The sequence below is a fragment of the Haliotis cracherodii genome, unplaced genomic scaffold, assembly GCF_022045235.1.
Source record: "Haliotis cracherodii isolate W230 unplaced genomic scaffold, xgHalCrac1.p SCAF_3, whole genome shotgun sequence".
Classification (NCBI taxonomy): Eukaryota; Metazoa; Mollusca; class Gastropoda; order Lepetellida; family Haliotidae; genus Haliotis; species Haliotis cracherodii.
In genome coordinates this window covers 40,671,775-40,801,497 of record NW_027266286.1, presented here as the reverse complement: position 1 = coordinate 40,801,497, position 129,723 = coordinate 40,671,775, and the positions used below count along the sequence as shown (strand labels likewise).

Here is a 129,723-nt window from a genome sequence, read left to right as displayed (position 1 = left end):
CGGGATCGGGAGGTCAGGCTCGCTGACTTGGTTGATGCATGCATCGTATCCCAATGCTCATAATGCCAATCAATGGATTGTCTGGTCCAGCCGTTATATAGCTGGAATATTGCGTGAGGCGTGAAGAAACAAACAAATAAAACAGGGTCACCAGTTTGCGACTATTTTAAGAGCTGATATGGAGCTGATGTGGATCTAGTGATTCAAGGTAGTTATTTAAACGGTTTCCATAATAATTTCAATACATTTTTTCTGCTTGTATTTCTATCCTTTTTCCTGTCAGCTGTCTTATATTTGCTGTATAGGTGCAGTGGAAGCCGTTAATCCCAATGTATATATTTCCTGATTTACAAATTGTTGGTTAGTAGTAATGCAACATTTCTTATATGAAGACTTCCGGCCTGGAGGTGTTTCACTGTATGAAGAGAATGGTTGGAAGTGATTTTACATAACGTCATAATGCAACAACAATGCATCAACAATGACAATGCAAAGATACATTTGCCGTGTTTATGCCAGGTGTTTTGGGCGAGATATCTTTTCTGTATGCATCACTGACTTCTGTCCCACCGAGGCTGATGCAACCACTAGTTTCTGCATGGATAAATTGCATGCCTTCTGATCTAGTTTTGATATCACATCTATGAGATAATGATTGCTGTTGTACTGTTCTTTTTTCATCACCCTTTAGCCATGGCCCCTTGATTGAGATGAACCTAGGGCGGATGTGTGACTGGTGAGTATAGTAAATTATGCAAATTATGTGAGTGGCTTGTGCTACCAGTAGGCCAGGAGGTAGGCTTACCTTTCGTAAACACTTGGTGTCACTACTGATTTTCAATGATCTATTCATATTGTCACCGCTATTTCGCCTCTCACGCCCAATGGAATCCGTTTCGGCAGATACTCGAGTATGATGTTTTATATTGACATGTATCTAGTATCACACTTTGAGTTGATCTAGACGATGTTTGCCATAAATAACACAAGATCGCCCACAACACATTATTTAGACCATACGTTTGACGTGTATCCGGTGCAGGCCAAGTCTAACCTAACAGGTCTCTTCAGCTGATTGGGTAAAATGTCCTGCTCTATATCGGTGTTACAACCTACACCGGAACGTCGCTTCTTATATAGAAATGTCCAACCACGCACCTTATCGTCAGAAAGTATTTGTTGTTTCAATGAAGACATACCTCAGCCACTTACATCAAGCAATGCAAGAGAAATCAGAACAGAAGCAGTTCTTACCTTGTTACTCAGAACAACCAGCACTGTAGTGTTCGACTGAATCAACATATTTATATGTTTATTATGAATACATAAATTGAACATATGGTATCAATTAAATTATTCCTCACACAAAATAAAAATTCGTAATGACGAAATTTCAATATGTTTAAATCAACTGCACTACAATAACACATACTAAAGATTATACATATTTATCATCAAGGGACGGAGACACGCCGAGCAATTAACAAACGGAGTGAGTGGTAGTTTGGGATTTATTGTCCAAATCCAATAACATCAGAATAAAATCCGTCCAAATGTGTTGTCTTTCCAAGCAAAATGGCATTATCACCAGCTGCTGAAAGATTTCTGCGTTATTTGAGGCGCCATCATTCTTGCTATGGTCATTGTAATTCTTATCCATTCAATTTTGATGCACTAGTTTGCCGTTTGTCAATGTTATTGCACTTTAACATTATGCAATGATTGTCATGTCTAATTGGTGATAACCGAAACCTGTGTCTGATTATATGGTAATCAGGTTGAGAATGTTTAGATAAATATAAATATATCACTGTATATGTGTAAATGTCGGCCCTTTAATATGTGTCCGCATGTTGGTTGCACGTTCGAATCCCCAAACACGCAATTGTATTCATATTTTATACTGGTGTCGGAAGTGAAGTCAAGGTAGCTACATGGTTAATCTGCTGTTATTTCATCATCTGCGCAGTGTTATACTCACGTTGCTGAATTATCCTTCCTGTGTGTAGTGTTGAAAACGATCCTTGTTGAATCTCACACACTCCAGCATGACGCCGGGGAATTGTTGGCCCAGTCGTCTCAATTCGCTGTGCACAGTTGCGCCCCTCGTGAGTGCCAGGAACATATGGTCGCGGAAAATTCAAGATTCGCCCTGAGAGAACGTGAAGGCCCATATAACTGTACACTGAGAACAACTCCAGAATGTGCCTGTGTCAACCCCATACAGAGCCCCAGCACCGGGTCTAACACAACATCTAACTCCAGACCATACGGACATTTTGTGCCTGTGTCCTCCCCATACAGAGCCCAAGCGCCGGGTCTAACACAACATATAACTCCAGACCATAGGGACATGTTGTGCCTGTGTCACTCCCATACAGAGCCCCAGCACAGGGTCTAACACCACATCTAACTCCAGACATGTTGTGCCTGTGTCATCCCCATACAGACCCCAAGCACCGGGTCTAACACCACATCTTACTCCAGACCATACGGACATGTTGTGCCTGTGTCACCCCAATACAGAGCCCCAGCACCGGGTCTAACACCACACTTAACTCTAGACATGTTGTGCCTGTGTCATCCCCATACAGAGCCCCAGCACCGGGTCTAACAGCGCTTCTAACACCAGACCATACAGACATGTTGTGCCTGTGTCACCCCCATACAGAGCCCCAGTACCGGGTCTAACACCACACTTAACTCTAGACATGTTGTGCCTGTGTCATCCCCATACAGAGCCCCAGCACCGGGTCTAACACCACACTTAACTCTAGACATGTTGTGCCTGTGTCATCCCCATACAGAGCCCCAGCACCGGGTCTCACACCGCTTCTAACACCAGACCATACGGGCATGTTGTGCCTGTGTCATCCCAATACAGAGCCCCAGCACCGGGTCTAACACCACACTTAACTCTAGACATGTTGTACCTGTGTCATCCCCATACAGAGCCCCAGCACCGGGTCTAACACCGCTTCTAACACCAGACCATACGGACATGTTGTGCATGTGTCACCCCCATACAGAGCCCCAGCACCGGGTCTAACACCACACTTAACTCTAGACATGTTGTACCTGTGTCATCCCCATACAGAGCCCCAGCACCGGGTCTAACACCGCTTCTAACACCAGACCATACGGACATGTTGTGCCTGTGTCACCCCCATACAGAGCCCCAGCACCGGGTCTAACACCACACTTAACTCTAGACATGTTGTACCTGTGTCATCCCCATACAGAGCCCCAGCACCGGGTCTAACACCGCTTCTAACACCAGACCATACGGACATGTTGTGCCTGTGTCACCCCAATACAGAGCCCCAGCACCGGGTCTAACACCACACTTAACTCTAGACATGTTGTACCTGTGTCATCCCCATACAGAGCCCCAGCACCGGGTCTAACACCAAATCTAACTCCAGACCATGGGGACATGTTGTGCCTGTGTCAACCCCATACAGAGCCCCAGCACCGGGTCTAACACCACATCTAACTCCAGACCATAGGGACATGTTGTGCCTGTGTCAACCCCATACAGAGCCCCAGCACCGGGTCTAACACCACATCTAACTCCAGACCATAGGGACATGCTGTGCCTGTGTCACCCCCGTACAGAGCCCCAGCACCGGGACTAACACAACATCTAACTCCAGACATATTGTGCATGTTTTGTTTTTTTCTGTTTTAAGTTTATCTTGTAATTTTTGGCTAAAGTTGGTGTTACTGCTAACGGTCGAAAAGTGGTTGGCGAGATTATTTACTTTTTGGGCGGGGTTGGTTGAGTTTTTAATGTTGGGGGCTTTTAGGGCTGCTTACTTAATTTGGAGAAGCCGTCACTATGCAATTAAGTAATTAACGGACAATTGCGAGTGATAATACCCACTCGACACTAATTGCCCTGTTAATCCCTAATCCACAATGAGTTGACATTGAGTTCGTCTTGCTGATGAGCTGTTGTGAGCGTAGCGAGATGATATACACCAAAGGTGGGGCAGGCTTTGATCATATGTTCTGTAGAAGTGATGTGGTCACTTGTTTAATATTTATTTAGGATTAGCTACATCCTTGATGCTACCAAGGCCGCCTTTAAGTTTATCAGACAGTTTGTCTGGACACAACCTGTACTTAATGGATTCTCCCTTGTAGCAAACTATATGTCAGACAAGGACTTTGGCCACTCTATGCAGATGCATAACAATGCATAGCAATGCATAAAGAACTTGGGGTATTATTTAATTATGTCACGCAAGTCAAAGTTGGGTTCCACTGTATTTAGAAACAGACGATAGATCCAATACTGTTTAACTTTATAGCACTCAAATGAGTATTCGAATAGGAAATATACACATTTATTTACAATTACCATTGAAAAGTTCCCAAACCGAATAGAACTACTTTAATTATGATTACACTTTGCCAGAACAATAAATTTGGCAGTTTTTCCTGTTATTGTTAATCTTCATATTAAATTAATTTTCAAAAACGATAGGGTAAATGATAAAAATATGATAATGACTTTACTCATGAATATTGCCAGTAGCCGAATTAAGGTCAGAACAAACAGGGAAGGCAACCCAAAAATATGACAGTCTCTGGGGAAGGTTTATGAAAAATGGATAATAATATATAAAGTGATTTTCATTTTTCATTTTCTGGGAGAGTCGTGTAAAAATGTAGAAGAACATACCAGTACATGACAGGTCCCTAAAATGTAATATACATAGTTTTTAGTTGATGGTTCAGGTGGTTCTTTCCAGTTGAATTTTTTTAATCAGTGTCTATTCTGGCCTACCAATTAATGGTAGATATAAAATATCAATAATAAGTGAGCTTATTATTTCCAATGTGGCTCGAGCTCCCATTGCAACTAAAGCAAGGAACGATTCAAATTAAGCCTGTTTCAGCTGCTTCATTGAAATGTATTTGCTCCTCTAATCAGTAATTCAATCAGTTGTATATTGACTTGATATTTGGCGAAAATATCTGTTGTATGAAATCCTAACGTTACTTCCTTTTGTATTTGGGATGATTGGGTAGCCTAGTGGGTAAAGCATTCTCTGAAGCCCCGGGTTCTATTCCCCACATGGGTACTGTGTGAAAGCCCATTTCTGGTGTCCCCTGTAGTGATATTGCTGGAATATTGCTAAAAGCCGTGCGAAACTATACTAACTTGCTCACTCATTATATAGTATTTTGAGATGACTTACATGACTTGTGTAATTGAAAGTTTTGATAATTATGAATGGTTCTGTTTTTATGTATAAGAACCTATTTTATGCAATTTTGCATTGCCTTGTTTACCCTTCCTTGTTCATGTAATGCAAACATTCCAGAAAATTTCAGTGGAGCCTTGTGGCACTACAGGAATTATTATTAAAAAATCAGATACAATTTTGTATTTTCTGTAAAATTTACGGTTTGCTATGGCTTATTTAGATGTTCTAAGATTGGTTAACATGGTTAAATATCAGTTGCTTGATAAATTGTCACGACCTTACTGATCGAGAAAACAACTTTTTACCCTTTGTCAGAACATGTGTGTTTCTTATAGTTTTATAAGAAGCTTTTAAAGATGTTATAAGTTGTTTCAGGCACCTGGATTTCACAGTGACACCAGCTCAGATAAGTCATACAAAGGACTCTCAGGGTGATGAATAATCCTCCCCAGAACAACCAACAGGTTCACCTCAGAAAGTGATTATTCTGAATGAATAATGCCACATCATTGTGATTCTGTGGGTTGTTTTATTACGACGCTAATCAAGTCTGAAGGAATTGATACCACAGCAGTGTGACTACGTTTATGTGGTGTACACCGACATTGACTATACAAGTCTGAATGACTTTTGTGGTTTACTGCACAAACATAATTGACTTTAGATATTCTTCTACTTTGAAATTCTTCTGAGATTTGACTCATTTGTTTATTTAGAAAATGGCATTGAAGCATCTGTTTCTGTTTTTGAAAGTTCTTGCAAACACCCCTGGTTACTGAACCAATGAAATGTCATAATAAAATCAATAAATATGATTTTTTATCTAAGCAAATTCTTTGTTTTGCTTCATTAGCATAAAGAAATATAATGTTGATCAGCCATATCATAGGTGCTGAACATATATCAAATATACTAATGCCCTGAATGTTTTCCTACAATTAATACATCTCACCGAACAAAGTTTTTAGTTCCATGTCAGTAGAAAAATGACATTGATATTTTTATGTACCGATACTTTATTAGGTGTTTTCTGTGGATGCCATGAGTCTTATGCATCTATTTGGGGCAATTATATTTTGTTGCAAACTTCAATGAAACTTGTCTGTCTAGATGTACCAAGTACTGATACCGTTCCTAAATAATAATTTACTCTCACCAGGAACAAAGGCCCAAGTGAGCACACAGTCAATGACTTTCGTTTTTTGTGTCATGGTGAGTATGGTGTTATGTCATTTTGAGCAATATTCCAGCAATATCATGATGGGTGACACCAAGCAGTGGGCTTCACACATTTTACTGAAGTGGTGAATCGAACGCTTCAACCACTAGGCTAGACAGAACTGGGAATATGAAGATGAAATTTAAGGATATCATCACGACAGGACAGATAGTTTTTCATTTAATACGCTGAACATCTAAAATGAAATATATATGAAATTGAAAAATGTTTTCACCAAAAGAACATGCCAATAGATCTCAACTGTAAGGGGACATTTCCAACTAAAGTAACACAGAATATTACTACAGCTATCTGATATGCCCAGGCTAACATACTTTACTAGAAAAAAAAACATCTCGAAAAAGAATTGCATCCGGATACCTGCCTGGTACCTTCAGCAATGTTCGGTTTTCTTGGTTAGTTTCAAATATATTTTTAGGTGTTTCACACTTAAATGAAAGTGACATTGTGACATTTCTTTTGAAACTCAGAATGAGGTATCCTGTACCGGATCCTTGGACACCCAGATTGAGGTATCCAGTGAGGTATCCGGTGCCGGATACCCGGATTCCAGGAGGCATGCTTTCCGGCGAGGTGTCCAACCACGGATCTGGTATCCGGCAAGGCATTTGCCACCGGATACCCTGATGCGTTTTGAGTAAGTGAAGGCATCCGGATACCGGAAACTGCATTTTTTGCTGTCAGTTGGCAAGCTATATTAAAGCGGCATTACTACTCACTAGTGCACACACGCACGCGCACGCGCACACACAGCCACACACACGCGCGCACAAGCACACACACACAACCACTAACACTAACCCTAAAACTAACACTACATGTACATGCAGGTCGCTATATTAGTGCAGTAGTCTTGAGCGCAACGTACGTTAAAGCCCATTTCATCTTGGTTCATTTCTAATTCTATTAGTCCAGTCTTAACGTTAGGCTGCACTAAAAGAGGGATAATTTGGGCTGACTTTTGTGATATTAAATCATTAAATGGCAGTAAATGCATTAAGTTAATGTTACACATAATATGTATATGTTAATTAAATACATATTTATATGAAACAGAACATAAAATATGCAAGTACTTATATTATAATAAGCATGCAACGTGCAAGAAAAACTTTAAACATGAAATCTCATATACTCTATATACAACACTGGATTATGTATGTTGTCTATGATGTATTTTGTTCTGTTACAATTGTTTGCAGCATGTGTAAGTGGATGAAGAAGTGCATTTATTATGTCATTGTTTCAGTATTTATCGTGTGAGCGTTGTGATAAATACACTGACGAGTACATAAGGAACACGGAGTACAATTGTTCAGCTGTATGTTTAGAATAACGCAACACTGTCACGTAAAAACACTGAAACATGTGAGAGTTGTGATAAATACACTGACGAATAAATAAGGAACACGGAGTACAATTAAAGGTCAATATTTACTGCTGAGTTAAGTTAGTAACAAACTAAGCCACTGAGTGTCATGTTGGTAACTGGTCTGTTCTCTACATTGCCGACACCTCTGCTTTTTAGAATAATACATACATTGTGTACATCCTGCACTCATATTATGTTGTAGCACGTAATATTCTTAATCTATCTTTCTGATTAAGTTTGTAAAGTAATAAAGCTTTTAATAATGCAAATGCGACCATATCCTCGTTCACTTCTAGGCAACCTGGATGACCTCCCAGACGTAGTCGTCAAGTTGAAGGTCACCGTCAGTGTAAATCAGGATATCCCGCTTTGACCCAACTTCTTTAACCTTGGACTTTGGTAGCTTCACCATGATTGCCCATGCCGCTCTCATGAGCATCCCCTTGTTTACGTTGACAATACCATCCCAATTGTTCCAGGCTATTTTCTTGAGTCCTTCAGACGGAGATAGGCTTGTTCCGTACACACCTGTAAACAATTACACTGGAATGAATAAGCAGTTAGAAATAAGTGAGTACTTGAACACCGAAGCACATTTCTTACTGCGATAGGCTTGCAATAATTATTACGGTACGTGTTCAGGCATGATATAAATAGGTTTGAAATTGTTAATACGATACTTGTGCAAACATCATATAAATATTACAGCAGTATGGCGAACATATGAAGAATTCCTTCCCACATTCCTTGCATTATTTGATAAGTTCAAGATTCCTTGGGAAGATGATAGGAGACGGTTTTGTAGGAGATAAACATTATATTTTCAGATTTGCTGGTGTCCTTGAGAATTCTATGCACGGAATCAATTTAAACGAATCCCACTTTACAACGGTTTTTAACCAAGCGTATTGCCGAAACACTTAAAATATTTATTTTTCAATGTTTGATAAAATCGTTTTGAATGGATACACTGAAATAAGGTGCAGTTTGGTTACAAATCGATTTATGAAGTTAATGATTATCATAATAGTTAATCTAATTACATCTGTCGAAACTATCGATAGTGTATCGCACCAAAGATGTTAACTATTGAATCGGATACTTTACTTTAAATCGATGTATCACCATTGATTATTGACAATTAACCTATCGCCATCCGTCTATCAACTCGTGTTTTTGTGAAATCAGAAAGTTCTAAAGTCGAACAGAACGCGCCATGTTGCCCTACAACTTCAAACTTGTCCGACCGTTATCAATGTTATTTGACGTCATTCAGGTCAATCCCAGTGAGTGATCAATGTGACACAAGTTTAGCTTCATTTACAGGATTATTTGTCTTAAACCGGATTGTGAGGTAAAATATGTAGAATAATACTTTTGTTGTTTTGTGACCCACCTGTCCCATACCGTGCATCGTTGGCCCCATCACTTTGGCGGATTCGTTTCTGACAGACGATAGCATCCTTCCCAGCCTTGTCAGTGTAGTGGTAAAAGGTAATAGTTGCCATGTTTTGACTTCTAAAACACAGAAAATATTACTCCTTCATTCAGTCTTTTCCCTCAACATCGAGACTGAAATCATGTATTGTAAAGGCATGATTTTTATATATTTTCTAAAATAAATGAGAAAAAGAAAATGATAGTAGTGTTTCAACATACCCCGGACGTGTCCTTCCTTGTCGATCAGGAAATGTGTTGTGCTGTAGTCGCTATCTTAGATGCTTTAGGATAGGTAAACAGAAAGTGAAAATAAGCACAATCCCTTACATTTCCAAGAAGCGCAATCAATAAAGCATGCGTCATACCAGCACGCGGTAGCTGTAGGGTTGAACAGGACGTATTGTGATACTTTGTACTTTTAGTTTCGGTTTATCCTTCCCGAACGAATAAATTGTCACCCTGACCCTGTTAGAGTAGCTGGCCTCGCCAAAGAGCGTAGATCCTCTTTCACTGTATGTCGCAATACTTGAATAAATATAATACTTTAAGATGAATACGCACATCCTCCTGTATCAGGTGTTAAGTTCAATTAACTTAAACGCGTATCGCCTTTGCTATCTCTGTATGTATTACATGTTAACGTACCTGTCTGTTTTACATTATGTCCATACTTAACTATGATTCCCGCCATAAAGTAACTTATAACAAACGTTTATCCGGGTTAATGTGAGAACATCACTGAATCCCCAAAATACAATTCCTTAACACTGAATACCGAATACCATCTAATTTTTCACTATGAGTCTCATTTGCTCACCACTGAATCCCGAATACAACCTATGATCACAAATCTCAAAAGAATTGAGAACTGGGTGCGGTTTCAAGTAAAATTACCGAACAATATCGAATATACATATACTACGAGACATAGATGCTAGAAGACGTTTTCAAGTTTTCCTGGAGAGGGAAAACTCTAAATTTCTAAGAGTCGAATCCATATGGAACTTACGCTTTCCGTGGAGTGGTTACATTAGAGAGCACTCTCCTATCAGGGGTTCCATGCCGCCAGCATTGTACCTCTGCCCCAGACCAGCGCCATGTGACTATTTTTCACACCTTAACAGTCCATTTAAGATATTTATTTTTCTAATCATTTTTTTTGATTGGTCAGTGAACGGGATGTTTTATTGTAATATAGGCCATGTGGTCATTGTACAGGCTGTGTTATTGTACTATCAGTCGTGTGGTCATTGTACAGACTGTGATATTGTAATATAGGCCGTGTGGTCATTGTACAGGCTCTGTTATTGTACTATAGGCCGTATGGTCATTGTGCAGGATGTGTTATTGTACTATAGGTCGTATTGTCATTGTACAGGCTGTGTTATTGTACTATCAGTCGTGTGGTCATTGTACAGACTGTGATATTGTAATATAGGCCGTGTGGTCATTGAATAGGCTGTGTTATTGTTATATAGACCATGTGGTCATTGTACAGGATGTGTTATTGTAATATAGACCATGTGGTCATTGTACAGGATGAGTTATTGTAATATAGACCGTGTGGTCATTGTACAGGTTGTGTTATTGTACCGTAGGTCGTGTGGTCATTGTACAGACTGTGATATTGTAATATAGGCCGCGTGGTCATTGTACAGGCTGTGTTATTGTACTATAGGTCGTATTGTCATTGTACAGGCTGTGTTATTGTACCGTAGGACGTGTGGGCATTGTACAGTCTCTGATATTGTTATATAGACCGTGTGGTCACTGTACAGGCTGTGTTATTGTACCGTAGGACGTGTGGGCATTGTACAGTCTGTGATATTGTTATATAGACCGTGTGGTCACTGTACAGGTTGTGTTATTGTTCCGTAGGACGTGTGGGCATTGTACAGTCTGTGGTATTGTTATATAGGCCGTGTGGTCATTGTACAGGATGTGTTATTGTAATGTAGGCCGTGTGGTCATTGTACAGGCTGTGTTATTGTACAATAGGTCGTATTGTCATTGTACAGGCTGTGTTATTGTACCGTAGGACGTGTGGGCATTGTACAGTCTGTGATATTGTTATATAGACCGTATGGCCATTGTACCGGTTGTGTTATTGTTATATAGACGGTGTGGTCATTGTACAGGCTGTGTTATTGTAATATAGACCGTTTGGTCATTGTACAGTTTGTGTTATTTTAATATAGGCCGTGTGTTCATTGTACAGGATGTGTTATTGTAATATAGACCGATTGGTCATTGTACAGGCTGTGTTATTTTAATATAGGCGGTGTGGTCATTGTACAGGATGTGTTATTGTAATATAGACCGTTTGGTCATTGTACAGTTTGTGTTATTTTAATATAGGCCGTGTGGTCATTGTACAGGATGTGTTATTGTAATATAGACCGATTGGTCATTGTACAGGCTGTGTTATTGTAATATAGACCGTGTGGTCATTGTACAGGCTGTGTTATTGTAATATAGACCGATTGGTCATTGTACAGGCTGTGTTATTTTAATATAGACCGTGTGGTCATTGTACAGGATGTGTTATTGTAATATAGACCGATTGGTCATTGTACAGGATGTGTTATTGTAATATAGGCCATGTGGTCATTGAATAGGCTGTGTTATTGTAATAAAGACCGTGTGGTCATTTTACAGGATGTGTTATTGTAATATAGACCATGTGGTCATTGTACAGGATGTGTTATTGTAATATAGACCGTTTGGTCATTGTACAGGTTGTGTTATTGTACCGTAGGTCGTGTGGGCATTGTAAAGTCTGTGTTATTGTAATATAGACCGTTTGGTCATTGTACAGACTGTGATATTGTAATATAGGCCGTGTGGTCATTGAATAAGCTGTGTTATTGTAATAAAGACCGTGTGGTCATTGTACAGGGTGTGTTATTGTAATATAGACCATGTGGTCATTGTACAGGATGTGTTATTGTAATATAGACCGTGTGGTCACTGTACAGGTTGTGTTATTGTACCGTAGGTCGTGTGGGCATTGTACAGTCTGTGTTATTGCTATATAGGCGGTGTGGTCATTGTACAGGATGTGTTATTGTAATATAGGCCGTGTGGTCATTGTACAGGATGTGTTATTGTTATATAGGCGGTGTGGTCATTGTACAGGATGTGTAATTGTACTATCAATCGTATGGCCACTGTACCGGTTGTGTTATTGTTATATAGGCGGTGTGGTCATTGTATAGGCTGTGTTATTGTAATATAGACCGTTTGGTCATTGTACAGTTTGTGTTATTTTGATATAGGCTGTGTGGTCATTGTACAGGATGTGTTATTGTAATATAGGCCGTGTGGTCATTGAATAGGCTGTGTTATTGTAATATAGACCGTGTGGTCATTTTACAGGCTGTGTTATTGTAATATAGACCGTTTGGTCATTGTACAGGATGTGTTATTGTAATATAGACCGTGTGGTCATTGTACAGGATGTGTTATTGTAATATAGACCGTGTGGTCATTGAATAGGCTGTGTTATTGTAATATAGACCGTGTGGTCATTTTACAGGCTGTGTTATTGTAATATAGACCGTTTGGTCATTGTACAGGTTGTGTTATTTTAATATAGACCGTGTGGTCATTGTACAGGATGTGTTATTGTAATATAGACCTTTTGGTCATTGAATAGGCTGTGTTATTGTAATATAGGCCGTGCGGTCATTGTACAGGATGTGTTATTGTACTATCAGTCGTATGGCCATTGTACAGGCTGTGTTATTGTAATATAGACTGTGTGGTCATTGGAGAGGCTTGTTATTGTAATATAGGGCGTGTGGTTATTGGACAGGCTGTGTTATTGTAATATAGGGCCTGTGGGTATTGGACAGGTTGTGTTATTGTAATATAGGCCGTGTGGTTATTGTACAGGATGTGTTATTGTACTATCAGTCGTATGGTCATTGTACAGGCTGTGTTATTGTAATATAGACTGTGTGGTTATTTGAGAGGCTTGTTATTGTAATATAGGCCGTGTGGTTATTGGACAGGTTGTGTTATTGTAATATAGGCCGTGTGGTTATTGTACAGGATGTGTTATTGTACTATCAGTAGTATGGCCATTGTACAGGCTGTGTTATTGTAATATAGACTGTGTGGTTATTGGAGAGGCTTGTTATTGTAATATAGGGCGTGTGGTTATTGGACAGGTTGTGTTATTGTAATATAGGCCGTGTGGTTATTGTACAGGATGTGTTATTGTACTATCAGTCGTATGGCCATTGTACAGGCTGTGTTAACTTTTTCATTTTTTTATTTTCCCTCTTTATTCATCTCAGCAGGTACAGCATTTATATATACATGTCTTGTTCAATACAATTGTGGTACATGGTTTTAACAAAATGTGCATCTTTCCATACAATAAATTCTTGCCTGTAAAGTCCACGTACTGTATCAGTGTATCACTGTTCAGTTTTATAACAAAGTGTGGAAGGAAGACCAAAAACTAAAAAAGTTTGCATAGTTATATTACAATTTGTGAATGATATTACCTTTGTAGCATTGCAATAACTTTTTATCTCATGCTGTATGTGTTCAAAATGTGGCCTTGATCTTTTCTTACATTGCCTGTATATTACTTGTTTTGCTATTAAAAATACAATATTCAATGGGTTGTTGTGTTTGCCTTAAAATCCAAACAAAACATTTTCTCTGTTTAAATCAATCGTTCCTTTCACAACGGATTTTAATGAGATATACAGTCTTTCCCAAATATTTCTTACATCTTCACAATCATACAACATATGGATTATAGTTTCAGGTTGATTTTTACAGAAAGTACACATAGGAGAATCAACATATCCAATTTTATATAAATATTTGTTAGTTGTAAGAATGTAGTGAATAATCTGAAACTGAAACCATCTAATATCCTCACTTTGAGTGCACATTTGTGCCATCAGTATATGTTCTTGCCAATTTGTTTCACTAAATGTCTTATTTAGTACACTTTCCCATTTTCAATGCCATGGAATTTAACAAACCCCTGTGCTGATACTTGTAAAAGTCTTTGCTACCCATATTTATCTTTAGAAGATAATATATGTTGAGTGGCATGGTTGGTTGAGGAGATATAGAATTGAAAATATTGTATTCCTTTGCCTAACAAAATTGTTTGACTGCATTTACAACTCCATAATATTCTATATAATTTGTTTGGATTCCATACATATGCACAAAAACATCAAATACATAAAATTTACCTTCGACATCCACTTAATCCCCAATGAAGGCCACACCTCTGCTTGACCAATGTTTATAAAAGATTGGACTATTTCCTATTTGTATTCCATTATTAAACCATATAGACTGTCTCATAATATCTTGATCCGTTTTCAGTTCCTTTTTGGACAAGTATGTTGCCCAAGCTTCCATTTAAGATATGTTTATATGTCCTTCATCTGTATCATTTTTTACAAGTCTACACGTCAAGATAAACATATGTGATAGAACGGTTAACTTTGAGAAAATATCCTTAACGTGAAAAAGCTATTTCCATTTGCGTAGTTCTCATTTGTTTACATTGGTTGCACGGTTCCGGCTCCATGTGCTGTCATAGTAGCCGCCGGAGACCTAGCCATATGGTCACTTTGATGTATAAATATATATTTTCATGTACTTCACTGTCGCAGTTGTAGTAAAATGTAGCATACCTATGTAATACTTGCATTAGGTTAATCTGTTCTGATTTCTGCTCTGTTCTGAGAAAAGTCAGGTCACGTGATATGCAAATTAGCCTGCGGCAGTGGTGTTATGCTAAGTCACCACTGCACCGGGTGTGGTTAGGGAGTTTTCAAGAGCCAATCAGATCTAGCGACTCATAAAGCTATGACATTTCTCTTGTCGGATCTGTTCCAACAAAGTTTTCAACCATTGTCTGCATGGCAGATAATGAAATCTTGTACAATGGAACACACAGCCACCACAGCAGCAACCACTCTGGGCCCCATGTATTCAAACAAACGTTCAAGACAAATGAAAATTGTCTGTCACTTTTCTGTTAAATTTTGTGAAAACTCACTATTCGAAATTTAATTTCAATATGACCAAGCATCGCGAGTAGTCATGGTGGACATTATGCATGCGTCATCATGGTAACGTCAATAAACATCACTTACCACAAGTTGTTCCCACTCAGGGGTTATCTTTAATATATGTTCCCGAAAATGCTCGTAAAATATAACACAAAAATCATGGTCTGCTCAAATGATTGTTAAGCGTTTGACAATATGTGATGCCTGTTTCAGTGATAAAGTAATTTTTCACTGTAATTTGACCATCTTCCCGAGGCAAGGGCGTTAAGTGACTCTCAAAGTCCAGTTTCCACCTTTGCCGAACAAAACTGGAATTATGGCAGGACTGACGAGCATATGCATATTCCAATTAAAAGCGCGTAATGAAATCGACATTCGGCTCATTAACAAGGTGGTGATTGCCTTGCAGATTTCAGTCAACTGCAGAAGTTGCAGAGCATGTGTATACCATCGACAGATATTTTCCAAATCTTTTCATGTTTTTTATCAAGATGCTCAAGTGATTTGATTCACTTAGCGAGGTAAGACCAATGTTATTACAACAAAGATCTTGATCATGGGTGGCCCAGTCGTCTAAGGCGCCGCAATTCGCACGCACCCCTAAGGCGCGCTAGAAACCAATGATTGTCAGTTCGAATCCCGGTTCGCCCTGATTACGTTTCTGAGTTTTTCAGCACAAGACCAGTGGTCGTGGCCTTGGTGTCACCACAGTGGTGAAAGTCTGAGACCTGTATCACTTCTGGCTTTCCTCCCACATCAAGCTGACACACCGTGATATAAATTGATTACAATTGAAAGCGGCGTTAAACCCAACTCACTTTGACTGGGCACTGTCATTTTGTTTCAAGCAAATGCATTTGATATGAGAGGTGGAATTTGATTGGTCAATAGGAGGGGATACATAGAAGGGACATAACTCTTCATCACCACTTGTGACCTACGATCGAGCCTCGAAATTCCATCCTCGTTCGGCAAGGGTGTAAACTGGACTTTTAACAGTCAGTTAACTCCCTTGACTCGGGAAGATGGGGGATGTTTTGTTCAGGTGGTGTTGAGGCTGTGAGACGATAACTCATTTCATGCATTTAGACCCTAAACATGTTCCGATAGAACACACCAAATGTGCATTCCCTTTGCAATTCAATCACCTTCCTTAAGATGTTTTAATCTAAACATGTCATGCACGTGTTTACATTCTAAACACATTTTGTCACAGTGTAAAAATGACTGAAGTAAAATTACACCACAGATAATATTACAGAAGTAATCTCTATTTTCCCTGCACCATTAGCCCTGCCAATGCGGCATCATTAACCCTGTCAAGGCGGCATCATTAGCCCTGTCAATGTGGAGTCATTAGCCCTGTCAATGCGGCATCATTAGCCCTGTCAATGCGGCATCTTTAACCCTGTCAAGGCGGCAGTTGTAGCACTGTCAATGTGGCATCATTAGCCCAGTCAATGCGGCATCATTAGCCCAGTCAATGCGGCATCATTAGCCCTGTCAATGTGGCGTCATTAGCCCTGTCAATGCGGCGTCATTAGCCCTGTCAATGCGGCATCATTAGCCTTGTCAATGCGGCATAATTAACCCTGTCAAGGCGGCAATTGTAGCACTGACAATGTGGCATCATTAGTGGATTGATGTTCATGATGTCAATCACTGGTATGTCTGGTCCATACTTGATTATTTACGGACTGCCGTCATAAAGCTGGAATATTGCTGAGTGCGGCGTTAAGCAACAAACAAACAAACACCAATAGAACACTTGTGGGATCAACCTGACAGATTAGAGCAGGACCAGGTTGCACAAGGATCAGTTAACACAGGCCTTTTGAGAAGAGTGGCGTCGAATCACACTTATTATGATGAGACGTCTCATATCTTCTGCCCGTCGTGGAGTTGGGGCGGGCATTGATGTCTGTGGTGGGCATACATAATATTGACTGACAAGTGTTACATTCGAAAAGAATAAAGGGGGTCTTGATGGTTGATCGATTACTGAAAACTGACCCCATCCTCCAAACTGTGAACACAATACCTACATTTTTTGTTCTCATTCATGGCATAACTTATCACTCATGTCTTTTGACGATAGAAGTATCTTTCCTGACATTGGTACAGTTTACAAATCTATATTGGTTGGTAATGTTTCACCATGGAGACCACTGAAACCAGTGCATTGATAGAAGCGCTCGTAAAAGGCTTCATCAGCGTCACGTCGTGTACTATGCTTGCTGCATCTGCCTTGTACTTTCACCAAGGCGTCCATACAACGTCTTTCTTATGGAGGGGTCCCCAGTAACCTAGGCTGGTCGTAAAGACGATTATGATCGGGTAGACAGGCTCAACTGCTTGGTTCTATGTGTGACATCATAGCCTGACAGTGTGGATAGTCGAGAACATTATAGGTCATTACAAATTGTACTCACTACCCGAACACACTGTCAATATCATCCAAATGGTGTATCAAGTGATGAGAGTATCTCTAAATACATTACCATACAAACATTTCGTGGTGGCGGTGAGTAGTGGTTATTCAAATAAAGCTACAACACTATAGTGTGACTCTCTATTGTCGTGGGATCTATATTATCGCTGGATCAGTAAATCTCATAATCTACATCCCCTTCGACTGTTTACTTATGGAAAAATAAGCACAATATTTCATCGCATGATCGAAGACAGGTCTCGTTGCGTTATGTCACGGCTGAGCGTAAGTATACACATTAACTTTTTTATGATAGTTTCTGGAATGTTTTGTAAGTGCAATTGCCCCTAACTCCATTCGAAATTGGATAGAAGAGAATCCACTTGTTTGGACGATGTCCTTTGACCCAACCTAGGTCGTATGAATACTGATTATGCATAATCCAAAACAGGAAGTGATGTAAACCACATAATCCACACACAAAATAGTGATACCGCGATAATATAGAGTTACCCGCCCTTGAGTCGCTAATGACAGGTACTTTGTTCACCGAACTCGGTAAAGAAAATCAGCATCGATCAATCCTAATTGATGTGTCATAAAAGCTGAATAAAGAACAAGAAAAAATGTGCGTATGACACAGTTGATGTGTTGGTAAGCATTTGCCATTACAAACCATCATGAATTAACTTCCTCAATAATATAGCGTGCAATGCTATATACTGTCTGACACAACGCTCGTAACATAAGGAATCGTAAAAACATAACATCGAACTTAAGATTTGTTTTTATTTGAAATAACGATGTTTGTTCTGTAGCATTTGCTTGAACTATTCGCAAACAATATATTTAGATACCAGTCTCATTGTAATACAGTGATTGTTTATTTGTTTGTTTGTTGTATAATACCGCACTCAGCAATATTCCAGCTTAATGACGGCGGTATGTAAACAATCAAGTCTGGGCCAGACAATCCAGTGTTTGATATCATAAGCGTCGATCAGCGCAATTGGAATTCGATGACAGCGAACCTGACCACCCGGTCCCGTTAGTCGCCTCTAAGGGGCCGATGATTTGATATTCTATTTATCGAAAACAATACATTGTCCCCAAAATTCTTGAAAAAGATCATTAAACTTCAGACTGTTGAAAAACATAATTGCCTACTTTAAATGTTACATTGTTGCAAGGTATGTTTCTTAAAAAGATTCAGTCACATACTTTTACATAAAATAATATATTTTTATATCTGTAGCTGAGAAAAGAGTTGAATATCAAATGGTCGGTCCCTTACGACAAGCATAGTCGCCTCTTATGACGAGCATGGGTTGCTTAAGACCAATTCTAACCCGGATCTTCACGGGTTTGTAATACAGTGAAACCTGGTTAACTCGAATACCATTAACTCGCTATATCGACCTTTATAGTCCTGGTAGAATCTATATCGGATTGTTCGAATATCGGCCCTCCGCTTGTCTCGAACTATGTATGAGTCGATATGTGTTAGGTGGCCCATAGGACTTCGAGTTAAATAAGTTTCACTGTGTGTACAGCATCAACATATGCAGCACAAACATTCACCAAGTGACGTCACACATAAGGATTCTGATACCGCACCTTAAATATGTACTTCCAAATTCTTGGTATGTCGTTAACAGGAACATTGCCATACAACATGTTACAGTTTCGTTTATGAAAACAGTGATTCAACATCCGATTAGGAGCGTGTTTAAATGTAACTCCATTAATTCTAGATGTTAGCATGCCTGTTACATAGACATCGTCCACCCACAGGAGTGGCGTTATGGTGGCGGCCTTACACAACGGACCAATCAGATCTCCTCTAACAAACACGCCGTACCCACTGCAGTGGTGCCAAGGGTATGTTGGGTAATACCTCAGGGTGGTCGCGATTTCCATAGCAGTCCATATACCCCGGGCGTTCACTTTCATGAATGGAAGGCGATGACAGATCAGACTCTTCCTCCTCTTGGCGAGAAACGGCAAGTATGTTTGAAGTAACATCACAGTATTCACAAAGGTGTCGTCGTCAATTTTTGCGACAACTTTGACGTCAGGGCAGTATTTAGTTATCCAATGAAATCCTGCAACGGCCTTCAATGTGAGATTGTGATACGAGTCCCGGAAGTCACCTTGTATGACGTCACCGTACTTCCGATGTTCAGCAGCCAGTTTTGTATTCTGTGTTTTAAACTTGGATTTTCCTACAATAAAAATCACTCGGACAGTGTGTAATTTGAAATATGATTGGTTCGTAAACGTTGAACGAATGTTCTCTCTGTTTTTGAAATGACGAGGAGCGCTGTGCACAAGGAACAACACAGACACACCTTCCACCGAGTCTCGGATGTTCCCTTTACACACTTCAGGATTATTCAAAGTAAAATTTAAAGAATCCGTTTTCGGATATATCGTGACACTTCTCGACTTTAGGGATCTATTTGCACGCATGACGTGTATATCGTCCATGTGTCGGTCAGAATTCCGATGTCCGGAGAGAGTCTCCATGATGAAGTGACCTCTGGTCACACGACTCACTAGACTATTTGATACCCACACACATACTTTAAACACCATAAATATCAATATGATAACAAGCACACTGTATGTGGAGGAAATCACAGTTCGAGTATTAAAATACATCTCCATAAAGTAACTGTTACGCAATCAATCTTCTTTTGTTTCCAAACATATGAATCGTTTAGAAAATATTGTCCACTGTCACACTTACTCAGATTATTAGATTTGGACTTGACGTCATTGTCCTTCATGTAATCCAAAGTTTCTGTGTATCAAGAGCAATATATCAAGTTACGAATGCTTACATTCGAAGTGTCAGTGTCGCTATCAGGTGCGAACTGACATCGGTCACTGGTTACACAAATATACGGACAATGACCAGTGACATGCGTATGATATGTGTCCACGTATGGAAAGGGATGAAATACATATTGATTAAACAGGGAAGAACCCATCACAAAGGTATCTTATGATCATTAGTGTTGGATGGGCGTATGGCGGCCTGTTACAAGATCGTTATTTGGTCGTGTGACATTTGACAAAGCTTGTTATTAGTTGAGGATAGATCAAAACAGTCAAAAGTCTGTAAATGAATGTAATTATATATTCCAAGCTTTCGCTAGTCTTATCTATCGAAAACATTTTAATAAGGTTGTTATTTCTGAGAAAGGATTCAAGTAGGGTTCGTGTTCTTACCTTGTCATGTGTAAATGGAGCGAGGCCATGGCCTGCTGTCGTCACGTCCTCTTGTACTCAAAAGGAGAAGTGAGAGTTATTGTACTGATGGAAATTGTATTTTCGAAATTAATTTTCATTAGCAGTAGTGTGATGGATACAAACATTAATATATATCATATTATATAAATATTGTTCGTATAACGTGTTCTTTATATCAGGTCATACAATGCTTCGTTATTCCGAGCAATGCCTGATTATGTCAGCATTAGAAACTACTTACGCTAGCCCGTTTGTGTGTAACTGGTGACGTTTTCAAAGAGTTAGTCCATAACAGTATCTGCTTTTGATTCTACACTGTATCAAATGGTTATTCCAAACTACTAACCCTGCGCAGCAGCCGCTTGTCGAATAAGGCGACTAAATGGATCGGAGGGTCATTCGTACCCCGACAGCAAGGGACGTTTGCTCATAATGTCAATCGCTGATTTGCCTGAAACAGACCGCCGAAATATGGTTTGAAAATTGCTGACAACAATCAACACACAACATCAAATCAAATAGGTGAAACAAAGTAAATGTGGTGGCTTTGTGAGGTGTTTTTGTTTTTTAGTGTAATTTAAGACGCTTCTTTGTAAGATGCTTCACATTCAAGTCAGTACAATTATATCTGGAACTATATATGTATTTTGTGTAAATGTATTGTACTGCTTTCCAACACTCACAACTTCAAACGCTTCTTGTTTAAATTTCATAGATTGTTTTTTTCATTTGAAACCGATGGTAGCATTGTCTCAATACTGCAAGCATTGTCCATGCTATAATGAAATTTGATATTTCACGAACCCTTCGTGAAATGCAAAATCAATTTTGGTTTCTTCTTTTGAAAAATAAACCAAAATCGTCCCCGTCTAAACTTTTTTCACAGCCACTATTGTGCATTGATCCCTGAAAGTGTTGTCCCTCTATTTAAGAGACATCGCGCTTCTTCTCCAGTTTCTCTTTCAATAGTAATATATTTTCAAAGACAATAATTACATGTTCTTCGATGGCAGCCGAAAATATTTCAGACGGATTTTGTTTGCACATCTAATTGTTCAGAAAACTTCTTCATATTTAATTCCAACAGAAATGGACTGTGACAGTGTAACAACTGGGCTTTCATGCTCCGTGCTTCCTCTCATGGAAGCTGGTACGCCGTGAATGTGGCCAATGCCGTGGCTCAAGAAATAGCCACGACCTCTTGGCAATACTGTGTCCCCGAGTCAAACAGTAGGTACACTATTGTGACCTTGGCATTTAAGGGTCACTGTGATATTTTAGGCTCTCCCTAACAGAAGGACAGTCGTAGAAAATGTGAGTGATCTTAAACTATTGTTTCCCCTTCGGCTAGAGATTAACGTGGGCCAAATACTGACCTGGACGGATTGATGTGAGGTCAACTCACAGTAGCAGTAAATATTGTCTGGATTGAAAGGGCATACGGACCTGATTTCATTGACATGCTTTGTCACAACTGTGTGTTGTTTGAAAGGGACTTGTACTTGTTGGGGAAGAACAACTCAAACATATTGTTTGGCATTTACTCGACTACAACAACCACATTGACCTTAAACATTGTATTGCCAAGAACGATCATACATACAACTTTCGTCTTTATGATGAACATGCATGTGCTCTAGATTTATTAACGATGCGGGTGTAAAGTAGTATGTGAATAGTCATTGTAACAGTTGGCGTGTAGCCATCATTTATGTTTTTTGTTTGTTGTTAAACGCCGCACTCAGCAATATTCCAGCTATATGAGGGCGGTCTGTAAATAATCAAGTCTGGACCAGACAATCTAGTGATTGATATCATGAGCATCTATCTACACAAATGGGATGCGAAAACATGCATAAACCAAGTCAGCGAGTCTGACCACCCGATCCCGGTAGTCGCCTCTTGCGACAAGCATAATCGGAGTTTACAGCAAGAATTGGTTGCTGAAGACCTATTCTAATCCGGATCTTTACGGGATGCCATAATTTATGAACATGTTCGACATCTCACTTTATGTTCACTTATCAATCCCAGGAGCTCCCAAAGCAGGGCAAACAATCTCACATTAATGCCACAAGGCCACAGTTATTCAATGCGTCTTGACAGCCGTAGGATATTTGATAGCTTCTTCAATATGTTTTCATGTAAGTGCGGAAAGATGTAAGAGATCGTTTTGCCGACGTCTGTGACCGCACCCTTGCAACAGCTCCTGCCACGACGCCATTGATTTTTGACCGACCCTTTTCTGTATATTGACAAGACGATATGTGCTATTTTCCTAATGACTTCCCGACCTTCGTTTCTAGAAAGCAGAACCTCACAGTAAAGAACAGTAGTACAGTATGACTCAACAGTACAGTAGTTAAACAGAAAAGTACAATACAGGACAGATCCGTGCAGTACAAAAAACATGCAAAGAAGTACAGAATTGAACACAACGGTTCAGTATTAAACTAAAAGTACAATACATAGAGTATCTAACCCGAGTGTCTTTTGATATCAAATATATCAAGAAGATTTGATAAAAGTGGAACAATTCCGAGGCTTGCCGTACAGAAATATGCATAGAAAGTAAAGTACAGTGTTTAACAAAATCAACACAGTTTTAAGCTGAACAGTACATCACAGTACGTACATTACAGAACGTAGCTATAGTACAGATAACAGAACAATACAGAAAAGTATAGTCAGCATTCACTTACTCAAGCGGTTAAACCCACCGAATGCCATAGACGAGGCCATCATATCACACATAGTATTTTACACTTTCCCTTTACAAGAAACAAATAACATACATACCACCACCCCTATTCCCAACCCACTACAAAACCCAGGAAACAACGGAACATATACAAAACAGCACAACAGCTCTATTATATTGTTGTGATTTATTCATGAAGAATAACTTATGAAATGTCTATCTTTTTAAAGGAAATGGTTGTTCTAAATGAAATTGCTTCAACACAAAGGCACCCTGAACGGGCCCCTGGTGTAACAGTTACACCCCTCCAAACTGAAGCTCTATCAGATTCGCGACCCTGAACTTTTTTTTCTGGATCAATTTTGGAAAGGATTCAAGTTTTCAGGAGAATTTTACAGGGAGAATCCAAATGGAAAAAAAACAAAGACAAAAAAACACAACCTTATTAATATGTCGAAATCTGGACCCGTGAATACCCGTGTTTACATAATACCAGGCTTTCAGTGTATATATGTGTTAACATCACACCAAGCTTTCCATGTATATGTGTTTACATCACACCAAGCTGTCCATGTATATGTGTTTACATCACACCAAGCTGTCCATGTATATGTGTTAACATCACACCAAGCTGTCCATGTATATGTGTTTACATCACACCAAGCTTTCCATGTATATGTATTAACATCACGCCAAGCTTTCCATGTATATGTGTTAACATCACACCAAGCTGTCCATGTATATGTGTTTACATCACACCAAGCTTTCCATGTATATGTGTTAACATCACACCAAGCTTTCCATGTATATGTGTTTACATCACACCAGGCTTTCCATGTATATGTGTTAACATCACACCAAGCTTTCCATGTATATGTGTTTACGTCACACCAGGCTTTCAGTGTATATATGTGTTAACATCACGCCAAACTGTCCATGTATATGTGTTTACATCACACCAAGCTGTCAGTGTATATATGTGTTAACATCACGCACAATTTCCAGTGTAGACCAGTGTTTACATCAAACCGAGCTGTCAGTGTATACTGGTATTTACATCGCACCAACCTGTCCATGTATATGTGTTTACATCACACCAAGCTGTTAGTGTAGACCTGTGTTTACATCACGCCAAGCTGTCAGTGTATATATGTGTTAACATCACACCAAGCTTTCCATGTATATGTGTTTACATCACACCAAGCTGTCAGTGTATATATGTGTTTACATCAAACCAAGCTGTCTATGTATATGTGTTTACATCACACCAAGCTGTCAGTGTATATATGTGTTAACATCACGCAAAATTTCCAGTGTAGACCTGTGTTTACATCAAACCGAGCTGTCAGTGTATACTGGTATTTACATCGCACCAAGCTGTCCATGTATATGTGTTTACATCACGCCAAACTGTCAGTGTAGACCTGTGTTTACATCAAACCAAGCTGTCCAAGTATATGTGTTTACATCACACCAAGCTGTCAGTGTATATAATATATGTGTTTACATCATGCCAAGCTGTCAGTGTATATGTGTATTTACATCACACCAAACTGTGAGTGTTTACATCACACCAAGCTGTCAGTGTAGACCTGTGTTTACATCACACCAAGCTGTCAGTGTATGTATGTGTTTACATCATGCCAAGCTGTCAGTGTATATATGTGTTTATATCATGCCAAGCTGTCAGTGTATATATGTGTTTACATCATGCCAAGCTGTCAGTGTATATGTGTGTTTACATCACACCAAGCTGTCAGTGTATATATGTGTTTACATCACACCAAGCTGTCAGTGTATATATGTGTTTACATCACACCAAGCTGTCAGTGTATATATGTGTTTACATCACACCAAGCTGTCAGTGTATATATGTGTTTACATCATGCCAAGCTGTCACTGTATATATGTGTTTACATCACACCAAGCTGTCAGTGGATATGTCTATTTACATCACACCAAACTGTGAGTGTATATGTGTATTTACATCACACCAAACTGTAAGTATAGACCTGTGTTTACATCAAACCAAGCTGTCAGTGTATATATGTGTTTACATCACACCAAGCTGTCAGTATAGATATGTGTTTACATCACGCCAAGCTGTCAGTGTAGACCTGTGTTTACATCAAACCAAGCTGTCAGTGTATATATGTGTTTACATCACACCAAGCTGTCAGTGTAGATATGTGTTTACATCACGCCAAGCTGTCAGTGTAGACCTGTGTTTACATCAAACCAAGCTGTCAGTGTATATATGTGTTTACATCACACCAAGCTGTCAGTGTATATGTGTATTTACATCACACCAAACTGTGAGTGAAGATATGTGTTTACATCACGCCAAGCTGTCAGTGTAGACCTGTGTTTACATCAAACCAAGTTGTCAGTGTAGACCTGTGTTTACATCACACCAAGCTGTCAGTGTATATGTGTATTTACATCACACCAAACTGTGAGTGAAGATATGTGTTTACATCACGCCAAGCTGTCAGTGTAGACCTGTGTTTACATCAAACCAAGCTGTCAGTGTATATATGTGTTTACATCACACCAAGCTGTCAGTGTAGATATGTGTTTACATCAAACCAAGCTGTCAGTGTAGACCTCTGTTTACATCAAACCAAGCAGTCCATGTAAATGTGTTTACATCACACCAAGCTGTCAGTGTATATGTGTATTTACATCAGACCAAGCTGTCAGTGTTTATGTGTATTTACATCACACCAAACTGTGAGTGTTTACACGTGTTTACATCACACCAAGCTGTCAGTATAGACCTGTGTTAACATCAAACCAAGCTGTCAGTGTAGATATATGTTTACATCACCCCAAGCTGTCAGTGTAGACCTGTGTTTACATCACGCCAAGCTGTCCATGTATATGTGTTTACATCACACCAAGCTGTCAGTGTATATGTGTGTTTACATCACACCAAGATGTCAGTGTATATGTGTATTTACATCATGCCAAGCTGTCGGTGTATATGTGTGTTTACATCACACCAAGCTATTAGTATATACATGTATTGACATCAAACCAAGCTGTCACTGTATATATGTGTCTACGTCACGCCATGCTCTCCGTGTACATATGTCTTAATAAGATCGATACATTCACGGATTTCAATATCCTACTGTTTGTACTCTCGAAGCTACATATGATTTACCTGCTCTCTGGAAACTCACTCTCACTAATTAGCTCACCTAGCAGTATTGGTGACGTCAGAGCGCGTGCACCACCTGACCCGTGTGAGAGTGTTGTCCAATGAGTAACCTGACACCTCCATGTGTGTTGACAAACGTCTTATTGAAACAACGATTCTTCTCTACAAGCTGTGCCCTGTTCACACAAACATCGACCGTGTGTAGCGGAGACATAACCTCTCCCCACATCTTTACTTCAGACGTCGTATTTGCCAGATAATCCTTCAGAGGAACGTCTTGAGTTTGAGGAACATCGACATCTTGTAACCTGGAATGCATCTCAAAGTTGTTTCACGAACGTATTAAATATGCACTGGTGCTGGCGCTGACCATGTGTGTTTCTCTCTGTATGATGCTGGCCAGCGAGCGCTTTGTGAGGTTGAGACTCTGGGCTTGGCATCAAGCTGTTAGTCAATGTTAATTTACATTTTATATTAAAGACAGAATGACATATTGTACATTATGCTGTCGCGATGGGATGTCATGGCGTCAAACAAAGTGACATAAAACTTCCTTGTTTACATAAAGATGTAGAGCTGTCAATATTGAATAGAGTTTCTGGATAAGTACAACTTCGTTTAAACAGTCAAATCCAGTTGTTTTTGAGTGTTTACAGGAAACAGTGTGTCTTGTGGTAATGATACCTTATTTCGACCGTCTTTTATTATATACTTCAGTGTGAAAGACTGAGTTTAGTTTTCTTAAGCTGAGAAAAGTGACATTTTCATTGCAGTGAACATAACAATTTTATTTCACTGCAGTGAAGATAACACTTGATACTGTGAACATAACACTTTGACGGAACTATTGACATACACGAGTTACCTTCCCTCGAATTGTCTCCCTTTATCGTAAGTGCATGACCCGCACTTTGACTTCCTTTTTACGTTAATTCCACATTGACAAGGCAAAATAGTTACAGATGGTAATTTATGGAATAAATATCGTTTCTTGGCGTTTGTTATACTCTTGAAAATGTTAGTTATATTATAAACTGTAAATTTCTCATTTAATTCGTCAATCGAGACTGTTCGTTTCGCAGGGATCCATATTTGTTAGTTGACCAGCGTGTATTCTTTCGCTTCCAACAGCAGTGTCATAGTTTTCAAGAATATGTTTTGTTAAAGTTGAGTTTGTATATAATCATATCTAAATGTATGATGAAGATTTTTCGTGACCCTAAATATTTTTTGTAACTTTTTTAAGATTTTGCAAACACGAAAATACTTTTTAAGACGCAAATACAAGGGGTGGTGAACCGTCCCTGTGTGTTAGGTAGGGAGAATTAACGTTCCATGGCTTCACATTTGTAATGAAATAGTTTAATTTTCCTGAAGTCAACTACACAAAAAGTATACAATAAATAGGGTATTCCATGTGTCGAGAGAAATATCACGTTTCTCTCATTTCGTGATGGGGGAAAAAGAAATATATTTACTCGTGGCTACGCCACTCCTTCCCTTCCCTTGTGCTCAATTATTAACATTAGCGCAGGTTGATAAGACATGCCAACTTGCCTACAGAGTCTTGACCTACTTTGGACCGTGGCAGTGTAATTCAATTATTATATAACTAAAAAGCTATTACATTTGCTTCATGTAAGTGAATAAAAAAGGCCAACTTTAGATAGTTGAGAAGAGTTTTAAATCATCTATGGAATGATATGAATACTTTCTCAGAAAATACGTGGGTGTGTAATTCAGATTTTCTGGCGATATTTAGATGGTATTTAAATCATACATAGTGCGGTGGGTATTTCATGTGCAAGGGAAATCCAACATGACCCCTTTCGCAGTACGGTATGATCACACTTCAAACAAGAGTCATCAGCAGGTGACATATCCCCCGTTCTGGTGCTGTTCAAGTTTGGCTACTTATATCCCACTCTTGGTTCATTGCCATTGAATACCTTCAGTTCAATGAAGACAAAATGACGCTGTTCAGTATTTTTCAATATCCCAAAACATCAAAAGGCACCAATTCATCACTACACTGATCTGTATAGCAAATTTCAACAACAAATATTCGAACGTTTTGGATTTCTGCTCCGGAAACGAGACCTTCCTTCGTTTTTAGTACAAGTCCAACTTGTCATGAACACATAAAAATAAAATGAAAAATAAAATCCCCAATTCTCCAATTTATTACTAGACTGATGTGTACAGCTAGTTTCATCTACAAATATTCAACGTTTATTCTTATTTTGAGTTCTACCCTCGTCCAGCTTGTCGCCACGAAAAGAAGCAAATAACACAAAACATAAATATCCCAACCCATCAAAAAGCACCAGTTCACCCCACCCTAGGCTGATCTGTACAACAAGTTCCATCAAGAAATATTCAACGGTCCAGTTGTTCCGGGTGGACATTCTGTTTGCATAATTAATGAACTAAACAAAACTTTATACCCAAATCAGTTAAGTTCAAATAGATGACAATTAAACATGCATGTTTAGTTCGCATGTTTGGGACTTCCGACAACAGTAAATGCTTAAGTAAGTATGAAATGTGTGAAAAGGGTTGATTTTAGTAGTTTTCATAAAGCTTTTTCTAACACTTGTCCATGATGAAGTCATTCACCCAAGATTGTTCCATATTAGGAGACGATACAGTAGATAAAAAAAATTACAATCGTGGACATTTTTGGTGACGGACTTGCTAATAAAATCTCCATTTTCACTCATTTTAGTTACATTTATGTATTTGTCGATGTCAGAAGCCCAACACTTGCAACTGTAAGAAGGAAACAAGGCTAGCTGTCAGCCATTGCAACATGGCTGTTTTTTTCCAGTGGGTCAAACATGGGCTCTGATCTCTATATGTCCCTGAACATCTATCTATGTCTATTTGTAAGATGTGCGTTCCCACACTACATACATACAACAACTAGCTCAGAATAGCACATGATTTGATCGTTGTGTCTAATGATCCAATGTCACAGGTTTCTCCCTGCAGACATTTTTCCCACTATTTCTTGAATGTATTCGATTACGGTCTCACGATCTGACGTTTGAAGAGTAGTTTAAACATGCATCAAACTTGCTTAAACAGGCGTAAGTCTAAATAGTAGAAGAATAGCACGCTTTACAAACAGCTGGCAAATAATCCGCCGACTGTCTTCACACACTCGACATGATTCAACCAGCCAATTCAATTAGGATAATATTTGTGGCAGAGACTTGGGTGAATTTTGCGGTAAAACAGTGATCGCTGTGGGTCAGCCCTAGTCAGGGGCGAATCCTTACCCCCTGACAAGACAGCAGTTGAGTCACCACATCCGCATTACGCATCATGCTAACACCGCAATAAGCTTAGGGGAATGGTTTTCTTGTCGAGATGCGTCAGTTTGTTGGTGAAGAACGTCTTGCTTAGTCAGGCATGAATGCAATTGCAAAGTTGCATTTGTTTCCTTGATAAAAATTACTTTAGATCTTGATTCATATAAAACGAAAAGTACGGGTTTGATTATGTGATCCTCATCTCCGTATTGGAGATATGTGTGTACATTAATGTTACACTGCAGTCGTGAAGATCCGGGATAGAAGAGGTCTTCAGCGACCCATGCTTGTCATAAGAGGTGACCATGCTTCTCGCAAGAGGCGACTAAAGGGGTCGGGTGGTCAGGCTCGCTGATTTGGTTGATGCATGTCATCGTATCCCACTAGCGTGGATCAATGCTCATGATATCAATAACAGGATTGTCTGGTCCGGACTCGACTATTTACAGACCGCCGTCATATGGAGTGCGGCGTTAAACAACAAACAAACAGAACAATCAAGTATTGATGAAAAACAAGGCTGTTCAAAAAGATATTTTAGGTACTTCAGGAGTGACAGTCAGTGTCAGTCTAGCTTTCTCTCTACCAATATACACTACATGTATAAACCTTGTATATGCCTGGTTTAATTGAATATATCATTTCCAACATATACGTTCAACCATGTTTGGCTCGCAGGTCGCGCGGGGTGATTCTTTGTGAAAAATACTTCTCGAATGATTTCATTTTGGCAGATACTTTGAAGATGTTTCGCAAGCTTCAGACTCATACTTTCAGGTGTCGCTGCTCCAGTCGAGCAGAGTTGAGACGTTGCCAGACAACAATGTAAAGTCTGTGGCAGTCGTCACCTTCAATGTATTAAGTGCGAACATATCACACTCGGATAACCCAACCTCATGTTGCTCTAGGCAGTTACTCTGTGCTCGTGACAAATAACAACACTCAACTCCAAATACGAAGACCACACTGGGCAGATAACTGGCATGCTTGGCTTTTCTGTGATGTAATTAGGCGCTGTTAAAATTTGCAGAAAGAGACTAGTATAGCCGAAAATAAGTCACGTGTTTTGTCTCTTTCGTGTTTTTGTTGAAATCATTCATTTGTGCACTGTTCTACAAGACGAAGAAATAGAAATGCGTAAACGGGTCTGTGTGTGATCGCGTTATTTATGTCTGATCTTAATTATTTGCGTAAGGATGGGAATTAGAGGTGTAGGAATGGTGTTTCCTAATTGTTGATGAAGACCTTGGCTATGGGGGTGAAGGAATGGTATTGGGTCTTTCCTAATAGTTTATGTCGAGATGGGAGATGGGGGTTTAGGAATGGTACTGGATGTTTCCTAATATGAGATGGGAGATGGACGTGTAGGAATGGTAATGGGTGTTTCCTAATTGGTGACAGCGACCATATGCTGATCACCATCACTCTCTTGTTGTCTCTTACTGACACAAATAGTCACCAGTATACTCCTCTGCGAGTGACCGATCGGGCATGAGCTCGCTTTGCTTGGTTGTGTGAGTGCGTGGGTGAATCTTGACATCGTAGTCAACACATTTCTGCTATACCACGATGAACTGTAAAAAAAAAGAAAACCATATTGATACCATGCTAGCGTACAACGCCCTGGGTCGACTACAGCAAACATGACCATCAGTCAAATAACACAGCCGATCCTCATTTAAGTCTGCTTTTAAAACAAGCATGATTTATCAGATTTATCAAATGTTTGAATTTGAATATGAATTCTGATAATGAACTTGATAATGTGCATTGCCGTTTCACTGCTCCTCCAATTATAGACAGTGAACAGTGTTTGCCATGTCGAACCCCACTCAAAACTACTGAACCATCGCCGAACCACACTTAAACTACAATGCCAGTGTCGAGTGTCGAACGGAATTTAAACATTCTTAACCAGTGCTGTACCGCACTCAAAACTATTGCATCAGTGTCGGACCACTCTCAAAACTACTATTCCAGTGTCGAACCTTACTCACAACTTCTATTCCAGTGTCGGACCACACTCAAAACTACTGCACAGTGTCAAACCACATTCAAAAGAACTATACCAATGTCGAACCACGTTATACACTGCCACACCAGGTTCGAACCACACTGTTTCCCGCCCTTCCATCAGGCACCGGCTACCTTCTACTTACAACGCCCCTTCCATCAGGCACCGGTTACCCTCTACTTACAACGCCCCTTCCATCAGGCACCGGCTACCTTCTACTTACAACGCCTCTTCCATCAGGCACCGTCCACCTTCTACTTACAACGCCCCTTCCATCAGGCACCGGCTACCTTCTACTTACAACGCCTCTTCCATCAGGCACCGGCTATCTTCTACTTACAACGCCCCTTCCATCAGGCACCGGCCACCTTCTACTTACAACGCCCCTTCCATCAGGCACCGGCTACCTTCTACTTACAACGCCTCTTCCATCAGGCACCGGCTATCTTCTACTTACAACGCCTGTTCCATCAGGCACCGTCCACCTTCTACTTACAACGCCCCTTCCATCAGGCACCGGCTACCTTCTACTTACAACGCCTCTTCCATCAGGCACCGGCTACCTTCTACTTACAACGCCTCTTCCATCAGGCACCGTCCACCTTCTACTTACAACGCCCCTTCCATCAGGCACCGGCTACCTTCTGCTTACAACGCCCCTTCCATCAGGCACAGGCTACCTTCTACTTACAACGCCCCTTCCATCAGTCAGCGGCTACCTTCTACTTACAACGCCCCTTCCATCAGGCACCGGCCACCGTCTACTTACAACGCCTGTTCCATCAGGCACCGTCCACCTTCTACTTACAACGCCCCTTCCATCAGGCACCGGCTACCTTCTACTTACAACGCCTCTTCCATCAGGCACCGGCTACCTTCTACTTACAACGCCTCTTCCATCAGGCACCGTCCACCTTCTACTTACAACGCCCCTTCCATCAGGCACCGGCTACCTTCTGCTTACAACGCCCCTTCCATCAGGCACAGGCTACCTTCTACTTACAACGCCCCTTCCATCAGTCAGCGGCTACCTTCTACTTACAACGCCCCTTCCATCAGGCACTGGCCACCGTCTACTTACAACGCCTCTTCCATCAGGCACCGGCTACCTTCTACTTACAACGCCCCTTCCATCAGGCACCGGATACCCTCTACTTACAACGCCCCTTCCATCAGTCAGCGGCTACCTTCTACTTACAACGCCCCTTCCATCAGGCACCGGCCACCTTCTACTTCCAACGCCTCTTCCATCAGGCACCGGCCACCTTCTACTCACAACGCCCCTTCCATCAGGCACCGGCTACCTTCTACATACAACGCCCCATCCATCAGGCACCGGCTACCTTCTGCTTACAACGCCTCCCCGTCGCAGGTATTTCACCCCGACATGGAAGGCTTCAACTATTTACTCTACGCTGGCAACGTATTCTTTTCCTTTTTCCTACTTCATGACGTAAGGAACGACATTTCTTCAGCGACTGATTCAGTCAACTGGGTCGTCCCGCACTCAGCGAGTATACGCAAGTCAAACAGCCGAGTATTATGCAATGCTCCCGGTAAACTGAGTGAACAAGGTGATCTTCTAGCCTCCCTAACCTTGCCGCAGGGGCAGGCTCCCGCCTGGCTTAAGATATCGACTTCAGAGCCTTCAAGGTTAACTTCACATCTCAGTAAAGCTATAGCTATCCATGTACGTATGGTTGGATTCAAGGCTCTGCCATTTCAAAGAAGTGACTCAAATTGTTGGTGTTTTTACGAGCTGGTTTTGTGGTGAGTTCTGTGTCATGCCTTCTGACTGTAGTCAAGGTCAAGTTAAGTTTTACCTTTACAGCGTGTGGTTATTTGTGAAGGATGTATGTATTGACATAAAGTTAAATCTACTTTATGACCACAGGAATATAGTTGGAAATATGTGAAAAAGATGTCAAGTATCTGAGAGTCCATTCTTTCATCGTGTATACATCGGCACACAAAAAATGTATGTGCTGTAATCTGATTGGTTTTACACTTTGTTAAGTGCGATGGGATCTCGGAAATCTTTCGGGCGTGTCAATGTATTTAGCATTCCAGAGTTCAACCTTTTCCTACGCCGTAGGTTTTTGATGAATTTTCTGCGCATCGATTCCAAACAACTGCACCCGCAGATCCGAAAACACATAGTACATCCTAGATACATATAACAAGGAATTCGAAATAAGAAAACAAGGGCCATTTGAACGAATGCATATAGATATGAATGCAGGAGTAGATATGGGGAAGACGTGGTCCCAATACCTACAGGCAGTATGTTGCAGGGTAGACGTGGTCCCAATACCTACAGGAAGGGTGTTACAGGATAGATGTGGTCCCAATACCTACAGGCAGTGTGTTACAGGGTAGATGTGGTCCCAATACATACAGATAGTGTGTTACAGGGTAGACGTGGTCCCAATACCTACAGGCAGTGTGTTACAGGGTAGACGTGGTCCCAATACCTACAGGTAGTGTGTTACAGGGTAGATGTGGTCCCAATACATACAGGCAGTGTGTTACAGGGTAGATGTGGTCCCAATACCTACAGGCAGTGTGTTACAGGGTAGATGTGGTCCCAATACCTACAGGCAGTGTGTTACAGGGTAGATGTGGTCCCAATACCTACAGGCAGTGTGTTACAGGGTAGACGTGGTCCCAATACATACAGGCAGTGTGTTACAGGGTAGACGTGGTCCCCATACCTACAGGCAGTGTGTTACAGGGTAGATGTGGTCCCAATACCTACATGCAGTGTGTTACAGGGTAGACGTGGTCCCAATACATACAGGCAGTGTGTTACAGGGTAGATGTGGTCCCAATACATACAGATAGTGTGTTACAGGGTAGACGTGGTCCCAATACCTACAGGCAGTGTGTTACAGGATTGACGTGCTCCCAATACCTACAGGCAGTGTGTTACAGGGTAGACGTGGTCCCAGTACCTACAGGCAGAGTGTTGCTGAGAACTCGTGGTCCCAATACCTACAGGCAGTGTGTTACAGGGTAGACGTGGTCCCAATACCTACAGGCAGTGTGTTACAGGTAAGACGTGGTCCCAATACTTACAGTCAGGGTGTTGCGGAGAAGACGTGGTCCCAATACCTACAGGAAGAGTGTTACAGTGTAGGCTTGGTCCCAATACCGACAGGTAGTGTACTAAAGGGTAGACTAGTACTTGGTCCCAATACCTTCGCTTCTCGTAAGAAGTGTGACTTAAATGGAATGATATACATAATATCAATCACTGGATTGTCTGATCCAGATTTGGTTATACATAGTTAGAATATATTAAATCAATCAAAACATCATTTTTTTTTTATTGAAACAGATACAAACTGGATTCAGAACTTACATTCTTTTCCTTAATTAAGTCAAAGTCGATGCAATTGATTGGTCTGTATCAGATAGGTTCCGTGAAGTTAAAACTAATGGACGAGGTATTATAAGGGCTATTTTTGTCCTATTGCAAAAGACAAAACTTAAAGTTAAGAAACTGTGTTAAATATTTTTCAGTTTGAAAAGCTACCAACGTTATCTCACTTATCTTGATCTTGTGCAAAAGAATGGTCGGAAAAGGGTATTTTCCCAAATCTTGAATTACAACGGCGAAAATGTTGATGGCCCCGTTGACTTTTTCAGCATATGTAATTCCAATACCTGTTTACTTGCTATCTCATTGATAATCATCTGGGATTCAATAGTCATCGGGTTCAAATATTAGAAATAGGCTTCCTGCAAGCCTTTAACTTCACACTCCAATGTTAGCATTTACTCTACATTGTATGTTATTACAAGACGAAAACAAACAAGCGTGGAAAAGAAACACGCCTTATATTCCTATGTACATCCACATCCACATAGCCGTCCAGCTGACAATGGCGTTTCACATGAGTCAAATTGTAGTCACAATCATTGGTACATTTCTTTTTCCAAGCTTGTAATAAATTACATCAATGTGAAACCTTCCTCTCCAACCTCTGATCATTACATGCGGCGGGCGTATGTTGGACGCTATACGTCCTAACAAGTCCGCGGGATTACAACGAGATTGCGAGCGTGAGGACACTCAAGTTCAAGGTGAGGCAACAACATTATTTGGATCAGTTTGCGACTGCTTGATCTTCTCATTAAGTCCCAAATTAGGACAAACGGTGACAAAAAAACTGTGTCTAGATAGACGGTTTCTGGAAACCTTGCAAGGTCTATTGTTTTTTCCTACCCTTTTCGCCATGTTTATGCGACAAACCGTCGGTGTTTGTTATACACTGAATATGAGATTCCTTTCTAAACATGTCTAGGACCTTGATATTGTATGCATACGACCAATAGTCTGTGTTGGCCAGAGAACACCTTTATCTTGCATCTGTATCGATTCAAAATACTTTCATTGAAATCTTTTAATACCATCGCCGCAAATTATTCCTTAATGTGAAAAGATATGAATCTAAAAATGTCCTGGTTAATCCCGAGATCTGTCTTGCAGTAGTGTAAAAGGACAGTGCTATTTGGATTCCTTTTAGTTTGCCGAACTTCGAGTTCGTCTAGGAAGGTCAGGGTGTGTTTGTTTGTGTCACGTGATTACAGGTTTGTAAACAACCAAGACTTAACCGTGTCGGGCGTAGAAAGCTGCGGTAGTTTCGCTTGAGTCTTGTTAGGAAGCGGACACATTTCGTAGGATACACACAGTGCTGGGAGTTCACGATGAAAACCACTGTAGGGAGTTTACGTATCGTGGTCCTAGGTGAGAAGAAGGTTGGCAAATCGGGTAAGTTTGTGATACTTTGTTATTATCTACGCTGCACGTAGCTGTGTAAATTTATCTAATGAATCCGAAAATTAATTGATGGCATTTGAAAATATTACGCCAATTGATCACTGATAGCAAATATACGCACAATAGGTTTATGATAGCTTCAGTTTAACATGTTAAACACCTTGCCGTTAAATATAAATAATTTGTTCTTGAAATGAAATATGCTTAATGTCGCATATGTGGGACGTCAGGATTGATGCTTATTAGGACATGTATACAGCGACATCTATTGTGGTAGAATCGGCATGTACATCCTAGACTTTGAGCTACCAGACAACCAAATAGGTTCTGGGATCCAGGGATCCAGAAATAGGCCTCATACATTGTACCCATGTGAGAAATCGAACCTGGGCATTTGGTGTGACAGGCGAACGCCTTAACCACTAGGCTACCCTGCCGACCGTATATGTATTACAACAGATACCGAATGATCTACACATGTCCACTTTATTTACATAAGGCCTACCGCAGAAATTCTGTATTGATGGTAACGCAATCTGACTTGAACAACCGACAGTGAAATCACCAGGCAGATTATAAGGCGCCAACCTACACCACCAGTCAGATCGGGTCTACGCGATAAGGTTCACTGCATGTGATTTTCATATGCCTACATATTTTTATTCTAGATTTTTTATTAAAGATTGTGAAAAACGTATTTCGTGTTGTTGGACTCTCTCTCTCAAAGCAATGTGGGGATGTAGTTACACCGAGTCACACCGATCACCACATCTGTGTTTAGCTAGCTGTGGCGCTTGTTTGACGCAGACAGCCCTTTTTGATTCACCAGGTGTTCAACCTAAAGCCCAATCTATCATTTTACGTGGATAGCACGTGTTGATACAAAACTTGACATTAAAGTAAAACCGAAACTTATCTGGAATTGGTGGTCAGGGCTGCTGCCATCCACTCGGGTATTTGTATATATGCCTTTCGGTACCGCCCCACAAAGACATCTTAACGCTACGATGGCCGTTCATATTAAAGTATGGCAGTCGGAACGCCACAATCGCTTTGTGAAACGGGACCCTGCATTCACAAATTATCTACGGTATATCCGACTGGGCGTGGTGTTTTGAACGTTCACGGGATCAACACTTATTCTTGACATGTAATATAAAGTGTCTGATAATGTTTACTTTGGGATGATTCTACAAGACCAGAACTTTTAGTTAATTGGCTAGTTTCTAAATATACTGAACAACAAAAGTTCCTGTGACATTGAATAAGATTTCATGAAAGTTATGTTTTTTTACCAAATCTGAAACAATTTCGGTTTGCAACAGATAAAAGACTCCTGTAAGTGTTCAAATGGTTTATTTTGCCATACTGACTTCAGAAAATGCGTGGTTTCATAAAAACACGAATATGCCAAAATGTCAATTTACAAATCAATAGCGTGTGTTTCCACCTCTGGTTGCCATGCAAGCAACGCATCTTCGTCTCATGGAATGGACCAGGCGTCGCACAAAGTCCTGTTGGATATCTGTCCATCTCTGCTGGAGCATGTTTCGAAGTGTCTGTGTAACACGTGGTTGACGTCGAAGGCGCCGATCCATCTCATCCCACATGTGATCGATTGGTGAGAGATCAGGGGAGCGAGCCAGCCAGGGGATGACATTTACGTTGTTTTTTGTTGAAGAGAATACTGAACAAGACGAGCAACATGAGGCAGGGCGTTGTCATGTTGAAAGGTAATGCCTGGGCCATGACGACGCAAAAACGGTAGAGCAACAGAGCCGATGATCTCGTCGCAGTAGCGCTGTCCATTGTAATCCCACCCCATACCATAACGCTGCCGCCCCCGAACCGTTCTTCTTCCATGACACAATGATTGACGTAACGTTCACCTCGACGTCGCTACACTCGAATCCGTACATCGCTGTGGCTAAGGTGAAAACGAGACTCGTCAGTGAATAGAACTTGTCCCCACTGCATGGCTGTCCAGCGCAGACGCTGTCTGCACCACTGTAGACGTGCTTGACGGTGGTTTCCTTTCAAAATGGGACGTCTGGCGGGTCTTCTGGCGACAATCCCTGCACATCTGAGGCGGCGACGTACGGTTTGTAAACATATTCATCGAAGGCCAGGGATGCTTCTTGCAGTCGCTGTTGCTGACTGGAACCGATTGCGTATGTGTGTGGTTCGAATCCAGTTGCCTTGTCGATTATTGGTTACGCGTGGCCTGCCACTCCGAGGATGGTCTCTGACTGCATTCGTCTGTTGTCAACACCAAATGGTATTTCTGTGGACGTTAAATTGTCTTGCAACATCACGCTGACTCGATCCTGCTTCAAGCATACCAATGGCTCGCAGACGCTCATTTTCGGACAGGCGTGGCATTTCGTAATGTTGAATAATTGCGTAATTTTGTTGTTTTTCTGAGTGGTTGTTGTCAGCACGATGCTAAACAATGCATACGGAATCCCGTTAACGCACATGTATTTATACTCATTCTTGGGTAGTGAAATGCATGGGGCTTGCATGGGGCTTTTCTGTAGCAGTTGCGTTTTTGTGACTTGATTCAATACATGTACTACAATACTGAAAACCAAACTTTACTTGTTTGAAAAATACACTAAAATATTGGTGTCACAGGAACTTTTGTTGTTGAGTATAGTTATGTTATGCAGCATTGGCTATATAAATATACAACACAAATACATTCTTTATTATGTAAATTTACATTTTCATTTATAATCGTATTTAATTAGTAAAGGATTCTTACGCGGAGTACACAGTTGGCCTCATATGGTTGCGGGTTCGAATCCAAGGTTTTATGTAATGTCTTTGGATAATATTCGTAGGTTTCACGCTATTGTAGACGCGCAAAAGACGCGCGGTACTCACGCGCAACACGTTTATAGGCAATTCTGCATTAATACATCCATACATCCAGTTATTTGAGCTCCCTTGATCATTATTTTATCATATTTGACTTCATTCTATAAGGGCGAATACCATGTAAGAGTGAAAAGGAACTAAAAGTTAGGAAATCGTTTCACTTAAAGATATTTTAATTTTGTTTGCTCATTCTACCTACAGTACGAATATGGTGTTATAAATATAATATTAATAAGACCTTATTGTATTTCAGCTATCACTGTTCGCTACCTGACTAAGCGCTACATCGGAGAATACAGTTCCGGTTCAGGTAATATGAGTTCAGATATCATTATCTACAGTTGATGGGCCGACCAGCCGTTCATTTGACCAGTTGATTATAATGAGTCTAAGCTTGGGTTCATCTATTAGAAACATGCATGTTCAAAGTGTTCTTCATTTTCAGGAATGACTCTTATCACCCTCAGGTTGAATTAGTTATGATTCGATTGTTTGTTTGTTTGTTTGTTTAATGCCACAGTCAGCAATATTCCACATATATGTCTGCCTGTGGCATACATTTCTTGTTCATCGAGTCAGAAAGGCAAAATCATTCAGATTTATGGCCCAGAATCGATTGTACTCCGTTTTATAGCTGAATTATTGCTAATTGCAGCGTAAAAACAATATTCATTCATTCAAGTTAATTTCATAAACGGCCGCCTCCGTGGTCTTGTGGTAGAGCGCCCGCCCGGAGAGCGGAAGGTCCCGGCCGCGTCATACAAAAAGACGTTCAAAGATTGTATTTGTTGTTACCCTGTCTGGCGCTCGGCATTAAGGGGCTAAAACAAGGACTGGTCGGCTAGGGGTCAGTATACTGTGTCTGAGTGGGGTATTCATGTTAAACTGCGGCATGGTATCTCAGTGAACTAGCACTATAAATCGGCATCATTCCGGACTAGTACAAGCATTCACACACACACACACATACACGTGCATGCACGTCGCTATATAAGTGCAATAATCTTGGACGCGACGTTAAACCCAATTTCACCTCACCTAATTTCATAAACTGTCCACAACCTTGTTTTCGGATTAAAATCCGACACTATTAGATTATTTGAACGTATAGGAGTCACAATAGACAGTCTCAACAGTAACATCGTGTGTGCTACATAACCCAAGATGCAAACCCAAGGTCAGACCAAATTTGCTCCGGTTCAAACCCATCTTCAAGGTGAGACTCACAATCCGCTATACGATCGCTTTGTTCATGCGGCGCCTTGCTAAGAATTCTTTGTATGTATAATGAAGACTTTGTCGGTGCTGGTACCCGGTCTCGGTTAATGAAGACGGCCAAGGTCAACAGTATACTTGGATGGTTGTTATGGCCGTGTCTATATACGACCCTGTTTCAAATGAAGTGAGTGAGTTAGAATTTTACAGCGCATCGGCAATATTGCAGCCATATCGTGATGAGGTTTCAAATGAAGCCACATCGAAGATAACGTATGGAAATTGTTCATATTTCTCTGAATTAGGAAATATTAACTGTTGTATTTGTTAACGACAGACTTCGAGTACACTACCGTGGTTAACATTGGGGATGAACCGGTCAAGCTGGAGATTCTGGACACTTCCGATAGCCAGGTGAGGTCACGTGATTGATGGTATGATAAAGGTGAAATTTAGTACAATGACAAAACGAATGATTTGGATCTTTAATTGTTGTTTTTTTTTAAAAAAAAGAATATGTTCGATGTAAAACATGATTTAAATAAAATAGGGAATCGAACCAAAGCCGTGTTTCTGACGGGTGCACACACCAGTGACCTATTCAGAGTTTGACTATTTCTTCAATATGCTATAGTTCTCGTAACAACCGGTGAGTTGGATAACCTGTGATTACAATGTTTTATCTGGCTGATTGTACGCCCGACGTGGACGTTTGTTTACGCGGCAAACATCTGATGTGTCTGGCCTTCGTAGACTCTAACCTGAACAGGCCGTACTATGGCTAACTGGGGTGTTGTCTCATTAAGTCACTCATCCCCGTGAGCCACTTTAGGAAAACACTTCTTCTTCACCAAATGTCGGCCGAAAAGCGGAAAGAACAGTGCCCATGTTTTTAACTCCTTGTCTATTTTCCGTAAAACAATTTTTTACAACTGCTCGAACACTTAAACCAATATTCATCTGTCGATACTTATGCGGAATTATGCTTTATATTTATCTGCTGATAACATAAGCAAATGATCAATATTGCAAACATTTCGTACCTTTTCAAGTCACATTAATTCTCCCCTTAATAACAAAAAGTAGTCTTGATGAAACAGCGAATAGGGGTAGTTACTTATCTGACATTACCTTCTTCATCTCTCATTATGTTCCGTCTAGACAGCTTAACTTTCCCATCTTTCCAAGTTACAGATGGTCAACAAATGCCAAAGGGAAACGTTCAAATGTCAAACATTAAGTAAATCACTTGCACACTTGTCAATCAAGGTTTCAAATTTCAAAAACAAATTGTCTGTCAGCCTAATTGTCTCGTAAGCGATCTCACGACTGCGATTTGATTAGTGTAGGTCTCACTCGCTAGGTGGCGGTAAAAGGTCTCACCGCCACAACTAGATTAATGAAAAAATCACTCTAGGTGATTAATGCAGCGTTGAATCCTGAGTTGATGTTGTGTATAACAATACGGGCTAGTCGTGTGGGTTTCGTAATACTTCTGGGCCAGACTTGATTACACACAGGCGCCGTTTTATAGTTGCACTATTGCTGACTTGGCGTAACATTAACCCACTCATTGTGTGGCATCTCTGAATGCTATGACGTGTATAAACGAGTCCAGCAAACATTTTAAAACCGACGCCAAATAGCACTCAATCGTCAGTCTCGCACAGAGACCACTTTGTGATACAGATCACGCTGATGGCTTAGTCGGTATGAACGCGCGTCCACGCCAAGCAACGTGTGATCTGGCGTATATCCTCCAGACATTAACTGACCACGCTTGTGTTATCCCTTGACCGCTATTCTCTGGCCACACGTTGTAGCGAAAAACGTCCTAAATACATCACAAGATCACACGTAAACTTGTTTATCCCACGCCATATTTGGAGCGGAATTCTGGGATTGTCTGCAAAGAACTATGTTTGTTTTCTTGCGCTCCGAGCCAACATGGCTGCTTGCACAGGTCTTCTTAGAGCAAAATTCAATTTACACTTGTTTGTAATATTTATGCACTGGGAAAGCTTAAGCCTTTTTTCAAAGAAACTATCCGCTGGGAACCTGGTTTAGAGTCGCGACCGGTATGAATCATAAAGTTATAAAAGATTTGAGCCGTTCGCATACCAAAAATAGGGCCCAACTTCCTCTCATGCCATTGCAACTGTAATGTTGTAAATATGAACAGACGTTACCGTATTTTAGAAAGGATGTGAGATGAATAGGATTAGGAAATTTTATTTCGCTTTTTAGCTGTCAGTAAACTTCATTGTTTGTATTTGACGCATTTTTTGTTTGTGCACAAACAAGTAATCTGTTTGCACTTGATAGGGCCTTTGTTCTGTATTGTCAGGAGTGCATGAACTCAACCCAATGCATCTATTTGCTTTTGATGACACAATGCTTGATTTGATGTGGATGTTTGTGAAAAGCTTTATTGTTACGTCACCATTGTGTTTTAGAACCAGAAGTACATGTATGTTGTTGCTCAGTAAGACAAAATTGATCAGTTGTCAAATGAAAGAAGCGGCTGTTTTAACTCTCTTTTCCACCACGACAAATGACATGAATCCCTAGTAGACTCACACAACTTAACCACTAGAAACCGATAGGTCCATGCGCGCCTCTTACAAACGTTTGTGCGAATATATATAATTTGTAGACAGCATGGAGTGTATAATGTTTGTTAGATGGGAGCCAAGGGGTTAAGAGAGTATTGGTCAAAATCGATAGTTCCGACGATGAACACCACCATAAATGACCAGTTGTGTCAGCACGGACTTGACACGGTCCAGCTGTACAGGAACCAGAGTAAATACATGAGCAATGTTCCAGCGGCGGGGACGCCACAAATGAACTTCACACATTGTACCCATGTTGTGCATCGAACCCAGGCATTCGGCGTGAAGAGCGAACACTTTACCCACTGAGCCTACTCACCATCCCTTACCAGAGGAAGGATAATTTATAGCAGGATTTAGTTCAAGAGGACCTGTGTGTTAATCCACGAAATGATGCGCCCACATACTCGTATTGTGAATGTATGTTTAATTTCATGGTTAAACTTGGAAAGAGCGCATTTTGTAGTTACAGGAAAAGACCCAAGTACAATATGTCTGATGTATCAAAGAGGTCTTATGTTTCACGTAAAAAGACTTTGTCTCTAAAATTGCAGGATGGCTTGACGGAGTCCACGCTGAGGAGGTACCAGGCCGACGCCTTCATCGTCGTCTACAGCATAGCTGATGTTTCTGCTGCCGTCGCCGTCCAGACCGAGCTGGAGAAAATACATAGAGGTCGTCAATCGCCACGAAGTGCCGTCACCATACTCGGCAACAAGCTCGATCTAGAGCACTTTCGGCAAGTGGAAGCAGACGACTTCCGGCCTCTCGCTCAGAAGTACCAGTGTCGCCATGTTGAAATATCCGCCGCCGAAGACTTTTCGAGCGTATGTTCTGTTTTCGAAGGACTTTTGTCAGACGCTTTTGAGGCGCAGAAACAAAGGTCGAAAAATGTTAAAAGGAGGCGGAGTATTTTAGGAAATATGTCCAGAAAGTTGGGCAACATGTTTAAAAGGAAGAGCCTAGAAGATCTTCTCTTAAAAAGGCGCCTGTCGCCATCCAGGCAAAGTGCAAGGCGATCATTGTGATGAATTGTGTTTATATGAAACTTTGATAACATTTGAGGCGGTATGTTTTTGTCAGGAAACTGAAGCAGACCTGGAATTGATATAATCTATGACAAGTATCAAGTATTTGTTCCTTAAAGATTATCATACCATATACTCAACATTACCTTAGATGAAACGTTGGAGAGGAGAATGACACTATGTGTGATGACAATCTGTTTCCGTCGATGACCGTTCACGTTTGACCATGGATGGACTTGACACAACCAGTATGACCAGCAAGAACGACAGGGCTGATGAGGCGGTCGTGGTTGTTGAGGTAAGTTCTGTACAGTTGGACTCCTTGTGATGATGTCGCTATGTAAAATAGTACATCCTATTTTCATTCAGCACGTTTTTTCGTTTTCATTGGTGATATTTGCATTTGTACAAAATATGGCCACATTATTGAGGATATTAGATATAATGACTGGTCCCTTATGTGATGGATACAAAAGTAAAACAATGTATCACAATACAGCCAACACTGGAATACGTGTAATGTAAAAAGGGAAATGTAATAAAATAATCTCCTAATAGTTACGAAAACGTGTGAACTCAATCTATGATGTTGTGAACACGGGTGAACTCCTCAATGCTGTTGTGAACACGGGTGAACTCCTCAATGATGTTGCGAACACGGGGGAACTCCTCAATGCTGTTGTGGGAACGGGTGAACTCCTCAATGATGTTGTGAACACGGGTGAACCCCTCAATGCTGTTGTGAACACGGGTGAACTCCTCAATGCTGTTGTGGAAACGGGTAAACTCCTCAATGCTGTTGTGGGAACGGATAAACTCCTCGATGCCGTTGGGGGAACGGGTGAATTCCGTTCTAAGGCGATGTGCAGAGTTTTCTTCCCTCGCCGTCATGCCTCGCTGCTCTGGGGTCGGATATGAATGACCTTAGATTCGCAGAGATTATGATACGAGATCTGTCAGGCCTTACCCGTGCTCACAGATTTCGTTGGTTCTCATTTCCACGTAAATTTGGTATCACAGAAATATTTTTCAAACGGCACCAAATAACCCTACTCACTCACCCACTCCATGTTTTGCTATACGTCAACGATGTTGTCTCTGTTTTCAGGCAGTCCCCGGTATGTTTCACAGGGCCGACATATACACGCTGGAGAAGACGCTCATGGCGATATCTCCTTGTTGCTACGGTCACCGTATTTCACGTAACTGCTAGAACATATTTCCTCAACATTTTGTTCCAAAACAGTAGGGACCTTTTAAGTTGTTTTATACATATATATATAATTTATGTTACATATTTGTAACGAAATTTGTATAGAAGAAGTGCAATAAAATTTAGAATGAATATATTCGTGAAAAGAATGGTGTTTGTGTCTTGATGTTACTGTTATGACACACACAGAGAAACAAATGTTTATCAAAGTTTCACGTTATATATTTTATATAATGCACAGCATATATACAAGTTAAATACTGCCACATAAATCCTACGGCACACTATGCATGTAACACAACTTAATACATTTCATACATTGAAATAGAATACAACAGCATGACCAAATTAGAAACAGTCTATGTATAGAGCCCTTGATGTATTGTGTCTAGTCTTTGACGCATGTTGAAAGCGTATTTTCAACTGAGTTCAGTGGCAAATGCTTCGACGGACATCTACGATTAAGCATGTTAAAACGAAGGTCGTTATTTACGTTACATTATATCCAGAAGTAGATTTCAGTCTCTTCTATGTCCGGACAAACTGGGAAAATGCGATCACATGATACCTGATTTACTTTATGTTGGATGGTTGGCCGCCACTTCGTCAAGGTAAAGTGACACTCACCAACTAAATTTGAAACTGACGTGTTCTGATAAACACAAACTTTAACGCAGCTAAACAGTTTCAGATCGGTACAAATGAGTAATTCCGTACGTTTGTGTTTGGAAACAATGATAGTGAATGAGTTGTTTAAAGATGTGTGGTGAATATGTTGTATGAGATTTGTGGTGAATGTGTTGTATGAAGATGTGTGGTGAATGTGTTGTATGAAGATGTGTGGTGAATGTGTTGTATGAGATTTGTGGTTAAGTATTGTGCGAAGATGTTTGGTGAATCTGTTGTATGAGATGTGTGGTTTAATGTGTTGTATGAAGATGTGTGGTGAATGTGTTGTATGAGATGTGTGGTTAATGTGCTGTATGAAGATGTGTGGTAATGTGTTGTATGAGATGTGTGGTTTAATGTGTTGTATGAAGATGTGTGGTGAATGTGTTGTATGAGATGTATGGTTAATGTGCTGTTTCAAGATGTGTGGTGAATGTGTTGTATGAGATGTGTGGTTAATGTGTTGTATGAGATGTGTGGTTAATGTGTTGTATGAAGATGTGTGGTTAATGTGTTGTATGAGATGTGTGGTTAATGTGCTGTATGAAGATGTGTGGTGAATGTGTTGTATGAGATGTGTGGTTAATGTGTTGTATGAGATGTGTGGTGAATGTGTTGTTTAAGGATGGATAATGAATGTGTTGTGTAAGGATGGATAATGAATGTGTTGTGTAAGGATGGATAATGAATTCTTTGTGTAAGTATGGATAATGAATGTGTTGTGCAAGGATGGATAATGAATGTGTTGTGTAAGGATGGATAATGAGTGTGTTGTGTAAGGATGGATAATGAATTCTTTGTGTAAGGATGGATAATGAATGTGTTGTGTAAGGATGGATAATGAATGTGTTGTATAAGGATGAATAATGAATATGTTGTGTAAGGATGGATAATGAATGTGTTGTGTAAGGATGGATAATGAATGTGTTGTGTAAGGATGGATAATGAATGTGTTGTGTAAGTATGGATAATGAATGTGTTGTGTAAGGATGAATAATGAATATGTTGTGTAAGTATGGATAAAGAATGTGTTGTGTAAGAATGGGCAGTGAATGTGTTGTGTAAGGATGGATAATGAATTCTTTGTGTAAGGATGGATAATGAATGTGTTGTGTAAGGATGGATAATGAATTCTTTGTGTAAGTATGGATAATGAATGTGTTGTGTAAGGATGGATAATGAATGTGTTGTGTAAGGATGGATAATGAATGTGTTGTGTAAGGATGGATAATGAATGTGTTGTGTAAGGATGGATAATGAATGTGTTGTGTAAGGATGGATAATGAATGTGTTGTGTAAGGATGAATAATGAATATGTTGTGTAAGGATGGATAATGAATGTGTTGTGTAAGAATGGGTAGTGAATGTGTTGTGTAAAGGTTGGTAGTGCATATGTTGTTAAAAGAAATGTGATACAGATATAGATTTTCCTGTATGTTTATTTCAAATGTATTTCAATCATTGCCATCGAATCTCTAACCACATTGTAAAACCTAAAACAATCAATTTGACCTCCACTTCTAAATGCCCTGGACGTGGACTTCTCTAGATGTCTCTCATATTTACATTCTCAAATTGTAACACGACTGAATAGTTGTGTGATTTAGGCATTGCGGTGATATAAATGTATAATTATTTTCCGGATGCAAAAGTAATGACATTAAAACTTTGACCACACCCTCGATTTCTGGCTAATTGTCTGCATATTTCTAAAATGTCTTCATCTATTAGGTCGTTATATGAATAAACAAGATCCTATACTTTATAGGGAAAACATTATCTATCTTTTAGAATACGTAGATCGCCACTGTAGTCTGGTTGGTAGCTAGAGTGTCTGCCCGAGGAAGGGGAAGGTCGGGAGTGTACTGCGGCATACCAAAAGACGTTAATAGTTGATGTTACCCTGCTTGGCGCTTGGCATTAAGGGATAAAACAAGGGTCTCCACTTGGGACATAGGAAACCTTGTAGCGTGTTTCATAAACTAATCTGGATGCTTATTGTTGTCACAGCTGTAGCATGCAATCTTTTGTTTTAACCAAACACAATTTTTTGTAGCTTTGTTAAATATTTCAAATGTGTTCTTTGAATGTTTGCAGTTGTTGAGCATTTGAATGACAGGGTCAGAGTTCATGTGTCGTAGTCTTTCCTGATGAATATAGCAGGAATCTTCCTCTCCCCTACTTTATAGTTTTTCATTTCAAGCATATATAGGTACAGTGGAAGCAATAAGCTGGGAAGTAGTGAGATAACACTTATTTGAGTATGTTTCAATTCCAGATGGGTTTGGGTATAATCCACGAACAAGATGTAAAACACTTGCATTATTATCTGTTACAACAATGTGTCTGGAGTTTTCTTTATCTCATAATGATTTATATTTGCCAAGCATCTCTGTCATTCAGCATTTTCCGAAACGTCTAGTACTTGACTTCCTGAAGGAGCTGTTTCCATTGGTCGGGGCCTGTCCTTTACCTATTTTCACTTACACATGGTACACAGAAGCAACGAGGATACTGGCCAACATTTAGAGCTGGCTTAATCTTATCAGTGTCATCAGTGCTGTCAATGCTACGACCAACATCTGCATAGGCAACCTCATGTTCTGAAACACTGTCATCTTAAATATCCTTATTTAATCTTGTGTATTTTGTGTATTGTTGTCCCATTTCATATCCTTCTGGACAATATCAAGATCCCAGTTAAAGTGCACGAGGAATCATTTTACTTGTTCCTCTTGTTCTTAAGTTAGACGCAGAGTAGCTCCCATCGTTGCCTTGTGAAATGCCCCATAGAATGAAACCTTCTGCACATGGGTAGGTTGAAAATCTCAAGAATAAGGTAAAATTTGCCCTATATGTGATTCACACGTCCAACATTCCTGTCTGACTGACCATCTCGGATCCCCTACCTCCCTAAGAATATGCGGTACTATGGCAAGCCGTTTTCACATTCATTACGGAATTACTGATATCTTCAATTTTTTTAAAATATCTTGAATTGAATTGAAGATATCGTGAATTGAATTGAAGATATCCTAAATACAGTTGGATGTAGCGATCTTGGGCGGGGGTGATTACGCTTTGTAGTCCCGGCCTTGGCTGATCAGGTGTTGACACATGCTGTTGAAATCGATCCCACAGCCTTGTGATGGTGCTGGGCGCTACATTGAAAGCCCTGGCTACATCTGATCGGGATTACCCTGCAGCATATGACGTTGTTTCTTTGCACTTCTGTTAATCCTGGCATGTTGTTGAACTGTCACTGCTCGATTGACGCAGTTGCCAACCAATAAAAAACCCTGCACTTTTATACCGCCCATAGAGCTTCTGCACGTTTAGTGCGTGGAGTTCCATGGTCCTTTTTTTAATGCACTGGGTGCGTTTCTGCCGAATCGTACGAGTTTCCCGACTTATGTTTTGCATGTCCTTTTGGGGATCATTTGATCCGGGACATTTGTCTCTAACACTATAACACATTAAACCTCTTCATTTTAAACCTCTTTGTACGCTAATTTTGTTTTTATGGCCAAAAATATCCGTATTGCGTTTCCTTTTTTGAGGAGTATATTTCTTGATATCTTAAAAACATCTTTGAAAAGAATACCGATATCTTCAAAACAATTAAAGATGTCAATAATTTCGTAAGAAATGTGAAAACAGCTTGCCATACGGAACTACCCTACCGCAAGTTGCAGGTTTAAACCCCGTTTTACCTGACACGCGCGCACACACACTAACACACACGCATACATACACTCACCTTGCACGTCAATAAATAGATGCATTAATCTTGATCGCAACGTTAAACCTCATTTCACCTCACATTACATAGAATACGCATGCTGGAAACAACTATCTTTAACCAGGTAAGCTACAATGTCATGTCTCCTTTACTTATTGTGACGTAGGTGGCGCTATCCAAAGCAAGGTAACAAGTGAACTGAAATCAATCGTTTATCTCCACATCAGTGTCATTAAATGTCATTGCATAAACAACGCCATGTAACTGCTGCTCAATTACTGGCTTCAGATGGCCTACCAAGTCACCTTGCCATGGGGCCAAATTACCGCCTGCATCATTTCCACCGCGATGTTCCACTGATCTAACATGGGGCATTATCTGGACAAAAACATCTACGCACTACACATCCTATACATTAAACTCTAATTCGGTCTAAGAACCAATTTTGGACACGGGTCCATAACGTTGTGGCACTGCCCTATGGCTTCGGGCATGATGACTTCAAACGACTGATTATACATATGTCCTATTGCCAGCACTGACCCAGAAAGATCGTAGGTGGTGACGAATGAGGGAAGAGCGGGCATACTGGAGATGGTGTGCGTGTTTCGGGAAGGGGTTACTTTACTGTAGAGACCCTGACCTCTATAAGAGATCGACCTTCCACTCGGTCATTGACATTGTTTCCTGTCCAGTCTTAGTTCCACAGAATGTAGATGCAGGAGATTCACTTGTAACCAGTGAATTCTTGATGGCCTATACGATTTATCACAGCCAAAGTGGAAGGGGTAGTTTATACCTTATACATGCATCCCCACTTTCATAAACGATGGCACGTTATTTAAGACATTTAACAGTTGTCGTAACTTTATTGATATGTATATATATTATACATTTATATACCACAGGTATCCAGGTACTAGTATCTGCTCAAATGCAGTTTTATTTGTTCCCCGAACAGTGGACCTGTTTAATTCCAGTTTTCATTCTCAACTCCCTGGAGAGTATATAGCCCAAGCTGCCTACGGGCGCCAGAGGGTTGTATCATCTCCCTCATAAAGATGTCTCTTGTGTGTTATTTCAACATGAGGCATCTGTGGCAAAATCATTTTATGATCTATCGATAATTATTTTGAGTGTGTTATTCACTTTTAAAGAGGTTTCATAAACCTTCAGTCAATATATATTCCTAATCATGTACATCCAATGGATTCCTACGAGAGAAATATGCTCAATGCCTACTGATATATATCACAGCAATAAAACAAATTCCCCTCAGTGTAAACATACAAGAAATGTGATTCAAGTGAATACACTGCCGTGTATAGTACATGTGTTTGGTTTAATAGTGAATTATTTTAAATGTTCACATATTCATTATGAAATAGTCACATTGTTACGTGTCGATTCCCAAATTGAAACACCATGTTAACCCAGAAATCCGTATGTAAAAGAAGTAGAACAAAAGAAGTTTACAAATCAATACAAATTACTGCACACCACTTACAATGGCAGTACACAATAGAGTGGTAGTACAATGTTCAATGGCAATATATAATATGATGGCGGTGGTCAGTATCAAATACAAAAATACAGTGGTGATAGCAAAAGTCAGTGACAATAGTATATATAGAGCATCTCACCCGAGTGTCTTTTGATATCAAACATATCAACACGAGTTGATAAAAGTGGGAAAACTCCGAGGCTTGCCGAGGATTTTTTCCACTTTTATCAATGAGTGTTGATATATTTGATATCAAAAGACACGAGGGTGAGATTTTATTTATCATCCAACATCAATATTCCAACTTTTTCAGTTTGTAGAAAGTAATAAGCAGTGTCTTAAATGTAAAAAGTACTGCTAACAGCTTCAGTAGCAGAGCCATTAGTGCTGTCATTTGATTGTGACGTCATGGTGACCAATGACGTCACAATGGTCTGCAAAGCATTCTGATGCAATTTCTTTGCAGCGATATCTACAGTATAGATATCGCTTGATCTCACCCAAGCGATATCTCCTGTGGGAGCTAATTTCGGATGATAAATTCACGCAGCCGCGACAGTAGTCAAGCTTCCGAGATGGGCCTAGGTAGGGATTAAGGGGTGATCTTCACACGAAAGCTGGTCTTGATAAATTCTCAGATGGAAATGTGTGAGAGATACGAGAGGCATGCTCTTGTCCCCTTACATACAGTTCACCTAGCTTCTGCAAATGTCTACACATTGCAATCACCAGTCTAGCAAAACTAGAATATTACAGAATATTCCACACAAGTCCATGGTATTCCGGAAGTTTACACATGACACTAACATCTAAATATAGTAACTTCCTCAAACTTCTTACATTAAAAAGTATTACCTACCTGATATCTAATCACTGTCCAAATACAATGCAATGAGCGTTCACCGTATTTCAACACAGTTACAATCACTGTTCAACATCAAAATACACTGCCATATAACAACATCAACACAAGGTTAGGTCAGGTGAAATTGGGTTTAACGTCCTTTTCTGTGCGATTACAGTTTTGAAAATCTTTTAAAAACGAAATTAGTTCCCGTATATGCTCGAATCATTCAAGCAACACACACACTCGCACACGCACACGCACACGCACACGCACACGCACACGCACACGCACACACCAAAGCTGATATGGTACTGATTAGTATTGGTGAAACCTGAACTGCGCCGTATGCATAACCACTGGTGTCCTTAGCAATGTTACATTCTCATGAAATATTTCGAATGTGTTTGAGGATGTACCTGGGCATCACACGCAAAACCATTGTTAAATATTCATGGTTTTGCTTCGACATGGTTTAGCCAGGATGGTGGTGCTATTTTGCAGTTTCATGTTTAATGTTTAAACAGAGGCTTGTTGTGTGTGAAGAGCAGCGTATATAAAGTAAAATACATGAAGCATCTCACGTGTTATTGGTTATTGCATTGTATTGAGATTCTTAACTCTTTGTGTCTAAGTGTATGTTCATATATTTTCTTAGACAATAACATACACATACATATGTGTACACTGGCCGATTGCCTAAATACATGAACGATACTTAATTCGAAAACAACCTCTTTAACCTGGACCATATTGAAAGATGCAAAGGTCTTCATTTACGCTGTCTCAATATTGGTCTCTGGTATACCCACCTGTCACTCAACATTAGTCTCTGGTATACCCACCTGTCACTCAACATTAGTCACTGGTATACCCACCTGTCACTCAACATTAGTCTCTGGTATACCCACCTGTCACTCAACATTAGTCTCTGGTATACCCACCTGTCACTCAACATTAGTCTCTGGTATACCCACCTGTCACACAACATTAGTCTCTGGTATACCCACCTGTCACTCAACATCAGTCTCTGGTATACCCACCTGTCACTCAACATTAGTCTCTGGTATACCAACCTGTCTCTGAACATTGGTCTCTGGTAATACCCACCTGTCACTCAACATTGGTCTCTGGTGTGCTTGTGAACCCACCGCTGCGATATCATTGGTCTTTTGCGTACCCAACCATGTCTCAACATTGGTCTCTGGTGTACCCCCTCCCCCGCTGCCTCACCATTGGTCTCTGGTGTACCCACCGCTGTCTCAACATTAGTCATTGGGGAACGCACCGCTACGCACTATTGGTCTTTTGTGTACTTACCCATGTCTAAACATTGGTCTCTGGTGTACCCACCACTGTCTCAACATTAGTCATTGATAGAGAACGTCTGGATGAGGTATCTATCAGAACACGCCATTTAAAGAGAAACCGTTTAAATAAGGCCTCCACAAGTACACACCATTGATAGAGAACGTCTGAATAAGGTATCTATCAGAACACACCATTGATAGAGAACGTGTGAACACGAAATCTATTGTTATACACCGTTGATAGAGAACGTCTCAACGAAGCATATATTAGCATAGACTCTTGAAACACAACGTCCAGTGGAGGCATCTATTGGTACACATCAATGATAGAGAACGCCTGAGTGCGGAATCTATTAGCTCACAACATCTGATGGAGAATGTCTGAAAAAGGCATCTGAACATAGAATCTATAAGTACACGCCATTGATAGGGATAGTCTGAACATGGAATCTATAAGCACACGCCATTGATAGGGAAAGTCTGAACATGGAATCTATAAGTACACGCCATTGAAAGAGAACGTCTGAACATGGAATCTATAAGTACACGCCATTGAAAGAGAACGTCTGAACATAGAATCTATAAGTACACGCCATTAATAGGGAAAGTCTGAACATGGAATCTATAAGTACACGCCATTGAAAGAGAACGTCTGAACATAGAATCTATATGTACACGCCATTGAAAGAGAACGTCTGAACATGGAATCTATAAGTACACGCCATTGAAAGAGAACGTCTGAACATAGAATCTATAAGTACACGTAATTGATAGGGAAAGTCTGAACATGGAATCTATAAGCACACGCCATTGATAGGGATAGTCTGAACATGGAATCTATAAGTGCACGCCATTGAAAGAGAACGTCTGAACATGGAATCTATAAGCACACGCCATTGATAGAGAACGTCTGAACATGGCATCTATACGCACACACCATTGATAGGGATAGTCTGAAAATGGAATCAATTTGTAAAAGCCATTGATAGAGAACCTCTGAACACAGAACATTAGTAAACACCATTGATAAGGAACGTCTGAAAAAGACACCTGTCAGTATACAGAGAACTTCTGGAAAAGGCATATATTAGCATACATCTTTGAAAAAGAACGTCTAATTAGGCATTTATTAGTACACACCACTAATAGGGAGCGTCTGAACTCGGAATCTAGTAGTACACACCATTGATGGAGAAAGTCTTTGAAAGCAGTGTCGGTTTCCTGGCGCGGCATTGTCCTCTTCCTGCAATATCAAGTCAAAACACATTGATGGATATTTACACCAAAACAGGAATCTCTAGAAAAACGTTTAATATCCGCGACGTTCTTGTTCCGTGTTTGTTACAGTACTGTCATCAGCGAGGGAGACGTGCTAAATACACGGGACAATCATAGCAACACGAGTGACAGGGGTAGTCTGGGTTTCCGTCGAGTCAAAAACAGAAGGATGGTTGCTTTGACATTGTGGCACTCTTGTCTGATTATTACGCTTTTCGAGGTCTTCATAGACAAACCTATTCGTTTTTGCATTGATCACTCTTCACCTAATCACGTGACTGTGTATATAATTTCTATGGCTAACTATGACGTCTGTGAATGATATAGAGGGTCATTCTTCATTACAATTAATAGGCAATAGATAAATAAGTATGTGAAATAATAAATCGCCGTGTCTCTGTTACGTACCTAGTTTAATATCATTCATTCATTCATTCATTCATTCATTCATTCATTCATTCATTCATTCATTCATTCATTCATTCATTCATTCATTCATTCATTTATTCATTCATTCATTCATTCATTCATTCATTCATTCGACGAAACCTGAATATGGCTAAAATCTAGTCTTGTTCACTAAATTGCCCCTATTAAGAGAGCCTTCTTTAGTATTACGATACAGGGCACGGGGGCCTGCTATTTGCCAGAACGATGTCTTAAGACCAGAAAATAAATGGGCTACAATGTTAACGTAATTAGCTACTGCCGAAATATTAATCATATTTGTTGACAGATTATGTGTAACAACATTGGGCATTGGCGTTGATTATGTTTGAGTAAAAGTTGGAACACGAGGACCCGGTGTCTGGTCGTTGAAGCTGACACACAATCAAATGTTTTCCCATGGCAACGTTATATTTTTCTTTAAAATAACTAGGCATTCAACAGCCATTACATGTACATGTTCATGTTTCTACATTTTCAAAACTACTCATGATGTAACCTCACACAATGTTTATAGTTTTCCACAAAACGCTATGGTTTCAGGGAGGATTCATACAAAAGTGTGACACAATCTACCAGATGAAGTTTATTTAGGTGTCTGTTTCAATTTTCCTGGTGAGTGTGCCAGGATGTATGTACATCAGAACAGTATATCGTCCTGGAGCAAGCGCCAACTTTTCCTGCACTGTTTACTATCCATGCAGCCCACTGCACTATTTTATGTCTGCTTTTGATGGCAATGTGAGTTTTATTAGACGCAGTCAAAGCCTTGTCTGATCACAGCGTGTTGCTTGTAGAACGCCTGAATGATAAGAACACTTGTGCCGTACACAGCTGCAAAGGACAGATCAATGGGTAAAGTGATAACATGCAGCTTAATCAATATCACAACATGTTGCTAACACATGACGCTCACACCATGCAGCACCTTCAAACTGAGACTGATCATACAGTCGCATTGGTATGGACTTAATATAAGGTGTGAATTAACGAAGACACGATGCTTTGTATCATTACGTTTGCTATATTACAGGACTACTGCTGACATTGTATGGAGTGCAAGTGTGCACGTGTGTTTGTTACGAAGTCTACGATGAACAAAAGAATGCGATTTTCTCCTAACACGAACTATAGGACGGCTAAGATGACGTGATACGACCGTATAGGTTTTAGTATACGGGATGAGCAACATTCGAGGTTGGACACTTAAGGTGTTCCCGAGAACAGTTTCTGTCATCTTTAACATCTTTTGACGAAGAAGAAGTTTGGGGAATAGTTTTGGTTGGCTCGGGATCGTGTCGATCACCAGAGTTGTTCATATATATTGATGATGAGCCGGTTCAAGTGGTGTGTTACTGCAACGCTCCTGGTGGTAACCGCTCTGATATGGATACAGAATATTCACGTGTTGAAGCAGCATGGTGATAATCATCGCCTGAGTCATCCATGGCATCTTCCATCTTGGCGTCCAAGGACAAGGACGCAATACCCAGCCACCAACAGCATAAAATACACACTCAATAACCCCAACATATGCAGGAATACTGAGACAGTGTCGCTTTTATTTATTGTCAGTTCATCCACAACTCACGCGAAGTCTCGTCAGTATATCCGTGATACATTTGCAAATCACACGTACTTCCGATTTCATGTCATCAGACTCATTTTTATCGTAGGTAAGTCACAGAAGGAAAGCATTGAACGCGAACTGATTGCCGAAAACCGGGAGTATGGTGACGTCATACAGGGTGACTTCCTGGATTCATATCGTAATCTCACGTTGAAGGTCGTGGCGGAGTTTCATTGGGTGGCGAAACATTGTCCTAATGTAACTGTTGTCGCTAAGATTGATGACGATGCCTTTGTGGACACTGTAAAATTTCTGCGATCTTATTTTCCCGTTTTCCGGACTGGCAGGAGATATATTTTGTGTAATTTTATTCCAAGGATGCTGATTGACCGTGCAGGACGATGGATAATTTCAAACAAGGAACACGTGCTCAAACACTATGACGCCTTTCCTTGGAGCTACTGTAGCGGCTATGGGGTGTTTTTCAGCGGCAATATGATTGCTCAGTTGTACAAGGCGGCCACAACGTCGCCTTTTCTATGGGTGGACGATGTCTACTTCTCGGGAGTACTCCCGTCCAGACTCACCGACATCAAGTACAAACACTTGGAGAACAGATGGAACGGTCAAGTCAACAACACACAGTGTTTCTTGCGTTACAACTGTCATGATATTTTCGGAGTTGTGGACAAGGAAGATTTATACCAAATTTGGAATTACACCATAAAAACACGATATCGACAATACATCTTTTGAATTATTTACTTCTCACTGAATGAATTTGTTTACTATTGATGCACGTTAATTAGTTAAACTAGTGTTGTGTTATTGTTTCTCAATTGGTGATTGAAAATAAATACACATATTGAAAAGAAGAAAAATCAAAAACCGTGGCACAGGTATTAACTGGTATGTTAATATATGACACTATATATTATTTGATTTCTAAGAATAGATCATGTCAACATTTACACAATAATAAGATACAGATCATTTTTCAAAAAGGTTATTTCAAAGGTTATTTCGGATCAAAACAATGCAAATTGTTTTTTAAATATTCACAAATTTTTAACGAGGCGATCCCACTGGTCCGGAAATGACGTAAACACTTCCGGGCAGCTTTCACATTCCCAGGGAAATCTCCTGGCTGTTGTCTAGCATAAGCACGTACATAATCATAGGGTATGATCGGATAGACCGTTATTTCTCACATTGAAACAAGTCGTCTTAATTTGGAAGAACATCTTCCCTATGCTCCAACTTACTTAAAGTGAAGCAAACAAGAAATGCACAGTTCGGCAGTAATTTATTAATTTATTAATGACTGATCACCCTATTTTCTTTGTTGTTTCAAGCAAGTCAGCAATATTCCGTCTGCATCACGGTTGTCTGTAAATAATCAAGGGCACTCCAGAGGCAGACAGCATGGTTACGAGGTTGTACCTTCAGGGTACGGTGACATACAGGCAGCCAAACAGTTGCAAGTTACAGAGCCTGACCTTCTGCTTCCCATTGTTTACCGACTGACACAAACACGAGAAACAAGACACACTGGAGTATATAAACAGCGGGATATAATTGACACACAGTATGAGAGTAATTTCAATCTGAACAATAAATTGGAAACTAAAAGCATTATGACATTTAACAATTCACCTCATAAAATTCAGACCTTAGATCTCGCTACTGCTAAACAAAGTACATAATCTATGATAGTAATTACCCTTCTCTTTGCAAAGGGACCGCCTCCGTGGTCTAGTGGTAGAGGGTCCGCCCGGAGAGCGGAAGGTCTGGGGTTCTATCCTCGGCCGCGTCATACCAAAAGACGTTAAAGATGGTACTTGTTGTTTCCCTGTCTGGCGCTGGGCATAAAGGGGCTAAAACACGGACATGTCGGCTCGGAGTCAATATACTGTGTCTAAGTGGGATATTTATGTTAAACTGGTATCTTATAAAATCGGCATCAGTCCGGACTAGTACAAGCAGGCACACACACACGTGCATGCACGTCGCTTATAGAAGTGCAATCATCTTGGACGTGACGTTTAACCCAATTTCAACTCACCTCACCTTTGCAAAGGTAAAAATCATCACAATCATGCTGTCGGTTAATATCAGTTTTAAGAAACCAGAACGCAAAGAGAAAGACTCAGTCAAGGGGGAATAAAAAGGCAATACTTAGTTGTTATTTAGTTGACATTCTCTTGAGCAGTGACTACTGTATCGTTTCTCAATAAAATATTTGTCATTTCAAACAGTGCTATTACACGTTTGTTCCCTGGCACATTGCTGTTTAAGTGCCATCAAGAAGACACCGTCCAACTGAAGAGGTCGCACTTGAACTCATGGCCCTACGTTTTTGCTGTGTGTTTTTTCATATGTGTTTGGTACAGGTACCGGCATATTGGTTCTGTAGAGAGACCTCAAAACAGGAAATGACCCGTCAAAAGGAAATATCTGTCAAATTTCGAAATGTTACAACAGTAGCAATTTCTGCACATTTCTGACATTTCGAAACACAGTTAATGGTTCACACTAAAGAGCTCGGGGGCTGGCTGGCCGTCATGTGTGTGTTTCCTCTTCCTGTCAAATGGATTGCCAGTCAATTCCAGCACAGAAGGGTCCCGAATCTGTTTGCTTTTTTTATATGGTCAACGTTTCGTTTGGTGTTCCATGAACAGCAAACTGCTGTTGAACATGACAAATTTGGTCATTTATGACACTGCCCGGACCCACGGAGCTGTGCAGCATAAGGAAGGGAACCTTCACTGATGCCAGGGACGTGATGAAGTCCTTCAGTCGACTGTAAGATCTTACTCCGGTGCAAATAAGTAGGTTCTAATGGAATGCCCGAACGTACAGGACTACATGTCGTTTTCGTCATGGATCATATACAAAGGGAACAACAAACCTATGAATTGGCCAGCGTATTCCCCACACAGTTTGAATGGTGGTGGTTTGCTCTCCATGGCGTTGTCAAATACGACATTAAGTCGTCTTAAGAATGGTGATTGTCCTCGAGGTCTTTGTTACACCAAACATGTGGACATTTCTTCCGATAATAAATCCGAGTAATTTGAAAGCTTTGCCAATTTCCTAATACTTTATTAAACATTACAATGTGTACATATTAATTGTGTTTGCATAGCCGTGAACATGTTACTGCATATTGTATCATTTACCTAATATGTTCCAGCTGCCGACGTTATATATGGTCGCAAGAATTATTACCAGAAGTTAGTCGCATGATACTCTGCAAAAATAAGAAACGCAAAATTGGTAAAATTGTAAGTATCTGACAGAGTGTTGCCGACATCCATACAAATCTAATACCAAAACGAATAGGTCATTTCGAATGGACTGGGATTGATTTGTGTGAAAAGAATGAGGTAATGCAAACATTTGGTGAAAAGATGGAAAAATCCCCAAAACACAGCCGCGTGAGAGCCTAGCACCGAAACACACCAACATGACATGCTCGTGCCAGATCACTTGTTGGAATATGAAAACGCAGGGTCCTCATTTGAATTTCTTCACAATCTTGCAGCAAGTGAACAGCAAAAACATGACGGAAGTCCAATCGGCCGACTGCTAACAGGAGAATCATCTTCAGCCGCAGGTAGGTTTTTCCACGACTCTAAAAACCGTTATTAGACACAAGGGACAACACGTGATCTTCCCAGATCCGGTCGACCACGTATCACTACAAGAGCAAAGTACAAATTCATACGGCTACGTCACTTACGTGAAAGAACCACCACGGCCACCTCTACAAGTACGACATGTACAATAAAATAATATGGGATTGCGTAGAATATAAGCCCAGACAGTCTGGAACCGTTTACATTTGAATACCAGTTCGACGTCTCATTTTGACGGACCTGCGACGGCGACGGCTGCGACGTCAATGGTCAAGGTCACAGATTATGGCCACAACTGGCAAGGCAAGGCAAGACTGAAAATGGCCCTTTTCAGGAAACACTACATCTAGATACTGGCATTGCCCTCCTGGTCTCCAGATTTATACCCAATCGAGCATTTATGGGATCCACTTGATGCAGGCCAGCAACAACCACAGTTCCTCCGACAGTTGGCACAAGCACTGCAGGCAGAGTGGGTGAACGTTGCCCAGGCCACAAATCGGGATCTGGCTGCCTCCATTGGACGACGATGCCAGTCAGTTTTGGATTCTAATGGTGGCCATACAAGATATAAAGAACAGATGCCCTTCACCTTGAAAATCTACTGTTCCATGTGTGCCATATTGAACCAGGGTCAATGACAATGATGTGTGCCAATTTGAACAACCGGTTACTATCTGTTTGAATTATATGTATGGATCACTGCAAGTCAGTGATGACACCGGATGTTCGCGAAGGAAAAGAAGCAGACAAATATTCGGATGTCATTTTAAAAAAAATGATATGTTCATAGTGTCAGCCACTGGTATGTCTAGTTCAGACTCCATTACTTGTTATAGGACAGGATATAGGCACCGCCAGACCGTGGAAATACAATAACCGCGCGTCTTTTGTAAAGTAAAGTTCTCTCCTGAAGGCATGTAGATATTCCTGATGTACCAGATATATAAGTGTCACGGACATATTTAAATATATTAAATATTGCGTATACTGACAGATGCTTTGAAATATTTTTGAAAAACCAAATTGCGGTGGAATGACGCTGTGCCCTGGATTGTAAAACAACAGGTGAAAAAAGGAATGTTTTTCTCTTCGTACCCTTTGTTTTCACTACCCGTATGGATTCCTAACATTGAGGTGTTTCATGGACATGGGTACATCTTGTGATTTTAGTTTATGAAACATGCCGAACATGGGTCACTTTCAACGTTTTGGTCGCTAGACACAAGGGATATCAAGATGCCATACTAATAACGATCCTTGCAGACGAGACACCTTCAGATGGTCTTAATCACGCATTCCTTTTAATTTTAAAACTGTACATAATGAACAGTCGTGCCATTTGTGCAAAGCAAAAGCAGCTCAGATAACGCTGCTGTTTCTAGTTCATTCAAGTCCAAAGCTTTTTAAAAGACGCATATCGATACAAACTACTTTCGCCATTCGCTTGATGTTTACGCTTTACAACGTCAGATTGATATTTCTTGTTGGGATATTAGGAAATATAGACTTGAATAACAACATGGCGGGTGAAAAAGTGACGTACGGTGTCGTCATTCAGGGGAACATCATTGATACATATGAGACCCTTACGCACTGAAGGTTGTGACAGGGTTTTTTTAACTGGAGAGCCAGATAGTGTCTAAATGCTACAGTAGTGGCCAAAATCGATGACGATGCATTTGTAGACACTGTGAAAATTCTTAAAGTATATACGTCTATTATGAAACTATAAAAGGAAGTATATATTATATATCCCTTTAAATTATATATATTATATCTACTTTATGGAGAAAAGTAAAATTAAAATCTCTGACACAAACGTCTTGAGACATTACATGTACACCACATACCCCTGGCAATACTACAGTTGGTCACTGGCGACATGATTGACGGTTCTACAAGACAGCAACAATACCCACCTTTTTTGTGGGTAGATGACGTATTTTTCTCCGGAGTTCTGCCATCCAAGTTGCAAGACAATACAATACAATGCAAAATATTCCTAATCGGTGGCTCCCCTGTCTCCTCTTAAAAGACTGCAGGTATATCGTGGTCAGGATTAATGTCAGGGTTATCGGGGACCATGTTATGAATGTCTGTTATCGCTTCGACGTGTTTTCAGTCCCAGCAGACACGTTATTCTTATGCTGCACTTTGACGCATCAGTGGACGTAATTCATAAACCACACATCGTATTTAGTTTCCACAAAGTTAGTACATACATTGGGAATCAATACACGCAAGCTGTCTACGGACCTAGTGACATCAATAATGATATAAAAACTCCACGAAAGCACAAAAATCACGCAACAGAACCACGTCCCTTTCCTGGTACGTTCTAGCAGTAGAGGCCGCCATCTTGTGATCATCATTGTAACGCCATTAATTATATGCACATGAAAATCTAGTCAAAATCCTATATGTAAATCTGTAAAGAAACGAAATCGTGTTTGTTATCATGACAAGGCCCTAACATATTTGCTAAACGGTTTTAATTGATATCGTTACACTAAATTTGAACATATTTTCCACATATGAATTACTTTTTATTATTCTGGTGTGATGCTCGGACTGAAGGTCTTAACATTCTAAGAGTGCAATAGCAGCAACAATGACTCGAAAATGTTCTTTAGTTTGACAGAAATATCTTAGTGGTTGTTTTGAAAATAGATTTCATGGAGGCGTTTTGGCAATTGAATCTACATTAGATGCATGTGTAGTATATGATACTGTCTATGTTTATCCCCGGTATGGTGTCAACAGCAGTATGTCGGGCGTCAATAGTATAAGGTAACACGTTTTATATGTTTTGGTTTACAGATGTTTAAGGAGACTTGGGTACAAATAAATATAAATGTGTAGCTCAAAATAATTATATATTTCACATATTATTCGTTGATGGGAAATTTTATGTTAAGTTCGATGAACGTGCTGGGTGTTCAGTAGATTTATTTATAGGGACATGTATTTACGTCAGCGAAGCCTTTGTTGTCTACATAAAGGAAATACAAAATAAGCATCCAAATTAAAGCAACAATTATATAACTGAACAAATACGTTGTATGAACGAGGAGATCAGTGAAGCTATGGGAGCGTGTGGATTCAGGGTCACAACATCATCAACAACAACAACAACAACTAACAGTTAACAGTTACATTACCATCTCATCCTACCGGTTGAACAAAAACCTCTTTTGATCAAAGTCACTTGCCTATGTAGCACATGTGTTTGGGTTATGGACAGGACCAGTACCCTAGAAACCGAAACTAGCCAAGCTAGCTGAACACCTTCCCCATACATCTACTCTCCGCCGCCGACGCTGCTTAAAGGACAAATTAACCCAACATATCAGGTTACATTGGAAATTTTCAATAAACAAGCACTGCAGCGGGTAACATTGCAAGTTTCACTACTTAAGCACTGCAGCATGTTTCATTGCGAGTTTCACTACATAAGCACTGCAGCGGGTAACATTGCGAGTTTCACTACATAAGCACTGCAGCATGTTACATTGCGAGTTTCACTACATAAGCACTGCAGCAGATTACTTTGCGAGTTTCACTACATTAGCACTGCAGCATGTTACATTGCGAGTTTCACTACATAAGCACTGCAGCATGTTACATTGCGAGTTTCACTACATAAGCACTGCAGCATGTTACATTGCGAGTTTCACTACATAAGCACTGCAGCATGTTACATTGCGAGTTTCACTATATAAGCACTGCAGCAGATTACTTTGCGAGTTTCGCTACATAAGCACTGCAGCAAGTTTCATTGCGAGTTTCACTACATAAGTTCTGCAGCACGTTACATTGCGAGTTTCACTACATAAGCACTGCAGCATGTTACATTACGAGTTTCACTACATAAGCACTGCAGCAGGTTACTTTGCGAGTTTCACTACATAAGCAATGCAGCAAGTTACAATACGAGTTTCACTAAATATATACAGCAGTAGGTAGCATTACGGGTTTCTACAAGATTAACATTACGAGTTTGACTACATAAATTATGCATCAACTTACATCACAAGTTTCCCTACATAAAAACAACTGCCGCAGATTATGTAACGAGCAGATCCCATTACAACACAAATGTAACATACTGTGTATTAACACTGAAGTCGGACGTACCCATCATGCTTCACGCGATGCGTGTATCCAAAAGTTAGTCTTCTTTTACAATTGTTGAAACTTTAAACCAACAGGTATCTTAGTTAACTTTTCATCAGTAAAATCAATGTCGAATGCAGTCAAGTGACTGGGTGCTGAAAACACGCCAGAACATGATTCGAAATATTACACAGATTAGACTTCACACTTACTCGTGCTGCAGATACCAGGATGTGTTTTGTGCAACGCCAGCTGGGATGATGATGTTTAATAGAATACACAAAAGTACACACCACCCTCCTGGTCATTATTAAAATTCACGGGGACAGCTTTTATTCCGGATAATTTTCTTCTAAGAAACCATCTTGATTCTGATTAGCCTCGGATATATAACAAGAGCACATCCGACTATAAGGACATAACAAATCCCTAATGCGATATATTCATATTTATCAGACTAACAGAAGCATTTCGACATGACGTACTTCACTAAAGTGTTATTTCTCATCGTTGTTTGCATCGCTTTGTGTATGTTGGTAGCCAATATGAGCATACTTCTCAAAAACAACAAACAACAAAACATGGATCTCAACATTTGTAACAACAGTCAATCCAGGAGTGTCAACTTTACCCGGACAGTTTACCCAACTTATCTCGGTGGAAGGTTTATCTTGAACAATCCAAATCTTTGTGGGCATATCGGTGAAGTCTTTCTTCTGTTTCTTGTCCACTCATCTACAGATCATTTCCAACATCGTCACAATATCCGATCTACTTTCGCTAACCAATCCTACTTTACTCGTGAAGCTGTACGGGTTGTCTTTCTTGTGGGAAGAAATGAGGATGAGGACATTGAAAAGAAAATGGCGATTGAGAACCGGATGTATGGACATGTCGTACAAGGGAAATTCCTGGACTCCTATCGGAACCTTACATTGAAGGTTGTTTCTGGCTTGTGTTGGATAACTCGGTTCTGTTCCAACGTGAGGGTTGTTGCTAAAATTGATGATGATACATTCGTGGACACAGTTAAAGTGTTAAAAGTACTCATACCGTTTCTTCAAGAGCATCGAGATGTACTGCTGTGTTCTCAGTCAGGATGTGCATGGATACTAAGAGAGGGGAAATGGAGTGTGCCTAAATATGTATTAAGGTATTACAAAAAGTACCAGTGGTCTCGCTGTTGGGGATTTGGGGTTTTTTTTATGAGAGGTGACATGATTGGACGGTTGTACAAGGCAGCAACATTCTCACCATTCCTGACGTCTACTTTTCAGGAGTTTTGCCATCGCGCCTCGCACGGGTACAGCATAGCGGTATTTCGAATGGCTTAGACATTAAAAAAAATTTAACCCTGCTTGTTTTCTACGAGAAGTCTGTACCTTCTTCTTGGGCATTTGTATAACAGTAAACTACCACACTATGGGTCACTGTGATACAGAGCCATAACAAACAGTACTCCTTATGAATTGTCTTTGGTTGAAAGATACGGTATGATTGCTTTTCAATATGGATATTTAAAAAAATAGTGAAATGTAAAATTTCTGATGTGGCTAAAGGTGTATGTCACGTATAAAACTTTATTTTGATGTCAACTGAAGATCTTAAACGCCTTGGAAATTATAATTGGATATTGTTTCGAAGTGCCTCGCCAAATGAACACGTCCATTTTTTCATTATCGTGTTCAGTTCAACACAGTACTGTACAAAACGTTTATTTAGTTTGCATGCTTACGGCGGCGACATGGTCTAATATACATATTTTGGTGTATGTAAGCATATGCTATTTAAAAGAAGATACAAATATACTGAGTCAAATTAAAAACTTCACATTTTTAAAAGTAATCCAATATATGATATACAACGGACAAATGTATCAGAGAAGGTAATGTTTAATCATTAATGTCCAAAAAAGGATTTTATGGCCACCATGTGCGTTGACAACTGCCACACAACGCCTCCGCGTGAACCTTGTGATAGTTGTGAACACATGATAGGGAAGACGACGCCATTGTTGCTGCAAAATGGTGCCAAGATCTTGCAAATTCTGTGGTTGGTTCTGGAGAGTGGGCAGACTTCTGCCAAGAGCATCCCAGACGTATTCGATGGGATTGAGGTCGGGAGACCTTGACGGCCAGTCCACGACGTTGACTCCCGCATTCTGAAGGAAATTCCTTGACACAATTGCTGTGTGGGGTCTGGCATTGTCGTGTTGGAAGATCAAACCGGGTCCATGTGCTGCCATAAAAGGCAGAAGTTCTGCTGCCAGTACCTGGTCGCGATAAGCAGCAACGTTGAGGTTGCCACGGATGACAAGAAGCCTGGAATGTGCACTGCCACAGAAAGCACCCCACACCATGACACTTCCGCCTCGAAATCTGTCAACTTCCTTAAACAACACTGGGCGTAACGTTCATGACTGCGCCTCCACACCCTCGCCCTACCATCAGCAAATGGAAGATTAAATCGGGATTCATCACTGAAGACGACTTGATTCCAATTCCTCTGAGTCCATCGTAAGTGTCGCTGTGCCCACAATTGACGTTGACGTGTGTGTAATTGAGTCAGAATCGGCCCGCAGTATGACATTTGTGCTTGAAGGTGAGCAGTTCTCAGACGGTTTCGAACAGTTTGCGCACTCAGTCTACCCCTAAACAGTTCATTTCTGTAGCCGTCAAAAATCGGTTACGGAGGTGACGTAAGACAATCTGACGATCCTCTGCATGTGACGTCACACGTGGTCGACCTGGCCGAGGGCGATCAGCGGTGGTACCCGTTTGCTGTAGACACGTCTGTAAATCATAAACAGTCCGTCGACTACAACCCATCGTCCTTGCGACTTCAGCTACGGACGTTCCCGTCTGCAACATGCCGATGGCACGTTCACGTTGCACATTTGAAAGGCGTGGCATGACAAATGGCCGTAAAGACTTTTGTTTTCTTGTGTTTTTCTTTTTTTTTATAATGACTGCTAACAAGTATGGCTGAAAACACGTTCGGTATAATGGCCACGTGACCAGTTGCACGTGAAAAAACACTTTTGCCACTATAGTGCTGTGCACATGATTTTGATGGATTCACCTGCACAAAAACGGGTGTTATCTGAAGACAATACGTGGCCATTACTGTTTAAATACACAATAAGGGCCCACAATGATCACTGGTCAAAATGTTAAAATTTTAGGATTGTGAAGTTTTTAATTTGGTTCAGTATATTATACGCCGCTCTTATTAACGATACATGCTTTAACTTCAACATGATTTCGCTTTGCTTCAGTCGTCTTGGTGTACTTTTATTTGGACGTCAGTTTATATGCACACTGAAGTCAGAAGGAGAAGGCTGCTGTTTTCCGGGTGCATGTTATAGCGCTTACAGAGCCCAACTCACTTCCGGCTCAAATCATAATGTACTGCTCAGATCACTCTAGAGCGCGTATTGGAGCCCATGTTCAGATTGAATTGTTAAAATTATTCACAATGTCATGATCAAAGGTTGTTTCACACATTGAACAATGTATGCAATGTTGTTATTTTAGTAGGATGAACAGAAATAGCAGAAACAGTTTATGTATAACGGCTATAAATCACAAGAGAGTTATCTTATTAACGTGTCACGTGTTACAAAAGAGAGATATATATACATGTTCTTTGGCATATTAAAAAGTAACACCCAGCCATCAGGCTTATGAGACACAATAAAACTTTATATACATTATATATAAATAACGGATTTAAACATGTCAGCATTCAGAAAAGTAGTTTTAGGCCACGCCTTCAAATAGGTTTGTTTTGAGGCCGATAACGGAGCGTGCCGTTTCATCACTTTTACTTGGACATTTAGATAGATGATAATGTAACATGCTGCAGTATACGTGTTTATACAGTGAAACTGCTGATGTAACCTGCCAGAGTGTTTAAAAAGTAAAACTTTTAATGTAACCTGCTACATTGCCTGTACAGTGACACTGCTAATGCAGCCTGCTACAATGTTTACATTGTGAAACAGCTTATGTAACCTGCTACATTGCCTGTACAGTGAAACTGCTAATGTAGCCTGCTACAATGTTTACATTGTGAAACTGCTTATGTAACCTGCTACATTGTATAAGTAGTGAAACTGATAGTGTAAACTGCTACAGTGTTACACAGTGAAACCGCTAATGTAACCTGGTAATCCTTTGTACAATGAAACTGACAATGCAACCTGCCACAGTGTTTACAAAGTGAAAATGCTGATACAATCTGTTACAGTGCTTACAAAGTGCAACTGCTTATGTAACCTGCTACGTTGTTTATGTAGTGAAACTGCTACTAAAACCTGCCACAGTGTTCACATTGTGAAACTGGTAATGTAACTTGCTACATTACTTGTACAGTGAAACTATTAATGTAACCTCCTACATTGTTTGTACAGTGAAACTGGTAATACAACCTCTTACATTGTTTGTACAGTGAAACTGTTAATGTAACCTCCTACATTGTTTGTACAGTGAAACTGTTAATGTAACCTGCTACATTGTTTGATCAGTGAAACTGTTAATGTAACCTGCTACATTGTTTGTACAGTGAAACTTTTAATGTAACCTGCTACATTGTTTGTACAGTGAAACTATGAATGTAACCTCTTACATTGTTTGTACAGTGAAACTGTTAATGTAACATGCTACATTGTTTGTACAGTGAAACTATGAATGTAACCTCCTACATTGTTTGATCGGTGAAACTGTTAATGTAACCTGCTACATTGTTTGTACAGTGAAACTGTGAATGTAACCTCCTACATTGGTTGTACAGTGAAACTGTTAATGTAACCTCCTACATTGTTTGTACAGTGAAACTGTTAATGTAACATGCTACATTGTTTGTACAGTGAAACTGTTAATGTAACCTGCTACATTGTTTGTACAGTGAAACTGTTAATGTAACCTGCTACATTGTTTGTACAGTGAAACTATGAATGTAACCTAATACACTGTTTGTACAGTGAAACTGTTAATGTAACATCCTACATTGTTTGTACAGTGAAACTGTTAATGTAACCTCCTACATTGTTTGTACAGTGAAACTGTTAATGTAACATGCTACATTGTTTGTACAGTGAAACTGTTAATGTAACCTGCTACATTGTTTGTACAGTGAAACTGTTAATGTAACCTGCTACATTGTTTGTACAGTGAAACTGTTAATGTAACCTGCTACATTGTTTGTACAACTGACACATATTTTTCTCAACTAGTAATGCACATTTTAACGATATCCCGAATATTACATAAATTGGACTTTATTGGATTTGTATTTGTGTTGCCCATACCAATGAGGTTATCTACTCTACGCAAGCTAGAATGATTCTGGCGAAATCATCAGAACAAGTCATGACGGACTTCCCATTATCCTATATGCATCTCTTCTGACACCTGTTGACACATCCATGAACCCATTGATTCACGTTATCATCGGACACATAGCTCGGCTGAATAAAGGGACATGAAAGATAAAGTAGTATCTAACTGTAATCACACATTCGGACTATTCAGAAGCATTTCGACATGACGTACTTCACTAAAATGTTATTTCTCATCGTTGTTTGCATCGCTTTGAGTATGTTTATAGCCAATATGAGCATACTTCTCAAAAACAACAAACAACAAAACATGGATCTCAACATTTGTCATGGCAGGCAATCCAGGAGTGTCAACTTTACCCGGACTAAGACAGTTTACCCAACTTATCTCGGTGGAAGGTTTATTTTGAACAATCCAAATCTTTGTGGGCATATCGGTGAAGTCTTTCTTCTGTTTCTTGTCCACTCATCTACAGATCATTTCCAACATCGTCACAATATCCGATCTACTTTCGCTAACCAATCCTACTTTACTCGTGAAGCTGTACGGGTTGTCTTTCTTGTGGGAAGAAATGAGGATGAGGACATTGAAAAGAAAATGGCGATTGAGAACCGGATGTATGGAGATGTCGTACAAGGGAATTTCCTGGACTCCTATCGGAACCTTACATTGAAGGTTGTTTCTGGCTTGTGTTGGATAACTCGGTTCTGTTCCAACGTGAGGGTTGTTGCTAAAATTGATGATGATACATACGTGGACACAGTTAAAGTGTTAAAAGTACTCATACCGTTTCTTCAAGAGCATCGAGATGTACTGCTTTGTTCTCAGTCAGGAAGTGCATGGATACTAAGAGAGGGGAAATGGAGTGTGCCTAAATATGTATTAAGGTATTACAAAAAGTACCAGTGGTCTCGCTGTAGTGGATTTGGTATTTTTATGAGAGGTGACATGATTGGACGGTTGTACAAGGCAGCAACATTCTCACCATTCCTGTGGGTGGATGACGTCTACTTTTCAGGAGTTCTGCCATCGCGCCTCCATTTGGTACAACATAGAGGTATTTCTAGCGGCACTTACCTTGGCTCAAGCAAAACGAACCAGACTTGTTTTCTTCGAGAAACCTGTACTTACTTTTTTGGCGTTGTTGATAATAGTATCATACCTACACTATGGACAAATACGATACAGAGACATCATAAATATTTCTCCCTATAAATTGTGTTTGGATTCAAGCCGTCCGTTAAAAATACCTACGATATTAACTTCTTCAATCAGAATGTACAGTTATAATAAAGTCTGCAAATAAAGCACTTGCATGTGTTCAAAAACCTAGACTCAGTTTAGGAAGTAGAGTAAGTAATGACAATCAATTGAAATCTGGAGGTGAGGTGTGTGTATATGTGCGTGTGTGTGTGCGTGTGTGTGTGTGTGTGTGTGTGCGTGTGCGTGTGCGTGTGCGTGTGTGTGTGTGTGTGTGTGTGTGTGTGTTTAACATGAATACCCCGCTCAGACATGGCATTCTATGGATGTTGTGCTGCTGGGGGAGAGCACTGACGACTCATGTCCGATGAGCACAGGCGTTGTCGTCCTGACAGACAGATAGTCGACCCACACGCCTTGCAAATGGGACATTAAAGGTTGTCAGTATTCTGTCTCGACAGTACTGCCCAGTGGACCTTCCCTTCACGAAAGTTCATTTCGACGTCGCTAGATCATTATCATTTTGCATTTGTTGGTACCTCTTCCATAGTCTGCTAATCACAGACTGTGAAACATTGAACGTATTGGCCACTGCAGCTGACTTCTGCCAGTTTCCAGTATGTCAATAGCCCGAAGACGCCCCGCGCGTTGCGTACGCCACATCGCTAGTACATACACAAATAACACATGGAAATCAAGTAAATTACAACTGTATAATAAGCAGAATCAATAAGATTGTCAGAAATAAAGGTCCACCGATATTAATCGACCGTTTGTGAAAGTGTCCAAATAAGGAATGACACTCCTCTACGCACGTGTACTTTAGGCGCTTGCAAACTTTTAGATGTGTCTTGGTGGTACAGACAAACGTACTTACTTAGGATGTTTGTCGATCTAATACTTGGTATCAACAATTTTATTTCATGATCCCCTACTTGTTAAAAAACTATATTACGAGTTGAATTAACCATGATTTGATTTTGGCAGGGGAGAAAGCATCACGGTTATGTTCTGTCAAGGGGGAAATATAGTGCATGTAAGTATTTCCCTTTCCTAACAAAATGTACATACAGTAAGCTTTTACAGAGTGTCTGTTTGGACGATCTCATTCACCAGGTATAGATGCTTCCCTCTAGTTGAGTGGATATGACACCTGACACATGTGTCCTCTTTTCCGTGATCAAAATTACTTCTATACTAATATTAGGACAACTAGAATTATGTCATACAAAACCAAAACCAAAAAATATCTTCATAACTGACAAAACGGATTAGCTATAAGTTTCTCAACCCGATGACCTTCTGAAGACTATGAATGCTGTGGCTGACAGGATGCCCGGATTTCCTGCATTAGGACAAGGTGGTATGACTGGGAAGTTTGGAAGAAGCAGAGAGGAAACTTGTTAACAGAATCTCCAGAAGGATGTGTAAATTCGGCACAGATCTCACACATACTTTAAGTATTGCTGATAAGATGATGGTCATTGCCTGCAGCATCCCTTCATCACTGCTTAATTCCGGATCGGATCGAATCGATTCCAAGCAAACTATATTTACAAGTGCTCGTAATGTATGTGCAGTGATAGCAACATAAAAAAAAAAATTCACGAAAGCGTCAAAAGTCATTAACTCGTTTCTCATTCTAAGAAATCTCCCCTGAAAGAAACCTTTATACGATTCCAACCATATACTCTTCAAAAAAAGGAAAAGCAATACAGATATTTTTGGCCATAAAAGCAACATTAGCGGACAGAGAGGTGCAAAATGAAGAGGTTTAATGTGTTATAGTGTCAGTGACGAATTTCGCGCATCAAAATGATCACAACAAGAACATGCAAACCATTAGTCGGGAAACACGTACGATTCGGAAAAAAACACCCAGTTCATTAACAAAAGGGCCATGGAGGTGCACGCACTAAAGTGCAGGGTTTTTCTATTGCCTGGCAACTGCGTCAATCGAAGAACATGCCAAGATGCCAAAGAAACAACGTCATAGGCTGCTTGGAGGCAGGGGAATCCCGATCAGCTGTAGCCAGAGTTTTCAATGTAACGCCTAGCACCATCACAAGGCCATGGGATTGGTTTCAACAGCATGGGTCAACACGTGATCGGCCAAGGTCGGGACGACCAAGTGTAACCACCCCCGTCCAAGATCGCTACATTTCACTGCGTCACCTACGTGAAAGGACGGCCACGGCCACCTCAACCGCATCCCAAATACCCTGACTGCGCAGAATCTCCGACCAGACCGTGCGAAACCATTTAAGAGCAGCAGGTCAACGAGCAAGACGTCCTGTTCCACGCGTCATATAGAGTTGACAACATGGTCAACAACGACTTCATTGGTGTCGTCAACACAGGGTATGGCCTAAACTGCGATTGAGAGATGTCTGGTCCAGCGACGAACCAAACGTTTTCTTCCGTCGAGCGGATGGAAGAGCACGGGTCTACAGAAACTGCGTACGGGACGTGGACAGGTTTGATGGGGGTAGCTATCTCTCATCATAGCAGGACAGGTTTGGTTCATATCAACGCCAATCTTACGGCTCAACGATACATCAACGAAATTCTCCTATCACACGTCCTCCCAATTGCAGCCAACGGCAACGGTGTATTCTAGCAGGACAACGCTCGACCACATAGAGCACGGATCACAAGACAACGTTGATGTTCTCCCCTGGCCCTCCAGATCCCCGGATTTGAACCCGATAGTCTCTTCCATGGGCAGGAAATGTCAGGCCGCTATCGATTGCAAAGGGAGTCATTGATGGTATCTGACCTTAACCTTCGACTTTTCCAATGTACCGATAACAAAGATGACTACAATCACCAAGTGCTATCTACATATGCTATATACATTCCTCGTATAAATGTATTTCCCTGCCTCACACAAATCTAGCTTTGCGTTTCCTTTTTTTAAAGAGTATATCAGAAGCATGTGCTAACCAATCACTATCAAATACAAATTTAAAACACCCCCACTGAAAACGTGATGATTCTACTGCAGAAAAAAGGAAAATACTTATAGAAGATGTTAAACTAGACCAAAGCATAATCCATATAGGTCTTTTCTATGGGAAATATTATTAAACTGAAGATCAAAAAAAAGTTGACATAGAGTTTGATGAACTGTAAAATGAAAACAATGACACTAAAAATGTTGATGCAATTGATTCTGTGTATTCAATTCAATTGTCGTCAACCGTGCAAAATATCAAACGCATATACGAAATACGGAACCTTCCGTTTTGCATGGAATAGGTTGAACCTACTCTCTTCGCTGAACAAGTCACGTTGCCATACGCGTCGCTGCCAACGTCGTACACTTCGAACCCTCCGTATACTGTCTTGGCCATGTTGTGGACCCTACACCATCCCACGTAGCGGTCTGTATGCCCTATGCCAACAACACGCAGTCGTCTTCTTACTGTGTGGTGGCTGACACTGTGACCCAACCTCGTTGCTACCCATTCCGTGGTTGTCAGGAACCGCTTGCGTAGATGCAAGGTTCGCAGATATCTATCTTCTAAGGGCGTGGTTACACGTAATCTGCCTATCCTGTGAGTGGTGTGGGCAGTCCGTGTGATCAGTTTGCTGATGGTCTGACGTAGGCAACCGAGTGTTCTGGCAATATGTCCCCACCATGGCCATACCAATGTCCCTCTCTCTCTCTCTGGTCTGCATTTAAACGTGACATTTGTTCGGTGTGTTTTTTGTTCATGTGATCATGTGTGACACTTTAGGTCGAAATGTGTATAGGAGCGTGCACGGATGCTCCACGCAGCACCGAAAAGCCTGTTTACGGTATCTTTTATCGCAGCACGTGCATCGACAGCTGCACGGTCTTGGTTCTTTGGAAGCAGGTGTGCTGCGTTTGGGACAATTATTTGCATCATGTTACAAACATTTGACCGTATGCGTTTTTTGGTTATTCAAAACTTTCCAATGTAAACTTTCTTTTGATCTTCAGGTTAACTTGACACGCCCACAAAGTCAGAAACCAATCAACGGAGAGTATGAACAAAACAAAGTTCATAGGACTTGACAATCAAAGCAAGAGACGAGGAGAGCTGCAACAGTCAGACTGTAACGAACCGAACGAACAAAAATGTGCCGGGAGAAGGCAGCTGTTTCAAATGACATGGTCAGTCACCGCCAGATTCAAACATTAGTTCCATGATCAAGTTCATAAAACAAGACATAAATTCAAATAATATCATACTAAGATGAGAAAGGTTTGTTAAGAAGTACCCCAGATTGTCAGTCACAAGGACAGCGCATCGTAATTATAATACATTCACGATAAAACGTGACGGGAGATATTTCCGAAGTTGTTCATGAATTCGTGGCGATTATTAGTGTTAGTCATCACTGACCAATTAGTTAACCATTAAAATGTGATTGAAAAGTTGTGTCAACAGATACCGTAGTACTGACAGACAGACAGACAGACAGACAGACAGACAGACGATCACACCACGAGATCATATCTTGTCTATTCTGCTTCATATAAAGATTCGACCACAAGTTTTTGTTATTGCCGTGGGGTGAGTAAAATAGGTGTAGAAGAAGCCTGTCATTTTTTTAACAATCCAGCTCTTTACTTTTGTTTTACTATTTGTACATTGTGCTGTAATATATTCTTTGGTCTTGATATTTAAACAACTATAATATACTGAACTGCAAAAGAAACGTCACCCCAAGTAACATTGCATGAAAAGTTGTCATTTAAATATCTGGGTAATTTTTGACGATAAAACAACCAAAGCAGATGACAATAAAACCGATGGCCCAAATGCATCACGGAAACGGCCATGGTAAGCCGATGCACGTGAGTTCCGAGCAAATTGAAATGCACATGCGTTCCTCCATTTCTTGCCCTATAAAATCAACCCAGATCGGACATTACATAACGGATATACAGCCTCCAGCAACGGTACCAGACCACCAAACCCATGGAGATTCCGGGGTAGAATAGGTCTTCAGCAACCAATGCTTGCCGTAAAAGGTGACTATGCTTGTCGTAAAAGGCGACCTAAGGGATAGGGTGGTCAGGCTCGCTGACTTGATGGATGCTTGTCCTCGATCCCAATTGCATGGATCGATGCTCATGTTATTAATCCCTGGATTGTCTGGTCCAGACTCGATTATTTTACAGACCGCCTTCATATAGCTGGAATATTGCTGAGTGAGGCGTTAAACAACAAACCAAACCAAACCAAAACCAGACCACCAACACTACAGATGACCGACAACGTAGTGGAAGACCAAGGATCACCACCCGACGTCAGGATCGCCAGATTGTGCGACAGCATCTTCAAGATCGCTTTGTTACTGCTGTGGAAACTGCTCGACTGACCTTAGGGACACACCAGCGACACGCAGTGCGGACACGGTGCGTCGACGATTGACGAACAAACACCTCCACTGTCACAGGCCACACAGGGGACCCATTCTGACACCACCTCATCGCCGGGACCGTCTTCAGTGGGCAACGCAGCACCAGCTTTGGCGCCACCGCCAGACGAGGGCCGTTACTGTATCTCAACAGCAGATGGCAAAGAGAGAGGGTCTGGCGACGCCGTGGGGAACGTTATTCGGATGCTTGTGTTGTTGAGAGAGACTCGTTGGGTGGTCCGAGCATCATGATGTGGCATGGAATTGGTCTTGCACAGAAGGTCGGCCCTGTAGTCTTCCAGAACATCGGTCCTGGGAGAGGCAATGGGATCACAGCACCTCGGTATATTGATCAAGTCTTGAGACCACACGCTAACCCCATTTGGCACGTCGCCGCAACCACGAGTTTCAGCATGATAACGCCCGTGCCCACACTGCAAGAGCAACAAGAGATTTCCTCCAGCAGAATAGCATCAGAACCATGCAGTGGCCTGTTCTTAGTCTCGGTTTAAATCCCATTGAGCCCCTGTGGGACGAGATTCAAAGACGGCTGAATGACGTCCGACCAAGGCCGACAACTGCAGTTGAACTGCGTCAGGCGTTCCTCAGAGCGTGGGCGCAAGCGTCTGTGGCCTTCATCAACAATCATCCATTCCATGTATCGACGTTGCACGGCTGTCATCAATGCACATGGCGGACAACCGAGATAATGGCTTGTGATGCCATTTTCTCAGAGACTAGTGTTGTGTTTCACTTTAAGAACATTTGACACTTTAATGTCCACCTTGGTGATCAATTTTGCCAAGTTTCATCTTTTTAATTGTCGTACAACGACTGTGAGTTGAGGGGATTGTTGAAGGCTGGACCACCTTGGCTGTTCAGGTCCCACTTCAACTAACACGCCTGAAAGTTACGCATCACAAAGTTGATCGTATCAACTGACATGGATTTACGGCAGTCGCAACACGACAGTTGCTTTGTGAGTTAGGCCCTTATTAGAGTGAGTGAGTGAATATGGTTTTACCCCGCTTATAGCAATATTCCAGCAATATCACGGCGGGGGACACCAGAAGTGGGCTTCACACATTGTACCCCCTTATCAGATATTGATATCAGCTTCGTCATGCAGTATGTAGCTTAATTTTTTTTTAATATCGTGTAGCAGCCATCGAGGGACATCTGATGCAAATTGTATGTCAGGGTATATTTGTGAATCATTTGGAAAAACTGAGAGCGACATCGATTCAGGCTATGAATGATGCATGCTTTGCAGCCAGACAGATCATGTAAATGTCTTGTCACCGAAATGAGCGCCCATTCGAAGCTATAACAGAGAATGCTCGACTTACCAAATCGTTGAGTTCCACACTGTCGTGCATTGCTTTGGGAAATCCAAAAGCGCCGCCTCAAGCGATAATCCCTGTCATCAACAGCCTTGGTATGACTCAAACACACACCCAAAGTTCACAGAAAGTTAATATCAATCGATTTTCAGCATCAGCCGGGTCTGGATTTCTTTCTAACGCTAACTTTACTGGGTGCAATTTTTATTTCAAGTGAATGGCATTGCCGTAGCCGCCATTTTCTACCGTTTGTAAAACCAAGGGATGTCACTCCAAATGGAATGTTACTACGTCACGACTCATAATGGAATTTGCTCACGTGAGGCATTGTCATCATCAGCTGATGAACGTTAACAATTACAACGTCAATCCTTAAGTAAACTTTGCCTCAGTGTATTTTGTGTGGAAATCAAAAATAGTATTGAAGAATCCCCTGACATGTTCGCACGTGTCCCACACTCACCGAAAAACAAGCACTGACATGCAAATTAAAAAACAGAATCTGTGTAATTTTATACCAACAAACTTTATTAAAAATGTGACACGACAATGCCTGTTGGTATAGTGCACCTTCAGGGGTTATGTTGGCACATGAATGTCACGTGAACACGCATGCGCAGTACACAGGTGACGTTGAGGACGCACGACATGTCTATGACAACGACGCAGGATGGCAGTGGTAAGAGTCAATAATTGGTTACTGCAAGCTGAGATTGTGCAGCCTTTGTCTGCCTAAGAACCGGGACCTTGAACTTGGATGTTAAAGGCACATAACTGCGATGTAATGGATGTCGTCATCACGTGACACTTGCACAGTGTCTATGATTGGTTGTGACGTCAGCAGTACTGCATAAGCTCCGTGAGGCTGCATCGGTTGTAGCAACACTCGCATGTGATGCCCTGCTCCCCAAGGCCGTTCGACCGCTTCAACAAATAGGACAATGCTGTGCTCTTGTGTAGCGTCAGATCCTTCAACTCGCTCTGTTTATCTGAAAATGGCATGAGTTACAATTTTTAATGAGATTCCAATTATACTCTACCATCCTCCCGCGTTACAAGGACTGTCGTAAGTCTGTTAAAGTATGGGAGTTACAGTCACCTTAGGGCGATGATCCCTTTGTGGAACAATGCTCTGGTTATTTGATGTAAGCACTGTATGTAGGAACGAAGTTACACAAATTATAACATTCGTCATTGAACACAAAATTGACTGAACGATTTGACTAAATTCCGTTTTATTCTGTCAACGCGGAATTTTGTGCTAGTAAAACCTTTATCAAGCAGGCAAGGGTGTAGGGATTGATTATCAAGTTTCCCGATTCCCCATGACCAGTGCTAACACATCGATGACTCGTTAACGTAGCAGTCGTAACACTGATGCCACGCCAAAACTATTGGCGTCATAACATGCAAAATAAATACTGTGAGTCATTTACTTTTACAATCTTTTCTATCCCCAAAACACCTTATTTGAAGGGACATAATGTCAGTGGTATATCAGATTATAACCACTGGAGCCTTCTTTAACTTCTAAACAACGTCCTACACATTTGTTGAATTTAGGACATTGTCATCATGTCCAATAATGCAAGTACATTTACATTGCAGGACGGTACCGGAATGTATCAAATTATTGCAAGGTCAATTGACAACTCTACAAGCCAGCGGCACTATTATCTGTAACGGTATGGTCAATACATCACGGGTTTGTATATCAAACGTCCCCCCATCACCAAATATAAGATAATATACAGTCGTCAGTCAAAGGGATGGTATTCATACACATTACTACATCTGAATATGGTGCTTTCTTCGCCCTTCTTATTAAATAAACTTTATCTCCATAAGTATATGCATGTACACTGTAATTAAATAGTGAGGTTGCAGTGTCCCAGAGTCGTGTTATCGTTTGCCTCTTACTACATCTCCCAATGCTAATAACACAATATCGAGGTGTCATTACCGTATTATTATCACGTGTCAACGATTCCTAATGATATAGATTTTACGTCTGCTATCTTATTTACTACACGTCTGCAAGGAGGCGTTAGAGATTGTGAATTACATGTGTCACTAGATAGTTTCAAATCAAATGTGACGTCACTACCAAGATGAAGAGAAACCTGAACCCACCTATATCAGTCGCGATCCGCCGCTGATTGTGATCAGAAAATTGAATACCAATGCCAGATATGACAAAATATGAATCTGTTCTCTAAAATGCAGGGAAACATTAATTCGTCCCTAGGTTTTATTAATAATTCTAACATGAATTTGGAAATTATTCGATTCTGAATGGTAAATCAGAGGCCTTTAAATCACAATAAACCCCCTCTGATTGAAACAACTGGTTTGACGGCCACATCACCGCGGAAGCTAATATTCATAAAAATAGTACTTTTTTCAGTCATTGTCGGTAGGCATATATAAATAATTATGTGTGCAAATACAGGTTACAAAATTTCTGGTTTCAACAATATTCAAAGGATGTGTGGCAATACATTACGAGCAGAAAACACGATAGAAATCTACAGAGAGAATTTATTTTAAGTTTTGGGGAGAATAGAGAGCTTAGAATTTGGCGCTTTTCTATATAAAACTGTGACTTCATATCATTTGCGTCACAATGTGCGATAAGACGTCATTATGGTGACGTGCGGTGTAGAACGAAAGCTTTGAAAGGCTTTCTTAGTTTTCTTTAGGGATGCCCACCTCATGTTAGCTTACCAAGTTGCCGTGATTATATGCTTTCAATGCCTGTCATATGTTCAAGTGCAGTATATCGGTGTTAAACAAACTGCTTGAGCGTATACAGCGCCATATTTTGTTCACAGGCTGTTATCAGTGATTCAGATCGGCAACCCACTCAAAACACTGGACCATGTCAGCAAATATATTGATTGAAGTGGCATGGTTGACCACGCCACTTCAATCAATATATTTGCTGACATGGTAGAATGGAGATAACATACTATGTGTTTAATGTAGAGCTAGGTTACCTGTAGATTTAACCGCGCTAAATTTAACATTTGAAACCTCATGCTGCGCGTTCGGTTCCAAATTCAATTTAGCGCGGTAAAATCTGCAGGTAACCTAGCTCCACATTGAAAACACAGTATGTTGATTTCCTAATTAATCGTTCACTAGACATGTGTTGTGAGTCCAAAAGAAATTGTTTACCTCCTGTTAGACTAAAAGATTTGGTGTCTTTAAGCACAAAATAATGCAATATTCTGTATGAAACAAAACCCTGCAACATCCTGGATAATCGAGTAGATCTGCCTACTATCCCAGAAATTGTAAGTAACTGTCAGAAATTAGGGAAATTAACAGGTTTACGTTCATTACAACATGGCGTGAAAACATGCATACTTCTGTCGGACTGTGGCAATTTTAAATTCCATTTTTGTTTTATAATTAAATATTTCGAAAGATGATTAAGTATTTAATGATTGTGAAACGCCTTTTAGGAATGAACTGTAATTGTCGATTATCAATATAAACACTCAACACCTACACCTATCCCTTTTCGGGATCTTGGTTCGAACCAACGACCCATCCTTCCGCCACACCACAGCGCACTGCAGGAGCTTACCTATCGCCTTGCCCTTTAGAGACTTGGCGGACCTGCGATGTCGTCTAACCAGACAGGTGAGCCTGACGACTTCCGGTAGCCTGCTCCCACAGATCCCACCCGCTGCCGGCCCCTCCCGCCGGTCCTCCAGATTACAGGTCTTCTCGAAGTCGGCGACGGCGGGCCCGGGCTGGAGACACAACAACAACAGCAGTACAGTGGGGCAGCGCATCACCATCACCATCACTGCTCGTATCGCCCACTCCACGCTGGGGGCGGAGCGAGACACCGTCTGTAACAGAGTGAGTTTATAGTTTAAGCCGCATCAGTATTACATTCACAGAAAAAAATTCAACAGAAGCGCCGTGCTAAGCAGTACAGGAACGCGAGGAAGCTTTTGACATACCAAGTACCAAATGCAGATGTTGAGTAAGCGAACAGTATCGCGGATATATTGAGTACATGCAGTGTGTCTACGCGTCTGCGATATACTATGATGAAAGTCTGATGGCAGTCACTAGGTTCATCTTTATGAGGTGAATGTTAGTATACACCTCCGATTTTCGGTCTCGTGGTGTAAACGCCATTTTAGCTCGTCAAATTCCTTACACCCAACTAGTCGATTTCTGTCGATTGCAGAATTTGCAAAGCCTGTGCACCACCAACTCGGCGTCAAGAGATATTTTACAAATCTTTTCATGTTTTTAATGAAGGTGCTCACGTGAATTGATGCTGTTCTTGACGTAAGACCCGTTTTATCACAATCTAGATTTTGATTATCGATCAGATCGTCTTGACTGTGCTGCCATTTTGTTTGACGCAAATGCAAGTGCTATGAGAGGTGGATTCTTATTGGTCAACAGGAGCGATATAGAAGGGGTATAACTCGTAATAGCCCCTGGTGGCGCTTCGAACGAGTTAACTACCTTGCCTCGGGAAGATGCACGCTCCTTCCTGGTGCGTGACACCTCCGTTACATTCTCGGTAACATCGCTGCCACCAGTATTGCCCTCTAGCCCCAAACGTACATGTAGTAATGTTTATACTTTTGTTTATGATTATGGGAATGCAATCATAGTGAATTTTGAAAAGGTTTACGACTTCCCAGTTGAATTTACCTTTTTGTTTGTTTTATCAGATTGCTTCGAGATTGCAGACGAAAGAAAATTCACTAACTTTCCCCTTACATCCTTACTATGTTATGAAACAGAAATTCAAACTGACAAAGACAAAGAAAATAATTTAGCAGGTATCAGAGTATTCGGTGACACGTCAGTCATCACTTGTTTGTAAACATAACGGTCAGCCACCTATCACAGTGTGGAGCGTTGACTGGAAGCAGAAATAGTAAAGAGAGCTCGCGAACGGGATATCGCTGTGAGGAGCTTGGGGAAGATGGTGGCCAGTACACGCAGTGCTGTGTCTGCGGTCAGTACACCAAGTGTGTCAGTGGGCTTGTAGTCAGTATACACAGTGTACTGGTCTGTGTCTGTGGCAAGTGCACCTAGTGTGTCTCCAATGGGATCTATAATATACCAACAATGGAATCTACAGTATACCAGCAATGGGATCTCCAATATACCTGCAATGGGGTCTACAATATGCCAACAATAAGATCTCCAATATACCAACAATGGGGTATACAATATACCTGCAATGGGGTCTACAATATACCAACAATGGGATCTACAATATACCAACAATGAGATCTACAATATACCAACAATTGGATCTACAATATACCAACAATGGGATATCCAATATACCTGCAATGGGGTCTACAATTTTCCAACAATGGTATCTACACTCTCAAAAAAAAAGAAACGCACAGGTAGATTTTTAGTTAATGTATTGTACCTAATAAAGTCGATATATTTTTATTTAATATCATAGATACAAATATGAAATTTTGGAGCTCGATAGTCACATGTTGTCGTTGTACAAATGCATATAAAACTGTTCATTGTCATGTCACATAAGGCCACAAGGTTGCGCTGAACTCAGTATCTCGTGTGACTGCCCCGGGCAGCAATCACGGCTCTGCATCTACTCGGCACTGGCTGGATATGTGTACGAATTTTGTCCTGCGGAATTTTGCGCCATTCTGCTTGTAACGCGTTGGCCAGTTGTTTGAGTGTCTGCGGCGAGTTTTGACGTTGACATACGTCGATCGAGTTCATCCCAGGGGTGTTCGATTGGGTTCAGACCTGGAGATCTCGACGGCAAGGGCAAGTCGTTGATGTTGGCATTATGAAGGTAGTCTACCGTGACACGAGCTGTGCGTTGTGGAGCGTTGTCCCGTTGAAACAGCTCCTTCCATTGATCCGGTCAATGATTGGAAGAAGGTGAGGTTGAAGAATTTGATTCATGTAGCGATTTACTGTCAAATTTCCCTCAATCTCATTAAAATCAGACCTTTAGTTCTCGCTACCGCTAAACAAAGATCTGAGGACATCCCATTACGGGTCACGTCAGACCGAGTTTCCGCGAACTTTGACCGACCAATAGAATGACCAATCAGAAGGTAGCTTTCTCGTGCTTTACGGCACTAATTTCAAATTGGCGACTACGCTTCGAAACATATATTGACAAATTCTCGATTACAAATTTGAAACCTAAACAAAAGAACATTCTGGAATGGCTACTAGATGGTCTAGATTGTATGGATTCAGTCGTTAAACCTGTAACTATTGTTCGGAATACCCCGTGTTAAAGTTTTCGAGGTTGTATGAATAGAAATCTCATTCCGACTGTCACTTTCATGATCTGGTAAGCGACGCTCTCATTAGTCGGATGAAAGGTCGTTCTGACGTGACCTCTAATGGGATGTCTTCAGATCTTTGTTTAGCGGTAGCGAGAACTAAAGGTCTGATTTTAATGAGATTGAATTTCCCTGAACCTCAACCAAGTCAGATCTCGTGGTTTAGGATATGGCTCCCCACACCATGACACTACCGCCACCGAAATGGTCGAATTCACGTACACAATGTGGGGCAAAACGCTCATTTCGACGACGATAAACACGTTTTCTTCCATCTCGCCGGTCAAGAAGAAATCGTGATTCATCGCTAAACCACTCTCGGCAAATGGCGCTGTGGTGAATGTTGAAGTGGCGTGCAACAAAAGACTGCGATTCCCCTCTTTGGATACGTCCTATTGCGATGTTCCGATCGGCAGCGCAGAGTTTCGGCATTCTCGAACTTGAAAAATGTTGACAAATGAATGACAAATAATTGGCTTCTGCTTGCCTTTTTACAGCCACTTCCACGAGTTAAGAATGCAATAACTTGCACGTGCATATTACATTACTGTGTTCCTCCATGAATATTTGAACAAGTGGGAAAACAATGCCGTTTAAGACATTGCAAATCGACAATGGCTGCGTTTTGACGCGCCGTTTATCGAATATCAGGCCACCAATATTTTCCAATAACTTATATCCAATTTATATACCGGATTTTTTGTGTAGTCAGGTTCAATGAACTACATACTACCCGTGCGTTTCTTTTTTAAGAGTGTACGATTACCAACAATGGGATCTCAAATATACCTGCAATGGGGTCTACAATATACCAACAATGGGATCTCCAATATACCTGCAATGGGATCTCCAATATACCAACAATGGGATATACGATATACCTGCAATGGGATCTCCAATATACCAACAATGGGATATACGATATACCTGCAATGGGATCTCCAGTATACAAACAATGGGATCTCCAATATACCTGCAATGGGGACTACAATATACCAACAATGGGATCTCCAATATACCTGCAATTGGATCTCAATATATCAACAATGGAATCTCCAATATACCAAGAATGGGGTCTCCAATATACAAACAATGGGATCTACAATACACCAACAATTGGATCTACAATATACCTGCAATTGGATCTCCAATATACAAACAATGGGATCTCCAATATACCTGCAACGGAATCTCCAATATACCAACAATGGGATCTCCAATATACCAACAATGGGATTTCCAATATACCAACAATGGGATCTACAATATACCAACAATGGGATCTACAATATGCCAATAATTGGATCTACAATATGCCAACATTGTAAATGGGTTCGTGAAATCATTCCAACACTTGCACAACATATACATGCTTAAGTTGAATCCTATGGGTCATAAATCGAAGAACGGGTTACTATGCCATTCTTCCCTTCAACTATATTCACCAAAGTCAAGATATGTACATTGCTACATATTAGAATAAAACAATGGTTTTTTAAGTAATGTTGAATATGACATCCGCTGTGATATCTACAAAATATTTACGTTTTATTAAGGACTATATTTTTCAACAGGAGATGTAATAAGGGGGCGACCATTTGATATTCGTCGGAGATATTTCTGAAAAATAAATCATTCTTTGGTCCTGATGGATGTTCCGTTCTCTCGAAAATGGTAATGCGTCACTTCTGAAGTTCACTTGAGATTGATGTACGTGTTTTGGACGTTTCAATTCAGAACGCAAGGTGTTTTTTTATCGTACCCAAGCATTTCATCGACTTATTACCATATATTATAAGACAAGTTTAATGACAGCTAAATAATACCTCTAACCCCAGTTAAATTAATGGCCCGTTAATATGCGGATGATGTCATTAAAAGATGGATGAAAGTGAATTTAATGACATAGTAATAAATGGAACTTAATGACAAGTTAATTTATCATTAAAGATTGACACCACCTGGTTCCTGTAGATTAATCTTGGTAGTGCCCTATACATTCTATCTATGCAATAGCCATAGCCAAAGGGTGATGTTTAACTTGAAACTCTGCACTTATTTAGAAATATAAGTCCATTTATGAAAGTTAAAACAGTACATCCTATATGTTATAACCAAATACAGGTGAGTTCCCGCTGCAATCGACACTACTCGGTGCTATTTGTTATCACTATTGTCTAAGTGCAATGTACTGTAAGGAGAATGGTTCATGAAACAGAGACACGTGTCAATATCACCAATGTCACAATCATAAAGTCGTGTTAGCTGGAGCCTGACCTATGATGGGTGAATCAATATATCTACAGTTCACATCGATTTGTGGACGTGGAAGGTTTGTCCTTACAACATGATGTCTATGCGTATATCAAATACTGCTTCCGATGTGTTCGCCGCCGCTAATGAAGCAATTAGGGGCGTGAGGATATTAGATCAATGTACGTCCATATTGTCATACTTCTGTCGGTGAAGATATTGATGACAATAGGATTTAGACATACTTATGTAAACGTTAAGAGTTTGAATATCTTAACGATCTGTTCACGTGTTCATAAATATCAGACTTTTAGTGTGTTCGCCAACGACATAAGAATATAGGAATATCAGAAACTATATGCAACTATTGACAGTGTCAATGCAGGTGCATGATCTGTATTGGGAAATTGATCCAATTCTCTCAGTGACAGTGAGGGATGTTTCTAACAGACATGTCTCACTGTTTATACAGCTGAACACACACACAGTCATCATTACAGCAGTGGCATTGATAGACATAGTGGTATATTCCTAATGTGTTATTTTCGGTGAAACACTACCAGCTAGATCCCCGATATCACTCAAAATCAATAAACATTCATAGCCAAGGTATTAAATGTATTTATTGTGCCACGTTCAAAGATCTACTACCTGATTGGTCATTCGCCGTCTTGTAAGAACCCATTGAAATCGATTGGTCGGCATTTACGGATATCATGACGTCATATTGTATGACGTCACTTGTCACATTTGTATGACGTCACTTGTCACATCACAATTGACCCTGTTTGTAATTTGAGTTACCATACTGACAGTCCGCTGTGGGAATAAAATAGTTCTAAAATCGACAAAATTATTTAATCGAAAATAATGCTTATAACTTTTGAACTCGTAATGATAAAGTGCACATCACTAACGAGACGAACGTGAAAGTTCGTGTAACCCCTCCATTTTCGATCTTCGATCTCGTGGCGTACAAACCCATTTTGCTCGTAAATCCCGATTTAATTAATAATATGTGTTGTCTTAATATGTAGTTTTTGTATGAGCAATTAGTATATTCAGACACACGTATTATAATGTCACAAGAATGGCAAGCAGATGTGATCTCGTGTTGTCATCAGACAACGGTAAATGTTAGCTGTCCGTGCTAGACAGGTGACGGTATTGTTGATCGAGTAGAGAGCTATTACTGCAAGCATTTGTCTATAATCTTGGACTTAGTTTCAAATAAATTACTCTCGGCCGACTGAAGATACTATCAACATCCGTATTAACCACAAAAACAACTACATCAAACACGAAACCAGACACAAAAACAACTACATCAAACACGATACCAAGCAGAAAAACAACTACATTATACACAATAACAACAACACTGTCAAACACGATTAATCTGCAGATTTGCGTTGTCTTTGATATCTTTTAGTGCTTTTTAAAGGTCGATATTTATAGACTCTAATACAGCAAACAATAACAGAACACAGTCACACTGCACAATTACCCACTTCTTGTGCTTTCATACTGAAGGTCACTGACAAGTGCTCTCTAACTTTATCTGTTGTAGAAGTGTACTTTCTACATAATTTATATACTCTTTAAAAAAAAAAGTAGGTATACTCGGAAAGAGCTTAAATTCCAAACTTGTAAGAGAAATTAGTTCCTCAAAATAGTTGTATGTTAATAATGAACGATTTGGGAACACTACAACCGGTAGGGGTGTATGACAGAAGCTTTTATTACCACCAACGATCTTAAAGAACGATAGGGGTAAGATGTGAAACATCAAAGTTGACGTTTTGGGATCAGTGGTGCGTAATACCGCCACGATTTGTCGAACATTTATTCAATGGGCAAGGCATATTGCATACGGGTCTCCCAATGGCGATTTGAGGACGTCTGTCCCACTCCTCTTGCAGCGCCGGGCAAAATAGGTCCTAGACGTGTTCAATGGGACAATGGTCTGGGCTCATTGCTGGCAATGGCATTTTATGGCATTCAGTGGGCCTCGATTGATGAAATATTCTTTCACTCGACGAGCCATACTGCGTATGAATCTTCTTATGCAGATTTGCAGTAGTCTGCTCCACTCCTCCGCGAACGTGGCCGGCGACTTATGAAGTTGACGCACACGTCTCCCCATCATGTTCCAGACGTGTTCACTAGGGAACGGTCGGGCCATAGCATTCTATGGATGCTGTGCTGCTGGGGGAGAGCATTGACGAGTCATGTCCGATGAGTACAGGCGTTGTCGTCCTGACAGACAAATAGTCGGCCTTGCAAATGGGACAGCAAAGGGTGTCAGTATGCTGTGTCGATAGTACAGTGCAGTGGACCTTCCCTGCACAACATGGAATGGGGCTCGCTCAGTCATGGTGATGCCACCACACACCATAACCGATCCACCGCCAAATCTGTCATGAGATCACAGGTTGACATTGGCCTGAAGTTCAGTTCGGCGTCGCTAGACACGACCATCAAGGAATCTCAATGTGAGACGGAACTCATCTGAAAACATGACACGTGACCAGCGACGATTGCCCCAGTTTCGACGTTGTGTACACCATTGACGTCTGTTGGCAATATGACGATTTGTAAGTGGCGGCACAACACCCGGCCGTCGTGCATGGTGATCAGCTGCATGTAGACGATTTCTAATCGTTTGACCTGTAACTCGTACTTCATTCGCCCGATGAAATATTGCAGCAATTTGATTCGCCGTTTGAGCTCGATTTCGTTGAGCCTGGTTTGGATAAACGACCCTGTACTCTTTTCGTTGACCTACGACGCCCTGAACGGGGTCGATCATCACCATTTTCTGTTTGTTGGTACCTGTTCCATAGTCTGCTGATCACAGACTGTGAAACATTGAACGTATTGGCCACTGCACGCTGACTTCTGCCAGTTTCCAGCATGTCAATAGCCCGAAGACGCCCCGCGCGTTGCAGACGCAGACAATGAATGAAATCCAGTGCATCACAACTGTGTGATAAGCAGAACTAATAAGATTGACAGAAATAATGGTCTACAGAGACTTATCGACATTCCTTGAAAATATCAAAATCGGGAATGATACCATACGCACTCGTGTGTTTTCTTGTTGAGTTTTACATACATAAAGGTGCTTGAATATGATGTTTGTCGTCAACTCTTATCTTTGTACTGATACTTGGAATTAACATGTTTATGTCATGAGCCCTATTTTTCAGAGTATATTTGCGCAATGACGGAGACGAACCGTTTCCAGGGTGATCGTACGCCTTTCATTTTGTATTCATTCGTTTTCGGATATAATAATAATCACGCTCATGAATAACACGCCCACCCACTCACTCACTCACTGATACCGTACGTGCTCAATGACTGGTAAGGTTTTGCTCAAATACTATTCATAGCTTCAACGTTGTATGGTTCTGTTCCCACTATAAAATGTGTATCATTCCTGTCACGTTTCACAAAAAATGAATAATGAAACTGTTTGGAGAATATTCAATACTTCTATTCCGACCACCGACCAAGCGTTGAACGTGATTCAATCTAGACAATACCACTACTACCGCTGTTACTGCTACTGCTACTGCTGCTGTGGCTGCTGCTATTGTTTTGTTTGTTGTTTGTTGCCTGCCCTGTAAATAATCGAGTCTGGACTAGACAAACCAGTGATTGATACTATGAAATCATGTGACTGACACTGACCCCGAATATTGACTAGTCACATGATCAATATTGACCTCTCTGCTAGAAAACATTTCGGGTTTCGCAGTTAAATTTCTGTAATGAAACAGTAGACGTAAAGACTACAAAAACGTTCAAGTGAATCCTGGCAGTAGATACACATGATGGCTCCCTCGGACCCGACCCCCTCGGCATGACCCGACCCCTCGGCGGTCTGACCGGACCCTCGGGGCTTTGTTTTCGCCTAGTGACCTCATCAAGAGTAATTACGTGTATTATGCTCACTTTGAATAAAGCTCAATAAACAGTTGTCACAGTAAAAAACATGGATTAGTGGTCCACGAGTAGTATTTAGTGCATGGAACAGGTCTAGAAACAATGATCTATTTATGTTATAAGTTCGATTTGTGATCTGACAATTTTCAGATATGAAGAAAATACGAAAAATACTATTCTTTAATCAGCTTGAGAAGTTTGAGAGGTGTGCTTATTTTATACATAAATGGATAGTTATTTTAACAAGTTTGCATTAGATACACATCATGGGAGGGTTCGATTTTTCTAAGAGAGTGCACTTTCTGAATTGACTTTTAACCTTGGACATCGAATGTCATTGAACTCTAATACCATTATCCGCTGCCACTGGACTATATAATATCACATAACGTTATCATTCGCAGTAGGAATACAAATCTCAGGAAATACAGTGCTGGCGCCTGTAAATTGTCTCGACTTGTTGATAGATAGAATGTGCTCCATCAATGCTACTAAATACCATCCATCCAAACATGACAGAATACAATCTGATACTTCACGTGGGCTTTCTTCTCGTGCCATACGCCACTATCAACTCATTGAGGTTTAGAGTGAACAGTTCCTTTGCGGCGTCGCATTCATCTGTTTTCATTTATTACTGACTAAGTACGCATCTTATATAGACAGTGTCCCAGCGCACACAAATGTGACTACTTGATAGATTTACAGCTTCTTCTAAATCCGAACTGATTCTGAAGAATCAATATATTATTAAAAAGTGATTTCTCCGTCTTAAACCATGTTATGGTTGAAATATAATTTCGCTGTTATTTTAATATTGAACTGTAGTTTGTTTGTAGATTGGAGAACATTTTGTACTCTCTTCTTTTTATTCCGGTTGTAAGAGAGTGTGGCGTGTGTCATTCTTCAGTACCTTCGACACACTGAACTGAAGATTGACGTTATGTCTAGATAGTACCTCAATAAAGATATGTTAAGGAAGAAAGTCAAACCAATCGGTCAATATTAATTAAGCCAGAGATTATATATAACTGACCCAGAACCAGTGTCGATTACTCGAGAAGATAGTAGATGATACTTTTTCAAAGTCGACTATTTATATATCATATACGCAGATGAAAGGTTCATCATCAGCTCAGGGCCCTTACCTCCTCTACACGCAGCCCAGACAGCGAATGGGACTTCTCCCGGGAAGGGCTGCCTCGTCGAACCCACCCAGACCTTTACGGAGAATGTGAAGACTCCACACACTGCAGCCTTCTGCATGACCCAGACTGTCAGAAGGGCTGTATTACTGGTAGCAAAACGGGTACTCTCACAATATCAGTCAACAGATTGGGAGGTACCAAACCTAAGGCACCGAGAACAATGGGGATGTGATGTCTGTTGTAAGATGAATATTTGTAGGACAGAATAAATATATGGAGAAACTCATGTTTCATTATTTTATTGACTAATGTCTGCAATTTGGGGTATCCATGGGGGCTACAATTTCAATGACGAGGTAGGGAGGTAGCATTGTGCAGTGCATTCTGGCCTAAACTCGAATAGTTATAGGCCGCCGTGAAATGACTATACTATAACTTACTGACTGCGGTGGCGCAAAAGCGACACAGAAACAAAGAAACAAATGTTCCGACATGGTGAAAGTTTGGTGTGTTTCACAGACCACGGATGCAGGAACATCAATGAATTCACTTAGGTCGCTCCGCACATATGGTATATAACTATTTTGTTGGGGTGATATGTCTGTGACAATTAAAGATAAATTAGATGGTATATTTACGGCCAGTGTGTGCAGCAGTGTGTTCTAACCTACGTTATGTTTGTAAATACGACAATAACGGAGTTTCAGTTTGAAGTAAGTGTGAGTTCTTTTGGCAAAGAGGAATTCTCTAGACACCCTTCCTTGCCACTTGAAATATACACGTCTATAGAAACACGAAATATGGCGATGGTTTATTAACGAAAATTCTTAACCCAGATTGCAACCACCTGATCTAAACACAATGGTGATGTTTATTGCTAGCAAAGGAGATATTTCTTGAAAATTGCACTTTGGATTTTTGTGTCATTTCCCGACGTGATATTCCTCGTGGGCGGAATGACTTGTATTCACTTTATAAGTATTAGCCGTTGATACCTGTGCCAATGACCGACATGCTAACTTCTATCCTGCGTAGTATCTCCCGATACACACATTATTGATATCCACTCTTGTATTTATCACCCAGGGTTTAATTACGTGCCTTCTATTACTACTGCAGCTGCTACTAAAACTTCTACTACTACCACCACCACCACTACTACTACTACTAATAATAATAATACTAATGCTACTAATACTAATACTACTACTAATACTGCTGCTGCTGCTAATATTGTTAGTTCTATTAGTATTGCTACAAGTACTGCTGATACTGTTACGACTTTTACTATTGCTACTACTACTAAGACAATTGCTATTGCTACTACTACTAAAACTAATACTGCTGCTACTACTGCTACTATTGTTAATACTACTAATAATAATATTGCTACTGCTACCACTGTTAATACCATTACTTCTCCTATTGCTACTACTACTGGTTCTAATACTGCGACTATAGCTACTACTACTACTACTACTACTACTACTACTACTACTACTACTAAGCTAATAATGATACTGTAACTAACTGCTACTGGATTGTCTTGTCGATTATTAACAGACCGCCATCATACAGCTGGAATATTGCTACTGCTATTACTACTACTACTTCTACTACTAGTACTACTAGTACTACTACTTCTACTACTACTACTACTACTACTACTACTACTGCTACTACTACTGCTACTACTACTGATGTTGCGACTACAGCTACTGCTGATGCAACTACTACTACTACTACTACTACTACTACTACTACTAGAACTACTACTGCTCATTTATTATGCAATAGATTCGACCTAGCTCCAATGTATATTGCCAAACTGGGATTCTTTTATGTATTCCGATTTTGGTAAGGGTATATTTCAGTACACAGAAAGGTACACATACAAGTACACATCTAGTACACATCTAGTACGTCACACGAGAACGACCTCTTCAGCTTCATTAAATACGCACATTTCTTCTCCATGGCCGTTGCAACGAACATGTGCCAGTGTCTGGGAACACAGCTTAACATTATGCATTACATGATGTTGTACTTCGTGGTCTTCTAGTGATTCGGACATTACCAAAAAGAAAAAGTAGCCTCTCGTTTTTCTTTGGTTCTAATCTAACCTATGGCTGTGTTAAAATACATCACATCTGTATCTTAAACAGATAAACATAACTATAAAATATGAACTTATTTGTGAATTGTTTTAAAAGATTTAACTTATTTCTGAATTGTTTTAACGGCGCTCTCTGTTCATTTCTAGCATCTGCTCACGGTGACGAACTGCCCTGATAGAAGGTAGTGAAACAAAATAGACTTCATCAGCTAATAATTCATAAATATGACTTTAAATATGTTCGACGATATTTAATTTGCCTTAAGAGGATAAAAATAAAATTTATTGAACCGCATTTGTCACAATGTATTCTCATGTTCTAAATTTGAATTTATTGTAGAATTGCTGGTTTATTTGAAAAAAATGGGGATAGGTGTTCAATATTACACAAATTGGCGCATCAAATTTCTTTTATTAATTAAATTCGCAAAGGTTCGCGATAAGAGACACATGGCGTTGATAATAAAGGCTTATAATACATAAGAACTCATTACATGCACACTTGCGGTTTAGTCGCTCATTATCAGATGATCAGTGCCAACTTCTCCCTGACACTTGGCGATAATGAGGCGTGTCAAGCTCAAGCTGGTGACTAATTAGGTTTTACATAGATAGTAGGCGCCGTCGCTTCTATAACCTTCTGCATGATATTTTCAGTTTTGTAGACCTGATTTTCTCTGATTGATCACATTGCCTATCAGAATTGAACCACATATAGCGTTTGCTTCACATTGGTTTAATTGAACATTCGCTCATTATTGTAAGATATATATTGAGTAGAGACAGTTTTTTTTTAACTAACTTGGAAATACCACAAACTGCCTGTACTTTGAGTCATTTGCAGGGTTATAATAATAAGCTTTTCTATTTTCGCTGTTTTCTGACATTCTTGTTTATTAATTTGTGCAACTACCTACGCTCACGTCAGAGAAAGAATAAACACATAGAAACACAACTGGTTTTCGTTCATGTACCTTACGAAATTACGACGCCATGTGATAACGAAATCACTTTCGCCTGTCAGTTGCTTCAAAACCGCAGAAATACATACACACTACATAGAATATTTCTGCGACCTGCGTCACCCTCAAACTATGTTCCTGTGGCCAGAACTCGGCCCAATACGACCTGCGTCACCCTGAAACTATGTTCCTGTTTTCAGAACTCGGTCCAATACGACCTGCGTCACCCTGAAACTATGTTCCTGTGGCCAGAACTCGGCCCAATACGACCTGCGTCACCCTGAAACTATGTTCCTGTGGCCAGAACTCGGCCCAATACGCGGATCGCCATCACGACCGTTTAAGTTATTTCAATAGGCAGTTAAATTTAGGAAATGGGAATATGAATTGTTTCTTATACATTAATTAAATATTTCCTACATAACAAATACAAACCAAATAAGCAACTGACTTTAAAATATACACGTAGATATGTGGATGTATTCCTAGGATTTTCATCATTAACAGCTTCTTCTACCAAACAATTATAAGTGCAGAGTGTTAGAAAGTTGATCGTGTGTTTTCATTTAAAGTTATTAGTATACATATTATACAAAATAATAAAAAGTTATATTAAATATTTTCATTGTGCAAAGCCGTGGTACATCTTTGTATCGCCTAGTTGTACCAGTAATTTATTGTTAACTTGAATCTGATACATGTATGTCCATGTTAGTTGTACCCACTAACAATAGGAAGTACTATAGCCTATAGGAGTGTGGGCCTCCATTGGTGAAAATAAAACGTTGAATAAACATAAACATTTTGTTTTCTGACATATCTTGCGCTGATATTTTACTCACCTTATCTAGTATGTCTTTGTCCCAACACTTCATGAAGATAGAGGTCCACCTAGGGCGTCTTAGAATAGGGACGAGTGACAGAATTGGCGCATTTTATAGCTGGATTTCCATCCCAAGCGACGATAGTAGAAGCCGCACAAGAAGTCTAATCTCCGCACCCGGTAACAATTGACACAGGATGTGCGTAGAGTTTTGAAGCAAGGTTGCTGGCTGTCTGGCTTGGGGGATCTATGGCAGGGCTGTGCAGTCTGGAGTTGTCTGAACACGCCGGCAATTGTCACCTGTGTGTGGCAGGTAATAATGACTTCTAGTAGTCGACGACTGCCCACGCAAGCCGCGACCTCGCCCACGCGCGTAGATACATCTTCACGTACTTTCAAAGAAAAGTGCTAGTTAGTAAATATATGTTCTGAGAGATGGTCGACCATGGCTTAAGGCAGAATTGAGCGGAAATCTTTTGTGTAGAATGTAAATAGCGTTGTGTCTGAACAGAACAACGTGATAACTGTTTAATAAATAGTTTATTTCACATACAAGCTGATTCAATGCATCTGACTTTTTACAGCAATTAAAGATCAACATTGACGAACAGTTCTTATTGTTTCTCAGTTTGCATCAAAATTGGAAGGAGCGTATAGTCGTGTCTGAAAATCATTAATCCAAATAGGACATGACGATGCATGACAATACATGACATTTGGAGGGAATTAAAGGTAAATATCCGACGTCTGCTGGAGAAGGGTCAGTGTGATTATTAAGAAGATGGAATGATTGTAGAACAAAGCTTGTACATGACAAAGTAAGAAAGGTTAAGCTTTCCTGAAGGTTCTAGTAACGATACGAATGCGGGTCCAGCATATTTAAAAAGGAGAGGTCCAAAATATCAAAATCCGCCTATGGGATAAATTGATAAAAAAATCTGCCAATACAAATGCATAGGTAAAGACCTATCAAATGCTGTTGTTCATAAGTCTATGGAAGATTTCGAACCAATCAGCTTGGACGTTCATATTCATGTACAATGTCTGGCTACTAATCCTGAAACAACAAGCGGATATGTGGATCTACGAGGGCTGGCTGAAAAGTTCTAAGCCCTACTGTGAAATACCCGTACCCGTACCAATACCCGAACACATTGTTTTATATGTAGGTAACCGCATGTCTCATCAAGCAAAATGTATATTGGATCAAAATAAAAGGAATAACATATGGAAAACGGCATTTTGTAACGTGTATCGGTGCTTCAATGTGTTATGGATGTATTGCTATCGAGCACGATATATCAATATTCGTTTGACCACTACCAGGTTTTGCATATCACCTTTGTAACTTTTACCCTGATGGGTTTTGTGCCGCACTCAGCAATATACCATGTCAGCCTGTATACTATTGGCCTGGAACAGTCAAACCAATGGTTGACACGCAGTTAACCAATCATCGAGCCCGCCTCTTGGATAAGCATAGGTTTTTGGGGACCAATTCCATCCTGGAAAATGGATCCCTGACGTTGTGGCCTACAACGCATAGCAATCAAAACACACACACACACACACACACACACACACACACACACACACACACACACTCACTCACACACTCACTCACTCACTCACACACTCACTCACTCACTCACACACTCACTCACTCACACACTCACTCACTCACACACTCACACACTCACACACTCACACAAACACAAACACAAACACTCACACAGACATGCACACAGACACACACAGGCAAAAGCCCTACGCAGTTAACCAATCATCGAGCCCGCCTCTTGGATAAGCATAGGTTTTTGGGGACCAATTCCATCCTGGAAAATGGATCCCTGACGTTGTGGCCTACAACGCATAGCAATCAAACACACACACACACACACACACACACACACACACACACACACACACACACACACACACACACACACACACACACACACACACACACACACACTCACTCACACACTCACTCACTCACACACTCACTCACTCACTCACACACTCACTCACTCACACACTCACTCACTCACACACTCACACACTCACACACTCACACAAACACAAACACAAACACTCACACAGACATGCACACAGACACACACAGGCAAAAGCCCTACGCAGTTAACCAATCATCGAGCCCGCCTCTTGGATAAGCATAGGTTTTTGGGGACCAATTCCATCCTGGAAAATGGATCCCTGACGTTGTGGCCTACAACGCATAGCAATCAACACACACACACACACACACACACACACACACACACACACACACACACACACACACACACACACACACACACACACACACTCACTCACACACTCACTCACTCACTCACACACTCACTCACTCACTCACACACTCACTCACTCACACACTCACTCACTCACACACTCACACACTCACACACTCACACAAACACAAACACAAACACTCACACAGACATGCACACAGACACACACAGGCAAAAGCCCTACGCAGTTAACCAATCATCGAGCCCGCCTCTTGGATAAGCATAGGTTTTTGGGGACCAATTCCATCCTGGAAAATGGATCCCTGACGTTGTGGCCTACAACGCATAGCAATCAACACATACACACACACACACACACACACACACACACACACACACACACACACACACACACACACACACACACACACACACACACACACACACACACACACACACGCACACGCACACGCACACGCAGAGGTAAACACACACAGGCAAACACACAGAAACACACACAAAGTGCATGCACGTGCAATAATCTTGAACACGGCGTTAAACCCCATTTCACCTAACCTCACCTAATTTGATTTATGTACGTATGTGTATATCTATACACTACACTGAAATCATATAAGACCCTGGGGCTATCAAAGCTAAATCGACTTGTTCTGGATTCGAGACATACCGATTGCTAAAATCAAAACCACTCATGGTGTATGTTCAAATGTATGTAATGAATATTCAACGTTGTCCACCCTTGTTATTGTATCCGTTGGGATTGCGGGTTCGAACTGGTCCCCAGCAACCTATGGAGTTCGGAAGAGGCGACCAAATGAATCGGGTGGTCAGCCTCGGTGACTTTGCTGTCCCTGTGTGTCATGGTGCCCCGGTGACGGAGGACGTTGCACATAAGGCTCGATTATTTACGTCGTTATATAGCCGGAATATTGCTGGGTGGGGCTTTAAATGACAAACAAGCAAAAACAAACCAAAAACATCAAGCAAGCAAGCAAACGAACAAAGGGTCCGTGTTGACAAATAGTCATTAGCGTTGAAACACCAGTGGAACACGACGTCAGGGAGTCTCGTGATTAGTGCAACCTGATTATAATTGTCTCACAATGAACCGTTCTGTATGTTGACTGACATCATTAACTAGAAGAGGGTTGACATCGAGGTAATGTTATGACGACAGTCAGTGTCGCTATTGATTCGGTTTTATGAGGAAAGCTTCTGTGCATTTTGATACCAGGGCCAAGTGAAACAAATAGACCAATCAGACCTGTACTTAAAGCAGGACTTTACTCGTGAATATGACCATGCTCTGTATGCTTTAGGTGTTCTACCCATCTCGAACTGAGGTTCATGAAAGTAGCTGTTAGAATAAATATAAAATAAAAATTGAAGTATCAGAGAAACAAATCGGCGTTTGAACGACTGCATGCGCGCAGTCCCTTCAGTAACGGACTGAATCGGTATCGTCAAGTTTATGGTATATAGGGGCATGTCAATGAAGGCCAAACTACAACATTATTTTATGGCCCTATGACACCACAACGTTTTAGAGTAACTTGCACCGAGCGTGTAAAACACAGTTAGTACGCTGTCATACGTCGAGCTTTCATCGAGGAACATGATTTTGGCGTATCCATAGCGTATGCATAACGAGTTCACCGTATATGTAATGCACGTCTAACGTATTAGTAACGTATCTCTGACTTATACAAAACTTATGACAGCGTATAAAAGCGTATTGCCAGCGTGTGTCTGGCGTGTGCAGCGTATGCCCAGCGTATGCACAGCGTATGCACAGCGTATGCCCAGGGTACGTGTAACATATGACTAGTGCGCTCAGCGTAGGGAAAGGTACCTAAAACGGGCCCCGGGGTAGTATAACTAGTAGTGTACACCCATTCATCAAATTACCACGAAAAGCGAGAGCAGTCTAGATATGTAAAAGGATCATACGTTCCATACGCTGGAAAGGTTTGTGCACGCACAAAATGTTTTAAAGCCTCGGCGTACTACAACGTATACCAGCGTGATTTTACCGTTTACAACTTACACCTAACTTATCCGTAGCCTGTGTCAGCGTTGCCGGCGTTTTGGCAAAAAATATCATACGTTGCCATACATTACTGCTATACGTTGTAGTGTGACACTTCCATTAGGTCGATAAGGCCGACGGCTCTTTTCTATATAATGTTCCAATATACTTGCAATGGCAAACCCTGCTTAATGAGTTAAGATATAGGAATCGCCAGTATTAATAACGACTAGTAGTGGGAAATACTTTCTTAAAGGACATATACACACAACTTACACTTAACGTGTGATCTGTCACATATACATCCAACTTACACTAAATGTGTGATGTCACATATACATCCAACTTACACTAAATGTGTGATGTCACATATACACCCAACTTACACTAATTGTGTGATGTCACAGTTACATCCAGCTTACACTAATTGTGTGATGTCACATATACATCCAACTTACACTAATTGTGTGATGTCACAGTTACATCCAGCTTACACTAATTGTGTGATGTCACATATACATCCAACTTACACTAATTGTGTGATGTCACAGTTACATCCAGCTTACACTAAATGTGTGATGTCACATATACATCCAACTTACACTAATTGTGTGATGTCACAGTTACATCCAGCTTACACTAATTGTGTGATGTCACAGTTACATCCAGCTTACACTAAATGTGTGATGTCACATATACATCCAGCTTACACTAAATGTGTGATGTCATATATACATCCAACTTACACTAATTGTGTGATGTCACATATACATCCAACTTACACTTAATGTGTGATGTCACATATACACCCAACTTACACTAAATGTGTGATGTCATATTTACATACAAATTACACTAAATGTGTGATGTCACATATACATACAAATTACACAAAATGTGTGATGTCACATATACACCCAACTTACACTAAATGTGTGATGTCACATATACATCCAACCTACACTAAATGTGTGATGTCACATATACACCCAACTTACACTAAATGTGTGATGTCACATATATACCCAGCTTACACTAAATGTGTGATGTCACATATACATCAAGCTTACACTAAATGTGTGATGTCACAGTTACACCCAACTTACACTAAATGTGTGATGTCACATATACATCAAGCTTACACTAAATGTGTGATGTCACATATACATCCAACTTACACTAAATGTGTGATGTCACATATACATCCAGCTTACACTAAATGTGTGATGTCACATATACATCCAAATTACACTAAATGTGTGATGTCACATATACATTCAACTTACACTAAATGTGTGATGTCACATATACATCCAACCTACACTAAATGTGTGATGTCACATATACACCAAACTTACACTAAATGTGTGATGGCACATATACACCAAACTTACACTAAATGTGTATTGTCACATATACACCAAACTTACACTAATTGTGTGATGTCACATATATATCCAGCTTACACTAAATGTGTGATGTCACATATACACCCAACTTACACTAAATGTGTGATGGCACATATACACCCAACTTACACAAAAAATGTGATGTCAGATATACACCCAACTTACACTAAATGTGTGGTGGGTGACATATACATCCAACTTACACTAAATGTGTGATGTCACATATACACCCAACTTACACTTAATGTGTGGTGTCACATATACACCCAACTTACACTAAATGTGTGATGTCACATATACACCCAACTTACACTAAATGTGTGATGTCAAATATACACCCAACTTACACTAAATGTGTGATGTCACAGTTACACCCAACTTACACTAAATGTGTGATGTCACATAGACATCCAACTTACACTAAATGTGTGATGGCACATATACATCCAACCTACACTAAATGTGTGATGTCATATAGACATCCAACTTACACTAAATGTGTGATGTCACATATACACCCAACTTACACTAAATGTGTATTGTCACATATACATGCTTGCCGTAAAAGGCGACTATGCTTGTCGTAAGAGGCGACTAACGGGATTGGGTGGTCAGGCTCGCTGACTTGGTTGATGCATGTCATCGATCCCAATTGAATCGATCGATGTTCATGATATTAATCACTGGATTGTCTGGTCCAGACTCGATTATTTACAGACCGTCGTCATATAGCTTGAATATTGCTGAGTGCGGCATAAAACAACAAACAAACAAACAAACTAAATATGTGATGTCATCCAGTGTCATCTCAACAATAAATTTCTGTGTAGTTTCTTGGAGAGATTGACATTTCACGAGTTTTTCTACATTTTCATAGTTGTACAATAACCCACCTCTACACCCACCCCTAAAAACAGACTATATGTGCCTTGCCAAATGCTCAGGGCTTTTATCAATAACTGACCCGTGAAGATCCAGGTTCGAATCGGTCTTCAACAACCCATGCTTGTTGTAAGAGGCTACTAACGGGATCGAGTGGTCCGGCCAGCTGACTTGGTTGATGCATGTCATCGTATACCAATTGGTCATGATGTCAATCACTGACATCTATGTATACTCAACAACAAAAGTTCCTATGACACCAATATTTTAGTGTATTTTTCAAACAAGTAAAGTTTGGTTTTCAATATTGTAGTACATGTGTGGAATCAAGTCACAAAAGCGCAACTGCTACAGAAAAGCATGCATTCCATGCAAAAGTTGACTTTTATGCAAGCCCCATGCATTTCACTACCCAAGAATGGGCATAAATACATGTGCGTTAACGGGATTCCATATGCAGTGTTTAGCATCGTGCTGACAACAACCACTGAGAAAAACAACACAATTACGCAATTATACAACATTACGAAATGCCACGCCTGTCCGAAAATGAGCGTCTGCGAGCCATTGGTATGCTTGAAGCAGGATCGAGTCAACGAGATGTTGCGAGACAATTAAACGTCCACAGAAACACCATTTGGTATTTATGGCAACGTTGGCAACAGACGAATGCAGTCAGAGACCATCCTCGGAGTAGCAGGCCACGCGTAACCAATAATCAATAAGACAACTGGATTCGAACAACACACCTACGAAATCGATTCCAGCCAGCAACAGTGACTGCAAGAAGGCTCCCTGGCCTTCGACGAATATGTTCACAAACCTTACGTCGTAGCCTCAGATGTGCAGGGATTGTCGCCAGAAGACCCGCCAGACGTCCCATTTTGAAAGGAAACCACCGTCAAGCACGTCTACAGTGGTGCAGACAACGTCTACGCTGGACGGCCATGCAGTGGGGACAAGTTCTGTTTACTGACGAGTCTCGTTTTCACCTCAGCCACAGCAATGGACGGATTCGAGTGTACCGACGTCGAAGTGAACGTTACGTCAATCATTGTGTCATGGAAGAAGATCGGTTCGGGGGCGGCAGCGTTATGGTATGGGGTGGGATTACAGCAAGACAGAGGACCCGTTTGATAGTGGTAGAGGGAAATCTCAATGGACAGCGCTACCGCGACGAGATCGGCCCTGTTGTTCTACCGTCTTTGCGTCGTCATGGCCCAGGAATTACTTTTCAACATGACAACGCCCCTGGCCGGCTCGCTCCCCTGATCTCTCACCAATCGAGCCTTGCTGATGAGATGGATCGGCGCCTTCGCCGTCAACCACGTGTTCCACAGACACTCCAGAAACATACTCCAGCAGATATGGACAGATATCCCACAGGACTTTGTGCGACGCCTGGTCCATTCCATGAGACGAAGATGTGTTACTTGCATGGCAACCAGAGGTGGACACACACGTTATTGATTTGTAAATTGACATTTTGGCATGTTCATGATATTTTTTTTAATGAAATCACGCATTTTCTGAAGTCAGTATGGCAAATTAAACCATTTGAACACTTGCAGGAGTCTTTTATCTGTTGCAAACCGAAATTGTTTCAGATTTGGTAAAAAACATAACTTTGCATTAAATCTTATTCAGTGTTACAGGCACTTTTGTTGTTCAGTATACTATTAGCTGGAATCTTGCTGAGCGCGGCGCTAAACTCAGCGTCCTCTCAGCTGACACTGCACTGTGTCCCTGCTGCTGTGGAGGCCATACTTCCACGTCCTCTCATCTGACACTGCACTGTGTCCCTGCTGCTGTGGAGGTCATACATCCACGTCCTCTCATCTGACACTGCACTGTGTCCCTGCTGCTGTGGATGTCATACATCCACGTCCTCTCATCTGACACTGCACTGTGACCCTCCTGCTGTGGAGGTCATACATCCACGTCCTCTCATCTGACACTGCACTGTGACCCTCCTGCTGTGGAGGTCATACATCCACGTCCTCTCATCTGACACTGCACTGTGTCCCTCCTGCTGTGGATGTCATACATCCACGTCCTCTCATCTGACACTGCAGTGTCCCTGCTGCTGTGGAGGTCATACATCCACGTCCTCTCAGCTGACACTGCACTGTGTCCCTCCTGCTGGGGAGGTCATACATCCACGTCCTCTCATCTGACACTGCACTGTGCCCCTCCTGCTGGGGAGGTCATACATCCACGTCCTCTCATCTGACACTGCACTGTGTCCCTGCTGCTGTGGATGTCATACATCCACGTCCTCTCATCTGACAATGCACTGTGTCCCTCCTGCTGTGGAGGTCATACATCCACGGCCTCTCATCTGACACTGCACTGTGTCCCTGCTGCTGTGGAGGTCATACATCCACGTCCTCTAATCTGACACTGCAGTGTCCCCGCTGCTGTGGATGTCATACATCCACGTCCTCTCAGCTGACACTGCAGTGTCCCTGCTGCTGTGGAGGTCATACATCCACCTCCTCTCATCTGACACTGCAGTGTCCCTGCTGCTGTGGAGGTCATACATCCACGTCCTCTCAGCTGACACTGCACTGTGTCCCTGCTGCTGTGGAGGTCATACATCCACGTCCTCTCATCTGACACTGCACTGTGCCCCTCCTGCTGGGGAAGTCATACATCCATGTCCTCAGATCTGACACTGCAGTGTCCCTCCTGCTGTGGATGTCATACTTCCACGTCCTCTCAGCTGACACTGCACTGTGTCCCTGCTGCTGTGGAGGTCATACATCCACGTCCTCTCATCTAACACTGCAGTATCCCTGCTGCTGTGGAGGTCATACATCCACGTCCTCTCATCTGACACTGCAGTGTCCCTCCTGCTGTGGATGTCATACATCCACGTCCTCTCATCTGACACTGCACTGTGTCCATCCTGCTGTGGAGGTCATACATCCACGTCCTCTCATCTGGCACTGCACTGTGTCCATCCTGCTGTGGAGGTCATACTTCCACGTCCTCTCATCTGACACTGCACTGTGTCCCTCCTGCTGTGGAGGTCATACATCCACGTCCTCTCATCTGACACTGCACTGTGTCCCTCCTGCTGTGGAGGTCATACATCCACGTCCTCTCATCTGACACTGCACTGTGTCCATCCTGCTGTGGAGGTCATACATCCACGTCCTCTCAGCTGACACTGCACTGTGTCCCTGCTGCTGTGGAGGTCATACATCCACGTCCTCTCATCTGACACGGCACTGTGCCCCTCCTGCTGGGGAGGTCATACATCCACGTCCTCTCATCTGACACTACAGTGTCCCTCCTGCTGTGGATGTCATACATCCACGTCCTCTCATCTGACAATGCACTGTGTCCCTCCTGCTGTGGAGGTCATACATCCACGGCCTCTCATCTGACACTGCACTGTGTCCCTCCTGCTGTGGAGGTCATACATCCACGTCCTCTAATCTGACACTGCAGTGTCCCTCCTGTTGTGGATGTCATACATCCACGTCCTCTCATCTGACACTGCACTGTGTCCATCTTGCTGTGGATGTCATACATCCACGTCCTCTCAGCTGACACTGCACTGTGTCCCTGCTGCTGTGGAGGTCATACATCCACCTCCTCTCATCTGACACTGCAGTGTCCCTCCTGCTGTGGAGGTCATACATCCACGTCCTCTCATCTGACACTGCACTGTGTCCCTGCTGCTGTGGAGGTCATACATCCACGTCCTCTCATCTGGCACTGCACTGTGTCCCTCCTGCTGTGGAGGTCATACATCCACGTCCTCTAATCTGACACTGCAGTGTCCCTGCTGCTGTGGATGTCATACATCCACGTCCTCTCATCTGACACTGCACTGTGTCCCTGCTGCTGTGGAGGTCATACATCCACGTCCTCTAATATGACACTGCAGTGTCCCTGCTGCTGTGGATGTCATACATCCACGTCCTCTAATATGACACTGCAGTGTCCCTGCTGCTGTGGAGGTCATACATCCACGTCCTCTCATCTGACACTGCAGTGTCCCTGCTGCTGTGGATGTCATACATCCACGTCCTCTCATCTGACACAGGCAGCTGAGGAGGAAACTTTAATGTAGTTTCATCCGTTCACCAGGGTAATACAATACTGCATGTTTAAAGCATCCCACTTTTCAGCATCAGGACTTAGACTTGAGTCCAATCTTCATAATAGCTAGTGACTTGAGTAAATTCTTCATGATAGCTAGTGATTTGTGTAAACTCTTCATGATAGCTAGTGATTTGTGTAAACTCTTAATGCTAGTGATTTGAGTAAACTCATCATGCTAGTGATTTGAGTAAACTCATCATGCTAGTGATTTGTGTAAACTCATCATGCTAGTGATTTGTGTAAACTCTTCATGCTAGTGATTTGAGTTAACTCTTAATGCTAGTGATTTGAGTAAACTCTTCGTGCTAGTGATTTGTGTAAACTCTTCATGCTAGTGATTTGAGTAAACTCATCATGCTAGTGATTTGAGTAAATTCATCATGCTAGTGATTTGAGTAAACTCTTCATGATAGTGATTTGAGTAAACTCATCATGCTAGTGATTTGTGTAAACTCTTTATGCTCATGATTTGAGTTAACTCTTCATGATAGGGATTTGAGTAAACTCGTCATGATAATGATTTGAGTTAACTTACGATAGCTAGTGATTTGAGCGAGTGAGTGAGTATGGCTTTACCCCGCTTTTAGCAATATCATGGTGGGGAACAACAGAAACAGGCTTTACAAATTGTACCCATGTCGGGAATCGAACCCGGGTCTTCGGTGTGATGAGCAAGCGCTTTAACGAGTAGGTTACCTGACCGCCCCACTAGTGATTTGAGAAAACTCTTTACGCTAGTGATTTGAGTAAACTCATCATGCTAGTGATTTGTGTAAACTCTTTATGCTCATGATTTGAGTTAACTCTTCATGACAGGGATTTGAGTAAACTCGTCATGATAATGATTTGAGTTAACTTACGATAGCTAGTGATTTGAGTGAGTGAGTGAGTATGGCTTTACCCCGCTTTTAGCAATATCATGGTGGGGAACAACAGAAACAGGCTTTACAAATTGTACCCATGTCGGGAATCGAACCCGGGTCTTCGGTGTGATGAGCAAGCGCTTTAACGAGTAGGTTACCTGACCGCCCCACTAGTGATTTGAGAAAACTCTTTACGATAGTGATTTGAGTAAACTCTTCATGATAGTGATTTGGGTAAACTCTTCATGATAGTGATTTGAGTAAACTCTTCATGATAGTGATTTGAGTTACCTCTTCATGATAGTGATTTGAGTAAACTCTTCATGATAGTGATTTGAGTAAATTCTTCATGAAAGTTAGTGATTCGAGAAAACTCTTTATGATAGTAATTTGAGTAAAATCTTCATGATAGATAGTGATTTGAGCAAACTGTTCATGATAGTGATTTGAGATAACTCTTTCCGATAGTGATTTAAGTAAACTCTTTATGATAGTGATTTGAGTAAACTCTTGATGATACATAGTAAATGACATTAACAGAAAACAAAGCATCTATCTAACACATTTATTCACATTTATTCAACAATCCATAAAATACCATCTCTCCTCTACACCAATGACTTTTAATTAACAGACACACATACTGATATAGAAGTTATTCTGACTTTGCATAATGATAGCAATAATACAACATAATAGTAAACAGTACAGAATCATCAGGTTCAGATTAATCATAATGTAACTGCCAGGAACATTACACATGTAGATCTGCAGTCAGTCTTTAACATGTTTAAGTTCTTAGATTGTCTAGTCTACAAATCTGAGCCTCTTACACCATTGAAATATAAAAACATTTGTTACTGTTTCAAATGTCAAACATTTAATGTTTTCTAGTTATGAAAAATTTTTACTCAGTAAATGGTTTAATGTCAGAGTAAGATTTTATTTTGTCATATTCTTTTCATCACCTAAACAGAATATTTTCATTTTGGAGAGCATACATTCAAAAGTCAAATGTATCTTATACATTGATAACTGAAATGTAATTATAATCATTATATGGACTACATGTGACTTACATACTAACTGTGCAGACACTATATCACTAGTAGATCACAGTTGTATTTCAAAATTTCTTTTCACTAAATTTAGAGTTTCATGGAAACAACTGAATAAAACAGACACATACTAGTTGGGTGTATCACACTGATCAATCCATCAGGATGAAAACTGGCGGGTATAATAAAATTCTTAATAACAACAATTTGGGAAGACATATCATTATCCTAGTATTAGAAAAATAATTACACAAGAATGAAATACAAGTTACTGGCAAGTGTGTAATTAGTGTGTCATTTAGGTTTGAGCAACGCACAAAAAGTATACACATGGAAGGGTAGAAAAGTACATAAATATCTCAGTGTAAACATATATCTGTATATAGGTACATAAAGATAATAACTGGCAACACATTATTACCAATAATTGGTCAAGTTTGATTTTCAGTGTCAGTCCACACACTTCCCATGATATCTGAGTACTACCTCCTCAGATTGTTTGGTGAATCAAATTCATATTCAAAATTCACAGCAGTTTTAAGGTGAGTATTATATTTCTATGATAGTAGCTGAACAATATTTGGGTATTTGGCTGAGGTGTTTTTGACAGTGTGTTCTAGCAAAACTAAAAAATTGCTCCAATTTTGGATGAAACAAAAAAATAGCCTGACAGAGATTATGGCAAAAAAGTCTTGAAAGAATGTTACAGTTTACATTCATACCTTACAAAACACGTGGCACTGTTATCCCATTGTGAGGGCTTTAGAAAACATGAGCTGTAAAACCATAAACAGAAGCCATGTGACATGAGATGAAATATTACCAAGCTGATCTCATTACAACACACGCTTTACCCTGTCCCATACCCTAGGACATCATACAATAACCCACCCATAATCCTCTCCCCTGCCCCACCCAGCATGCCCCACCGCTAGGGCTATGCTGTGTGCGTGATGGCACTCTTGAGCATGGGCTGTGTGACGGGCCATTCCTCGGGATTACACTTGAGTGCCTGCAGCTCCTCGTCTGTGGGCTGGTACGGCTTGTGGATGGGCATCTGGGTGCCAGTGATGTTCAACAGCTTCAGCTCCAGCGGGCCGAGCTGCAGATAGTCCTGCAGGATGAAGGCGGGGTGAGTGAGTTGTGTTTTGTGATGCTTTAGCAATATTCCAGCAGTTTCAAGGCAGGGGACACCAGAAGTAAGTTTCACACATCCTACCCATGTGGGGAACTGAACCAGGGCCATCAGCAGTTTAACCACAAGAGGAGTCAGTGAGGATGGTTTCAGGCTGGTTTTAGCAATATTCCAGCAATATCGCAGCAGGGGACACTAGAAATGGGCTCCACACATTGTACCCATGTCAGGAATCGAACCTGGGTCTTCAACGTGAATAGGGAACGCTTTAACCACGAGACAACCCGACTGCCCAATCCCAGGAGGAGGGTGGGTGAACAAACAGGAAGCACCTTACAGTGGTCTGTAGACTGGCATCATGGATGACAATACCAGAATAATATACCCAATGGCAAAAGAAAATGTAAGTGAGTTTGGTTAAAGGGCACAGTTGGTTAAACCTAATCCAGTCATATCACTGCACATAAGTTAAATGTGGGAGAAAAGCCCAAAGTTACAGGTCTCAGAAGTTTACCACTCGGTAAAGCAGAGTGAACCCCAAAACTACAAGCATGATGCTGAAGCCTCCAAGAATCATAATCAAGGCTAATCTGAGATTTCAAACCCATGATCATAGGTTCCTGGGATGGCTAAGGGATACAACTCTGCACAGCAAACTGTAAATACATGTGCCTGTGAATATATCATCATCTCCAGAGAATAACTTACAGTAAAATCTTCCTCTTCATAGAAGAGGTTCTCAAAAAGCTCACTGCCCTGACTTGTGTGTGTGGAGGCTCCATCTGAAACAGTCAGTAGAAGATCTTTACATAAAGGAATATGGTGTTCATTATCCATCAGAGTGAAAGGTCTGGTATTATCTCATCTCAGCAGTATTTCAGCAGCATCTCCGCAAACTGTCAACAGTCTTCAAATTATAGGTCAACAGAAAATTTTCAGCATTATGTCACCAGCACATCAGAAGACTTGTACCTCATCAAACTATGACACCTAAACAATGATTCAACAGTACCACAGTGGTCTGTATTGTGTATGATTCAACAGTACCTCACTGACCAGTATAGCATATGATTCAACAGTACCTCACTGACCAGTATAGCATATGATTCAACAGTACCTCACTGACCAGTATAGCATATGATTCAACAGTACCTCACTGACCAGTATAGCATATGATTCAACAGTACCTCACTGACCAGTATAGCGTATGATTCAACAGTACCTCACTGACCAGTATAGTGTATGATTCAACAGTACCTCACTGACCAGTATAGCATATGATTCAACAGTACCTCACTGACAAGTATAGTGTATTAATCAACAGTACCTCACTGACCAGTATAGCATATGAATCAACAGTACCTCACTGACCAGTATAGGATCTGATACAACAGTACCTCACTGACCAGTATAGCGTATGATTCAACAGTACCTCACTGACCAGTATAGCATATGATTCAACAGTACCTCACTGACCAGTATAGCATATGATTCAACATATATTTACTGGTAAATGGACGCAACTCATTTTGTATCAATATATTGTTGCACCATGTTTGACGATTTTTTAATACTTCCATACCTTGGCCAGCGTGAGCATCTGATGACAGCACTGTAGCAGTAACAGATTTTTAGTTTCATCGAAATAAGTGTCTCAGTAGTAGCAGTATTTATCTGTAAGTACATGTATGTCAGCACACTGCACTGCTTTAAAGGGCATGTAAAGTCTACTTTGCAAATTTGCGGATTTTAATGCTTTAGGACATACATAATAACAAATGTTTGATCAAATTAAATTTGAAAAAGGAAAATGGCCTAAAACAGACGACAAAATATGTCAGGTGAAGTTGTCCCCATGATTGATGTGCTGCCCAATTTCAACAATGGGGCCAGTGCCCAGTCTGCCTGGTGGTTCATTGGGGGTCTTCCAAGTTGTCCAGCAGCTATTGTTACAGGTACCAATTCATTTGAGCGTGGTGATAGGTAAGACAATATTTTAATAAGGATTTGACAACTAATTGGTGAACATCTCACAAAATAGATAGACACAACTAATTGTTGAAATATATGCACATACACTGTACGGTGTGAAAACTTTTAAAATATATATAATTGCGTGACAGGACATAATCTTTTGGTAAGACTTCTGCCCGTTTCTCCATGGGTCAGCACTTAGCTTTTGTCGGATACAAGTTCATGATTAAGACCGAATGTCATATTTCCATTCATTGGAAATGTTCCCAAAGAGGATGTCCGACCACTATTAACGCCAAAGATGACTTTGTCAGAAAGCTCATTAATATGTCTCTGGGAAGTGGGCCGACGTCAACAAATCAAATCTTGTCTCCAAATCTGTACATATTCATTGATATACTGCAGGTTGAGCTGGATAATACCGCGATCACAATCCAGGTAGTTTGATACCTTCTAAGAAGAAGAAGTTCCAAAACCTAGATGTGCCAATCAGAGGGAAGAGTCAACTTCTCGCCAACCAGTTAACAATTATCACAATGCTTCACTTTTAGTTGGACTATGAATTATATAAATCCGAGATTTGAAAGAAAAACGTTTCTTATATACATGTTACAAGCATTCGCTGGTCCTATAGCATCATATCTCAATAACTTGCTTCCAAATTACTACCTGCTTTTCAGCGTGAACCTTTCCGGGGTTACCTGCTTCTCAGGGGGAACCGGGTCTTTCCAAATTTGTCAGCCGTGGAATTGTAAAATAGCGTAAGTTGGGCAGCCAATTACAACACATATATTGGTCCAGCAGCGGTAGTCGTCATGTCAGCGTTAGTTGACATTTGGTCCGGCAGCAGTAGCTGGTTTTACTAATTGGGCCAGGCAGCGGTAGCCAAGTTGCCAAGCAACGGTATGTTTCTTATAATATAATATGCTACCAGTTCTGGTCAGCAGTAGCTGCCCTAGGCCAACAGTGGCAGCTGCTAATCCCAATTGACAACGCTAGTTTTACATGTAATTAACTAGCATCTTAGTAGCCCACTAGCACCTGCACATCCACGGCCTTTCAATCCACTCTCATGTCTCATACCTCACCTTTGGCACTATAACTGTGTATATTGTCTGTCTAGTGGATGTGCTTGGTAATAGAAAGACAAACATATATTTTGTATAAGTGCACATACTTGTTTATAGCTAGGATGTGACCTCCATAGCAAGTGTACCTACAACAATGCCACCTACTATATCAGTATGTGTCGGAACTGTATGTATTATCTGTTTATTAGATGATGTTTTATATCTGTTTTAATACAGATCAGATTGTTTCAAGGTTTTTACGCTACACTGCCATCTGGAAGACAATATTGACCATTGATTTTGTTTTTGTTCTGTTTGTTGTTTAACACAGCAGTCATCAATATTCCAGCTATTTAACGTCGGTCTGTAAATAATCAAGTCTGGGCAAGAAAATCCAGCGATAGATATCATGAGCATCAATCTATGCAACTGGAATACAAGGACATGCATCAACCAAATACGAAAGCCTGACAAACCAATCCTGTTAGTTACCTTTTACGACAAGACCTTTTACCTTTACAGCAAGCATGGGTAGCTGAAGACCGAGTCTAACCTAGATCTTCATGGGTATATTGGCCGCTGAACGACACAGTAGCTTCTGTTGTCTGCTTGCAGCTAGACACAGTACTGCTGCATTAAGTTTTCTTTGATTGTTTTTAAACACAGCATTTAAAGCTGGAATATTATTATGACGGCAGCCTATAAATAATCAAGTCTGAAACAGACAATCCAGTGATTGATACACCAACTAAATATCCACACTCCCAACAAAGTCCCCAACCCTGATCGACCTTGAACAACAATCAAAGGTGTCTGGAAACCAGTTCTAAACTGAAATTGCTACAGGGTGAGTTGTTAAGAAAAGGCATTCCCAAACCAATGGAATAACTAAGAGAATTTACTCAATTATATTTAGTAACATTGACCTTGCTGAGTGTTAAGTGGTAGGGAACTTATTTTTTATCAATACATGCATTGTCACAACACATATGACAATACACATTACACCACATGGGTATGATGATAAACTAAATCAGCCAGATACTATCCAAATACAACTAAGAAGTAGGTTTGGTCCACAATTCCCTGTTACTGTCAGAGACAAGCAAGGAGGAACGGAATCTGCACTGTGATCCTCACAAACAAAATTCTTGGGAAGGTTTGTCGAAAATTAAGGTTTAATGGCAGAAGTCTTGGATCACCAACATCTTCTGTCTCATAATAAGTTATCAAGTTTTGGATGTCAGCTATACCTCATCCAGTAATGCGACACATCTCATCCCCGACTAATCCCCGCCATGAAGGTCTGCCCAGTATGTGTACCAGCGATAGAAACTAACAATTTCTGTCCACTAGACCTTTTAATGATAGCATATAGCAAATCCCCTCAAAAGTGCAAATTTCTACTAGTCCTCATGATACCTTAACCAATGGGCAGTTTGGCCAGGACTATAGGACTAGTGCCAACTTCCAACACTGTGTACCCACCTGTTGAATCTTCCTCATCATCTGTATCCACCTCATCTACAGCAGATGTGGCCAGGGTGAACACCTTCTGCTCCACAGCCCTCTGGGTGGCGCTCATGGGTCGCACTAGAGCAGATGGGGTGGGGGAGTCAGTCAATGTTTTGCACTAGTCAGCCATATCATGGTTATTTCCATCTTCTCGAGGCAAGGGAGTTAACTAACTATGAAAATCCAGTTTCCACACTTGCTGATCTAGGCATACTCAAATCAAAATCACATAACAAAATTGACAAACGGTTCATAAACTGCCATGCAGATTTCAGTCTATTGTAAGATTTGCGAAGCATCTGCCAACTCTCACCTCTCTCACAAGGACACGTTATCAACAGATATTTTCCAAATCTTTTCATGTTTGCAATCAAAGTGCTCATGTGATTCAATGCATTTCACGAAGTAAGACCCGTTTTATTACAATATACATAATGATTACTGATCAGATAGTCTTGACTGGGTATCTCACTCGGACATGTTACCTCACTCACTAGGACATGTTACCTCTCTCATTAGGACATGTTACCTCTCTCACTAGGACATGTTACATCTCTCACAAGGACATGTTACCTCTCTTACAAGGACATGTTACCTCTCTCACTTGGACATGTTACCTCTCTCACTAGGACATGATAACTTTCTCACTAGGACATGTTACCTCTCTTACAAGGACATGTTACCTCTCTCACTAGGACATGTTACCTCTCTCACTAGGACATGATAACTTTCTCACTAGGACATGTTACCTCTCTTAAAAGGACATGTTACCTCTCTCACTAGGACATGTTACCTCTCACTTGGACATGTTACCTCTCTCACAAGGACATGTAACTGCTCTCACAAGAACATGTTTCCTCTCTCACTAGGACATGTTACCTCTCTCACTAGGACATGTTACCTCTCTCACTTGTACATGCTACCTCTCTCACTTGAACATGTTACCTATCTCACTTGGACATGTAACCTCTCTCACCTCTCTCACAAGGACATGTTACCTATCTCACAAGGACATGTTACCTCTCTCACAAGAACATGTTACCTCACTCACATGTACATGTTACCTCTCTCACTTGAACATGTTACCTATCTCACTTGGACATGTAACCGCTCTCACCTCTCTCACAAGGACATGTTACCTATCTCACTAGGACATGTTACCTCTCTCACTAGGACATGTTACCTCTCTCACTTGGACATGTTACCTATCTCACTTGGACATGTAACCTCTCTCACCTCTCTCACTAGGACATGTTATCTCTCTCACAAGGACATGTTACCTCTCTCACTAGGACATGTTACCTCTCTCACTTGGACATATAACCTCTCTCACAAGGACATGTTACCTCTCTCACTTGGACATGTTACCTCTCTCACAAGGACATGTTTCCTCTCTCACCTGGACATGTTACCTCTCTCACTTGGACATGTTACCTCTCTCACTAGGACATGTAACCTCTCTCACTTCTCTCACTTGGACATGTTACCTCTCTCACTAGGACATGTAACCTCTCTCACCTCTCTCACTTGGACATGTTACCTCTCTCACTAGGACATGTTACCTCTCTCACTAGGACATGTTACCTCTCTCACTTGGACATGTTACCTCTCTCACTAGGACATGTTACCGCTCTCACTTGAACATGTCACCTCTCTCACTTGGACATGTGACCTCTCTCACTAGGACATGTCACCTCTCTCACTTGGACATGTCACCTCTCTCACTAGGACATGTTACCTCTCTCACTAGGACATGTCACCTCTCTCACTTGGACATGTCACCTCTCTCACTAAGACATGTTACCTCTCTCACTAAGACATGTCACCTCTCTCACTAAGACATGTTACCTCTCTCACTAGGACATGTCACCTCTCTCACTAGGACATGTTTTCTCTCTCACAAGGACATGTTACCTCTCTCACTAAGACATGTTACCTCTCTCACTTGGACATATAACCTCTCTCACTAGGACATGTTACCTCTCTCACTTGGACATGTTACCTCTCTCACAAGGACATGTTTCCTCTCTCACTTGGACATGTTACCTCTCTCACTTGGACATGTTACCTCTCTCACTAGGACATGTAACCTCTCTCACAAGGACATGTTTCCTCTCTCACTTGGACATGTTGCCTCTCTCACTTGGACATGTTACCTCTCTCACTAGGACATGTAACCTCTCTCACTTCTCTCACTTGGACAAGGTTTCTTGTCTATCTTGTCCTCTTCTTCCGGGAAGGTGAGACTGGCAAGATCCATTTCCAGGATCCCGGTTTCCTCCAGGTTCTCACTGTCAGCGAACTGGGTCAGATAGAAGTTCCTGGGTGCAAGCAGTAGCAGGTAAAATTGTATTTCTTGTTTTCATTGATTGTAAAATTGCAAACTCTTAAATTGGTCATGACAGGTCACTTAACATGCTTAAGGCGCTCAATGCAACAGGCGAACTCATTCGACAGGCGTGTAGTCAAAGGACACCCCAAATTGATTTTCGTATATTAGGATTGGTGAATATTAATATGTCATTTTGTTTCGTGCAAATTTTATAACATGAAATGTTAGATTAACCCTGACATTTATATTCCTGCAACCTATGACATAATGACCTCGAAAAATAAGTTTTATTCTGTTTAACGTTTGGATAATAAATTTATTTAAATGGTTCATAATTTACCATCGCGCTGTTTTTTGCCAATTAAATTTATACTCAGTTAAAATCAAGATATTGAAGATATTATTGAAATCAATTTGCACAAATTTAATGATTTGAAAAGGTTCCTAACATTAAATGCATACCACCTTCAATGACGTAATTAAGACAAGTTTTTTACAAATTTTGTGTTCGCTTTGGTTTTAACCTTGGTATCATTGAAAACATTGGGACATTTTTATATAGTAATGTGAAGTCTCCTATCAGGAATAAATGTGCAAAATAGTTCTTCAGTTGTCCCTTGTCCCAGTCCCATCGACTGTTTGAAATCTTCCACCCTCTTTATGCTAAAACAATTCAGCAGACTGAAGTTTCATTTCAAAGAAATGAGTGATTGAGTATTGTTTTACGCTGCTTTTAGCAATATTCCAGCAATATCATGGCAGGGGACACCAGAAATGGGCTTCACACATTGTAACCATGTCAGGAATCGAATCCAGGTCTTCTGCGTGATGAGCGAATACTGTAACCACTAGGCTACCCGACCATCCCCATTTCAAAGAAGAAATATGAATAATTTCAATAATAACATAATCATTGTGGATACTATTTTGAGAATTCTCGCTGATTAACCACATAAGTGAACAAATGTACCAAGTTTTGTCCTGAACAGTACTGGGATAAGTAATTGGCGTAGATTGCCAGATTGTCCAGAAAACAGGAAGTGTATTGGTTTGGCCTTACCATGAATGATAACTAATTCTCTTAAATTGACATGGGCAGAGTAAGGGGCTGACATATCTTCCTGAAGGACTCTACAGCTGCAGTAGCCAGTAGGGTCCAGTGCTCAGGGCAATAGAAAGGAAGATTGAGAGGTTTGGACCAAACTTTACAAATTTTATGATTTTTTCAACATGAACAAGGATTATCATAATTCAGAGAAGGCTCACTTGTAGTTGTTTTTTTTTAACAGAACCTGTCGAGAACGCACAGCAGGAGAAGCACGTACAATTCAAATGGATTCCAGGTATCTTGGTAGTGACATCTGCGTATAATGCTGTTCCATCTTATTTTCTCCCGTACTGGCAACACAATCTACATGCTGATGGCTACTATAAGCATAATACACTGCAAGGAGATGAGTTCTACCCTAGACATTATTTACATTAGATGTCCTAATAATTCCCAAGTTTCCTTTAGTGTAGCCACTGACCTGGATATTTTCAGATCATCTACGGTACACTCAAACAGCTGACTCATGACATGGAGGTTGTACTTCTCCAGGTCCTCCACGACACTGTGCAACTCCTCCGACTCACGCTGGTGGATCATCACCTGCACATGGCACAGACACAAGATCAGGCTCACACAATAATAAATTCAAAGACAATCTGTGAAAAGCAGAACAAATTCTATTAGGTTGTCTGTTACAGTGACTGAGTTTACAAGATAATAAAAGAAAAGTTAAATGTTGTATTTAATTGCAAATGTGCTTATCTTGTCAAACATTTTATGTTGAGATGTGATATTAGGAAAGAATTAAGAAGGAAAACAATTTTGGCCCACTAGAAATGTCAACATGGTCAAATTAAAATGGCAAGGTAATCTTTAAGTGGCTGAGAACTAGCCTTTTGTTTTTCTTACGCTTGGAGTATTTTGACTTCTGACATGATCAAATACATCAGTGTGGCTAAGATGAGTGGAGCTTTTACTGCATGTTTGTACTGATTTTATCCTCAATTGTCTCAGAAAATCAGCTTCGGTCAAAGATTTCCACTGTTAGACAAACAATTACTGAAAACCTCTAAAAGTGTAGCCTTACCTCTACACTTGGTTTTGTTATAAGTGCCAAATGGGAAGATCATATCTGGCCTCTTGTGTCTTACTATATATCACTCTCTACTGACCAGGATAATTAGTAAACAAAACTTACCCCCAAACCCAGCAGTGTCAATGTATACAAAAAGACTTGCCTATTCGAACAACTTATAGAGTTAGTTTCTAAATCCCTAAGGCTATTTATCATATAAAGTTATCCAGCTACTGTGTGTGAGATGCAGTGTAAAGAACCACTGCCCCACCTCGCGCTTCAGCCAGTCGTTGTCCAGCACTTCCTGTCGACTGTATTTGTCCATGTGGGCTATGGCTTTCTGTAAGCAAAAAAACCTGCATCACCCATCAAAAGAGCATTAAAGACTTTGGAGCATCCCCCCCACCTTTCAAAACTCCTTATTCGGTCCGCAGATGCTTCCAAATTGTAAAAAATATTAGGCCCTTATATCAGTTATGGTAGAGCAGATCAGTCAGTCTGACATATACAACACCCCTTGCATGTTTCAATATAAAACCACACTGCCAACGACATTGAGTATGAGGTGAAGTCAAGATTCCAAAAACTAAAGGCAATAACCCTTGATCCAGTAATTTTCATTCTCTCATCTCTCTTACATATCTTTGTTTTTTCAGTAAATCCACATTTCAGAAAAACAAGGGCATTCATTCTATGATCTGATAACGTGCATTTTCATGTCCTACTTACCATTACGAGTGAGTGAGTGAGAGAGTTTGATTTTACAACGCTTTTAGCAATATTTCAGCAATATTATGGCAGGGGAGACTAGAAATGGGCCTCACACATTGTACCCATGTCGGGAATCGAACCCCGGTCTTCAACGTGAATAGGGAACGCTTTAACCACGAGACAACCCGACTGCCCAATCCCAGGAGGAGGGTGGGTGAACGAACAGGAAGCACCTTACAGTGGTCTGTAGACTGGCATCATGGATGACAATACCAGAATAATATACCCAATGGCAAAAGAAAATGTGAGTGAGTTTGGTTAAATGGCACAGTTGGTTAAAACTATTCCAGTCATATCACAGCACATAAGTTTAAAGTGGGAGAAAAGCCCAAAGTTGCAGGTCTCAGATGTTTACCACTCGGTAAAGCAGAGTGAACCCCAAAACTACAAGCATGATGCTGAAGCCTCCAAGAATCATAATCAAGGCGAATCTGAGATACCTCTATATACCTATATACCTCTCCCACATCACACTAATATAATAAAGAGATAATATTAAAGAGAAAATAGATCCACACTACTTGTTGCAATCCTCCAGTGTTGCCAGTATGTCCCTACCTCTGAAGCCAGATCCTTCTGTTTGGCCAAAGTCTCCTCTGTGTATTTATCTACCTCAGCTCGGGACTTCTCCAGAGACTTGGACAGATGAGCTGAAACAGAGAGGGACAGATGGGTGCTCATTAAAACACAGGACACCTGGACATTATCAGTTGTAGCCCCCTTGAAACCACACCAACCCCAGTGCAATCACATCTCATTGGTCCCAGTGCATGACAGTGATTTCAGGGCTACACCAAACACATAAATATGTGGTCTATGGGTTACATCACATGGAATGAGGTACAGGTATGCAGGGTTTCACAAGGTAATCCACAGCCAGTTTATCCTGGCATGGTGAAGGGAAGCAACTCTGCATAGCAAATTATGGCACTTGACAACCACTGGGTCACCAGTGCCCCAACTGCAGATGTTGAAGTACTTACCTGCCATCTCGTCAAAGCTGTTCTGCATGTCTTGCAGCTCTTGCTCCAGGATGCGGATCTGTTTCTCGTGCTCAGCCTTGCCCTTGTCCCGGTACCATGACCAGCACTGGACCTCCTTAGACACACCCTCTATCTTGGTCTGTTCCATGGCTATTGCACTCTTCTTCTCTGCAAATAGGAAAGTCAGATCCCGTAATAGAAAACATGCCTCACCAGCTTGTACTAATATCTCCACTCTCTGGTTGCATATTCAAGAGTTGAATAAAAGAAACACTGGTCTTTTAAAAATATATATAAAGCAATAAAACAAATCTTTCCCTGGAAATCTCATTTTGTTTTTACTGGGAACAAAAGGCTTTTTCATAATTTGAATGGCCAGTTTTAGGCAACAAATACGCCCCACCCACCTTCGAGTTCCTTCTCTCGCTGCCGCCGAAGCAGCCACATTTTCTTCATGGCCAGGACTACATCTTCCCTGTTTTTGATTTCCTCCGACTCAAAGAACCGCTCTGCCTCCTTGGCCTGCTTGAGAAGATGTTCCACTAGCAGTAGCTGCTCCGACTTTAGTTTCTCATTCTGGAAAAGTCAAGGGGGATAACACTATCAGAAATAATCTGAATTGTCTTTGTAACCTCCACAATACCCCTGGACACAGGCAACACAAACCCTTGACAACCCCCATACAGCTACACCTCCACAATACCCCTGGGCACATGCAACATGAACCCTTGACAACCACCTACAGCTACACCTCCACAATACCCCTGGACACAGGCAACACAAACCCTTAACAACCCCCGTACAGCTACACCCCCATACAGCTACACCTCCACAATACCCCTGGACACAGGCAACACAAACCCTTAACAACCACCATACAGCTACACCTCCACAATACCCCTGGGCACAAGCAACACAAACCCTTAACAACCACCATACAGCTACACCTCCACAATACCCCTGGGCACAGGCAACACAAACCCTTAACAACCCCCGTACAGCTACACCCCCATACAGCTACACCTCCACAATACCCCTGGACACATGCAACACAAACCCTTAACAACCACCATACAGCTACACCTCCACAATACCCCTGGGCACAGGCAACACAAACCCTTAACAACCACCATACAGCTACACCTCCACAATACCCCTGGACACAGGCAACACAAACCCTTAACAACCCCCATACAGCTACACCTCCACACAGCTACACCTCCACAATACCCCTGGGCACATGCAACATGAACCCTTGACAACCACCTACAGCTACACCTCCACAATACCCCTGGACACATGCAACATAAACCCTTGACAACCTCCATACAGCTACACCTCCACAATACCCCTTGACACATGCAACATAAAACCCTTGACAACGCCCATACAGCTACACCTCCACAATACCCCTGGACACATGCAACATAAAACCCTTGACAACAATTGGGAACTATTAAATGATGTCTGGTGTTCATGTGGTTTGTAATGGAAATACATGTATGATATTTGAATAGATTAACTAAACAGACACAGAGACAGACGATTGTTTTAGTTGCCTACCCTCTCAAGGTGGCGTCTGTTCTTCTCATCCCAGCCACGGATCTCAAAGGACACATCCTCTAATTTCTTCTCCACAATGTTGATCCTGGAGTAGAAAACATAATGGTTTCTTATATTTATGTCAAATTATCATATTTCATGGCAAGAAAACTAATTACATGTTACAGTGCTTGAAAAAATAATCATCACGAAACAGTTAATACCTCATGAATTATAGTCCAAGGGAAGTAACTCTTCTGATGCTACAGCATACAGAGACATGTCCACATAGACAGGCATGTGTTGTTTTACACACAGAGGTGGGACCACATAGACAGGTATGTGTTGTTTTACATACAGAGGTGGGGCCACATAGACAGGCATGTGTTGTTTTACATACAGAGGTGGGGCCACATTGACAGGCATGTGTTGTTTTACATACAGAGGTGGAGCCACATAGACGGTAGGTGTTGTTTTACATACAGAGGTGGGGCCACATAGACAGGCATGTGTTGTTTTACATACAGAGGTGGGGCCACATAGACAGGTATGTGTTGTTTTACATACAGAGGTGGGGCCACATAGACAGGCATGTGTTGTTTTACATACAGAGGTGGGGCCACATAGACAGGTAGGTGTTGTTTTACATACAGAGGTGGGGCCACATAGACAGGTATGTGTTGTTTTACACACAGAGGTGGGGCCACATAGACAAGCATGTGTTGTTTTACATACAGAGGTGGAGCCACATAGACAGGTATGTGTTGTTTTACATACAGAGGTGGGGCCACATAGACAGGTAGGTGTTGTTTTACATACAGAGGTGGGGCCACATAGACAGGTATGTGTTGTTTTACATACAGAGGTGGGGCCACATAGACAAGCATGTGTTGTTTTACATACAGAGGTGGGGCCACACAGACAGGTATGTGTTGTTTTACATACAGAGGTGGGGCCACATAGACAGGCATGTGTTGTTTTACATACAGAGGTGGGGCCACATAGACAGGCATGTGTTGTTTTACACACAGAGATGGGGCCACATAGACAGGCATGTGTTGTTTTACATACAGAGGTGGGGCCACATAGACAGGTATGTGTTGTTTTACATACAGAGGTGGGGCCACATAGACAGGAATGTGTTGTTTTACACACAGAGGTGGGGCCACATAGACAGGCATGTGTTGTTTTACATACAGAGGTGGGGCCACATAGACAGGAATGTGTTGTTTTACACACAGAGGTGGGGCCACATAGACAGGCATGTGTTGTTTTACATACAGAGGTGGGGCCACACAGACAGAGGTGGGGCCACATAGACAGGCATGTGTTGTTTTACATACAGAGGTGGGGCCACATAGACAGGTAGGTGTTGTTTTACATACAGAGGTGGGGCCACATAGACAGGTATGTGTTGTTTTACATACAGAGGTGGGGCCACATAGACAAGCATGTGTTGTTTTACATACAGAGGTGGGGCCACATAGACAGGTAGGTGTTGTTTTACATACAGAGGTGGGGCCACATAGACAAGCATGTGTTGTTTTACATACAGAGGTGGGGCCACATAGACAGGTAGGTGTTGTTTTACATACAGAGGTGGGGCCACACAGACAGGTATGTGTTGTTTATATGGCTTTTGTCATTTACCATATTTGTGAAACTCATGAGCACATACATGGTGCTGACAAAACATGGACCCTAATCAGTGCAAATACAGGATTGAGATATAAGTGACTTAAAATACTTAACATTCAGAGAGGTTGATGAAACCTAAATGAAAAAAAACTCCCCATACCAGCTTCCACACAGTCCAAATTGAGGGCTGGAAATGTTTCTGACAGCATGTGGCTAATGAAATCTTAAATAGTTTCTGAATCGTTTCTCTCATTCAGATACAACAGTACCTGATCATGGACTTTAAAGCACATGATATCAATGATGTCATCGATCATTACAGATGTTGTGTTAAAGTTGATTAGTAGGAAGCGGCATGATGAAAGGGTAGCTCAGTGTCACTCTGTGATGTTTACTCTATAAATCATCGCAAACCATTCTAGATTTACAGTATTCAGTAACGACTGAAACCACATACAGTATTCGACGTAATAAGCGCCCAGGGCGCTCTCAGAATATTAGAATATTATTTTGGTGGAAAAAGCAGAGTTGAAAGATAAATTTCATGGTCTATGCTGACAGCCTGAACTGTTTATATATGACATATATATTTTTCCAGAATTTAGTTGCCTATAATTAAGGGTGCATATAACACGAGTGTGTATTATACGCGAATAAATAAGTCTTGTGTACATTGATCAATCGGAAGGGGTGCTAATTGGGATTATTCACTTGCCAATATATTCGCAAATATCGCCATGGGCGCTTATTAGAGCGGGGCGCTTATTACGTCGAATACGGTAATTGTCTATGCTTGACTGTATTTGACATATCACAAGTTTAACACCACGAATTGAATTTGGTGTCAGCTGGATGCGGAGGAGAGACCCAAGTGATGCAGGTCATAGATGTTTACCACTTTGGTGAAACCCACGAGCACAGGTATGGTACTGACAGACCTGGAAACACAATCGGGATCATTGAGTCCTGGACAAGTGTAGACACTGATATAGGATGAACACACACTTTATCATTGCAAAGGAGTGTTGTCACTGTTCAGAACTAAAAAGTTAATTCTGGTTGCAAAAATCTGTGTGTGATGAGTTGAAACTCACTGATATCCCAGGATAGCTTCCTTTGCTGTCATCTGAGGTTCCTTGCTCTTCTTCCCTCCTTTCTTCCCCTTCTTCCCTTTCTTCCCCTTCTTCCCTTTCTTACCCATATTGAAAGACTATTTTTCTGGCAGGTGGTGCTGGAAATCAAATCCAAACTGTGAAAGAAGACAGGTCCTTGCATTTCATTTATAAAACAACCTGCTGTTAATACAGAGAGTACTGTTCTAAAAATAATGTATTTAAGTTAGTCACTAACAGCCCATGTGTGTGCGTGTGCGTGCAGGGATAGACATGATTAGGTTTCAAATGTATGAATAAGAGGTATCTACTCTACAGTTGGACTACATCAAATTTCAAAACAGTAGGTTTATCTCTATTTTACCATGACGACAAGAGTGAGTGAGTGAGTGAGTTGGGTTTAACGCTGCTTTTTACATTACTCCAGTTATATCACAGCGTGTCAGCCTGAAGTGATGCAGGTCTCGGATGTTTACCACTTCGGTGAAACCCACGAGCATGGATATGGTACTGACAAACCTAGAAACATAATCGGGGCAAACCCAGTGTCTTAGACGACTGTGCCACCTGTGCCACCTGTGCCACCTGTGCCACCTGGGCCCCAAATGATGACAAGAGAGATATGAAAGCAGTGTGTACCTACGCAAGGTACAAAGGTCCGCTCTCTTACAACATTCTGAAAAGGGGTCACAGTTAGTCATTAATGTAACAAATATTACCAAAGTTAAACAGTAATATGCACATGTTTTTTTTAAAAGGAAGTTGACAAATAACCCTACAAATTGAGTCCAAAGAAATGTGTTTTAATTTCATTGCAAACTGTTGTGCTCTGCTCGGACTCACCAAATCATTTTTTTGGAAATCACATATGTCATCTCTCAATGTAGGGGTGACAGGTTGTAGAAAGAGTTTTAAAAAATACTTAATAAATTTATTTCTCAAACAAACTTTATTAATTAACATTCTACTAAGTATTTTAAATGTGTAAGTCTTATTAGTTAGTTAGCTATTACCCCTAGTAAATAATACAACTTCAAATATAAGGCCTCTCTACCCCAGACTCAGATGTGTCACTCATCTCTACTATCAATGGCTGTGAATGTTGTTGTGGACATTTAACCCATCATCATAACCCAGCATGTGAAAGAAATGTGACAACTGTGTCGCTGACACAGTCATCCAAATCCCCTCGTGACAAATCCTAACGTTGGTGGTTGACAGAGATGGCAATAAATATCGATCACAAAAAGGTTGGTAAACAACATGTTGTCATATAAATAAAGTTATTTTGTAATGTTATATTTTAATTTAATTATCGTTTGTTTCAGTGAATCAGCGGTAGACACTAACATTTTCAATTCAGAATTAACCTATGGATAACTTCTACCATGACATTGAAGAATGCTTGATTCTGCTTGGTTAAAAAGAGGTTTCCTATTTGCAAGGGAAACCTCCTTTAAATATATTAATTAATATTTATTAATATATTATTATGAATACATCGATAGCCTACATATCAATCCATAAATAAAATGTCTGCCGATCGATCACCAATAGGAACTGTAAAACTTATCAATATTTCCGCTATTACACGCTGGGTCTCAAAGAAAAGCCAGGTCTCGAATACATGCCGGGTCAATGGCTCTGGGTAATAAACGCCTGACGTCCAAGGAAAGAGGTATTATGGTACATTTGATATCAAACGATTTTGATGTCCCAGACCGTAACATGATTATTTCGATGATGAGATATCAAGATTTAACAAAGGCCTATCTTTTGCATACGAATGATAACCTTTATGAAATGCTAAGGGACATGTTCGGTGACACACATGTAATTTCGCCTCTCTGAGTTAGAAATTGGCACTAGTCCTGTAGTCGTTGCCAAACTGGCAAATAATTAAGGAATCATAAGGACCAGTAAAAAATACGCCATTTTTAAGGGTTTTGCTATATGTTATCATTATAAGGACTAGTGGCCTAAAAATGACAAATGACAGGTATGTTGATCTATTTGCTGTGGGTGTTTTCATTGATCACTGAGGACCTAAGTTTACTTTTTGACAACCTATCAACATGATCACATTCTCTGTAACATTGCTAGGATAATGATTAAGAACAAGGTGTAACATACTATCTTTTAACGGTATACAGAATTTCTGCAGCCAATCAGAGAGTGTAGAAAGCTGCTATTATTTGAATGCTTCTCATTGCTCAGGCTAGTCTAGGCTATTTTCTGATGATCATTGGGTGTATAGTACATTTTGTATTACGAGTGCATAGTGACGTTTAGAAGACTAAATATATAATGGGCATTTACGAAAGTGCAAACAATATTCAATTTCACATGTTTAAAGCTATTGTTATTTCAGATTGTTGCTGTTAGAAAGATGAAGATAGACACCATCACACCTTGTGATCATCTGCTCAATCTCTAGCAATGTGATTGGCTGAATACGAATGTACTAATTCAATTTTGTCCTGTAAGAATTAAATAGGACTATATCTATATAGGGATACAGAAGAAATACGTACATTACTCCATCGTAGCAGTTACATGTACAGCTGATGCAAACGTCTAGCGAACATCTTCGTTTACGCCGCCATGTTTGTTTGGACTAGCAACGAGTTCAAGCAAAGCCAACATTTTGAGTACAAGTAGTCCCTAGTTTCGTATTCGCGGGTTGATTGCGGGATCGGATCACAATGTGGATACTCATTAAACGTTCGTTACTCTTAGCCTATCAATATCCAAAATATACTTCACAGACAATATATCATACACGACGTGATAAGAGTATCCGTCTAGACAAATTACGCAAATCTGATCATCTGTCATTTTCATAAGGCCACAGGTAGTGGTGAAACAACGTTTGTCCACATTACATAGTCCGTTTTGGCGCAGGTCGGTTAAGATAACTAAATTTTAAAATGACTTTTTATGTAGTTTCAGCTACATGATGAACTTGATTTTTTATCTAATTCAATGACTTAGCTTGGTAAAAGAAGTCAGTAATTTCACTCTGGATAGTGATAGTGCGGCTTGTTGTAGCTTTGCGAATGAACGAAAGTGGTCCCGTTGTAACTTCTCAGCCAATCAAATTATGTAAATTATTATTCAGCCAATCACATTTCTGGAAAGTGATAATTTCTCATGAGAAACTACCGAACCATGAATTCACTCCTCTCCCAAATGGGTAACACGCCAGTTTACATGACGACTTTGACTGAACCCAACTTCAACTGTTTGATTGTCATTTCTCAGAAGTTGACGGATGACAAAGTATAGGTTTATATAGGTTTATAGATAACAACTTATTTATTATGCTATAATAGTGACGTTCGGTATAGGATCTTTTTTCCAAATCGGGGCCGCTATTACAGTATGATAAAGAAGTTGTTAATACTAGTATATAAACGCGTATATCTTCTTTGTGAACCAAACCTGTCCTAGCAAACAAATCTAGGGTCCTGTCTTGTAGGGAAAACAAATGCTTCTTTTATACGTTTTATTCTGAGACAATAAATAGCACTTCATATGACACATGCAATGACAATTCCCGGAATATATTCCTAGAGAAATCGACAACAAACTATACAAAATATTCCAAATAAAACATATGAGTGCCTTCATTTAGCACCTCCTTTCAATAATTCAACATATCATATTCATCTCAATATCAGTTCCTTATAGCCGAGTAACCGATTGAACAAGTCCACAATTTTACATGGGAGTGATTCACGTGGCCACCCTTGAGCGGCGGTAGAGCTGGGAGGTGGCAAGTTTCAGATGGGCAACTTTAGCATCATCGGAAAGGCGGGCAGACGGTCGCGAGTGGGGCATTGTTGGCCTTTGACCCCAAGGAGAAGAGGAGAGGAAGGCAGGAGGGATTATTTCAACTTCCACTTTGGTCAAAGTTGGACGCCGTATTGCCTCGTACCAAGAAAATGCGGCTGAAATTGAACACAAAGATGAGACATTCAAGAATTGTTGGGCTGAATATTACTCAGATATCAAGCACTTTTCAACGCTTCATTTTCTTTTCACGCCTCTGTACTAAAACTATGCATTAACAGAACCAACACCTGTCCTAGACATGCTGCTTGAATATGACAACTTACGTGAATCCTTGGCAGTTCTGACCCTTATTCAACATACTTCATGTACAAAGCCTTTCACGTATACGTTAAGCGCCTCATGTAAGCCGATGATAATATTGAGATTGGTGGATCACATTCTGTAATTCGACTGATCGTGTGTCATCGGATCCTACGTTGATCATACTATCGATCACTGGGTAGCTCACTTATGTGAGCGATTAAAAATTCCACTCAAAGTTGCACACGTGCTCATAAAATGATTCGATATAATTACAGCTCCAGAGATTAAGTACAGTCGACCGGGGAGTGGATGAACCATACAGCATGTATGCATACCACGTGTGTTGTTTAAAGCCCGAGGATTGGCAGATAATGATGACACGATTTGCAGATATTACAGTTATATATACCTTTAAAAGCTACATAGGCGCCGGCGACAACGGCGGAGGAAGCGATCCATACACTCATCATCTTCAGTAGCTGTCAGGAAAACAAGGAAACACTCTGTCATTATGATTATTTTGATTTACATCGAAAGTATACTGTTAAATACAGTTTATTGGGTCTACCATCTCAGAATGAGAAGCCAATATTGTTAGCGAAGCGCGGATACAGGATGCTGTTTTTAGGGTGCATTTTTAAACTGTACAAAGTATGCTACATGAATGCACTTAATTCATTCAGGATATGATTCCCACTTTCTATAAGCCATGTCGTACAGTATCACTTGTCCCCAACTTGATTCAAATAAACCTGTTTTCTATAAAAACAAAATCGGGGGGGGGGGGGGGGAAGAGACAACTCCTCCTCCCAACCCCCCAACCCCACCCCCGACTGA

At 40.8% G+C, this 129,723-nt stretch overlaps 8 protein-coding genes across 10 annotated transcripts; 4 read left to right on the top strand and 4 right to left on the bottom strand.

The window, feature by feature from the left end:
• Nucleotides 1–7,879: 7,879 nt before the first annotated feature.
• LOC139474536 (uncharacterized) lies at nt 7,880–9,614 on the bottom strand. The gene is made up of 3 exons (XM_071257592.1): nt 9,491–9,614; nt 9,228–9,349; nt 7,880–8,359 (listed from the first exon to the last, which is right to left on the bottom strand). Exons 2-3 carry the CDS (start codon nt 9,337–9,339, stop codon nt 8,124–8,126), a joined length of 348 nt encoding a protein of 115 aa, XP_071113693.1. The 5' UTR covers nt 9,340–9,349; nt 9,491–9,614; the 3' UTR covers nt 7,880–8,123.
• A 21,890-nt stretch (nt 9,615–31,504) lies between these two features.
• LOC139475425 (mucin-2-like) lies at nt 31,505–33,674 on the top strand. The gene is made up of 2 exons (XM_071258639.1): nt 31,505–31,528; nt 32,307–33,674. The coding sequence occupies exons 1-2, from the start codon at nt 31,505–31,507 to the stop codon at nt 33,672–33,674; spliced, it is 1,392 nt and encodes a 463-aa protein (XP_071114740.1).
• Nucleotides 33,675–36,930: 3,256 nt separating this feature from the next.
• Nucleotides 36,931–44,744, top strand: LOC139473787 (ras-related and estrogen-regulated growth inhibitor-like protein). The gene is made up of 4 exons (XM_071256546.1): nt 36,931–36,994; nt 40,140–40,196; nt 41,439–41,515; nt 44,271–44,744. The coding sequence occupies exons 1-4, from the start codon at nt 36,931–36,933 to the stop codon at nt 44,742–44,744; spliced, it is 672 nt and encodes a 223-aa protein (XP_071112647.1).
• An 11,957-nt stretch (nt 44,745–56,701) lies between these two features.
• On the top strand, nt 56,702–59,477 carry LOC139474696 (beta-1,3-galactosyltransferase 5-like). The gene has a single exon (XM_071257795.1). The coding sequence runs from the start codon at nt 57,079–57,081 to the stop codon at nt 58,075–58,077; it is 999 nt and encodes a 332-aa protein (XP_071113896.1). The 5' UTR covers nt 56,702–57,078; the 3' UTR covers nt 58,078–59,477.
• Nucleotides 59,478–71,020: 11,543 nt separating this feature from the next.
• LOC139475424 (UDP-GalNAc:beta-1,3-N-acetylgalactosaminyltransferase 1-like) lies at nt 71,021–75,668 on the top strand. Its single transcript, XM_071258637.1, has 2 exons — nt 71,021–71,467; nt 75,594–75,668. Exons 1-2 carry the CDS (start codon nt 71,021–71,023, stop codon nt 75,666–75,668), a joined length of 522 nt encoding a protein of 173 aa, XP_071114738.1.
• A 3,242-nt stretch (nt 75,669–78,910) lies between these two features.
• LOC139475005 (con-Ins Im2-like) lies at nt 78,911–96,244 on the bottom strand. The gene is made up of 3 exons (XM_071258211.1): nt 95,974–96,244; nt 81,959–82,229; nt 78,911–79,352 (listed from the first exon to the last, which is right to left on the bottom strand). The coding sequence occupies exons 1-3, from the start codon at nt 96,004–96,006 to the stop codon at nt 79,201–79,203; spliced, it is 456 nt and encodes a 151-aa protein (XP_071114312.1). The 5' UTR covers nt 96,007–96,244; the 3' UTR covers nt 78,911–79,200.
• Nucleotides 96,245–104,270: 8,026 nt separating this feature from the next.
• LOC139475423 (uncharacterized) lies at nt 104,271–107,828 on the bottom strand. Its single transcript, XM_071258636.1, has 8 exons — nt 107,821–107,828; nt 106,386–106,611; nt 106,110–106,295; nt 105,722–105,907; nt 105,442–105,573; nt 104,894–105,187; nt 104,504–104,689; nt 104,271–104,411 (listed from the first exon to the last, which is right to left on the bottom strand). The coding sequence occupies exons 1-8, from the start codon at nt 107,826–107,828 to the stop codon at nt 104,271–104,273; spliced, it is 1,359 nt and encodes a 452-aa protein (XP_071114737.1).
• Nucleotides 107,829–108,093: 265 nt separating this feature from the next.
• LOC139474196 (coiled-coil domain-containing protein 83-like) lies at nt 108,094–127,404 on the bottom strand. Of its 3 annotated transcripts, none has more exons than XM_071257094.1 (12): nt 127,320–127,404; nt 124,768–124,904; nt 122,057–122,141; nt 120,901–121,069; nt 120,494–120,661; nt 120,069–120,160; nt 119,011–119,079; nt 118,143–118,264; nt 116,469–116,602; nt 114,255–114,359; nt 110,431–110,504; nt 108,094–109,701 (listed from the first exon to the last, which is right to left on the bottom strand). In XM_071257094.1, exons 2-12 carry the CDS (start codon nt 124,872–124,874, stop codon nt 109,525–109,527), a joined length of 1,302 nt encoding a protein of 433 aa, XP_071113195.1. In that variant the 5' UTR covers nt 124,875–124,904; nt 127,320–127,404; the 3' UTR covers nt 108,094–109,524. The 3 variants fall into 3 exon arrangements, with proteins under 3 accessions (XP_071113195.1, XP_071113198.1, XP_071113196.1); XM_071257097.1 differs by having other exon boundaries at nt 116,478–116,602; XM_071257095.1 differs by having other exon boundaries at nt 124,768–124,922; nt 127,320–127,403.
• Between the last annotated feature and the right edge of the window lie 2,319 nt (nt 127,405–129,723).

What these genes read in the sequence shown, in the direction of transcription:
- LOC139474536 (XM_071257592.1), bottom strand. Translation starts at nt 9,339, where the DNA reads ATGGCAACTATTACCTTTTACCACTACACTGACAAGGCTGGGAAGGAT. An exon ending in CGATGCACGGTATGGGACAG is followed by an intron (nt 8,360 to 9,227) that starts GTGGGTCACAAA and finishes AATTGTTTACAG; the next exon opens with GTGTGTACGGAACAAGCCTA.
- LOC139474696 (XM_071257795.1), top strand. Translation starts at nt 57,079, where the DNA reads ATGATGAGCCGGTTCAAGTGGTGTGTTACTGCAACGCTCCTGGTGGTA.
- LOC139475425 (XM_071258639.1), top strand. Translation starts at nt 31,505, where the DNA reads ATGGGAGATGGGGGTTTAGGAATG. An exon ending in GAGATGGGGGTTTAGGAATG is followed by an intron (nt 31,529 to 32,306) that starts GTACTGGATGTT and finishes CTGCCACACCAG; the next exon opens with GTTCGAACCACACTGTTTCC.
- LOC139474196 (XM_071257094.1), bottom strand. Translation starts at nt 124,874, where the DNA reads ATGGGTAAGAAAGGGAAGAAGGGGAAGAAAGGGAAGAAGGGGAAGAAA. An exon ending in ACCTTGTCCAAGTGAGAGAA is followed by an intron (nt 114,360 to 116,468) that starts GTGAGAGAGGTT and finishes CATCTGCTCTAG; the next exon opens with TGCGACCCATGAGCGCCACC. An exon ending in TGATGAGGAAGATTCAACAG is followed by an intron (nt 110,505 to 114,254) that starts GTGGGTACACAG and finishes TGACTGTTTCAG; the next exon opens with ATGGAGCCTCCACACACACA.
- LOC139475423 (XM_071258636.1), bottom strand. An exon ending in CAGCAGGGACACAGTGCAGT is followed by an intron (nt 105,574 to 105,721) that starts GTCAGCTGAGAG and finishes TGACCTCCACAG; the next exon opens with CAGGAGGGACACAGTGCAGT. An exon ending in CAGGATGGACACAGTGCAGT is followed by an intron (nt 105,188 to 105,441) that starts GTCAGATGAGAG and finishes TGACTTCCCCAG; the next exon opens with CAGGAGGGGCACAGTGCAGT.
- LOC139475005 (XM_071258211.1), bottom strand. Translation starts at nt 96,006, where the DNA reads ATGAAGTGTTGGGACAAAGACATACTAGATAAG. An exon ending in ACAAAGACATACTAGATAAG is followed by an intron (nt 82,230 to 95,973) that starts GTGAGTAAAATA and finishes ACTCTGTTACAG; the next exon opens with ACGGTGTCTCGCTCCGCCCC. An exon ending in TCTAAAGGGCAAGGCGATAG is followed by an intron (nt 79,353 to 81,958) that starts GTAAGCTCCTGC and finishes TGCCATTTTCAG; the next exon opens with ATAAACAGAGCGAGTTGAAG.
- LOC139473787 (XM_071256546.1), top strand. Translation starts at nt 36,931, where the DNA reads ATGAAAACCACTGTAGGGAGTTTACGTATCGTGGTCCTAGGTGAGAAG. An exon ending in GAAGAAGGTTGGCAAATCGG is followed by an intron (nt 36,995 to 40,139) that starts GTAAGTTTGTGA and finishes ATTGTATTTCAG; the next exon opens with CTATCACTGTTCGCTACCTG. An exon ending in AGAATACAGTTCCGGTTCAG is followed by an intron (nt 40,197 to 41,438) that starts GTAATATGAGTT and finishes TGTTAACGACAG; the next exon opens with ACTTCGAGTACACTACCGTG.
- LOC139475424 (XM_071258637.1), top strand. Translation starts at nt 71,021, where the DNA reads ATGGCGATTGAGAACCGGATGTATGGAGATGTCGTACAAGGGAATTTC. An exon ending in TGCCATCGCGCCTCCATTTG is followed by an intron (nt 71,468 to 75,593) that starts GTACAACATAGA and finishes TTTGATCTTCAG; the next exon opens with GTTAACTTGACACGCCCACA.